General features: G+C 41.5%; 2 protein-coding genes across 4 annotated transcripts; one reads left to right on the top strand and one right to left on the bottom strand.

Annotated features, from left to right (window-relative positions):
* Positions 1-32907: 32907 nt before the first annotated feature.
* On the bottom strand, positions 32908-94223 carry JPH1 (junctophilin 1). Of its 3 annotated transcripts, XR_014513886.1 has the most exons (7): positions 93620-94223; positions 86682-87438; positions 48851-48969; positions 42522-43162; positions 38494-38575; positions 35385-35480; positions 32908-35197 (listed from the first exon to the last, which is right to left on the bottom strand). XR_014513886.1 is itself a non-coding variant. In XM_083451092.1 (6 exons), the coding sequence occupies exons 1-5, from the start codon at positions 93996-93998 to the stop codon at positions 35400-35402; spliced, it is 1977 nt and encodes a 658-aa protein (XP_083307218.1). In that variant the 5' UTR covers positions 93999-94196; the 3' UTR covers positions 32908-35197; positions 35385-35399. The 3 variants fall into 3 exon arrangements, 2 of the variants coding, with proteins under 2 accessions (XP_083307218.1, XP_083307219.1); XM_083451092.1 differs by lacking the exon at positions 38494-38575 and having other exon boundaries at positions 93620-94196; XM_083451093.1 differs by lacking the exon at positions 38494-38575 and having other exon boundaries at positions 32908-33571; positions 93620-94196.
* A 7822-nt stretch (positions 94224-102045) lies between these two features.
* GDAP1 (ganglioside induced differentiation associated protein 1) lies at positions 102046-114263 on the top strand. The gene is made up of 9 exons (XM_083451295.1): positions 102046-102134; positions 104982-105019; positions 107134-107230; positions 108511-108768; positions 109552-109744; positions 110790-110963; positions 111322-111416; positions 112028-112142; positions 112535-114263. Exons 4-9 carry the CDS (start codon positions 108652-108654, stop codon positions 112915-112917), a joined length of 1077 nt encoding a protein of 358 aa, XP_083307421.1. The 5' UTR covers positions 102046-102134; positions 104982-105019; positions 107134-107230; positions 108511-108651; the 3' UTR covers positions 112918-114263.
* The last annotated feature ends 29916 nt before the right edge of the window (positions 114264-144179 follow it).

The following is a 144179-nucleotide window of genomic DNA, read 5'->3' as shown; positions in this document are numbered from 1 at the left end:
CATGTTGTGTCTGAATCCTGCTAATCCTCCAGATTAATACATGTGGAAGTTACATATGCCTGTATACATATGCCTTGACATGAGAGGCAATACAGTTTTCAGTAAATACCAACAGTTTTCAGTAAATACCAACAGCTGGTGCAGGTGGTTACTAAAGCCCTCCTCAACACATTGCGCCGCAGTGCTGGGTTCTCATAAGGTTAAAAAAAGACACATGGGTGGAATATGATCCTTTACGTCACCAGTTCTTTAGGACACTGAGGCAAGCGTTTGAGCAGAGAACAAGAGCTCCTGCGTGAGGACTGTGGTTAATGCCATTTTTCCATTTTAAAAGGGGTGCTAAAACGAAGAGTAGCCAGATATACTGGTCTAACACTGCTGGAGGTCCTCCTGAGCACGCCTTTTACATTGGCAGCACTACTCAAGTACAATTTGTCTGTGAGAAAAATCTGACACTTGTAAGGCAGCCAAAGCCTTCACAAGCTGTAGTGCCAGCTGCATCGGCCTGCCTGAGGCACTGAGCAAACCATCTGAGCAAGCTGCAAGGAAATCTCTGCCACACAGTTCAGGGACATGAACTGGATACATTCCCTGAATGAGCTCTGTTTATATCAAGTGGCAGACATTTTGTATGATTATCCCCCTTCCTCTCAATTTTTACTTTCTCTCAATTTTTATAAAAATAAAAAATAATATTATTTTAAAAGGACTAGCCTGTAAAAGGAGATGATGAAAGTGTATTATTATTATTATTATTATTATTATTATTATTATTATTTTATTATATTACTACTACTACTACTAACTATCACTATTATTAGTAGGAGTCGCATTAATTTAATTAGCCACAAGGAAAGATGTGAGTTGAATTACTGTGTGACCTTATTACAGCTTAGTGATCTTAATATATTTCTGTGGTGAACAGTCAGGAGCCGGAGTGTGTTGTAATTAGCTCTAAAGAGCTCTGACAGGATCGATAATTTGCTCATTGATCTTTTATATCTCAAAAGCTGCTTTGCACCCAGAATTAACTATCATATGAGCTGAGCTGTGTCCAAAGAAATCACTAGGTACATTCCTAAATGAGGCAGCCGAGTGGGGATGGGGAAGAGAGTGAGTGAACACGATGTCTTTCATGTCCAGAGTTGAGATAAGTTTCTCTTGTCTCCAGCCAGTCTGTAGCTGGCAGCAGCCAACTTCAAAGATGCTGCCCTCATCGCTTCTGATCTGAAGCAGGGATTTTCTCCTTTTTGGTGTCCCTCTGCTCTGAATAATTCTTCGATTTGGACACACATTGCTTTCCACTTAAAAGCTTTTGGCAGGAGCGTGTCTTTCTGAGCACACTGGCTGCTGGGTAGATGAATTGGTGGTGTGTAGTGATCAAGGGAGAGAGCTTGGCACATGCAGTAGATAATGCCTAGGAGTTCAACTGAAGGACAAAAGGGAGACGTAATATCAGGCCACAGACTGGGAGATAGACATTTGGCCCCTCGTGAGTCTAACCAGCAGGGGACATACTTGGAAAGTGTACAGCAAACTTCCCACACATACTGATTGTGGTCCCAGCCCTGCCTTTATGCCCATGGCAATATCCTCGTTTGTCAATACGGTATATTTTCATGGGTACAGAGTTGCAAGGCTATAGTTTGTGTGACAAGGAAGGTATTTGTAATTGCCTTCGAATGCTGTTGCAATCTACATATGAAGATACAGGCCTCATTCACACCAAGAATTTAAAGCACTTTGATACCACTTTAAACAGTCATGGCTTCCCCCAAAGAATTCTGGGAGCTGTAGATTGGTTATGAGTGCTGAGAGTTGTGAAGAGACACCTGTTCCATCCCCTGAGCTACGAATCCTAGAGTTCCCCATTAAGAGGAATTGGTTGGTAAACTATTCAGATTTGTAGCTCTCTGAGTGGGACATGGGTCTCCTAACAACTCTCTAAACCCTAAGCAAACTACATTTCCCAAGATTCTTTGTCGGGGAAGCCACATCCAGTGGTGGGGAAAGGGGGGTGCGGTGGGGGTGGTGCGCCCTGGGTGTCTTCCCTCAGGGTGTGTGTGACAAAATCCACCCCCCCAGGTGGATCACTGCCGCCCATAGGGGCAGGACAGGATGTGTGACACCCATAGGGACCTGGCGTGCCATGGGGCCTCAGCCGCACTACGGCTGGGAGAGGGGGGAGGCAGCGGGCAGCCGTCCTTATGGGTGTTGCACGGGCCCCGCCCCTGGGCACCCCTCTCCAGGTGCCTTGAGAGGCTTCCTCTGCTGCTGGCCATATCAAACTGCTCGAAAAGTATGGTGTGAATGTGGTCAAAGTATGGGAAAGCTCTACTATAGTTGAATTCCACTTAAAATCTCAACAAACCAATGGCTACTATTCAGGCACAATGGGCAGTATTGAACTAAGTTTTACTCAGAGTAGACCTGTTGAAAGTAAAAACCAAAGTTCCTTAGTTTCAGTGGTTCTATTTTGAGTAAAATTCAGTAGAATATATATGCCTGGGAAACTTGGCACTGAGTTCCTGCCCTACTTCAAAATAATTGCTAGTTTCTAAAATCCTTTCAGAATTGCACAGAATAGATCCAGGTCATCTCCGGACATAAGGCCAAGCATTTTCAGACATATATTTTGTTGCCGGGGGCTTACACTCTTCTATGAGATTCTCTGGGGATCCTTGTATGCCATCGTACATGGATTTTTCTCCCCATCTACTAGATTTGCCATCCTTGGCTAAGCACAAAATGCCTGAGGGCAGCTTCATGCACCATGTTCCCAAAGCAGCAAAGAAAACCCAGCAGGAGAGAATTCCAGAGTTGGAGGTTGACATCACTATGGTGCTGAGTTTCCAATTTCCACACTAGAGATTAACTTTATAAGCACCTCTTATGGCATCCTGCACCTATGCTTGGCATATGTAATGCGGTTTTAGTTTGCTTGAAGTCATAGAATCACTTTGGACCAATCATTTCAGGGTTAATGCATAAATGTCACTCAAGTCTTAGAAAACCTCCTGATTTTTTGGGGGGGAGCAATGATATCAGACTGTTGCCTCACATCATTAAGATCAGTTATTATCAAGCCAGACAAAAAGAAGAGGGGCAAATGTCCCATCTGCCCAACAGCTTGTAAAAAACAACAACCCTCATTTATTGCCCACATTTCTTCTAAGTAGCTCAGTGGGGCATCCAGGTTATTTAGTGAACTTCATGTCTAAGAGAGGATTTGAACTTGGCTTTCCTCATTGCTAGCCTGCCACTCTAACCACTACACCACATTGGCTCTCACATACGTGAAAGTAGTTTTAAGAGCCTGTTAACATAACCTGCTTTCCTTAAATATACAGTGGTACCTCGGGTTAAGTAGTACTTAATTCGTTCTGGAGGTCCGTTCTTAACCTGAAAATGTTCTTAACCTGAAGCACCACTTTAGCTAATGGGCCCTCCTGCTGCTGCCGCGCCGCCGGAGCCCGATTTCTGTTCTCATCCTGAAGCAAAGTTCTTAACCTGAAGCACTATTTCTGGGTTAGCAGAGTGTGTAACCTGAAGCGTATGTAACCCAAGGTACCACTGTATGCTGATATCTTCAGTTGAGAAATTGTCTAACTCTCAAGAAATGCATACAACGTCAAGGGAAAATGTACAAATTATAATCTTTTGGCGCTTTCCATTTACACAGTGTTTTACAGTATAATTGTGGTTTTTTTGGGGGGGGGGAAGGAGCCAGTACTCACCATGAAATTGTTATAGTAAGAGCCACACTTTTAACATTTTTTGGGGGGAGGTGCCAGTACAGCTTATGCCTAGAAAAAAAGTACTGGCTTTGCCAACCCTGTGAAGTAGGTTGGTATAATGGCAATTTTAATTTGATGGCAAAGCAAGAGAACAACATGCCCAATAGCTCCACAGCAGAGGTGGAATTTGAACTGAGCATCCATGGAGCTTTCTGAGCTTCAACCAGGCTGACACTGATTTTGGGAAGTGAAGTTTCTTTTAAAGAGAAAGAAAGAAAATAATACTCTAGTCTAGAAGAATACTCTAGAATTTAAAAACTCATTTTAGAAAAAAAAAAGACGCTGATAAATTATCTTAGAGTTTGAAAATGCAGGATGGGTTTAATTTGAGCTCCCTTATTTTCCACTGCAGAGCAAATAGGAAATAGTAGGACATTTTTCAAGATGTTTCAGTCTGGCTCCAACATCCTGCCTGTCTCAAAATAACTCTTGCTTTAGCCTGACTGAGGAAGTTTATTTTCCTCAGATCCTGTCACATATTGCTCTGTGCTAATCAGAAGCATAGGTTGTAATTTTTTTAAAAAGCATTTGCATGGTTTTCTATGAACTGTAATAAAATAATTAGGAACAAAGGAAGCGCTCTGATGCCATGTCATGTATGAATAAACCTTACCTTAAGCTTGTTGACTGAGAAGCAGCCCCACAGATGCAATTATTGATGATGATGATGATGTAAATTTGTATACTGCCCTTCATCCAAAGATCACAAGATAGTTCACAACATTAAAATACAAAATGAGAACACAAAAGACATAATACAGTAAATGAAAACGAAAACAAACCAATAATCCTCCTTCTTTCCTTCCTAGCAATAGTGCTCTGAACGATGGGGGGAGAAACCACAGCTTGGGAGATGTACACATCCTATGCCTTTAGAAAGCTAAAGGTTCACTTCCTGGTACCTCCACTTAAAAGGGTCAGGTAACAGGTGATGGAAATTTCTCTGTGTGCCTGAGACCCTAGAGAGCCACAGTCATTGTAGACACTACTAGTCTTGATAAAGAATCTGGTTTGTCTCATTGGGTCAGTGGATCCACTGATATCAATGGATCTAAGTCTTGTTTGTTGATTTCACTGGGTCTGCTGTGAGTAGGACTGACATAAGAGGCAATCTTCTGACCTGATAGAAAGCAGCGTCCTATGGTGATTGGAGTGATTTGATTAAAAAGCTTTCTACCGAGTCTTGTGCTACAGTGCAGTCCCACTCCAAAGTTAATAAGACATCACCTACTGTGTTATATATAAGGGCCTCAGCGCCTAGGGCTTGCCGATCGAAAGGTCGGCAGTTCGAATCCCCGCGGCGGGGTGTGCTCCCGTTGTTCGGTCCCAGCGCCTGCCAACCTAGCAGTTCGAAAGCACTCTCGGGTGCAAGTAGATAAATAGGGACCGCTTACCAGCGGGAAGGTAAACGGCGTTTCCGTGTGTGGCTCTAGCTCGCCAGAGCAGCGATGTCACCCTGGCCACGTGACCCAGAAGTGTCTTCGGACAGCGCTGGCCCCCGGCCTCTTTGAGTGAGATGGGCACACAACCCTAGAGTCTGTCAAGACTGGCCCGTACAGGCAGGGGTACCTTTACCTTTACCTTTTACTGTGTTATATGAACTGAAGAAGTCTGAAGGAATGGATTTTCTGTTTTTTAAATGACAAAGCGCATGAATGGTAGAAAAAGGAAGGCTCTTATTGAGAGAATCCCCAGGGAGACTTCCAAGGGATTCCTTGACCAAGTCTAACAATATGGATCGGCTATTTAAGTTTAAATGCATCATGATATAGTTTTAGATCTGGTAAACTGAAGCTTCCATATTGGTAAACTGAAGCTTTGATACGTACCTGCCATATGTATTCAAACCAGTTTCCCCCCCCCTGAGGGGGGTCACAGGGGTACTCATACCCCTAAACATTTTTGAATCTTTGTACTTTTGTCCATTTACTGTATTTATTTCCCCCGATTTGAACTATAAAATGGTGATGTTGAGTCAAAATGAGAGTAAAGGTAAAGGGACCCCTAACCATTAAGTCCAGTGGTGACCGACTCTGGGGTTGCGGCGCTCATCTCACTTGTTTGGCCGAGGGAGCCGGCGTACAGCTTCCTGGTCATGTGGCCAGCATGACTAAGATGCTTCTGGCAAAACCAGAGCAGCACACGGAAACGCCGTTTACCTTCCCACCGGAGCGGTACCTATTTATCTACTTGCACTTTGATGTGCTTTCGAACTGCTAGGTTGGCAGGAGCAGGGACCGAGCAACCGGAGCTCACCCCTTCGTGGGGATTCGAACCGCCGACCTTCTGATCAGCAAGTCCTAGGCTCTGTAGTTTAACCCACAGCGCCACCTGCGTCCCTAAAATGAGAGTACCCCTAAACATTTTCTTAAAGAAAAAAAGCACTGATTCTAACCCTTTTTTCTTATAAGGGCTGCTGGAAGGGAAAGCCTAGTACATAGAAGTGATCAAAATCAACATTTGTCATTTAGCCACATGGCTATAATGATATTTTGTGACCTGCTTAAAATATTTTTGTTTCACTAGCATTTTTACAGAATTAATTTGATTTAGTGTTAATAATTTGTTCTGTATTTTATATTATAATTTTATGATGTTTCAATGATTTTATTTTATACTTCATTGTAAATTTTTAAAAATGCTGGCTGTTATAAATGTTCCTTTAAACAAATGAACATATAAAGTGAAACAACTTGTTCAGAAAAGAAAAATGAAGAAAGTCGCTTGTTGGCTTGGGGGTTTCCTATTTGCTTGTTTTTTAACATATCACTCAACTCCTGGAAGCAGTGTGGGCTTGGTATAATTTAGAGTAATCATGTTTCTTATATGAGCTTAGATCATGCAGGGTCTAAGAGAATTAAATGGCGTTATCAACTTATTATGTTTATAATTCTGCTTCGGACAAGGGATTTTACTTATAGATCTTTTTTTAACCCAAATGTATTTTGCACCATTCAAGTCCAAAAATCCAAGCCACCCTTTGCCGTATAGATGACTCTTCAAGTGACGTACATTACCAAGCAACTCAGCACTCTGCAGATTTAAATCTGATAGGCAATAACAGGTGGTTGCTGTGCTGATTAACCTTGGAAAGATGACCTCCCAAGGGACTATTAATTTACATCTGATGGTTGTGAGATAAAGTAAGGGTTAATTAAGGAGCTGTTCCCACAGGGAACAGACGATGTTCAGGTGGAAAGAAGAATAAAGTGATGCAAAAGCAAAACAAACAAACAAATAAACAAACAGGGCAAAAAGAGCTGCCTGAGACTTCAACATGGTGCACAACTGTGTGTGTATGCAGAACACCCCACTGTTGGGGAGATGTTTTATATCAGTGGGGCCCTGCAATCTGGGGGGAGAACAGATCCACAGCACTATCCAAATTACTGCAGAAATATTAGCAAAGGATTCAAGGCAAGACATGCATTCTGAGTGCCTCTGTAGCTCAACAGACCCTAGTCTGAATCTTCCTCGTACCTTCTTCTAGTATAAGGTTCATGTCTTTTCTTCTGCTGCTGCTAAGGTTCTGGTTTAGTACCCTTAGTTTAGATCACTTAAACTTTGAGAGTTTTGTCATGAATTTCAGAGCAGGGGATAAATTCAAATCTTCATCTTAGGTAACAATTTTTTTAATTTTTTATTTTACATGGGGATTTCTGATTGAAAACATCAGCATGGTTCTATGACCACTTTTAGAGTTTTACATGAACCAAATTCTGGGGGCTCTTTTGAACACCCAGACGTCCAGAGATTTATTAAGCTCAAGCCAGCAAAGTGTATTCTTAGCAGGGATTTCATTGCCAAGTGAGAGGACAGCATGTCTGCTGGGCTAATTTGCTGCTTGCAGTGATAACTTTGAGCATGTGGGCTGGGTGCCCCACCCAGGCGAAGGAATCTTAAGGAGAGGCAATTCTGCTTCAGCCAAGGGATTTTGTTGGCTCCGTACAATTCAGGCAACATAAAGGCATTCTGCATGGCACTGGAATAGTTGCAGAGGGGGGATCAATGACAAATCTTTTAAAAGAACTGTATTTACAGGTTTATTTCATTTAGCTCAGTAGCGGCCAGTGGTGCTACAGTGGGTGGAGCTGCATTGCGCTGCTGACTTCTCAATGCCTCATGTTGCTGCTGATAACCGAGAGGGAGAAGAGATGGGGCAAACCAATAGGCAGCTTGGCATCGTCCGGTGCAGTGGCAGAGCCAATTCACCACTGCTGATGCTGCACTGCATCATGCCAAGCTCCCTGATACCTTGCCCCTTGCTCCCGCAGTAACTGGCATGATGTTGGGAAGCAGAGCAACACAGCCCCAGTTGCACTGAATCACTGGCCACTACTAATTGGTAGGACCTGTACCAATGGATTCAAGTTACAAGAAAGGAGATTCGGACTAAACATCGGGAAGAAATTTCTGACTGTATCAGCTGTTCAGCTGTGGAATGGCCTCCCTTGGAAGATGGTTAACTCTCCTTTCATGGAGAGTTTTGATTTGATATCCCGCTTTATCACTAGCTGAAGGAGTCTCAAAGCGGCTAACAATCTCCTTTCCCTCCCCCCCCCCCAACATCAAACACTCTGTGAGGTGAGTGGGGCTGAGAGACTTCAAAGAAGTGTGAGGAGCGGAGAAGTGAACCCGGTTCACCAGATTACGAGTCTACCGCTCTTAACCACTACACCACACTGGCTCTGGAGGTTTGTAAGCAGAGGTTGGATGGCCACCTGTCATGGATGCTTTAGTTGAGATTCCTGCATTGCAGCGGTGTTGGATTAGGTGCCCATAGGGGTCCCTTCTAACAATTCTATGATTCTATCTAGCTCAATATTGTCTACACTGACTGGCAGCGACTCTCCTGGTTTCTAGGCAGAAGCTCTTCCTGGGTCTACCTGAAGATGCTGGGGATTGAAGTTGGGATCCTCTGCATGCAGAGCAGATGCCCTACAATTCAGCCATGGCCCTTCCATCCCTGATAATCTTGGGGTTTAGCCATTATAGGCGACCCTGTTTTTGAAGAGAAGTACTTATTATGAAAAGTTGCCACCTCTTTACATGGATAAATATTTGCCGTGGGTGTCAGAACAGTTCAAAAGATACCAAGCAGCACCTCCATCCTAAATATTTATTGGGCTGCATCCGCAAAGCACATGGAGGTTGCATCACTATTTGTAATCCCAGTGCCTAATTTTGCGGGCACAGCAAGTTTGAACTTGAGCCACAGTTTGAAAAGGGTAAAATGGTCAAGTGGGGCAGATCTCCAAGGGTTGAAATTCAAATGGTCATATCAGCCCTGAGTGCTCACTGGAAGGACAGATTGTGAAGCTGAGGTTCCAATACTTTGGCCACCTCATGAGAAGAGAAGATTCCCTGGAAAAGACCCTGATGTTGGGAAAGATGCAGGGCACAAGGAGAAGGGGACGACAGAGGACGAGATGGACAGTGTTCTCGAAGCTACCAGCATGAGTTTGACCAAGCTGCGGGAGGCAGTGGAAGACAGGAGTGCCTGGCGTGCTCTGGTCCATGGGGTCACGAAGAGTCGGACACGACTATACAATTAAACAACAACAACAACAACAACAAAGGGGAAGTGACATGTTTAAATCTAAGCTTTCCCGAAGCGAGAAGGTTTTTTAACTCTCAGCCTCAGCCAAGAACATGCAGTGGCGATCCTTTCTGCCCTGATCCTTCTGGACTGCCCCAGCTGCCATCTACGTGGGTGATGTCAGCAGTGCAGTGTGTGGGCTCTGTGGGCATCACGTTTCCCTCCGGCTGGGCAAAAGAATGTAGCACTTGCTTGGCCAAAGCAGGGAACTGAAATCTCATGGAATGATATCACAGGGTAAGAATTCTCCAGGCAGAAACTTAATGGAGAAGCAAGCCCCGAGTTTTATGCAGTCAGCATCCAGTCAAATGCTTCCATGCCGGCTTGCTGACTATACAGAGCAATGGGGCAAACAGCCAGGAGCAAATGTAGCATTCTGAGCTCAGTTTTCATCCAACATCCTGCTTCAAATTTGGTTTGTAATCAAGTCCTTTTCTTTAGTCAGGGTGTTCTGTAGAGTCTATTACCGACTCCGAGCTATCTCAGCGATCGAGCCTGGCGTAGATTTTGCAAGCTCTGTAAATGAAAATTGTAGAGGAGCAAGGAGGGTGGTGGTGGTGTTCTTTTCCCAGAGACAGACATTTTAGATATCACAAAGGAAAGGTCTCTAGGCTAAATGCATGGAAGGAAAGCCACCAGCCCCAGGCCTCCCTGACACCTGCATGTTCAGCATGGCATTGAAAGAGAGCCTATGAGCTGGTTCTTGTGTAATTTATTTATTTTAGTACATTTGTATTCATCCATATATATCAGCGCAGTTCACAACATAAAATACAATATAAAAGCATGAAATACATAAGGATAGGTAAAGGTAAAGGGACCCCTGACCATTAGATCCATTAGATCCAGTCATGACCGACTCTGGGGTTGTGGCGCTCATCTTGCTTTATTGGCCAAGGGAGCCAGCGTATAGCTTCCAGGTCATGTGGCCAGCATGACTAAGCCGCTTCTGGCGAACCAGAGCAGCGCACGGAAACGCCGTTTACCTTCCTGCTGGAGGGGTACCTATTTATCTACTTGCAGTTTGACGTGCTTTCGAACTGCTAGGTTGGCAGGAGCAGGGACCAAGCAACGGGAGCTCACCCCGTTGCGGGGATTCGAACCGCCGACCTTCTGATCGGCAAGCCCTAGGCTCTGTGGTTTAACCCGCAGCGCCACTCGAAAAAGAACAAAAACCACAAACCAATAAACATCTCCCTCTCCCCTAAGCCTAACCATGGCTTAGGCTGTATACACATCATGCATTGAAAGTATGTGATCCTCCCCAACAAAAACTTCTGGGAACTGTAGTTTTTTTAAAGGGAACTGGGAATTGTAGTTCTGGGAAGGATAAGCCAGGGTTCCCAGAACTCTTTGGGGAAGGTCAGGTGCTTTAAATGTATGGTGAATACTGTCAGGAGGTCCTACACATGAGTAGGAATCCGGCAGAGATCCTAACAAATACATAGTCTTAGTGTAAATGAGCAAATATGTTGGTTTCCCTAGAAAATATTACAGCTACTTTTCATCTTCTCTGGCTGTACTGCTGTAAACTAAGCCATTGATTCATTTAGCATTAAGTCTGAACCCAGGATCATGGTTTATCTTGCTCCAGTCAAACCATGAGCTGCATCCAAGCTTTGAGGTATGGCTTACTGTCTGTGGTTTCTCCAGGAGAAACAGACCAAGAGGCCTGGTTTGGATATAGTGCTAAGTCGAACATGTGCAGGAGACTTTGTGATTGCGGGCTATAGAGTTGCAGAGTCTAAAGTGACCTGAGGTTTATAAAATCCAACCTCCAATGGTATGTACAGAACAACAGGGGTGGCATGAATCATGAGAGAAGCAATGATCCGCTTCACGATTTCCCCCACATCGTTATTTTTTACACAGCACATACACATATAGTTTTTGTGATATATCATTATGTTGAATATAGTGGGATCTCAGTTTTCAAAAAACCCGGAAGTAACTTGCTTTGGTTTTCTAAAGCTTTTCGGAAGTCGAACGTGCCATGTGGCTTCTGTACTGAGTTTTCTGTAAGAAAATGCTTTGCTTTTTTAATGTTTCGGAAGTTGAACAGTCTTCCAGAACAGATTACTTTCGAAAACCAAGGTACCACTGTATTATGAAACCATTACCATGATGTTGACTTCAAACCGATTTGGGATGATGTATAGATACATCCCCTCAGCCCTAAAGCCATGTACAGTGGTACCTCGGGTTACATATGCTTCAGGTTACAGACGCTTCAGGTTACAGACTCCACTAACCCAGAAATAGTACCTCAGGTTAAGAACTTTGCTTCAGGATGAGAACAGAAATCGTGCTCCAGTGGCGCGGCTGCAGCGGGAGGCCCCATTAGCTAAAGTACTGCTTCAGGTTAAGAACAGTTTCAGGTTAAGAACGGACCTCCGGAACGAATTAGGTTCTTAACCTGAGGTACTACTGTAGTGGTTAGAGTAGGTGTGAGGAACAAAATCTGACCAGCAAATTGGATCCTGTGCTCCCCACACCTGTGAACCACTATGACAGATCCATAAGGCCACCCACCTGTCAATGCATAGGATTTTGCTGTAATCCTTACAGCACAATCTATGCACTTAGCTGAGTGTAAACCTCACTGAACAGTGTATTTGCTGTAGAATTAACAGGCATTGGACTGCATTGTAAATTGGCCTAATGCCTGACTCTCCGACTTTCTAGATGTCATATTGACTCTGTAGATATAATCCACTTGTCTGAGTAAATGTTCAAGCCTGGGAGCTCCATCTTACAAGATACTTCTAATGTAGTGGAATTCAATAGAATCACTGGCATTTTCATGACAAGCAATGTGCAATCAGAATGAATATGTAGCTTAATGGGTAGAAAAAGAGCAACAAAGAATACTACTCAAATCAGCATGCCTAGAATCTGAAGAGAAGCCTTTGTGGATTTCTGTGGTTATTGATCCAAAAGAAAGGACACCTAGAGGGTGAGAGGATGATGTCACAAGGGAATGCAGCCATATGAAAAATGGCTTGTGCAGCCTCTATACAAATAGAGACAAGAAATTTAGGGAGGTTGGTGGGAGTTGCCACCCACCCCGTGTTTAAAACTGCATGGTCCTATTTGTATAGTGCACCAATGTTCTCTGGTTTAAAACATCTATACATATGTGTCCACAAGAACAGGAGTAGAAATTCCTCCTTCCTTTTGGCACCCCAGACATATAGATTCAGGACTGGCATATGTAATTTGGCATTTTTAAGAAAGCTAGAATGTTCAGTTTTCTTTAAGGCAGGCGGTCTACTCATCATGCAGCCCAATTCAAGTTGTTTTGGCTGAGATTCCTGTGCAGAGAATAGGAATTAAAACGAAACAGTTGGGTAGCATCAATTCTTAACCAGTGTCCTGCAAGCCTTATAGTCGTAGGAATGCCTGTTATTGTGACTAATGCAAACCGATAGCCCCTGTAATCTGATGTTGCAAGCCTGGAGGCAATTTGTAGCCTACTTTAAATAAATCTGTGGGAAGCAACATGGATAATGAATATCTCCAGATATTCCCTGTCTGGGAGAGTGGAATATATGTTGGCATTAATGAGGGGAGAAAAAATTCAATCATATACCACACGCGAGCTCAAAAATGTAGCTCAAGACAGAATGCAGCCCTGGATTTCTGTGTGTGTTAGGTTTATTTTTTAAATATATATGAGTTACAAATCAACCTTCTTATTTCCCAAGAATTGGAAACAAATGTGTGTGTGTGTATACCCACCCATCCACACCCATTATCATTATTTGTCCATCACTATCTCTGCTTCTATAATATTATATTTTTTTGCTGCATGCACCTCAATCTCTGAGCAGCAAAAGACTCCAGGGGTTCCAGTGTTTGTCCATGATTCAACTTCCTTGGAATGAATGCCAATGGAGACTGTGGTGTCATTATTATTATTATTATTGCTATTATTAGTATTATTGCTAATATACTGTACAGTGTTTTCTTACACATACATATAGCCTGAGCATAGGATGCAGGGGTTCACAGCACAAACACTCTCCCCATTGCCTCCCGATTGGGTTTCCATGGAAACCCCAAGTCACAGCTTTGGGTTCAGCACAAAGCACACACACGTGTGCACACACAGATGCCCTCTTGCCTTATTGTTTTCCAACCTAGAATGTTGTGGCATCCAGCTAGGTGAGATGGAAAAAATCTCACCCATTTATCTCCACAGCAACTGTACAATCTCTTTGGACATGCAAATGGCAGTACTAGCCAAATAAGACTAACACCTTAACAAAGGAATTGGTTTGGCTGGTTCAGCAGCTTTATGCCTTCTAAATTTTAACCTCATAGACACAGGGTCATTGGTTTGGAAGGTACCCACAGGTATCCCCCAGTTATCACATGAGTAAAATACAGTCAAATTCCCCTGAAATAAATGAACTGGGAAAATGTATTGTTTCTTCCATAACACTGTAGCTTTAAGCAACACAACATGTTGTAGTAACCTGTATAACTTGAGGATAACCACCCACTGTTACCAGGAAGGGAGTCAAGTGTGCAACTGCTGAATGAATGGACAAGCCCAAAAAGTCAAGAAAGAGCTGCACTGAACAATTGGTTTAGCAATTGGGTGTCATTACGTATTATTGTAGGAATGACAAAAGTATATATTATTGTTTTAAAAAGCACAAGGTATGTCGTTCAGCTGCTGTGGCACATAGCAATTAGGAGATAGGGTTTTGCAGCTCTGCAGAAAGCATAGTCTCTAATTCCAGTTGACACTGCCTAAATTAATTGTGCTTGATCACAATGGAGCTTTAGAAGTCTTTAAAATGTTACCTTTTATATCCTATAGCGCCACCGAAAACACTAGTCTCAGCAGTCAACCACAATAGTCGTTCTACCTTTTCTTTCCCTTGTGCTTCCTTGCATGGTTGAAAATCAAAGCGTTTAGATTAATGCATCATCTAGTGCATAGTAAATAAAACATAAAGGGCAGGATAAAATGCTACCTCCCAAAGCAGTGAATGTGTGCATTCCCCGGCAGATATCCTCCAGCTCTTGGGGCCCCTTCAAACTATAATGCAACATAGGAAACACCGGAAGAGCAAAGGCTGGTGCCAGACATGTCTCCCATGGCTAGTTGCAGCTTTCTAGATACTCAAAATAAACATGCATGATGGCCTATGCATGACCTTTGCACTTCTCCCTGAAAATCTTAGCTGTGGAAGGAGCTGAGAACATCACTGGGGGGTTCAGGCACACTGGGCCACATCAAACTTGCATCAGACCTCAAAGAACTGTGCAGGCAGTGCTCAAACAAAGGAAGGCTGCATGTACAGCTGTTGTGCTTATGCAAGGTTTAATCTTTCCCCTCCCAATTCACTAGAAGGCAGACAAAATAAAACCCCAATGAACAATAGGTGCTGCCCTAATAACTCTGATGGGTGTGTTTATATAAAGGGGCTAGGAAAGACCTAATATAAAATATAAAATTATTTTTATTAAGGTATATATATATATATATATATATATATATATATATGCATACATACAAACAAAAAAACACTATCTTCCCCACAACGCAGGATGGGTATGAGATCATGGATAAATCAGAATCCAGACAATTTAGTAAAAAGAAGAAGAGAGCAGTAAAAAGACCAAATATATTTTATTATATAGTCCTTCTCTGGCCACTTAGGATTGAGATAGAGGTATGTGTATGTCTATGTGTAGTTCAGCATTATATGCCACCAAGGCCATCTGAGCCTCAACCAACAGCAATGGGTCCAGAAGTACTCCCAAGCTGTATACCCTACTTACCATATTGGCCCCAATATAAGCAGCACCTTTTCTCCAAATTCTGACAGCGAAAAGTTAAAGTGTGGCTTATATTCACTACCTTCCCTTTCCCCCAACGGCTTGGAGGATGCTTAGGAGCAGTGGGCGGGCTGCGTGCTGTTGCCCCACGCTCCTGGGCTGCTTTGGGGCTGGGAGAGTCGCACCGCTTTGCTGGCAGCCCCCCCCCCCCCCCGAGCAGCCCGGGAGTGCGGGGCAACGGTGTGCAGTCCGCTCGCCACTCCTAAGCCTCCCCCGAGCTACCAGAAAGATGGGGGAAGGGGGAAGGTCGCCGGCAAAGCAGTGCATCTCTCCCCCCCCAGGAAGCAGCCCAGGTATTGTCTTTATTCTTTTCCCTCCTTCAATCTTAAAGGTGTGGCTTATTTGTGGGTGCGTCTTATGTTTGGGCCAATATGGGATATAGAATCCATCACGTTACCGTATTGTTAGAAGAATGAGGCTTTTATTATAGAAAATTTTAGTATGATGGAACAGTATTCCTGCCCCCCCCCTCTCCAAGCTTCATGGGCAGATATAATTTTCATGCTGGCATCACTTTTTAAGCAAGGAGCAAAGCTACATTCTGATGCTTGGAAAACAGAGTCATAAATCTTCAAAGATCTTAGGCTTGCGGAGATATTATGCTCTGGTATGCTGGCATACTGTGAAATGCTATCTGATGATGTATTACAGGAGGGTGTGTGTGTGCCATCATGCTGACGCCAAGTGCAGAAGTGTGAAAAAAGTGAACACTTGTTTTGGAAATGTAAGGGGAGCAGCGGTCAAGGGCCGTGTGAATTTCCACCTGGATTTTCCCTTTCAGGGTAATTTCCTCCTTAAAGGCTGTCAATTTACTTCTTCATTCTCTAATACGTCCCACTGCCCAAAACTGCAAACCTGCCACGAAAGTTCTTTACGAGGCAAGCTGGTTCATTCTGTGCAAGACGATTTTCTTCTGTTTCAGTATTCTCTGACTCATCAGCACCAACTTTTTATAAGCCCCTATTTGCGGATCCACAAATCCTGTGAGAGCAGGATGCTGAGCTAGATGGGCCTTTTTGTCTCCTCCAGTATGGCTCTTATGTAGTAGTAGTAGTAGTAGTAGTAGTAGTAAGAATAAGAATAATATTTAAATAAATAAATAAATAAATAAATAAATATTCATAATTTATACCCCACCCATCTGGCTGGGCCTCCCCAACCACCCTGGGCAGCTCCCAACAGAATACTACTACTACTACTACTACTACTACTAATAATAATAAAAGCGACAAAATTTCAAACATTAAAAACTTCCCTAAACAGGGCTGCCTTCAGATGTCTTCTAAAAGTCAGATAATTGTTTGCTTCCTTGACATCTGATGTGAGGGCGTTCCACAGGACGGGCGCCACTACCGAGAAGGCCCTCTGCCTGGTTCCCTGTAACCTCACTTCTCACAGTGAGGGAACCACCAGAAGGCCCTCAGCACTGGATCTCAGTGTTCGGGCTGAACGATGGGGGTGGAGACGCTCCTTCAGGTATACTGAACCGAGGGCGTTTAGGGCTTTAAAGGTCAGCACCAACACTTTGAATTGTGCTTGGAAACATACTAGGAGCCAATGTAGGTCTTTCAGGACCAGTGTATAGGGTCTTGGCGGCCACTCCCAGTCACCAGTCTAGCTGCCGCATTCTGGATTAGTTGCAGTTTCTGGGTCACCTTCAAAGGTAGCCCCATGTAGAGTGCCTTGCAGTAGTCTAAGCGGGAGATAACCAGAGCATGCACCACTCTGGTGAGACAGTCTGCAGGTAGTCTCAGCCTGCGTACAGATGATATGATTAATGTCTGCTGTCTCACTTTGTGAATACCCATTCCAAACAGGAATTCCTGAGCCAGCTAACAGAACTTCTCTTAGAGACAGAAATATCATAGTATACTGAATATATATTTGAGGGTACCACTGACATCCTTTTACACATGTGCTGCATTTTAATTTAGGCAGACTACAATTCATTTAAAATATTCACTGACTGCAAAAAAAAAAATCTGAAGCTCAATGGGCTTTGATAGGAATGATATATCTAAATGAGTGTCTGGTAACAACTTTTTTTGGGAGGGGGACTCAAACTGTGTCTGCACAATGGGAGATACAAAATAGGAAAATATGTTCTAATTATATAAATGAGACACAAAGAAAACCAGATAAGGCCATTGTACTCCATGCATTAAAAAGAGATTAATAACCACCAGAGTGTGACATATTGTATCTTCATTTTTAGTAAAGAAGGGTATGTGGAATAGGTCAGTGTTGAAGGGGAGATGAATGGGACCAGGGAAAAGGAAGATGGTGCTCAGGTTATTAACCCTTTGGTAGCTGTGTAGATGAGGGCTAAAAATCTCAATTATTTTCAGTTGTTCAAGATTATAGCAGGCCACTCCTACTTTGTGTCTGGTCACCCTGTTGACTATTCAGGTAGAAATGTTATCATTGCCTTTATTATTTATTAAATTTATATACTGCCCTTCACCTGAGGACCTCACAAGATAAGGACCACCTGATATACTGAAATATTAGCCTTCTAATAAGGTCATTTAGATCAGGGGTAAAGGATCTAAATATGGCCATGCTGGCAAGGATTGACGGGGCTTGGAATCCAACAATATCTGGAGGGCTGGCCACAGATTCTCCTGACAGCTCTTCTGGGTTGCTGCACCTCACAGGGCGCTGACCCCAAATGGGCGAATACTATAACCTTCCATTATCCATCTTCTGCTTTCAGACATGTTGTAATGATACATATCTTTCCCCAGACCCGTAACATTGTGATTACTGAATTCCTGTTTTTATCTTATTTTACAGTACTGCTGTTCTGGTTTTTATATGGTATCTATTTCTATGATACAGTTTCTTTGTTTTTATGTTGTATTTTTGTAAGCTGCTTAGAGGTTTTTAAAGGGTAGGTTCGAAGGATCATAAATAAATAAGCTAAACTAAACACAGCAGTACTTACCCACCTAATTTTTAACATTCTGTTTGGTGGCAACTGATGGATAAAAACAGGCACTTTAATTGGGGAGAGAAGCAGCTGCACTCATTTTATAGTGTTACACTCGATCCACTTTGATTGGTGTGGCAATTCCAAGGCATAATGCTTCTGTTGATTTGGTTTCCCTTTGGAAGGAGGGCACTGGAGGCTTATGACGCTTCATAATTTTTGAGTTTGTTTACAAATATATAGCTTGATCATAGGGGGAGACAGCCAGCTTAAGCATTCAAACAGATCCACTTACACACATCGGATTTTCAGAAAGAAGCAGTCCCTCAGAAGGTACATCCCATAGCTTGCTCTCTTCTTGTCACTTTCTCAGTGGCTGTGTACATAATAAACCTTTAAAGCACATTCGAAGTGCATTTTCTCCCTCAGAGAATTCTGAGCACTGTGGTTTGTTGGGTGTGCTGGGAATTGTAACTCTGTGAGCGGCGAACTACGGTGCCCAGAATTATTTGAGGGAAAGAACGTGCTTCGAATCTGCTTTAAAGGTTTAGTGTGTGTTCTCCAAAAACAGTAGCCTGACTTCTGAATATACTTATTTGTTCTCCTCACATCTGGCTTGCCCCACCTGTCTGGCTGGAGTTGACGCAGCAGGGTAAGTCATGCACCTCAAATATCTCCTTGGCTTCTGGAGATATTCTTCTGCAATTCCCCTAACAGAAGATATGCCTGGCAATTTTGCCACTCCTTATTAAGGAGCATTTACAGTCATTCTCAACCTATTAACCTTCTCCTACTCACCCACCCCCATCTCACAACACTATTTTAGTTGAACCTGATTATATGGCTGCTGTTGCTAATAGTGAAGCAAATGAATCACATCCCAGCATTATAAGCATATATTTGTATGTTTTTAAAATAGTTTTTTTTAAAAAAACGAGTTTTTAAATATTTTATGTCTTTGATTATTCTGTTGTTCATTATCAAAATACATTCAGAGACTGATCATGGGGGATTGTTGTATACTTCCATCGAAATTAAAATGTAATTCAATAGTATCTGATGTATTTATTTTATCCAAGTATTGTTAATACTATGATTAAACAAAACCACACATAAAGATGTGCTTTCATATCATTAGCTACACACACTTCTTCATAGCTTCGCTCCTTAGGGAAAAAAATACCAAGGAACTTCAAAAGGATTGTAATACCCAAATAATCCTACCTATTTAAAAGAGGCATTTATAGAAATAATTAGCTATGCCTCGTAAATAATCCACTGGCATTTACAATAACCACCCTTACTGGAGCTTGGAATAAATATTTTGCTGCATATAAAGCTATAAATAACAAGGCTGATGTCAGACACAACTTGATAAGAATGGAAACTTGGGTGAACGGGTTGCACAGTGCTAAGCTATGCTTGTATCTCTTTTGATTATGGAAACAGCAACAAAGCCAATGTCAATGTTTACCAGAGGAGGTGACTAGTAAAACTAACCAATAATGAGGTCCAGTGGGTGACTATAGTTGATCAGATGTTGAGACGTCTATAGTCACTGATCAATCTCGCTATTGTTTGGTTCTACTGTTCATTCCTTTAGGGAACCAAAATACTGAACTTATTTCCCTTTCCTGTTTAACCCAAGGGGATGCAAACACATATTAACATCTAAACATGCAGATTTCATATAGCCAAGTCTCCTTTGTTTTCACTGGTGGCTGGTGCCCACTGGAACTGGTAGGGTGGAAGAGACTGAGAAGGCCAATAGTAGGTGAAGCTAGATCTGGGGGACTCTCATTCACATGAAGTTTTTAAGCAGAGATTGGATGGCCATGTGTTAAGGATTCTTTAGCTGTGGTTCTTACGCAGGGGTTGGACTAGATGAGCCTTTGGGTCCTTACAATTTTATGATTCTCTGATAGTGACAGGCTGAGACAGACAGACAGAGGCAATGACTGGCAGAGGTGACTAATTCTTGTTTTGTCCCTGTCCTCCTCCTTGCTAAATTCTACAATGGCAGCATTGTGACTGAAGAGGAGGAAGGTGACCACCATCCAGATTACAGTGGTATCTTGGTTCTCGAACTTAATCAGTTCCGGGAGTCTGTTCAACTACTGAAAACATTCAAAAACCAAGGTGCAGCTTCTGATTGGCAGCAGCAGCTTCCTGCACTCAATTGGAAGCCGTGTAAGCCGCGTTGGACATTTGGCTTCCGAAAAACGTTCACAAACTGGAAGACTTACTTCCAGGTTTGCAGCGTTTGGGAGCCAATTTGTTTGGGAGCCAAGCCATTCGAGTACCAAGGTAGCACAGTAGTTGTAAGAAAGCAGACAAATGGGAGCTAGCTATGGACAAACTGAGTTTGCTGGATGTTGTGTCTCGAGATCTATGCAGCCCCCAGGTTAATTTCCCGAAGAAATATTTATTCCTCACTTGGTGGGCAGGGAAGAAGAGGAAGAATGGGAGGAGAAGGGATGATTCCACTTACTTTGTTCCAGCTACATCCATGGCTGGTTTCAGCTCCATCCAGAGTTGATATGTGGTGCCTGATGGACTATTCCCAAGAGAATGTGGTTGCCCATTTTAAAGCATGGTTTATTCTCAGCTCCCACAGAAGATGTCAACCTTAGAAGAATCATTTTCTTTCTGTATGAATGGACTTGTATGAAGGGTCTGTGAATTAAAATGAATTAAAAGCGAACTGAACACTCAGCAACATTATCATTAATTTGGTTTTGAATTGATATCTTGTACCTTTCCCCACAAGACTAGGACTAGTCCTAGGCAGATATTATTTTCTCTTGAGCCATGATTTATGCTACTTTGAAATAATTTTTAAAAGAACGTCTACCCTAATGCACTGGAGCGAGCATAATGAAAAAATTATGCCTTTTAATCTATTATGAAGCAATTAGGATGCTGATGTGTGTTTCTGGCCGATGATCTTCTGCTGTATTCCTAATGGCGCCTGTAAATTTATCAGTGGGTGGGAATGAGACGCCTCAACTTTATTCTACTTGAGCTTTTTGGACTGGTATTCAGCTTGATGTCATATGAGCCTGACATGAGCAGGTCCTGTGAAGTCAAGGAGAAATAATGCCTAGCATTTGCATGTCCTTAAACAACCTGTACATTTTGTAAAATATCAGGGAGTTTTCTTAATGGAGGGGAGGCTTAGAGATGAAAGAAGTGTTGAGCACCAAAGGACAGACTGGAAGTCTATCATGTATTACTTTCAAATTGCTAATGAGGAAAATGGAAATGAAATCCTGGGGACCTTGAAGCCTATTTGAGAATCTGGTGTGGGTGTTTCACACCTTTTCCGGCTGCTGAGGAGCACACAAAAAATATATTATTGTGCAACCTTATGCTTGCCTGGTCGGCAACAAGTTCTACTCAGTCCACTGGGGCTTATTCCCAGGTAAATGCATACAGGATTGTAGCTTTACACCACAGTCCTAACTATGTCTGCTCAGGAGCAACTCCTATTGAATGGTGATTATCCCCAGGTAAGTGGAGTTAGGATTTCAGCTTTAGAATGTGACCCAAAGTTAAGCATTTTTACAACCCACTGGTGTCAGTAGGTGATATTTAAGCCTGTACTTGATTGTCCTATTGAAACCAATGGAGAGCATTTCTAATATTCTGAAATAGTGCTGCTATTGCCAGTTCAGGCGGAGAACAATGAAAGTGAGAGGCTTCTAAGAAGCATGGCAGAAATCTTTACTTTTAACCAACAAGTTTTGTGGCCTCAGTGATTATGCCGTTTTAGATTTTAGAATGATTATGTTAAGCAAAGAAAAAATGCCAATGCAGAGAACAATGCAGAAAAGCAACTGACAATGTATGTACAGAGTTTAGATTCCTATATTCCAGTCGTGATAAGTTCAGAATGATGCTGCAGCAGATTGCAAGTCACAGGTTTCTGGAAGCCCTGCAAAGAACCAATTTCTAAATTGCTACTTAGTTTGTACAAAAGAATGGATAACAGCCACCAGCTGTAATATAGTGCTGTAATATCATTGGAATATAATGACAATTTATACGTTCTTCAGACATCCCCTCTAAACAGCTTCGATCCCGAGAGGTGCCACCAAATTGCATTGGGCTTTCAGTCTTCTGTCAAAATGTGCAAACTTTTAAGAACAAAGCTGCCCCTTGTTACTGTTTCTGTCTTGTATGTGGCAACTTTTTAATGAGAGCCTTGCGTCGGTTTTTTTAGCCATTCCTACCAACGCAACATGCTGTGTCAACTGAGCTTTGATGGAAGCATGTCTGGATTATCAAAAATAACTTGTGAGCAGAGACACAACAACTGACTCCCACTACGGCATGCAAAGTATTTGTGGCATGTACCTAAGGTTTCAGGAGCTTCCAACTGTGATGAATTGATGTGCTTGCGCATGCACCAATCTGTGCATGCATCACCGCCCCCTGTAGGCTGTCAAGTGCTCTACATGCACACATCCATGGAGTGAGTTTAATTCAAACATCAACGTGGATACAGTACTAGTTGAGTTAGTGGAGTGTTGCTCTTTATGTCCACAAGCCTGCACACTGTCCTCTTGAGCTAAAGGTCAAGAACTCTTTTTCCAATATTACTCCTCTTCACTTGGCTAGGAGCTGCAATTCCTCCAGATATACAGTAAGTGGCGAAGGGCAATGGAAACATAAACAAAAGGCTTTTAAGCAGTAATGTGGGAAAAGCTTCTTTAATTCTCATGCTCCTAATTAGATGCGATGGCAAGATATGTGAGTTGAACTGATGATATATTTCACAACTGGCATAAATAATTCTGGGATACATTGGTTTTGAATATAGACAGTATGGAATGGAAAAGCAGAAGGCAGACATTTAGAAATTGAATGCATATCCAAGGCTAGTCAACCTGGTGTACTCCAAATGTTGTTGAACAGTATCAGATGCTGGTAGACTACAAACTCCCACTGTGCCTGACCATTGGCCATGCTGGCTAGTGCTGATGGGACTTGTAGTTAACCCCCCTTTTGTACTTCAAAAAGAGGACCAAGGTGGTGTAGTGGTTAGAGTATTGGACTAAGGCTTGGGAGACAGGTTCAAAATGACACTCAGCCATGAGGATTGCTGGGTGACCTTGAGCAAGTCACTTTCCTACTTCACAGGATTTTTGTGAGGATACAATGGGGAGAGGGAGAACCATGTATGCCACCTTGAGCTCCTTGGAGAAAAGGTAGGACATAAATGTTCCAACAACAACAATAACAGGAAATCTAGAGACCACCAGGCAAGAGAATGCTGTCCTAGTCAATGTAGCGTATCAGTTGGAAGTGCAGATGTGGAAAATATGTGGAAAAAATAAACAGTAGAATTAAGAGTGTTGTTTTGCCCCAAACATTGAACACAACTCTAGGTTTTAAAAAGGTAGGAATGTTTTCTGGAAAAGCATCAGGCAGGTTCCGGATACATTATCTGAGGTGGGTCTAGCATGGTTTGAAGTTAGCTCCTGGCTACATTAGTTCTCACCTGCATAGTCCAATATGGCAAGAGGTCAGTGATGCCAATGACTTCCAGTAATGTGGGAAGCCAGGTTGAAGCACATAAAGTGATGCCTAGTAGGGGATGGCTCTTAGCCAAGAATGAGGAACCGGTGGCCCTCCAGATGTTATTAGATGGGTCAATAGCAAAAATGAAATCATCTGTATTTTCTTTGTCATGGAAGTGTTTCCCATATGTAATGAAACCTATCCCCAAAGAGTGGAAGTCAAATGCAGCATCTGCCCTTGTAAAGGAAAAGCACACCCAGGTACACCAACACCTGTCAGACTGGGACTGGTGCCTTGTGCACTGCTTTTCACCTAGCCAATGTCACACTCCTGTAAGTGGCACCAAACAATGAAAAGAAAGTCCAGCGGAGATGCTTCTGATGGGATGGAGGTCCCTACGGTGGAAGTGTGAGCTGATCTTCTGTGACACAGAACTCTTGGTATAAGCCACTGGCATCTATGTCTTAAGGTGGGATGGATAGCCTATGGCTCTCTAGATGTGGGCCTAAATCTTCCATCATCCTTGGCTATGTTTTCTAGGGCTGATGGGAGCTGCAATCCAATGATGCAGGTTTTCCATCCCTGTCTTAATAGGGGAAGGGGGTGGTGAGGAGCAGAGAAAGAGAGAAAGTACAGAGAAAGGTGGTGTACACAGACCGATACAATAGCAACTTTGTTTTCTAGTTTTATGGCATTAACTAACAAGCAGATTCCAAACAGATTGTGTTCCCATATAAAGATAAGACAAAGAAATGAAGTTGCATGCAGGACATATCTTCTGAATATGAAAACACCCTCTGTTGCATATCTCACCATATAATATTCACTTGATCATCACCATCTCTCACAGTATTATTTTCCAGTCTGCTGCCTATGAAATGCGCTAAGAAAAAGATGTATCCTTGGGTGTTTTTCAGGTCTGGCAACACCAGACCATGTTATTCAGGTTGTTAAACATGAATCTGTGCTCTGTGAAGCACTGCACATGCTATGACAAATGCAGGGCTGCTGCCAAAACCAGTAGTCCCAGATTGCATTCTTCATCAACCTGGTGCTTTCCACATGCTTGAACTAAAGCTCCCAGCCAGCACAGCCAGTTATTGGGAGTTGTAGTCCAACACATTGGGCAGGAGCCGGTTTTATTCATGGATTATTTTCATGTACAGCTCACCTTTCACCAAACAGCTTGAAGGGGAGTTACAGAAACATAACCATTAAAACAAACACAATCTACAATTAAAATAATAATGTAAAATCCACAAAGGCAACTAATATCAGGCTAGAAAAAGAGCAGCACAGAATGGCAGTCCAGTGTCCAAGGAGGGAACCCATCCACTCAATCAAAGATTAGCAAAGGTTTCTGAACCAAGTAAACCCCACCCAGTCATGGCCACATTCACATGACATACATAAAGTGTGATGATACCGCTTTAAACAGCCATGGCTTCCTCCAAACCATTATGGGAGCTGCAGTTTGTTAAGGGCATGGATAGCTGTTAGGAGACCACTGTTTCTCTCTCAGAGCTACAGTTCCCGGGGTGATTTAACAATCAATTCCTTTTCATAAGGAACTATGAGAATTGTGAGGGGAATTGTTGTTTAGTCATTTAGTCATGTCCGACTCTTTGTGACCCCATGGACCAGAGCACGCCAGGCACTCCTGTCTTCCACTGCCTCCCGCAGTTTGGTCAAACTCATGCTGGTAGCTTCGAGAACACTATCCAACCATCTCGTCCTCTGTTGTCCCCTTCTCCTTGTGCCCTCAGTCCTTCCGAACACTGGGGTCTTTTCCAGGGAGTCTTCTCTTCTCATGAGGTGGCCAAAGTATTGGAGCCTCAGCTTCAGGATCTGTCCTTCCAGTGAGCACTCAAGAGCTGATTTCCTTAAGAATGGATAGGTTTGATCTTCTTGCAGTCCATGGAACTCTCCAGAGTCTCCTCCAACACCATAATTCAAAAGTATCAATTCTTCGCCTTTTTTATGGTCCAGCTGTCACGTCCATACAGTGAAGTGAAGGGAATAGGGGCTTCCTAACAACTCGGAGCAACTCTAACAAACCACAGCTCCCACAATTCTTTGGAGGAAGCCATGCCTATTATGGTATCCTAGCACTTTCAATGTACGGGGTGAATGTAGCCAGTGTCTAGTACAACTTTTGTTTGCATAGCAATGTAATTACACTGTGCATTTCTCTGCCCTTGTGTCATACCATGGGCTGCTGCATGGAAAAGTCGATCTGGGGTCATGCAGTAAGCCATACTGCACATCATGGAAGGGAAGGGAAAACTTGATGTGGGGCTGCCATTTTGGACAGCAGCTTTATTCTTCTTAATCGCAGGTAGTTCTTTCCCCCGAAGAACACCTCTAGCATATTAGCACTGGGCAGACAGTTGGCAAGACCATGATGCAATGGCTCACCAGACTCCTCCTTCCTCCTTCCATATGTATGGCTTGAGTCTTTGCAAGCTACTTCGCCTTAGCTTTGGGTGTGGTTTAGAGTAAGAGTCCTGAAAGACAGACTCTGAGAGTTTTCCCAAGTCATAAAAACAACCAAGCTGCCTGAAGTGTAACTAAGCCAAAATAAAAATAGACAGTTCACCTGGCAGCTCTCTGTCTTCTGTCTGGATCAGGGACAAGAAGATCAAAAGGAAAAAGAAAACACAGGGTCATGCGTGTCGGCTCCACAGCATAATCCATGAATGCCTTGCCTCTCTCCCTCTTGCTGAGATCCTCTGGTCTCAACTCAGGCTCCCTTGCTCCTCCCCTCTGCTCTTCTGCATCTGTAACAACCCCTTCTGCCAAGGGCATAAACAAACAGTATAAAATAAATGAACTGAAATAGCCGCATGCAGCTAATTGAAGCTTATGGACCTCAGTTGCATGCAGGAGGAAGACTACCCCAGATACAGTGAAAACTGACCAGCAAATGGCCTGTCAGAGATGATGATGATTTCCAGTCCATTGTGCTTCTCTGGGCTAGTGGGTTGTTTGCTTCTAATTTGCAGAAGCCTGGCAACTCATGGTGTGCATAAGTGGCAGATGGGCTGATATAGCTCACATTCCTGGTTCTGGCTTCAAGTGCCTTCAGGCTGTGCTCAAAATCTCATGATGCAATGATGAGGTCCAAGGCCTCACCAGAGTACAAGACTTTGTCTGGCATGCCGGGACCACCACAACCCCCTCACCTTTTTCTTCAGGCCGTGCAATGGAACAGAGGGTTTGATGAGTAGTTATTAAAAGAAATTCTTATTTGCAGTAGAATGTCTGGGCTTAAAGTGAAAGCATATGTCTATTAATTAATATAGATTATAGTTAATTAAGAGGATCCAAGATTAGTTTCCAGAGCACTAACTGGTTTAATTGTTAGAAGCATGAAAACAAAGTTGCTGAGACACCTCAGTGATTATGGCACACCTAAACTATAAATTAGTCATTCCTTTTTCCAAACGAACTGTAGTTATGTTTATGTATGCGTAGGTGGGTGTCAGGCATTTCTAAAAGAAAAGAAAAAACTTCAACACTTCACCTCACCAGCACTACAATTCCCAGGATGCTTCAGGGGAAATTAGTTTGTAGTGAGAGATATGCGCTACCTTTTCCCCTTAAAAGATGCCTTAAAAACAAAAGAGCAACTGTTGATCTTGCACTGCTACTGCACTTTCCCTCTTGTTGCATATTTTGATATTCCCATTAAGACTTAGATCAATACTTTTGAAATAACTCTAAACATAAGATAAATAAACATTTAGATGCCTATAGGGTAGTTAGGGAAAAGTAGATTTTTTAAAAAAAATCTGGCAAGCAGGGAAAAAACACCTTGGTGTAACTTTTCAATTGCGGATTTTGCAATTTGGGAGCTGTTAATTTAGGTAGGCAAAAAGTGTTTGTCAGGATGTACGTACATACCTAAAACTGATTTTTCCACTCTGCTGCTTTAGGCCACAGCTTTTGCTGGTTTACAAATCTGGGGACGAGAGAACTTACAATGAGTGGAAGAGCTCCTTAGTACATCAAAATTACTGGTCACAATGTGCAAAGATGTGGGATTGGTATTACAAAAACGGTACCATGTGTGTTGGAGGAAATCTTTTTTTTTCAAAATTGCGTATGGCTAAAAATTCTGTATGAAGCCTAGAACTTCATACAGTCTATCTACTGCATATTACATACCAATTTCCCCTCATTTGGTCCACTATCAGGCAAGAACCAGCTAGTGTTCCTGGAGCATGCATAGTACTCCTTGCGCTCTCTCAAAACAACACAATAATAAGCCTCACTTGATGGCCTAGCTTCTTACAGATAGTATCTGACAGTTTAGGATCCCCAGGATAAATGGCCGTTTGGTGCCTTCCAGCGCCAAATAAACTCTATAGCTATGAATCATCATCAGGAAGTCATTCATGTGGAAAGGAGAAAAATGAACAATAAGAGTAATTTGTAGATTGGAGAATGGAGAAAGAAATTTCAGTTGCTATGGCTTTTTACTACAAAACTGCTTGTGGTCACTACTAAACTTTACATAATTCTGCATTCAACTCACTGTTAGTTGTAAGAAGCAGGTATGTTTGGTAAAAACAACAACCTGAACAGCTACATATCTGTGTGTCTTCTGATGCGATTCATGTATTGTTTCTATTTGACATTTGCAGTTATGAATTTAGGAAGCTGTTATTCAGAATATGGTCTTCTCTCTTCATTCAGACACCCCACCCCCATTATATTAGTAGCAGGAAAATCTCATGAGCGGAAAGCTTTTTCCTTGCAGTGGTTTATGCAGTCAATCAATATAAACCATCTTAGCCATGTGTGTTTGTGATTAATTGACCTTCTTATGCAGAGCTCACATCGTGGCCTTAGTTTAATAACCACAGCAGTAACTTGCTAGATACACACAGAAAAGCAAAGAAACTGGTTTGTGTGTGTGTTTTAAAGACAAAGGAAAACATGACCAGCATCACTATGCAGGCCAATTCAGTTCTCAAGGTCTTTCACACAGAAGGAAACTTTCTCAGTCTCGTAACTGCAAAGCAAAATCTTAGGGAATCTGGTGGTTTTTGCTATCCGGCGGTTTCCCCCAAAATGGTTGGTACTACCCCCTGGGGGTGGGTGAAGGTGCTGGAGGTAAATGACTATCAGACTTTGAAAAGCTGACATTGCTGGGTTAAGTTTATCAATTTCATTGAACTAAATAGTTTCAATTGGATTTTGAATGAATGAGTAATTAATTGTTACTGTTTTGAATTTTGCTGTGTTATCATCCTCCTTAGTGGTTGCTGAATAGTGCTATTTATAGGGTGGGGTAGGGGGCCCTGGAGTTGAGTTTATGGAACTCAAAAAAGTTTGGGAACCACTGGTATAAAGGTTCAGTTCCTGACAAATATAATGATAAAAGTATGCCTCTTTCTGACTAGGTAATGGGATGAGCCAAGGATGTCTCCTACATATTTTAAGGTGTGGGAGAAGGCAACTGATTAGTTAACATGTCTAGAATGTGCCCCTAGAGACTGATTGGTGCCTCTGATGAGAGGGTTGCATGATAGCTTCACCATATGATGAGCTTGCAGCTAAACCCACAAAACAGCCAATCCATTAGTTTTGTAGACTGCATTGTGAAATTGGCATGTGGTTTCAGCCTAGGTAACCTAGCCACACTATTCACACTATGTGAATAGCACATTAAACTTTTAGCACTGGAAGAGCTATTTTGGGGTTGGGTGAAAAGGGGAAATATTATTCAACCACTGGCCATAGTGTATTATTAATGTGTAGTCTTTTTTGGGGGGCGGGGGTTGCTTGTCAAGTCAGGTTGCAAGGCATCTCCAGAGCACCAGGTTTTGTTATCTGACATGAACACATGAACAGGTTTACTGTCCATCCACCCACACCATCTTGGGGCCATCCCATTAACTCTGCTTCACATCCTGACCACAGCCCAACGAAGAATGAAGTGTACTTTGAAGTGTACTTTGGCAAACTCTTTTTTGGACTCTGATGGCTAGCATGTTTCACCTAGCTATCCAGAAAGAGGTTCTGATGGCATTTGGAAAGGCTAAAATAGCTGTGTATGAAATTAGTATATGATTTCAAGCAGCTAAATCTAGCCCACTATTACTACATGTTTGCAAAGAACCACTTTGCTACATGCTTGTAGCAAGCAATAGTTACTTCCAGGTGACCAGTTGGAAAAGTTCTTCTGTTAAATTGGAGAATGTTGATTATTTCAAGCCATTGTTCTGCCACAAATGACTCACATTGGTACATACATACATACATACATACAGGCAGGGAGCCTCATAAAATGCCTCGTGGATATACCAGCAAGGCCTTTATACTAGTTTATTTTCTAGAAATCATAGGTCCTAGTTCATATAGCTAGTGATTCACCACATAATTGTGTCTGAGAATGTCTAGGGACTGCCACAGGTTTATGTGAAGGTTGTACATGGAACCTCTATAATTAAAAACACACCAAAGGCCCATCTAGTCCAGCATTCTTTTCTCACAGTGGCCAGTCAGATGCCTATGGGAAGTCCACTGTTGAATGCAACAGTGATCTCTTCACTTGGGATTCCCAGCAACTAGTATTCAGAGACATATTGCCTCTAATAACAGTTCGAAGAAAGCCAGTGTGGCTAGTAAGCCATTGATAGACTTATCAAGGATTGTTTAAATTTGACATGATTGTGCAAATGAAGCATATGCTTCAGGTGCATATGATACTTTTATACAATCCCAGCTGGACAACCTTGCATATTCTTGGTTACAATTGCACAGGGGCTTCTGGATATGTTAAATGGGTCACAGTTGCTGCAACTGTAAAATCTTCTCTGCGCTGTGTAAACCCCTAGCTTTTCTGAAGCTTGGCACCTCATTCTGAAAGGCTATATTTCTGTGAAGGGGGCTGAACTTCAAATATGGAGGATAAATAATCAGGAGGCATTTAGTACAATCTGTAACTTCCTATAGTTCCAGTGACTTAGCTAGAGGTATGAAGGCGGAATTTATAAACAGCAAGAGAAATTTGCAGCACATGCTTCTTCTTCCCCCAGGAGATTGCGGGCCTATATATCAAGTGCTAAAATAATGATTGCACCATCAGGTCACAGTAAGACAAGAATTCCCAGAGGATCCATGTTCAGCAGTATGTACTTCTGCATTCTGATCCTAGAAGGAAATCGTGTAGTATAGTTCACAAGCCAAATTACATTTGACTTTCTTTTTGCATCATGAAATATATTGGCACAAGATTGTAAGGGAAGGCTACATGGTCCCAGGTTCAATCCCTGGCTTCTGCAAGCATGGCTGGGAGAGACACCTGCTTAAAACCCTGGAGAACTGCTACCAGTCAGTGTAGACAAAACTAATGTAGTGCCCTCATATGTTGTTGGACTACAACGCCTATCAATCCCCAGCCATCATGGCCAATAGACAGGAATCAGTGGACCTGAAGTTGGACATCTGGCTGATGCTGGTATAAACAATAATGACTAAGATTTATTATGGCAACTTTCTATGCTCCTAGTTTCCAAGCACTGCCTTACCTTGGTAAGAAACTGATTATATAGTGAAAAGGAGTAAAAGTCTTGTGAAATTGAAACACTGCCTGTTATTATACTTGTTATTCACCATTTCACAGACTGTTGAAAACAGAAGTCCCAGAATGCTAAAATCCTCTGTGTATATTTCAGTTACATTTCACCATCTATTTTAGTTGAATGCACTGCACTAATTGGTGACTTGTTACCATTGTTCTCATATAGTCTATATATTGAGTTAAGGATTCAGTGACCACTTTCACCAGTTACACCCCCATCCTAAGATGTCTCTGTACAACAAGAAACCTCCAGGCATGTTATAATGAATTCAGGCTACCATCGGAATCAGACATTATACAGCTTCATTATCTTCTACTATATAGACTCATTTTCCCCAAATAACATTTATGCATGCCATATATATGTGCACACAGAAATATCTTCACAGTGATGTATATTGCAAGTGCCAATTCAGTAAAGCAGGCTGAAGATCGTGCCTGCTTTTGACAGTTTTCAGCATTATTATTAGCTGTTTCAATTACAACTTTGTTCCAAGTACCACAATAATTTTGTTCTCCGATTTAATATCCTCTTTGTCTCTAGAATAAGAATGGGAATGAAGAACATCTGTTAGCAAATGTTTCAAGTGAAGGGAAAACTGGCTTGAATACTTTTAAAAAAATGTCAAATCCTGTTTGATTGTGCTTTTATATTATTGGATAGCTAGTGTGCATCTATGCAATTTGTCAGCAGGCATGAAAATTACCTAATTAAATAAGTAAGAAAACTTTTCATTTTCTCAGCATGACAAGAGTGTTACTGGGGCAAACTCACCATTTAACACAATTTAAATAGGACATATTAACAATTTCTGTTTCAAACACCCAGTGGATATTGAGAAGCTTAATAAAAGGGTTTATAATTGTAAAACAAATTTGGCATAATCGTATTTCAGGCAAGGTAAATCCTTTGCTTGTCACTGGTTGAATCTCCTTGTAAACTGATATATTCACAGTATTAGGACTGCATTTCATTCTAAATGCATGCTGGAAAGACCTGAAATTTCATTACAGCCATGAGTACTATAGCCAAATAAAACGTTTGACTAGTGTGCTTTTAACAATTATATGGCTTGCTGTAATGCTCTCACTCTTTTTGTTCCTCTAGATAAGAAATGGAAATATAGTTTAGAAAGGGGTTATTCTATAGAAATAACTCCAATGGCACTTTTAAGAAAATGACATTGAATTAAAGGAAGTTTTCTATAGTTTATGATGTGATCTGTAACTTTACATGTGCTCATAGGGTAAAAAAATAGCTAGGATGAGTAATTTTGGTGAGTTACTATGCTACTTCGTTTGAGCCCACATAATGCCTCTGAAATGAGGGCTGTGGGGTGCTTTGTATTTAATAAATGAACAATTTTATAATAACTCTGGCCTTTCACTCATTCACTTTAAAGAAGCATTATTCATACCATTGAACAGGAAACTATATAAAGCATTTAATCTGTATGAGGCAAGGGAAAGCACGGCAGGTAAGACAAGAGATTTTCATTTGTAAATGATACCTATCGTTTGCTAATCAATTTCACATTCGTTAAGTTGGGGGGGGGGAACCACAGGCTTTCAAATATATATAAAGAGAAAACCCATATACACATTAGTAACAATTTCTTTTTATTAGAGCAAATACAGTTAAGAAAACTGTACATTATCCATTTTGGGTTCCAGAATTATAAATAAAGAAGCTCATTAGATAAAGAGTTCATTCACAGCAAGAAATTTTAAATAGACAAAGTGACATATCATTAAGTACATTGGCAGATCAATGAGCTGTCCAAAATGTAGTGTACAGTATACAACCATCTATAAATAGCCTTTTATGTAAAATACAGCTGTGCACATTTTAGAAAAATACCAACAATTTTTGATTGGAGCTTCATTTTTTAAAAAAGCTTATAAATCATACATATTTATAAATGGAAATAGCATGCTTAAATTTATAAACATTTTCAAAAGCCATGTCTTTTTTTTAAATAAACATGTAATAAAATTTAAATGTCAGTTACAAAATTATTTTAAGCAATAACTTAACTGGGGTGAACTGTAGATAAGAAAGTGTGTTTATACAGGACATCAAGGCTTGTTACAGTTTTAAAAACCTGAATCTCAATTAAGAAGTAGTTTTCTAAATTTCAAAGTAAAACAAGTTTTCCTTCCTTAACAAACATACAAACACAAGTTGTTAAACGTTTCATTTGCTGCCTTTCTGCTTTCTTCGCGATTTCCACACTGGTCAAAACACAGGATTCTCAAACCCACTTCTGCAAAAAATGCCACTGTATTACTGCCCTGCTTTGAGCTGTTCCAGGCTATAAAAACCATCCCTTATTCATTTCCATTTTATGGGCTGCCTCTTACAATTGCTAATGTAGTTATGAAGAAAACTCACTATTAAACCATGCAAATAATAATAGTAACATCAACAATAATTATAATTATAATTTACAAATAGGATAAAACTCCTGAAAAGTATTCTTTTCTCTCAGATAAACCCAAACCCTTTACTTTTTATTTCTAATTAAAATGCTGACTTTCAAAATGACCACTCCACGTACAATTTTCCTATAAGTAAACAAGCATGCTTTTGAGTAATATGGAATACAGTAACTACAGCAGGGAGGGGGGGAAATGGATCACATCATCAAACACAGGACTGTAAATCTAGTTAAGACAAAGAATCCAAATGAAAGTTTGAGGCTTAAGTTTTAACTGGCTGAGGTAAGATTACAGACTCATTTTAACAACATTAAAAGGCATCAAACTGATAATCAGTCATTGTTAACAGACTTAAATGCTCTACCTGAATGTATTCAACATGAAGCCTGAACTTTAAAAATAATTATTTATTATGTTAATGAACAGTTTCTATTGTGCAATCAGGCAAGACTGTAAATGCCAGCAAAATTTTGCAATATTGAGTTAAGATCCAAACTGCTGAGTGGCACACTTATCAAAATATTCTACCTTGCTCATCCAGTACGGCGATACATCCCGATAAATTTCACAGCATAAAAAAACAACTCTGCTTGCCACTGTCACTAGGAAGATATAAATGATGGCTTAAAACACTGTTGCATATTGCCTGCTAAGCCTTCGAGGAAGATGATTTTACCAACTTAGGTAAAAAAAATAAAAATTGTGAAGAAACTGAGCCTTCTAAGAAAATATCTATACTGCACATATGCTACAGGCTTTGTTTTTCTGAAGCAGGTGAAAACTACTGAAGTTTTCCAGGCTGGTCTACATTATTACATTATGGCTGTACAATGATTTTAAATAAATAGTAAATTAACAGAATCATGCATGAGCAAATGAAACACAATCTCCCAGAAAACTGCAAGGAGATTTTAAAAGCAGCAGGTAATGGAATAAGACTGGTGAGTGATGCTGCTAACTATTTCTTCTAATGAGATAGGAGTGAATACTGGAATCGCTTCCACAGCAACAGAATCCTCTGACCACATTCCTCTGGCAGTCGCTTTTCCCATCTCCCCCACCAAAAACATCAGACGGCAAAATAGTAAGGCAGCTGTTAGCTTCCATCATCAAAAGTGCAGCTCTGTACATTTCCAGTTTAGTCACACTCTTTGCTGGAACAGATGGAGTAACCAACGCAAGCTTGTGTGTGTGCACGCTCGTGTGTGAGGGGTTTTTTTTTCCACCTTGCTTGCTTGCTTCAGCTTTCAGAGGACCTCAAAGCCACAAATCCTCAGCAGAGGAACTGCTGCTCAGGCCCCTGGCTGAGTTTTCCAAGTTTCATCTCTCTTGTGTCCCATCCTAATTCCATGCCTCCTTCCCTGTGTCTGAACATGACTCGTGCCATTTAAAAGGCTGATGACACAACTGCCGAGAATTGTGGGCTTACGCCACTAGTTGTCATGACTTCACTGAAGGATCAAAACAGTTATATCATTAAGTAACTATGTTGAATCACATTCAGGCATAGCTAAAATTAAAGTGCCAAGAACATTAAACTTTGCAAATAGTAAAGCTTTGTCATTTGAAATGGGAAGGATTAGAACTGAGATTTGGGGGGAGGAGAGAATTTCAGGTGAAACATGAGACCATTCTTACCTTTCCTAATTCCAATCAAGTTAGAAAATGGACAAAAAGAATGGCTAAACCAATATTCAACAGCATTACCAGGACAATCATGATTGAATTAGGACCCTGAAAGTGAAATAAAATGGAGTTTGATTACATTCACAAAAAATAAGATAATGAATAGATCAACTGTAACCTTGAACATTGTGCTGCTTCTAAATTGTGTCATAATAGCAAAAACAAAAGATGTGACTCTTTCTTCTTTTACTGTGCCCTCTTGAAATGCTATTTTGAAAGCAATAAATTTTGTTCCTGATTCAACACATCTTTAGTGTGATTTCTTGAGACACCCAACTATGCAACATCTTCTATAATAGGAGAAAGTAAATAGAAGTGTGATTACCATATGGATTGAGCAGTTTTCTTCCTAGAAATCTAGTTATGCAGTGAAAAACAGAGCAACACTAAGGGCTTCAAACAGTGTATAGGTTTTAGAAGTGAGGGTGAAGATTGAAAAAAAAGTGGAAGGCTTCTACCCCATTTCACCTTGATAACTATTTGCTATACAAATACTGTAAATAATATATTTTGAAGGAAGGTTTTTCTGCCTTCGTGGCAAGTGGAAAAAACAAAACAAAATTTGCTGACATTTGCAAAAGCAAACAAAGATTAGCAAAAGAACTATACTGAAATGTTAGCCCTTGCAATGTCAGTCACACATTCTCCCCTCCCTCATCTGAGCCAGATTATACAAATCCTCTGCAGAGGAACATTTCACTTTGAGACGTTTTGCTGTTAATATATGTAAAAATGGTAAGAAAGCACAACCAACTTAACCATCACCTCTGCCTGAAATATAGACATCATTTTAATGGTTTCAGTGAAAGTGAAAAGATTATTATAAGCAGGTCATGCTTGGCCCATAAAAAGGTATAAAATTGCTTCTTCGTCTTTTTAAAAAATGTATTTCTTGTTGACTTCTCACAATTTAAAATATGTGGGTTTTCCTTTAACACAAAAAAGGAGCATATAGTCATCTGTTATCCTAATCTCCTCAAGTGGATCATGAAGAAGTGCTGTTTCTTCACCTTTCAAACAGCTGGAGCAGCACATTATGTAGAAGGTATTGGAAATGGCATCCTTAGGATGACTTAGTCCTCTGTGCCTGCAATGTGTAGCACATTGATCTGGGACCTAACATGAAAAACTCCCATACCACCAACTACCCGTTCTGGAAGGTGGCTGATGGTGGCCCAGAAACTCACCACAACAGGCTGCGTTTGGGATGATGCCACACATTACTGCCGTGGCAGTTAATACCTCAGCTCTAAACTGAGGAGAGCAGCCTCTGCTACACCATATGCATAATCTCAGAGCAACCTTCAAAGGCACATTTCAATCCCAATATGATCCCAGCATTATTAGGGTGCATTCAGATTCAGGGGATATTGAATTAGTTTTCCTGACTAGCACTTTCTCCTTTTCTAGCATTCCTTTCGTGCTGCAGTATCTGTTGCATTATGGAACCGTGGCCTTTTGACCAATATACTGGCACGTCAAGCTAAATTCCATTCACAGCAGTGGGTGTGGTGTGGCACAACAACAAACACCATTGGAGACAACTTCACAACTCTTCCACTCTTTCTGCACCTGTTTAGGGAAGTTTTTAATGTTTGATGTTTTAATTGTATTTTTAATATTTTGTTGGGAGCCGCCCAGAGTGGCTGCGGAAACCCAGCCAGATGGGCGGGGTATGTAAGTAAGTAAGTAAGTAAGTAAATAAATAAATAAATAAATATATAAATATCATGTATGCTTCTGTTCCCTCACGACTTACCCATAAAACAGCAGGGAAGTGATATATGACTATGCTACCCAAAATTTTGTCACTTTATGCCTGTGATTTTCTGCGTTAATGGGGCTACAAATGCATTGTATCTGGAGCCAATTAAACAACCAAATGATCCTAAACTTGAACTATATTCCACTAGAATTCCAGAAGCATCTTTTATATCATGTGAGAGCTCAAACGTAATATGGAAATCAACAGTTAGGGAAATGAAATTAACTACCATGTGAATGCAGCCTTAAATGTTACCATGGAACTAAATTTATGGATTAAGCTCAAATAAAAAGGTTATGCTTTGCTGGATTATGAAGAAAGATAAATGGAGAGTTTCAAGGAGTGAGAATGAGAATGAGAGAATGGGACGGGGAACCTTGAGCAATGCCAAAAACCCCGCTCTGAATTGCTTAGGCATTTTGGATTGATCAAAGAAATTGCAGAGAACTTTGCTCCACCCATGGAATTAAAAATGTGACTCTTATTTCTGGCTTTTAAAACATTAATAGTGAGACTTCAAAATGCTTTAGGGTGAAGCGCCATAAATAAGGCCTCACAGCTTTCTACAAGGGCTTAAAATAGAAAAAGGCAAAATTAGTCTCTGCTTTCCATGACTGATTTGAACAGGTGTTAGAAAGAAGCTGTAACAGAAAAGCGTTATGCATGCCCGGAATTGTCCATACAACTCTTATATAACAGTAAGCTTAAGGCATAAAAAAGGGAGGCATGTAAAATGAAGAAGTAATTAAAAGCAAAAACCAAAAAAAAGTACACCGCGGTATAATACAGTGACATATTGGCTCACTGTTAGGAGGCAGCATATTAAAAGAAAAAGACGATCAACTATAAAAAGCTAATGTTAGCTTTTGATTAGTCTACTATTATAACTAATAGTAGTTCTTATTTTCCATGCAGATTTCCCTTATTTATGGAGCACAGTGAAGGGGAGGGCTGTTGCTCATTGATTCCATGGCCAGTCTCTGTTTTCTTTGGCTAAAAGAACATCATGTACCAGGACAAGAAAGATATCCGGCTCCAAACTTGAAAAGCCTCTACCTATGAAAACAGACAGTATTGGGCTCTGTAGACCATCTGCTTGGCTTGATATAAGGTAGCCCCGTAACCCAACGATGTGATTTATTCACAGAGTTCTAATTTTTTTGTTTTAGAATCAGTGTATCCCTTATAAACTTATGTAGTAGTTTACCAATATATTGTCATATAAACAAAAAATCATTTCAGTACTCCAAGACTTATTCAAAACATTTTCTAGCACTTCTGATTAAGCTCTCAAACCTCATCAGATAGTATCTCCAATAGCTTTGCAGCTCTCATTTCTGCGGAATGATTCACTGGAGGTTCTCTGTTTCTGAAAAGGCTGGGAGAAGAGGTAGAATAAGGAAGGTAATTCCCCCCGCCCCCCAAGGGTTGAAATAGTACTGAAGACAAAAGGAAAATCTGCAAGCAACATTATACAAAACCTTTGTGCCAACTAGACCTTGGTAGCACACAAATCATTTTGGAAATACTTTTGATGCTCAAAATAACTGGAAGCTACACAGGAGATCTCCTGAGGACAGAGAGGTTATCTCTTGCTTTGAAATAAGTAAAAAACAAACTGAGCTACCTCATTTGTAGCACACATTCAATTGTATCCAATGGTGTCCGTGCAAAAGAAGAATAGCCTTCTTGCATAAAGGCACTAACCTTTCCTCTAATGTTCTTGGCAGCCTCCCCGACCCGCAACTGAGCTCTGGACGTAGGGATGGTGGTGGAATTTGCTAAAAGTCCACTTGCCCATTCTCTCTGAAGTAGTTTTGCTAGCAGTGACTTTCTGCAGAGTTCCCTGATACTTGTTTTTGTTCTTGATTTTTTTTTTAAATATGATGACATTTATTCCAATATAATTCAGTCAGCTACCATCATCAACATTTTAACTTAACTGGGTACTGCTAAAATGTGTGTTCATTTTAACTTCTGTCTCACTGAGGTGCTAATGTTACTCATTAACCACCAATAATTGTTTTATTTTTAGACTTTCTCTCATTTTTTTGCCCTCTGTGACACAGCAAAACTGCATACTGAAGGCACAGTCATCGTCTTACAGCTTCATGTGAATCTATAATAACTAGTAACCAAAAATGAGATTTTCTTGCATTTTGTGAACATTAAAATATAAGCCTGATGCACATATTTTTGTTATAATATTAATGCTTTACTATAACATTATAATAAACTGTTAAATTTTCTATCATCCTGTTTATACTTATTGTTTTTTCATTATTAATCATTGCAGAAATACAATCTGCGTCATTATATATATATATATATATATATATATATATATATTTCTGGGCAAAGTGTGTGAGTGGGTTGAAGGGGCAATCATAAGCACACGCTTTGGGCTGTGGTGGGTTGTGTGTGCGTGTGGAATCAAAAACACACAGCATCAATCCCTATATTGGTGGAGGACAGGTATTTCACTTGGCAAAATCCAAACCAAATTCATTCACTTGGCAAAGAATCAATTGCATTCTTATCTGGATATTTGGGAGACTCTCTGGAACAGAACTCAAAGAGCAGAAGAACTGTCAATGTTTTTGCTAACTCAGTAACTAAGGCCACGTTTCACCATCATCATGTTAAACTGGTATCACTTCTGTATTTATGTGTATTTTTTATCTACACAAAAGTTGCAGCAAATTATTTTAAATATTTCTAGACTGCCCTTTAGGGCAAAGCCCGTGTAAGGCAACTTACATGTAAGAAAACAATCATCTGTGAAATGACCATTAAGTTAATATTTCTGTTTTTCTTTCCCTCTTATGCTTCTAAATATTAGCTGTAGTTTGGTTTGGTATCCTTTTACTGTGCCCTGAAAACCAGTTTTCCACGATCAGCCGTCCTAGGATGACAACTCCTGAACTCACTTTAGCCACAGATTTCTTTGCACATTCAAAAAGTTAATCCAAAATTTCAGGAAGGTGAAGGAGTCAATCATCTCTGATAAGATTATAGCCTTTGGATTATTCTCTCACATCCTGAAATAGAAGTTTCCTAAATTGTTGCACAGTACAAACCCCATGTTTGCTACAAGAGGATGCACTGTAAGGGAGCTACAGTCTATCTCAGATTCTTTTCTAAAGCACCCATGCATGCTTACAAACATACATTTCTTCAGTTCACACATTGTATCTTAAAGATGTGAAATATTTGATGGGTACATATAAAAATATAACATGAGAAGCTTTCTTAGCAGTTCTGTGAAAGACAAGAAATTTATAATCTCATTTACAGCATAAACATAGCAATGTATGAATGAACCAAGGTAGTCAGCAAGGGTGTGAGTGTGCGAAAAACCCAATGAATCTTTGCTCATGAAAACAGAAGTTGTTTTCACTGGATAACATCCCTAAAATGATAGCCAGTAAATCTTGATTGGGGAAACAATCTCTAGTTTTGATTTATGAGCATAATTTGCTGTTAAAGAAAACTATTTAGTAAAATGAAGCCAATCCCCAGTGCTGAATGCAAACAATGCCAGTGAAACACTGGCATAGCACCAGCTAATGTAATTCCAATTTAAAGTGTGAAGCAGATTCCTCCCTCCCCAAATTGCCCATAAAAATGGTGTTGAATTGCCAATATGGCCATGTTTATCAGTGATGATAAAATTAGTATTTGTTCAGCAGTCCATGTTGCATTAGGTACCCTTCCTTAGGTGAAATCTCAAGAAGCCTCTTATCTGTGACTTTATTCCACACTGCTGCCAAAGCATTCAAAAGCTTGTCACTATGTGAGTGGGGTCAACCACACACAGATCCTTCCCATCCAGCTGTCACCCTTAATTTTAACCAGGTGGCAACTGCATGGAACAAACCCATGTGATAAGGCTTACAGCCCATGGGCAGACCCATTAGTGGCAGTGTGTGATGGAGTCATTGATAAGGAGCTTTCGTGCTGCTGCTGCAATGTCTGAAGGACATGTTAGTAATATGAAGAAGTAACTCAGTGTTTTTAGGACATTTGCAGATGGCAGACCTCCAGTGAGTCCTAAGTATTGCAGACACAGTAGTGGCAAAGGAAAAAAGAAATACTTACTAGTTCACCAGGTTTAAAAATGGTGGTGGTGGGGTTGCCAGTACTGTCCTATGCTGATCCTGCTAGCCTATTTAGGCTTGCAGCAATCAAAAGGGGGATTACATTAAACCGCAACCAGTCTGCAGGTATCAGGTGTGCTGTTAGAGCAGGAATTTGCAAGAATATCTGAATGGGGTACTTAGAAGCCGCCCAGTGACCTTACTATTGTAGGTTCTTTCATCTTAGGAAGACTTATAAAGCACATTCAGAACTTAGAAGCCCTCTTCAGGCTTCAGTGAAGCCAAGCTGTGTGAACATGGGGCCTGCATGTGTGCTCTGACCCCCTTCTACAGTTTAAGACCCCATGCAGACTTTTGGATGCCTGAATAGGGTTAATGTGTGTATGAAAAGTAAAAGCCTTTTGGTGAAAGAGTCACCATTGACTTTATCAGTATCATTGAAGTGTGGTGAAAGAAAGGGAGAATTCCATACACACTGCTTGCTTTCATCCCTGCCAAATATTTTATGAGCATATTTTACATAGATATTAATTTGATGTGAACGTTAAGAAAAATGTGAGCACTGAGATCAAACTGATTGATGTCGTTAATTTTATAAATGTCCCTGCTGCGAAACTGATTTATCCTGAGTACCTTTTCAACTTCCATAAAGGTAAAGGGACCCCTGACAGTTAAGTCCAGTCGTGGCTGACTCTGGGGTTGTGGTGCTCATCTTGTTTTATTGGCTGAGGGAGCCGGTGTATAGCTTCCGGGTCATGTGGCCAGCATGATGAAGCTGCTTCTGGCGAAACCAGAGCAGCGCATGGAAATGCTGTCTACCTTCCAGCCAGAGCGGTACCTATTTATCTACTGCTTTTGAACTGCTAGGCTGGAAGGAGCTAAATGCATGGGTCACCTTGAATGTGAGGAGTGTTTTTTAATACCTTATTTCCACGTGGAAAAGGTTTGTGGTCAGTTAGGACTGCAGAGTCCAGTCCTAAAGAACAGGAATCCAGAAAGGGTTCTAGTTAGGCTTCAAATTAACTGCTTCTCATTTGTACCCTTGAAGGTGAGAGAATTCTGATGGAGATGTAAACTAAACTGAAAACATAAAACATAGCAGGCAAACGCCACCAAATACACTGAATATGGCTGGCCACTCAGAGGCCAACTCATCTAAACAGAAATACCTTACATGGTTTCTGGCCTATGCCCAGACTTGAACTCTCAGTGCTCAGTACCTACCATACTGACTTCTCTCTCCACTGAAGAATAGAAGTCATTATTTGCGGGATTCTTTGGTGCAACAGATTCAGGCTTCTTTAATGATTCTTTGGCATCTAACTGAATCCCAGATTTGTTGGGGCTTGGCTTCTGAGCTGATGCTACTAGTGCAAGTGCAGAAGATGATGGGTTGGCATGGTCCTCGTCTTCCCCGAGCTCAAATGGGTACCTTGCTGGATTCGGTTTCACGTAATAGCCATGGTAATGATCATGCAACTCCCCATTCTCTGTGTGGGTAGGATTGTTGCGGGGTGACAACTTTGGCTGAGGCTTTACCATCATATCCTCCTTCACAGGTGCTTTCGAATAAAGAGGTTTGTTGACCACAGGTGTCACATTTTCACTAGGTAAATTCTTTTTTTCTTGGATTAGTCTGACCTCAGAGGAGGAGTTTTGCTTTTTGCCTTGTTTTGCAGGGGAAGGCTCAGCGGAGGGGAGGGGGCTTTGCCTTGGGCTCTCTTCCGGGGTCCCAGGAGGTGTAGTGCCTTTTCGATAAAAGTGAGGAGATTCTTTTGGTGTAGGTGCTTTTTCCTGAGCTTTTTCTTCAGGGTTTTCCTTAACATCTGCACCTTCTTGAAATCGCTGCTTGATATAATCAGGACCTAAATTTAACAGTGACAAAAGCAATTAAACTTGAGCACTTGTATCAAGCTACTGAAACAAAAATAAGGAGATCAATAGCAAATATAAGTCTAACAGACTTATAGTTTTTACTCTCTTTTGCTGTTGTGGGATATTTTACTTTTGGATTAATTGCTTTTACAATTAAAAAAAATTTTTTTTTCAAGAAATAAAATCATAAATACTAGTGGTTTTCTTTTTATGCCCTTCTTTCAGCTAAAACATAGGGAAAGCTTTCATTAGTACTGTATTTACAGATGCAGCTTTTAAACGCTGCTGCTTCCTTGTTTTGTGTTCTCTGTCAACAAATGCACTTGGAAACTTTTCATCAGAAATTGCATTTTGAAATCAAATCAGTGGCAAGACATCAGAGAAACCTAGGACTCTGCTCCCATTTCCACCCCAGAAAAAGAAATGTGGACACAAGTTCTGATATGACACTTTCTTTTCTACATCCTGATTTCAAAAAGTAAGCCCATGCATACCAAAATTAAAACAGGAGAGTGAGTTGAGGGCAACCTGAAACAGAACTGTGGCAAAATGCCCAGTGTTCTTACACTGCAAGTTTTCACCACTTGAAAGCATTGTTTATGGTAACATGTGCAAGTTTCAAAGTCAGTTCTTCCCGAAGCAGCTTCCAGGGTCAAGCAGCTTCATTTCTGGCATTACTATTTCTTTGAATTTCCTTCTTGTCTGCATCTTTCCAGTACTGAAGTACCAAGTAACCCATGCAGAGCCAGTAGATGCAGGCAAAGAAGAGGGCTATCACCTTGCTTCTCCATGTCTTGCGTTTGCATACACAGCCTAAAATAGCATTAGCACTTTTGTGGCTGTATCACATTTCAAATACATGGGCTGAGCCTGCAGTGTTTGCCAGTTCACTTCAATGGGCGTAGGATCACGTCTCTCATCTAATTTGCTGACTCCTATCACCTCTAAGTTTGTTTCACAGTATTACGCTTGATCAAGTTTCTTCCTTCCATTTGATTATTATCTCTTTCTCTTTTGCTTTTTGGCAGTTTTAACTCAGATTGAGCAACATTTACTCCAATTTTCTATCACCGGCTTGCAAGAAAAGGGACCTAAGTGAACCCTTTCTCTAAAGGAGACTTTACTAGTACCATTTGTACTTCTCTATCCCTCTTTGGGCTTTACGTCTTATCATCACTGACGGTTGGTGAAAACCACAATCGAATTTCAATTTTTATATCAACCTTTTGCTACATATGTCTGCCATGCATTTTTTTTTAAACACATTTTTATTTTGGTTTTTAAACAAATACAAATTCTGCCATGCATTCTCAATAAACAACAACAAAAATTCATTTTTTTTCATTTCCTATGCATCTACCATAGTCTGATTCTTCTAAAGTTTCTAGAAGCCCTATCTTAAACAACCAGCATAATTTTAGAAGGGAAAGCTGCAGAATTAGTCTCTAGACCTAAAGATTTATGAACAGTATAATAATTTCCAGCACACAGCCCTGAAATTCAAAAGTTGTGGAACATAGGTCGGAGCCATCACTGAAAAAGCCCTGGCCCTGGTGGAGGATAGTCTGGCTTCCTTAGGGCCCGGGACTTTTAAGCGGTTATTATTCATGGACCTTAGGATCCTCTGTGGGACATACCATGAATGAAATCCTCAGTGTTTCATTTAATATTTATTTGTTTACATTCATTAGTCATAGGAAATTGGAGGCTGCCTTATACTGAGTCAGACTCCCAGGTCCATCTAGCCCAGTACTGTCAACACTGATTGGCAGCAGTTCTCCAGGGGGATTCAGGAAGGAGACACTCTCATTCCTACCTGGAGAGGCTGAGGATTGAATCTTAAACCTGCTGCAAACAAAGCACGTGGTCTACCCCTGAGCTATGGCCACAATGACCTGGTCCTCAAGGTTAGGTTACATCTTCATATGTTTATATATCACTCCTCAGTGATTATTTACAGAGAGTTCACCCCTCCCCCCAATGAACACACAATAACCTCAATAAAACAACAGATTAAAAACTACTGCAGCAGAAGAGTTGCTCATCAAATAAAAAAGGCCTGCTAAAATGAAAAATCACCTTTCGGTGCCAAAAATACATTATTGTAGGTGCCAGACAGGCTTCCTGGGGAGATAATTCCCATAAACAGGAAAGAATGCTGAGAGAATGCAAAGGCACTATAACTGTATACCAGCTCTGTCTCATCACATAACCTAAAAGCATATTGAGAAAAACAAATACAGAAATAAATCCTAACTATGCAAAGGAAAATTCTGGGAATCACAATTAAAATGGCGTTCTTAAAACAAATTAATATAACACGAAAACCCTCTTCACAGACAGAGTTTGTAAGCAAGGTTCCTAGTTAGGACAAATATTTATGGCAGCTATAAATATATATTTATAATAAAGACAATGAATGTGTCTGGCAATACTCCATGCAGAAGCCTCTAATTACTCATCTCCTGAGCATTTTAAAGGGCCAGTATAAGAAAGGATAGAAAAGTGCTGGCAATTTGTTTTCAATTGCGTGTTACGATGCTTAATGCTTTCCCTAGAGATGTAGCTTTTGAAAAAACACACAACTTGCCTCCAGAGTTTCATAGAAAAGACTAAAGAAAACTAGAATGCGCTGTTCCTTGAAAGGCTCAGAATCCAAGAAGAGAATTGATGTTGTTTAAAACTGCACTCTTTCAAAGGGCACATTATTTTTCATGAGACGCCGGAGAGACATATTTTGTGAATGCAATTATCAGACAGCATTTTCAAGAAACTGAACATGCCCATGGCATTGTGTGTTAAAGGACAGTGAGACATTAGGAGCCTCAATGTACACAAACCACTGGAGAATAGGACTTTGTATCAAATCACGGTTGGCCCATGTAGCTTAGTATTGTCTCAGTACTGACTGATAGCAACACTGTGCTGAGGATTGAACTGCAAAACCTTTGTGTGCAGTCACTCCTCCCCACATTTAGCTCACATGCACTGACATTTTTATGGCTAGCTTAGTGTTGTCATATGTTCGGATTTCCCCGGACATTAGTGGGATTTCAGTGGCGGAAGTGACATCTGGGGGGAATTTCCAAAAAGTGGCGTTTCATCCGGGATTTTCTCCTAAGTAAAGGTCAACAGATTTTCACTTCTTGAAATATGGCAACCCTAGCTAGCTTACTGTGACAACTCAGCGAGCTCTTTGCTACTGTGTCGATTCCACATCTTGCCCCTAGAATACACCTGATGTGCCTGTATATTTATTATCACATAGCACGTATGAAGTTTATATATTTTTTCTAATGATTCAAATAGCTGAGTAACAAAAATAAGTAACTCCCTCTTGCTCACTTTAGTTATGCAACATTTTCTGACATTCAGTAAAAAGATTACAACAGTAAAAATATGACAAACTACTGCAAGGATGGCATAAGCAACAAACAGTTGTATAGCTGTAAAAATTAGACCAATAAATATTTTTTTACTCATAATATCTGGCAGAGATTCCTTATATTCAGTTTTAGTGTAAGAACTGACACAGTTTTAGTGTAAGAACTGACACATTTGTTTCATAGGTAATATTTTCAGCCAATGAGCTAACTGATGTTGGTACTTTGAAAACTGGGGAGACTGTTTTAATTTCAGTATATATGGACTCTTTAAGTGGATTGCGCTCACTTGCATTCAAGGGAAAAAAGACGCTCAAATAAGGCAAGATGCTAGCTGTCTTCAGTTTCTTTTCTTTCCATAAAAAACCCCACAGTCTTGTGGAGTTCCTATGTGCAGATGTGTACTCATTAAAGGACAGATTGCTTGCTTTTCATGCTAAGCATTTCTAGTCAAGAAAAGGGTAAAATTACATTTCCCCACAATATTGTCTTTCAGGACAATTTGACACAACAAGAGACTGTTGCCTAGCTACAGTCAGGAAGTGCAGAGAGCTGCCATGGCTAGAAATGGGAACTGTCAGATTTTTGTGCTGATGTCACAAATGAAGAGCAGGTTGATGGGTAAGGTGTGATGTGTATTTAAGCTTCAGGGCAGCTCAATCCATCCAGCAAACCTACTGCGTCCCCCTGACTTGGAAAAAAATACGAAGGCTTGGACTATGCTTACCTACGTGGAAGATGTACGTTCTGGCTTCTAGCTGTAGCTTATTAGCATTCAGCTGCCTAAGGTCTAAACTAGGCAATATGGCAAGGTTCCATGATCAAATCTACTATTCCTTCTAGCAGCTTCACTCCCATAGCACCAATTTGTCAGCATATGCTCACACATTTCCACTGTCTCATCTAGTTTTGTCCTAAGGTCTATGACTGGCAGGGAGGACTGAGGCTATCTGATGCATCACTGAATTTTTGTAGCACCTATCAGCAAGCTTTGGAGCTATTACAATCTAACTGACTTAGGAAACAGAAACAACTGGGAAATGGTTATCTGTGGATAACAACTTTGAAATTCTTTTCTTTCTTCTGAAATATTTAGAATTCCAATTTTTAAAAACTTTTTTATTTGCCAAGTACTTAAGGCTGGGTGTTTGGTTTTGGTTTTTGGTAAATAAGAGTCTGTTAAACAGGCAACATCATTTATGCATATGTTACATCAGAAATGTTTTAAGCTACATATTATTATATCAGAGTAGATCTTAGCTGGCTCTAGAAAAGGTGAAAACATATTTCAAACTTCTAACATGAAGAAAGTAAGCACCTATCTATAAATAAGTAACATAGCAAGGGCTTTAAATTACAAGAGCTTTACAGTGGCATTACTACAGGCTCATATATCTTCTTGTGTAGAAATGCCGATATACATTCAGGCAGCTGGTGTAGCATTCGGAATGAGGGCTCCAGTTCAAGTCTCAGGTCAGTCAGAAACTCACTGGCCTTAGACAAACTATCTCTCAGCCTCATGCTGCATTACCCTAGTATGAAGATGATATTGCTCAATAATATGGGCCCTAAGTAATGTCCTTTTAAAAATGATTTCATGATGGAACAGATATGGAAACCTTACACTGTAGTAGCTTGTTCTCTTTCAGATAATGCAACACCTCAAACATGCATAAACTTAGACAGAACAGTCCTCTGAGGACACGTTAAGTATCTTGCTTAATATCTGGATTAAGGAGCAAGAATATATGCCAAAGGTCACATGAACCTTTCAGGCAGATATTCTGTAGAACATGTCATTTCTTTCCTTTCCATGTTAGCCTTTGAAATGGAACTATTAAGCCACTCTTTGGTATTCAGGGGAAGACATGGATAAGAACATTTTTTTTATCACGGTACTGTATTTCTTTAAGCCATGTTCCAGTTTCATGACACAAATTTTTGACCTGCTGGTTAAAGAGCCTCCTGCCATGTCACTGGGATCAGTATGTGGGCCAGTGAAGAAATGGTTATATTTTGCATTATTACAGCATCACTTTTGCAGGGATTGTTGAGCAGTGCCTTAATATGTTTATTTCTGTAAATCCTCATGCCTTCTGCAAATCACAAAACCCAGAGCATTGCAGCATTGTGAAAGCTGTGACATAGGGTTCAGTAATGTCCACTTGCTTGTGCAACAAAAATCAACTGGTACAATGGGAATTTTGGGTTGTCTTCTCCCTGTCCCACATCCATCTGTTTAAAATGTTGTAGAAAACATCATTCCTCTGCAAACTCACTCAATTCCCATGTTACCTGGCTGGTAGAAACCCGGGGAAAGTTCTCTGGCAACTGCTCTGGCGATGTCACACTCCTGACGAGCAGATTGGCTGGCTTGATCTGCAGCATCAGCTTTAGCCCTTGCGTGCGCAGTTCTGTAGAAGGCATTAAAAATGTGTATGAGCACAGCTGTCCTTTGTATCAATACAAGTAATTCATATAAATATGAAAAAAGCCCATCTAGTCCAGCATCATTCTCCCAGGGGGCAACCACATGCCCCTGGGAAGCCCAAAAGCAAAGCAACTTGTGATTCCTGGCAACTGGTATTCAGAAGCCTATTGCTGCCCACAGTGGAAATAAGCCATAGCCATTTTGGCTAGTAGTCACTGATAGCTACCATATAAAATTCAACACACCAATTTTAAAGGCAATATGCAATATGCCACACAAGGCATATTGCCACTACAGACAAAAAAGCAGAGCAATGTAAAGGTAGCAGAGTGCTTAAAATGCCACAATATTGTTATTTTTGCTAACAAATTTACTATGCCAAAACTTCATGTGGACCACTGTGTCGTTTTTACTACAATAAGCTAACATGGCTACTACGCCCTGGATTCACCCCCCTCGAGCATTTGACATGAACCATTCAGCACCATGGATCAAATTCATGGGGGCAGAGAGCTATAAATAGTTGGGCATCACTTTGAAGAACAAAAGCAGCCGAAAAAGTAACATAAGAAAAGATGGGTGCACATCTGAAACCTTATTTGCCCTTGCTTGCATTTGTTGTTACCTCAATCACATTGATACAGTTGGTCCAAAGATCAAGGAAGAATAACAGGAGGAACTGTACTGGTAACATGTGTCACAGGTAAATTATAAAAGGTGAGAGGAAGACAGTATGAGAATATATAACAGTATACCATTTTCCCAAGAAGCATGTGAATAAATCACAAAATGTAAAAATAGTTTGCCTTCTTCTGTTCTTCTCCATGTGAGTCCTTTTAAAGGAATCCTGAGAACTGCAGTTTGTTAGGATGCTAGGAATTGCAGCTCTCTTGGAGAGTGAGAGCGAGCGAGTGAGCGAGCACACCATCATGCCAGCTTGCCTCATATCCCACCCAGCCCCTTCATCTATGTGTATGTGTGTGGATAGAGTGAGAGGTTTGAAGAGGATAGTCTATTTGATGGAGGGCTCTGCACAATGAGGCCTCTAAATTACAGAAGCACTTACATGTACAGAGCATGGTCCCTTCTTCTGACATTTACTTTCCTGTGCATTAAAGACATTGCAGACAGGGATGTGATTCTGCTCTCCCTCCCTCCATGCAATAATTTTTGGAGCAGAGTGCCTGAAAGGTGTTTTAGTATACATATTTGTGTGGGTACATCTCCATGTCTGCAAATGAGATTGTGATAAGTACCTTGAGAGTACTTATGATGGTTGGATAGTGTTCTCGAAGCTACCAGCATGAGTTTGACCAAACTGCGGGAGGCAGTGGAAGACAGAAGTGCCTGGCGTGCTCTGGTCTATGGGGTCACGAAGAGTTGGACACGACTAAACGACTAAACAACAACAACCTTGAGAGTGTGGTACGAAGGAGAAACAACCAGAGCCCCAACTAGAAGATGAGTGGAGGGTCCTCCTTTCTCTTTGGACAGAGTCCAGAAGCCCAGCTCATCAATGGGCTTCCTAGCTGTAACCCATGTAGTATAAAGTAGGCTTAGCCTACTGGGGCGCCCTCCAGATCTTTTGGACTACAAGTCCTATCAGCCTCAGCTAGCGTGGCCAATAGCCACAATGATGGGAGTTCAAAATGTCTGGAAGGAACATTAGACTCTTCCAGGTATGAAAGCTTTTGAAAACATAACTGAATAAATATTGTAAATGGATGCAAAGCCGGTCAAAATACAAATCTCTCAAAAGGTAAAAACAGTCCTCCTTCAGTGTGAAAAAGAAGATGCATTGTTATTCCCATCCTGCCCACAAATACAAGAATTCCTTATTTCCCATCCACGTAGCAAACTATCTTCACTTCATTTTCCAGTACATTTTCATGTCTCGCACTTGTGTGTACTCAACCTTTTCTGTAAACAATACATATACAATACATATACCGAAGCAGTATGTCATCACATATGCAAGCAAGGGAACAGTGGCGTAGCGTGGGGGGTGCCAGGGGTGCGAGCCGCACCGGGCGCAACATTTGGGGGGGCGCAAGTCCAGAGGGAAGGGACAAGCAATCGAGGCTTGGTTGGGGTGAGGGATCGTCGTCTCCGTTTGGCCGGCCCCCCTCGAGGAAGCGGGAGGGAAAAGAGCCGCGCAGCAGCAGCAGGGAGGAGGAGGTGGAGGAGGAGGTGGAGCAGCAAAGCCGGGAGGAGAGCGGGCCCGTCCAGGAGGAGGCGCGATGCTCGGGACCGATCGGGGCTCCGGTTCGACAGGCGCCGGCGGCCGGCTACAGCCTGCCGGCCCGCGTCTTCCTTCCCCCTCGGAGAACTCAGCGGAGAAGGGCAAAACTAGTTTGAGTTGGTTCTGCGGAGTCTCTTTGGCTCTGGCGCCCCCCTACCGCTTGTCTCCCTCCTGCCATACCAGTCCCAGGGGGCACCGACCCCCCACATTGACCCTAACTTCCATGTGGTTTGCTCCTGAGTAGCCTCTGGTTGGGCAGAAGAGCTTGTCCACCTGGAAAGGCAGCCCACCTAGGAGAAAGAAAACTCTTATCCTAAACATCTGCTGCCTTGGGAGAGATCTCCCAGTGGTGGAGTTTCCTTCCTTGGAGGTTTTTAAACAGGTCGGTTGGCCACCTGTCATGAATGCTTTAGCTGAGATTCCTGCATTGAGGGGGTTGGGCTAGATGACGCTTGGGTCCCTTCCAGCTCTGTGATTCTATGAGAGAAGAAAAGGCTCAGGAGTAAACACTACACAAATACCGAGTGGAGTCCCCAACATGGTTGGATGGCACCTGGAACACCTTCATCAGTGAGGCCGAGAGGGGGGCTGTCATCTGGGCAGCAGTCAGTGGCGTAGCGTGGGGGGTGCAGGGGGTGCCGGCCGCATCGGGCGCAACATCTGGGGGTTAGGGTTAGGGGGCGCAAATCCACGAGTTAGGGGGCGCAAATTACTTTCCTTGCCCCGGGTGCTGACAACCCACGCTACGCCACTGCAAGGGAACAGCCTTAAACACAAATTTTGTCTTAATTTTTATGTTAAAACCTAGCTTCAATAAGTTATCGCACCATTTCCCATTTATCTTCACTCTTTATCTTTTTCTACTGTTCTTCTAACTATCATTGACATTTATTCCAATTCAACACATGCTAAAACTCTCAAGCTCTGGCAGTCCCTCTTTTCTGCCCTGACCTGCTGTTCACCCTATGCTTGGGCCCCTGCCTTCTGCTTTTCTCTTTTCCCTCTATGGCCTCCCATAGCACTTGGCTCTCACCCATTCTTCCTGACATTTGTCCTCTCACTCTCTGCCAAACCAGCAAGTAGAGAGTGGCATTTGAGGTTTGTTATAATTTATGCCATTCTTTCCGTAAGACTTCCTTTCTCCATTCCGATTCTGAATCTCAGCTGCTTCTGCTGAGGGGTTTTTTTTTGTCTCTGTTTTGAGTTATTTTGTACTTACTTTCATTCAAGAGCTGCTTCACACATTAAGGATTTACCACTGTTAAGTAAAACCATTTGTACACACATGCAATTTACTCTGCATGCATGTAACATAGACACACATTTGGAAGTTAGGGTCCCTCCTTTCTCCCGCCTCATCAGAGGGCTTCTTATGCTAACAAAATTTGGGGAGGAGAAGTTCCCTTGTACAAGTGGAAGTCATTCTACAAGTGCAATGACTTAACTGAATTCAACCCTGGGTGTCTGTTTTTATATATATAGTATTAATGTGCATATAATAGACTGGTATTTTCAATGTTTTACAGGTGATTTTTACTCAAACTGTTACATAACAATATAATATATATATTATTCTGGATGATTTCCCTTCACCTTCACTGGATTTTTCCATACTCATACTAGAGTTTGAAAAATTCTTTCTTTCTCTGTTGAAAGAAAGGAAATTTTTGCTTGCAGAGAACCACTTGCACCAGGTGCGAACAGGTGTATGCATGGCTGGTAAACAATGAAAAGCACCAATTTTGCCTCAGACTTTGCTGGATGATAACTTCTCCATGCACAGAGCTGCAGTTATGGCCTGGTTGCTCTTTCACAGAACCATGGAACCCTGGAACTGTAGAGTTGGAAGGGATCACAAGAGTTATCTAATTCATCCCCTTGCAACGCAAGAAGTTTTTGCCCAACTCTGGGCTCGAACCCACAATCCTGAGATTAACAGTCTCATGCTGTACCGACTGAGCCATCCTGAGCCTAAACAAGCTCCTGGGAGAGAAGTGATTTAGAGAGTAAAGAATTTGGACAATATGGTTCTAGGTCCAATGCCAGGCCTTTTCTTCTAAGTCTAGCAACACCAAGCAGGGGATTACTGATGCTGTGTTCTGTTGAACAGATCATCCTTCTGGTAAGTGCAGACTCCTACACAGTGGGACATTTATCAGAACTCTTGTGCGTCACATCTTTGTACAGAAAGTACTGACAGATGGAATAAGAATGTGCTGTTTCTGTCATCACTGTTATGGGTATATCTACTCGTCTTATAAAAAGAACCTCTTCAGTTTTCACTTTTTAAAATAGCTCCGGAATTAAAATATATTAAAATCAATTGATCGTTTTGAGTATGTTGAGCTATTTCCCACATTTCACTAAGAGAACCTGGAATGAATTTTCCAGGTATGAATTAAGATTCTGAATGCCTTTGCTGGGGGTTAAAATACGCACCCAGAATTCAATGCTGGCCAAGTCCCTTTACTTAACAGCACAGACGAGTGAAGCCATACATACACCAGGTTTGAGAAATCAAAACAGTCTTGTGTATGTGGATTACATCTATGTATCTCTTTTAGAAAAATAATGTGAGGGCTATCTTTTCTAATAAAATCTGAAACCCATATTTTCATAATTTGGTTGCTCCAAGCCTTTAACACTCAGAGTATAAACTTTGATAAATTAATCCGTATAAAATATATAACTGAAAATGACATATATTCTGCAACACTACACAGGTAAATATCAAAATTAAAGATAGAGTAAAAAGCATTACCCAACTCCAAATGACCAGCACATAAATATATTGCTTCCAGTATACTAGAATCTCATCAAGGTTCCAAATGTGCCAAAAAATATAAAACAAATAACATTAACAATGAACAATATATAAATGGGCTAAGGTAAAATACCATTATGATAATGGAATCCTGTAACAATAATTAAATTGTGTTATCCTATAAAGGCCCAATACTTACTTGGAGGGGAGAAATCCAGTTAGACAATGAAAATTATCAATTGCGCTGCTCCCCACACCACCGTGTCTTGTAAGTAAATAACAATATTTCCATTAACTGCCTTCATCAATGCTGCTGCAGAAGCAGTTTCTCCTAGTGCAGGTCTCCTTCCCTTGGTGGCAATTTTATGTACTTCTTTATAAGATTATAACAAGGCAGAAAGAGAAGACTCACAATTCTGTTTGCTGCTTTTGTTTGCAAGATCAAATATATCATTAAAGATCTAGCTTAAAATTTCACCTTAATACATTGAAATCAATTGTAAAGACTAGGTGGGGTTGGAGTTGCTTGGCCCTGTGCACGCATGCCCCCACACCTAAATTGTTCACAGTATTGCAGGGCCATGATGTCATAGCTCTTCTCCCGTCTTTTGATACCAAGAGGCAAGTTCCAGTGAATGAATTAAGAGAAACACTGACCAGTGTCAAAGTGATAATTCTTTCAACTCTACAGAATCACATGCTACTTCTGTTGTTAGCATGGTTTTTTTGCAATAAGGGAGAAGGAAAGGAGAGAGCAGCAGCAAGTATAGACTGCTGGCAGCAAGCTTAAGTGATTGCAAAGTCTATCTCCAAGTACAGTGGTACCTCTGGTTACGTACTTAATTTGTTCCGGAGGTCCCTTCTTAACCTGCGGTACCACTTTAGCTAATGGGGCCTCCCGCTGCTGCCACACCACCACCGTGCGATTTCTGTTCTCATCCTGAGGCAAAGTTCTTAACCCGAGGTACTACTTCTGGGTTAGCAGAGTCTGTAACCCAAAGTGTTTGTAACCTGAGGTGTTTGTAACCCGAGGTACCACTGTACGAGATTCAGGGAAGAGGGAAGGAAGAGCTGGTTGGAGAAAGAAATACAGAACTTGTGAAAACAGGGTGGGTTGCATTGCAAAGCAACAAGCCGAGAAAGAATTTGTGGGAAATAAGGCATATGATTAGTGAGTGGCAAGATAGCTGTTCAGTTCACCAAATGTTAGCTTACCAACAGCCTTAAATAAAACTTTTATTAAAAGTTGTTGCTACTGAGTGGTATCCACTGTTCACGGTGTAAGCTTTCAGTCAGAGAAAGAGAGTTATGCGTCTATGAATGGAGCAACACTGGAACTCATCCACTATCTTCACATTTTAAAAAAGCCTGCAGTATCCTAAGAATGCATTTCTCTTCTCTTGTTTCCGATTGTGTAATGGGTTTGAGAGCAAACTATTGGGCATGGTTTACTACAACATGAGTACATACATATGCACCATGATGAGCACAACAAAATGTAAGCCAATTTAATTGTACACTTAGTGGGGATTTTACTACTGCAGGAATCTTCACGTAATTCATAAGCACAATCTTAAAACAAAGAAGATGGGGGGTAGCATTTACATTTTAAGCATCTATTTATTACACCGCTACAGGATATGTACTGAGTTCTTTAAATTAGTGGAATTTAAGGAGCCTAGTGACATGCAACAATACAACTTCAAATCTGTCTGTCTATCTGTCTGTCTGTCTGTCTGTCTATCATCTACCTACCTACCTACCTACCTATATCTATTATCTATCAACATTTCCTATAGTTACCTGACACTTAAAGCAAAATGTAACTTTTATAAAAGATAAAACAAATTCCACCTTCATGGTCGTATGGTCCCCCATGAACACCTATAGATAATTTCCAGTCTACCCTATCCTTACCTGCCTAACAGGAATATAGGAAGTTGCCTTATATGGAGCCAGAGCACTGATCCACCTAGCTCAGTTCTGTCTATGCTGACTGGCAGCAGCTCTCCAGGATTTCAGTCACAGGGCATTCCCAACTCTACCTGCAGGTGCCAGATTAAGCCTGTGCCCTTTTCCCCAAACATAAACATTGACACCTATGTCTTGGTGATTGAATTGCAAGAAATATTACAATACCTCAATATACTCCTGATCATAAGAAGTATATTAAAAGCCTTTGTATACAGGAATTGCAGGTCTGCTCATTTAATTTTAACAGGTGTTCAAGGCTCCAAAAAGTCCAGTTTGTTCCCTATAATAAAGTTCTACTAATAAAGCATGCTTTCCAAGCTGAGATAAATGACTCAAGCCTTTGGTACCAAACGCTGAATATCAATATTTTAAAGTGTTATTTCCCATGATCAGCCTTTGTTTACAAGCACATAATTTCCACCGATCTGAAAAGACATTATGTTTGGATAGGATGATGGAAAGGGTTTTTTCTTCAGCAAGTAAAGTAAAACTGCAACACACTGCAAACCAGCTACCATTAAGCAAATGGAAAATTTGTCACAAATCCAAATACATTTCAAGTAGATCCTTTAAAGCAAACTCTAACGTTCCGAGTTAAGCGAGTACTTAGCTCTGTCCTGTACACTTTCATTGAAACGCTTCACTGAATTTTAAAACATGACCACCACATGACCTATACCTAGTTATGCCAGTGGACTGATCAACCTACATCAAATGGCTGAATGATTAATGTGTTTTAGAGAGGTACAAAGTGACCCAGCCTATCATCACAGTAGCATTATTTTCTAAGTAGAGAGCCCAAAATTGTTCAGAAATGAATATCTACTTTAGGTCAAAGAGTCAGAGCTCTCTACAGAGTAATACATTTATTATACCATGGGTTTTAAAGAATCTACTTCTCTATTAGGATGCAACAGCACAGAGCAGTGGCTCTCTGAGCCTCTTGGGCTTGCTAATCAGAAGGTTGGCAGTTCGAATCCTGGCAATGGGGTGAGCTCCTGTTGCTCTGTTCCAGCTCCTACCAACTTGGCAGTTTGAAAGCACGCCAGTGCAAGTAGATAAATAGGTACCGCTGCAGTGGGAAGGTAAACGGCATTTCCATGCGGTTTGGTTTCCGTCACAGTGTTCTGTTGCAGCAGAAGCAGTTTAGTCATGCTGGCTACATGACCCGGAAAGCTGTCTATGGATAAACGCCGGCTCCCTTGGCCTGAAAGCGAGAGGAGCGTCACACCCCAGTTGCCTTTGACTGGACTTAACCGTCCAAGGTCATTTACCTTTACCTTTTACCTGTTAATCAAAAAACGATTTCATGACTCAGTTCTGTCTCTGCAGATGTTTCTTATGCATTAACTGTGGCTGTGTTTACATGTAATGATAAGCCATGTTTATCTTAAATCCTTCCCTCTACTGCACAGGTCCCTGTGTGTCATCCTCTGTCCCCTGGTCAGCATCCACATAGCTCAAACAAGTAATACTATGACTAGTTGTGTCATCCAAACCTGGACTGTGTTTTGTAAGCCTGAAATAAACCAAAGCTTTTTCTGTAAAGTATATACTTCCATTTTAATCCAAAGCATAGGATGGGGGTTAACCAAATGAATCCCATCAGCAAAAGCCCATGTGAGGACCTTACTAAGGACTTAGTAAGGACTTCTGCTTGTGCAGTGGGGGCTTCTCCCCTCTCCTCCAGCTGTGCCCCCCCAATTGTCTCAAGGGGATCAAGAGAACACCTAGAACTGTGAGGGGAGGAGAAGGAGGATCATTCTGTCTAACAACCCAAAATGCTGACACTGACAGGAGTGTCAAATCAAAACAGCAGAACACTGAATTTCTCCCAGTGTCTGACAGAAAAGGAAACAGTTTAGGTTGCACAAAAGGGTCTAAAATCGTCAAAAGAGGAGATAGAAAGATACCATACAGCCTTTGAGGTCAGTCTCATATACTAACTAACTGAACCAAATACTGTAGGATGTTACAGAAGTGACAGGCACAGAAATTCAAGAGTGCAGGCAGGACACATCAATTATTCTGGCAGGAGCAGGGACAAGTTATATTTCCTTGCCTGTCCTAATCTTGGGCTTCTTTCTCATGAGTAGATTTGCTGACCAGTTATGTTCTAGGCTACTGGTTGAAATGGAATCCTTCTCAGCTAGCGTACTTGACGGAGGCATTAGTAAGTCTGTTGGATGTGGAAGGCTCCATTTCAACAGGCATATTCTTCTCCTTTCCACAAGTTCCAAGGAGAACTTGCTTTCCACATGATGTTTGAACAGACACTGCATAGACCATCAACATTGCTAGCTGGCAGGGGTATAGTTTTCATCTTCAAGTTGAGGCCTCTCTAGCAAGCAGATCAGTTGCATCTCTTAAGATGAGCCCTGGAGGATAAAGCCAAAGGCCATCATCCTGTTTCTTGCAGTAGCCAACCCTATGAGTATGGGAGAACCTCCTTTCTTACTTGCTTTTGAAGCCTTCTAGGTTGGTGGCCACCATTACAGCTTGTGGGAGCAAATCCCATACTTTAACTATGGGCTATGTAAAGAAGCACAGTACAGTACAGTAGTTTCTCCTGTCTGTCCATGTTCCCAACACTATGCATAATTCTATTCAGCTCTATCATTTCCTTTGAACGTCACTTGTCTTTTCCCTAAACTAAAATGCCTCTGACATTGTAACCTTTTCTCATAGTCAAAACTGTTCCAGGTATTTTGGCTGCCTTTTCTATTCCTTTCTCAACTCTAAAATATCATTTTGGAGATGCGTCAACCAGAAGTATACACAATATTCCAGTTATACTTCTAAGACTGTGTATAAGGCATTTACGACATTGGCAGTTTTATTTTAAGTCCTCTTTCTAGTGACTCCTTACATAGAATTCACCTTTTTTCATAGTGTGGAGAGATTACAGAGGTTTGGACTAGATGGTTCTCTGAGTCCCTTCCAACTCTTACAATTCTATGATTCTATGAAGTTGCTCAGATTTAGATCCTAAAAAGGGAAAAGATGAATATTGAGATTGCTGCACAGTGTTGACTCTGGAAGGCATTCATGTTTAATAGGCTTGAGCCTGAAAGATTTTCATGAGGTGATTAGGATATCTAAAAAAGGTCAGCTAATTTGATTCCTGGAAAGGATAAAAGCCCATAGAGGCCTGATGGTTTTAAATGAAACACCATGTTGAAAGATTGAGAGGCCAATTGGGGAATAGTTTGATCCTGAAAAAAATGGATCTTTACTCCACTACTATGAACACATCACAGTATTAAAATGAACAACAGTGGTTTACAGAGCAGAGCTAGAACAAGAGATCCAATATGGGCAACAATGTTTTGGAATTATAGCAAGGGGTCCACTTAACAAGGATAGAGAAAGCTTGGTGTGGACCATTTCCCCCTCCATTTATTTGCAAAAGTAAAACAAACCATTCATACTATATTTTTTTGGTTCAGTGGGTTAATCCAACAAAGTAGAGACACTATGTGTAAAAAAAATTACACTCAAATGTTTCAGGGAAATAATAATAGTCATGAATGCTCAAGGAGGAAGGATGGGGTGGGAGGAACATAAAACAAATGAAAAATATCCCAATTAATAAGCACATTTGCAAATGTGAAATGCCACAGAAGTTAAACATTTTCCTTTATGGGGATGACATCAACATCTTGACACGGTAAAGAAGCAAGGTATAACTAAAAGCAAAGCTGTTGTGTAATTCATTTTTTTCAGCACACAGACCCAAAGTTGTTCTGCCCAAATTGGTTAACCACATACAGTACTGGCTCTAAAACAGAGACTAAACCATGGCTGACCACCCAGAGCAAGAAATAACAAACAGAAAAGGGAATAAGACATCTGGTTAATTTTACTGTTTCAGGCTGTGATAAACACAGGTAAGATTATTTACTATAGAAGGCCAGCATACCTCTATAATTAAAAAGCAAAGAAGTATGATTTGTGCTTCAGACCTATTGGTTTTAGTCAGGTGTAAACTCATTCATAAATTTAAATCAATTACTCAATCTATTAAAATGCATATAATTGACGGACTAAAAGTTATTAACCAAGAGACCAAAAAAATAATCAGAGAGGCATTTACATGCAACCCTGCCCTAAAGAAATGCAGAACTGAAATTATTGTACGTCTCCACTATTGCAAAAAATAAAAATGTCTATAACCATAAATCAGTTTCTAACTAAACTCCAACTAAACAATCACAAATTATTAAATAAAGCCATGGCTGTATAATGCAGCAATATTAAGGATACATTGGATAAAAAACAAAAAAGCAAACTACCGTACTTTTCTGTGTATAAGGCTGTTTGTTTGTTTTTACTGAAAAACTATGTTTAAAATAGGGGGTCATCTTATACATAAGTAGTGCCTAGGGGAGACTTGGGATTGGATGATGGCGCGAACCGGAGATGTTCTGCAGCGTGTTACTGGTGTCTTTGGCAAGGGGTGGCAATGTTTGTGTGTTGCTGCGGCAATTGGGCGGGCAAGAGGCTGCTTCTGCTGGTGAGGGGAAAGACGTTAGGAGGCTGTTTGCCCCGTGTGCGAGTGTTACCATTGGCCAGGCGGGTAAGTGATATTCGGCAAACCTCCCCAAAAAGCTCAACAGCTCTGGAGGCCACCATCCCCCCAAAAGCTCAGCAACTCTGGGCAATCTCCCCCCATTTTCTAAATTTTTAGGGGGCGTCTTATACATGGTGTGTGTGTGTGTGTGTGTGTGTGTGTGTGTGTGTGTGTGTTATACACAGAAAAGTACGGTAAATCAGATAGCCAGGACTATGGCCCAGAGACAGAAATGGAAAGAAAGATAATAGGAACTCTGTTTCCAATTTTGTAATATGTACCTCTTGAGTAAGCAGGGCAGCTGCCTCTTGGTTAAAGGAAAAAGCAACTATACTTAATCTCATGACCTGCAGCAAACTCGAGAGTGTTTGAAAGAAAACTTCAACAAATGAAATAAAAATAATACTAGAAGTTCCTTTTTAATCCAAGATTTTTATTCACAGAGTGAAAAGTACTGTCTTAATTAGTGATTTATTTATTGCTGTAATTTATTAGCTAAATGCTTGCAGCTTCTAATAACCCTATGCTTACACTTAATGGGAGTGTTTTGCATCTGAACCTCACTCAGTTTTAAAATGTATTAAATCCTAATGCTCATTATCTTAATGTTCATAAACATGAAAGCTCCACTTTCCATCACAGTAGTCTATTGAGATATTGGCCTTATTTAGATGTAATAGTTGACAGGGACTGTAAATGGACACATTTACAAATGGGAAAAGCTGTTGTGGGCACCAAACATACACTGCAACCATACAAAACATACACATGGCAACCAATTCTATTGGCTATGATAGAGTTCTTGTTTCATGTATAATTTCTGTATGGGAGGGGGCCCTGTAGCTTCATGAGCAACATGTTGATAATCCCCAGTTCAGCAGTATAGGAAAAAGCTCTACTGAGTCTGTGGCTAGTATGCCCCCTCTTCCTCTTCTGGTGCAGATGTGAGGCAGTCGGAAGCTTCCACTTGTGCTTTAGATCAGGCTTCCTCAACCTTGGTCCTCCAGATGTTTTTGGCCTACAACTCCCATGATCCCTAGCTAGCAGGACCAGTGGTCAGGGATGATGACAACTGTAGTTTCAAAACATCTGGAGGCCCGAGGTTGAGGAAGCCTGCTTTAGATTAACTGCAACTTGTCACAATTAATCTGAAATGGAAGTCTATGCAATAATATCCAAAAATCCTTTGGAGATCTCCCCCACTCTGCAATGGCCAGATGGCAGAATTGAGCTATGGGAATTCAAACAGCCCAAAAGATCAAAACATTATGGATATTCAAAATACCTTTCTTTAGAATCAAAGCACACCAAGAGAATTTTGTTGAAACAACACTGAATAATTTTCTATTTATGTTTGTGCAAAGGATGAGCCATAATATATCCTATGAAATATTACTCAGCTAAGAAATATTCTGGATATTTCTTAGGACCATAAAGAAGGCTGATCGCCAAAGAATTGATGCTTTTGAATTATGGTGCTGGAGGAGACTCTTGAGAGTCCCATGGACTGCAAGAAGATCAAATGCATCCATTCTTAAGGAAATTAGCCCTGAGTGCTCACTGGAAGGACAATACTTTGGCCACCTCATGAGAAGAGAAGACTCCCTGGAAAAGACCCTGATGTTGGGAAAGATTGAGGGCACAAGAAGAAGGGGATGACAGAGGACGAGATGGTTGGACAGTGTTCTCGAAGCTACAAACATGAGTCTGGCCAAACTGTGGGAGACAGTGGAAGACAGAAGTGCCTGGCGTGCTCTGGTCCATGGGGTCACGAAGAGTCGGACACAACTAAACGACTAAACAACAACAACAACAAGAAATATTCAGCTAAAAGATGGCCTTTTGACAGTATTACTTATTTATAAAAATTCTAATCTGCCCTTCATAGAATCACAAAGATGGAAGGGACCGTGAGGGTCATCTAGTCCCATCACCTGCAATGCAGGCATCTCCACAAAAGCATCCATAGTAGGTAAGGATTCAGCTCGCGGACTGGGTCCAGTTTATCACCACTACCTTATTGTCTGCATCCCTTTTGGTGGAATTCCAGCATCCTGTTCTCACAGTGACCAGATGCTGATGGGAAGACTGAAAGCAAGTCCCTGAAGGCAACAGTACTCTCTTCTCTTGAGAACCCCTGCATCTGGTATTCAGAGGCATACTGCCACTGACAGTGGATGTAGACATTGCATCTTTATGCTGGCCAATCATTTTCTGGCTGGCACTTGTTAAAGCAAGAGAGTTCTGCCAGGAGAAAAGGTAATGCATCCATTCTTAATGCATCCATTCTTAAGTATGCTTTCTCTGCATACAAGAGAAAGCAAAGAGGCAACTGAAGGATCAGGATCAGGATATTCTTCCACAGTAAGTCTGTTCAATGCCACTGGTTTGTGGCACTAGTTTCAATCAAGGCTGGCATTAGACGGCACAGTAGCACAACACTAATTTATATTGCTCCCTGGAAAAGACCCTGATGTTGGGAAAGATTGAGGGCACAAGAAGAAGGGGACGACAGAGGATGAGATGGTTGGACAGTTTTCTCGAAGCTACCAGCATGAGTCTGACCAAACCGCGGGAGGCAGTGGAAGACAGGAGTGCCTGGCATGCTCTGGTCCACAGGGTCATGAAGAATCGGACATGACTAAACGACTAAACAACAACAAAAAATTTATATTACAGGGTTTGGTCCTTTTAGCAAGGCAAGAAATCATTTACAAACCAGTCAGTAGTTAATCTACAATGCAAAGCACAATCCTGAAATATTTCAGTCACAGGATCATACTTTCCAGAAGTTTCACGATATAAAAAACCCAATGTATTTATGAAGTCACAGGTGAAATAATTTCAGTAATTAAATAGCATATCTAAATAGCTTATGGTTAGAAAATTGAAATTAAAATTACAGAAACATACCATGCATGCAAAAAGAAATAATTGTGCACTTACTAGTTCCTTGTTTGGGTTCAGAATGCATCAAATCTTGCTTGCTTTGATATTCATACATTTCCAAAAATATTCATTATCATCAGCATCATTATTATACATGATGTGTTTTTGTAGAGATGTGTTATGACCTTTCCATATTAACCTGAAGAATCATTTCATTTTAACTTAAGCTGAATGGTTTACTCTTTTTTCCTTAACTTCTAATTCAGTTTCTAATGAATAAATGTAAGCAAAACAAAGTGACTGACTCTCTAAGACTGAAGCATCTTTTAATATACACTTCCAATTACATGTTCTGCAGTTTATTTAAATAATTAGCCACAGATTACACAGACAGTCAAATACACCCAGTTAGCATGCATATTGCCAGCATATATTTAAACTACAGTATGTATTTGCCTAATTGGCTCATAGTAGCAACTGGCCACACCAGAAAGGAGAGGCCACACACATTACAAGTCTGAAACAGCATCAACCAGTCAGTTTGGCAGCTAAGGGCAGATCCACCCAATTATGGTAATTCAGATGTAATGGTACCAACCCACCTTAAATATTTAAGAAGGAAAATAGCGTCAGCCCATGAAGGTGAGAGTCATCTACCTTTAAAAATATTTTTTGCCTTATTGAATGACAAGTGATATACACTGCCTTGCTAGGAAATAAGTTTGAGTGAAACACACCACCACTAAGAGATAACTTGTAATTTGAATGTCTTGTTATTAAGTCACCGTCAGTGCACTGGAGTGAATTCCAACCTTTTTTGAACTCTTCTGAAATACTGCTGGAAGCAAAGAGTGGAATCTGTGATAAGGAGTACTCCAGTTCAAGAGGGAAGATTTAGTTGATGGAAATGACTTCAAGCTGTAGAACACAGATGATGACTGGCATGCAGTGTTATTTATTTTCATACAACAATTCAATGCACTTTACAAATCCCAGAAATGTAAACAATGAAATTTGAACTGAAAATTCTAGATTTTTATGTGTGTCTCTGTGTATGCATATATAATTCTTTCTAAAATGGTAGAGCTGAACCAGAAGTAATGGGGAAAATGCTTCCTGTGTAGTTTTCCCTACACTATATTGTCTGTTGGGGATTATATTTCATGTATTTTAAGTTACAGCTAATGGTTTGATCTTCCTACCCATAAATTCTTCTTTAAATGCTATAGCTTAAGTTTTTCTATATAAACCTGGGGTTATTTGAATAAAAGCGTGCTATATATGCATATATGCTAGGCAAGCTAATATTGAAAGTGAATATGTTGATGCTTAAGACAAATAATATAACAATATTATATCTAATGATTGAATAAAGATAATGTTTTGCTTGCAGTGATTCAGCTGATGTGGAAAACCAGGTTATAGCTGATGAGATGGGAGCAGCTATCACCATAGCAACCATCTATCTCTTAAGAGAGAAAGTGGAGAGAAGCACTAGTTATCTCTCCTTGCCCATCTAAACAGCTTTGTTTTGATCCTAGATTTAGGGATCTTAAATAACTATTCACCTTGGCATGAAGGTGAGAGAAAAGATATGGGTATTATTGCAAGGACAAACATGCATATCCCTGAGTTGCTATTCAGGCAATACCATGATGGGAAAGGTAAACTCTCAGAGTTGTTCCAATTAAAAATAAGCGGTGGTATCCAACTAACTCACTCTGACAGTGCAAGGATTTCTGTTTGCACAAGGAAACTTCTCCCACTATCCTTCCCCGTGCCTCCCCATATATGTTTTGGTAGTTCCCTCAACTCTCTGGAGCAGATTTGGGATGCAACAGGATATGTGCAGAGAGAGGAGGGGTGGAGTTCTGTTGCACAAGCAGATATCCTTGTGCTGATGAATAAAGTTTCTTCAATGCTGCCCAAACTTGCTATTTTCTATAGGATGATAAACTGAGTTTTCGTGTAGGTTATGTGCTTAACTGAAGCTTTTTCAACAACCTTCTGTGTGGTAATGTTGTAGCTGGATTCAAATTCGTAATTTTGTAGTCAAAATAACATATGTAACAAATGCAGGTTTTTTAAACCAACAAATCAACGAACAGAAATGCCTTAAATCCAAATAAGCTGGCTAAAATGAATTGCAGGTATAACTGACTGTTATGGAAAACATCTGAAAGGCACACTGTTGCTTTATATTGCTTAATCAGCAAATGAAAAAATACTTTCAATGTTGGCAAAACTGGGAATTTCAGGCTAGACTGAAAAATCTCCTGGTGTGACTCTCTGTTCTTATGAACACATTTAATTATAGCCGGAATCACACAATTCTGAATTACCAAGCTTTAATTTTTTACCCCCATAGGGAGATGAATGTTTTTAATGTGTCTTCAAAGTTGAGAAGTACACAGAGAAAAGTATGGGTACCTCCATTAAATAACATCATAACAATCCTTTAAAAATATGAATAAATGTTATGCACTCAAGTCTTTAAAAACAACAACACAGGAACAGCAACAATAGAAGTGGGAGAGGCTAATTTCAAATAGGTAGGATAGGAATACCAACTCCAGAAAAAAATCTGAAGCATATCTTTATAAAGGAAATGATCAGAACTTGCTTAACAGGAAAGAAGCAACGATAAAACAAAAGAAGTTGGCAACCCCCAAGAAAAACAGAGTTTTTGAATATGTAAGTAGAAGCATCAACTATTTCACAACAGGGCACAAATTTATGGAATTTATGCCATGCAAGCTTCATTGAAATAAATGGATGCAATTGCACAGATAGCATTCCCAAGAAAAAGTTCACAGTAGATATATCAAATAGCAATAAAGGAATCAGGAATAGGAAGTGGGGGTCTAAAAACCTGCTGCAGGTGGAGGGGGTGGGTCTAAATAAAGCATGGAATAAATCTTGATTTCCATTATGCCTCTTCTCCCAACTTGTTCTGCAAGCTGCTTCACTTGAGTCATCCCAAAGAGGTACTTAGTGATTGCTGCCTTGCCTCTGCTACGAAACCCATGCTGCTTGGGCTGGTATCTGTGAGTAGTGCCTCCATAGAGGTGATGTGTAGAAAGACCTCATCATAAAAGCCTGCTGCCTCCACTATCTACCCAATGGCCAGAGGACTCATTGGACTGGATGTGATGGAAAGTCCTTTTCATAGGTTTTGGTCGAACGGGAGATAATCTGCTGTCAGTCAGCAATACATCAGGGCAAATGTGTTATTTTAAAGGCCTTTGGTGGATGGTGGCAGTGAACATGTAGCAAGCTACCCAATATCTCCCCCAGCCCCATGCCCCCCAGCCACTATACACTAACCATGGGATGATAGTGCAGCTCCTACAATTATTTGCAAGGCTAGATTTACCCAGCTTATTCATTCAAAATAGTTGCTCTTGGTTTATTCACACAGAAGACCAAGCTAGCTACTGTTATCTGTAACACTGCAGAAATATTTTGGGTGCATGCACATGCACATGCGCACACATATACATACATGACACATTGGCAGTTAATGTAAAAGTATTCTCTATTTTACATTTTATCATTCATTTCAAAAACACAAATGGAACACATTGTTCATCTAGATTCATGTTCTCTGCCATGGGAGTATTGTTAACGGATTGTAACAATGAATTATATAACTGAAATAAATAGATACTATCAAAATGCCTTCCCCAAACCAGATTATTAAATAAATAATCTCCCCGGCCATGGTCTCCTCCTGCATTTTTGCAGTTGGTATAATGAAGCCTGGAGAAAATGTGAAAATACATTTACAGTTTATAAAGGGGCGTGTGTGTGTGTGTTTGCGCGCGCACACACACACACCTAGATGTACATTCATGCTTGATGAGCAACATAATTATACAAGACACTGCACAACAAGGCATATTTGAAATCACTTTAATTACCCAGCAGCTTGATAATTTTGGTGTAATTGCAGAACAGCTTGCAAAGTTGCATTTAGATTTATTTAATTTTAAAACAGCTGTATATTAAAAAGAAAAGATGGTGCAGTATGTAAGCAACTTCTAAGATTTTGTTTAAACCCCTCATTAGCCTCGTTAACATGCAAAAAAACCCCCAAATTATTTCAAAATTAAATTGATAAGCACTCTTGCACCATCTTTAAGCTTCAAATATTTATGAGGGATATAAATTGTTTTCCTGATGGCTGGCAAACATTTAAATTCACCCAGCATGATGAGACTGTGGTTTATCAAAGAGCCTACATAAGCAACCCTCTGTACTGACCTAATTCACAGTGTATCAACTACAGCTCAGTGAATGTAGCATATGCTTTGCACATCACAGGTCCCAGGGCCAGTCCATCACACCTCCAATTAATGTAACAGGTGATGGGAAAACACCTGCCACAGATTCTGGACAGACACTGCCAGTCAGAAGAGACAATAATGGGCAAGGGAAGTAAGGCATGGCAGCTTCCTATGTAGTTGCATATACAACAACACTGCACTAACTATACAACCAACCACAGCTCAGCACAAAAGAGCAACCCACATAGCATCACAAAAAAAGATTATCCGATTTAAGACTATGTTCATGAGACTTAAGGCTTGCCATTTGATTAATGGCAATGGAAAAGCATTTGAAGTTGTTTTTGGATAGCAAAATGGCAGTTGCCCCAAGGCAACTGTTCCAGATCAAAACCTATGCTGATCTGAAACAATGGATTCATATTCGGAGCAGAGGACCACGGCTGAGGAACTGATCACATAAACGTCTGTAGCAGAAGTCCTACTGAAATTCACAACACAGTCTGTATGAATGCAGGCCAGATTCTAGCATGGTGCTACGCTTCAATTAACATAGCCCAAATGTCACAGCTGAGCTCCGGCTAAAATAATTTAAACTCTCTAGGCAATAAGCTTACAGAATCTTCAACTATGGTATTTTTCTCTCAGCAAGCCTGATCTTGGAGGCAACCCTTCTAGATATTGCCTAGCTAAATATTTGTTTTTTTTCATCTGATGATTCCTCTGGATACTGAAAATGCTCAATATGTATTACAGAGAAAGCAGAATTACTTTAAAATCCAGCTCTGACATTTGGGATATATTAAATCTAGCTTAGTGCCATGCTAGAACTAAGTCTGCATTTACACTGATGGTATTGTGTGCTAGTCACGTAAATCGCAGAGCTCACTGTACGCATCAGTTGTCTTAAGAGGTATTCACAGCACTTACATAAGCAATGTATTGAACATTGTGAAGCGGTAGAGAATAAAAATCCTGCTTATCAGTATGATGTCCACAATTCATTTCAAAAATACTTTATTTGTAGGTCAAAATAGAAATAGAAAAACTTGTCAAGGATTGGAAGATATAGCTTGTTAAGGTATCTTTTGGGGAAGAGATGGAGCGGAATAAATTCACTTCACTTGTAAAGTTGAGATTCTTCACATCCGTACATCAGTTAATGTCTGTTTCTGAGCCACTAAAAACATTCTCCATCTCTGTCCTCCTCAATAATCTATTGTGCATAGTCTTATAAGCAGTGATTATTTCTCTGTCAGAAACCTGCTGGTTTGTGCTAAACAATGGTTTGGCTCAGTGCTACATGTGAATTGTCAGTTTATCTGAACCTTTAACCATAGTTAAACTTAAAGAAGCTAGTTTCATAACCCATGGTTTGAAGCTGGCTTGTTTCAAACAAATCATAGCTAAGATTAAACAGTTTGTCCAAGCTGTATCAATAAGGTCTGCATAAATAAAAATGGAAGTGAACTCCTCATGGCTGCACTGGACAAGCATGAGAGGAAGGAGAATGCAGATCCATTGCTTGCAGAGGCTTGTTCCTGTCATGGTAAACCATGGCTGATCATGATGTATAAATGCAGCTAGAAACACCATGACCACAGCATTACTCACAAGAATGTGTGCATTTAGCAGGTATGGGGATCCTGTGGCCCTCTAGATGTTGTTGGACTTCAACTCTCATCAGCCCCAGTCATGGTCAGGGATGGTGGAAACATCAAATAGATGTTTTGCTGCCATATTATAATAACTTAAGGTAACAATCCTATAGATAGCTCTGTGTTGCAAGCTGACCTCAAGAGCAGATGCTAAAGCAGTTGTGGAGAACCTTTAGCTTGTGGTGCTGATTAGGTGTCAGCCCTAGGTGTTTGACCCACTAGGCAGTTTTGTGAGACCCAAACCCATCTTTCTCATACCTGATATCAAACAACGTCAAGCGTGGGAAAGTTCAAGCCGCAGTCACTAAGGAAGACCCGGAAGTATTTCTAATTCTTCAAGCTGCAAATGCTGTGGCTTGAACTTAATCACTTGACATCATGTGAAGCCCAGCTTAAAAAAGAGCCATTCATTAGCATTCTTTGGGTATAGTCCCAAAAAAATAATAATTCCCCACATTCTGCCAGCTTGCCAACAAGAATATCATGGGTGACCTTGTCAAAAGCCTTGCTAAAATCAAGATATAATACATCTCCTTGACCAGGCTAATTAACTTTATCAAAACGCTAAGTGCCTTTTATTTGTAATCCCAGCATCTTCACCCTGCAAAACTAACAATCAAAAGGTATACTACTGACTGCTTAACAGTGTGTTCTAGATTGAGTGATCAGCAGTTACCTTGATTCTCTTACCTGCAGCCTTATGAAGATGGGGAAACATTTGCTTCCCTCCAGTCTTGTGGCACTTCACCTATTCTCCAAGAATTTTCATAAATGTTAGATCTGGGGCTCATTCACACTTACCTTTTGCCTCACCCTTTCTAGGCACAGATCCATGCTTTCCTGGTATGTGCAGAGCACTTTCAAGCTTTTTTTTGCTCCAGTGCTTTCCCCACAAAACTCTGTTATTTACTGCTGAATCAAAGCAAATGACAGTCTGCAGAAAATACAATTATTTGTTTGTTCTGATTCACTGTTAAAGAACATGTTTTGTGGTGAAAGTGCTGGGGCAAACCAACCAACCAACCAACCAATTTTTGGACGCAGACTAGGAAAGCACAGATCTGTGCCTAGAAAATGCATGGCAAAAGTGGCTGAGCCCAGAATAGCTGAAATCACACCTGCCAGTTTCTTTACTAGCTCTGCCATTTTGCATTTTTTAATTGTTGTAACCCACCCTGGGACCTAATGGTAAAAGGTAGGTAAGCAATCAAAATACTAACAACAATAATTCCATTCCAAGGTTTCATCATCCAAGAAATTATGAAGCATATTTGTATGTTTAGGGCACAATTAATTTCAACCCACACATGAGTGCATTAATCTCATGGTCCTGTCTTAGTCACTTGGCTTTAGAGAAATAGGGAAAAGAATGACCAGTCCTAGATTGTTGTGATGGTGAAACACAGTGAAGTGTATTGTACACATGAATATTGTATATTGTGTATTTTATTTGTGCATTTTTGTACTATTCTTTTCTGTAGAAAAGATCTCCAGGATAGCTAACAATAATAATAATAGAACAAAAATTAAGAACCAAGCAAAAATAAATAAATAAATAAATGCAAATGCTATATATTATACATATATATGCCTGTGCCTTAAACATAGCAGCAAGTTTCAAATCATCAGCACTCCACAGCATGTATGATAACCTTTAGGCTCCTGATTATACGTCAAGGAGAGAGACAGCATAGAAGAAAAACAAAACAAACACCAGAAGCAACACAATGGAATTTGGCATAATCAGTGATTTACCTTGAGAACCTTATGACTAAAAACCACCCTATTACAATTTAAAATATAAACAAATTATTAAGCATTGGAACTGACCACCTTGGGGAATAGGAGGAGAAAGAAGTTACTCTGGCCTAACCTCTTGCATTAAATAGAACATTCACGCAAATCAGATGGGGTAGTGGAATGAACTCTGACACTAAACAGCAATCTGAAACAAAAACATTCTTAATGTTAACAGAACAAAGGAGGCCTTACAGAAGCTCTGTCACTGATTTCATTGGAAGCTGCTGGCTAGACAACAAGATTCCTGGGAATGAAGTAAGGGCATCAGATTACTGCCATCACTGACTTGCTTTGTGTTATAGCAGTGTGCACTATGGATATTAGAACAGAGTGTATTCTGATTTAGCTGGTACTGGCAGCCATACAGTTGAGATATGTAACAATCCAGTTCTGCCAGATTTTCAGGATAAATATATAAGGTAAACCTGAGACAGAATCATACAATTGTAGGGATGGAAGGGACCCCAAATGCCATCTAGTACAGCCCCTGCAGGGCAGGAATACTAACATTTAGTTAGAAGTTAGAATATAGACTATAAATGTTTTACACCCAACCCAGAAACACAGTTGGATGATAAATGTACATGAGGCATAAGTAAGTCAGCTGGTGATAGCAGCAGAAAGATGGGTTACTTGTTTGGAGGTTCTAGCAGGGGAGTGCAGCTATCGTATACCCTTGACCGAAGAACAGTACTCTCCTATCTGGGATGGTCGTCCTCTTCCACCGAGCACACAGCTTTGGGAGGGATGCACATGGAGCCTAGCCAGCCGGATCAGCCGAATCAACCCTGGCGATCGATGGGGTGACAGATGTCGCAGCCAGGTCGCCCTCACATCCAGATGGGTTACTGTATCAGTTGCCAGTGGGCTATATTCCTGCTGAATGCTGATAAGTGAATTTCATTCATTTCCTTATTTAGACAGACTTCTCTGCTGACCCACCAGAGAGCAGCAATGTACACATAAGCTGTTCCATTTGTGGGAGGCGTATGAACTCCTTAGCTTGTAGCTAAGCATTTGATATTTCAGTACCAGAAGACAGAAACCCTTCCAATGGCATACCAATGGACTGAAGATGTACAGGGTACCTTGGGTTAAGTACTTAATTCATTCCGGATGTCCATTCTTCAGTTTCAGTTTCTTCTGAAACTGTTCTTAACCTGAAACACCACTTTAGCTAATGGGGCCTCCTGCCACCGCAGCACGATTTCTGTTCTCATCCTGAAGCAAAGTTCTTAACCCGAGGTACTATTTATGGGTTAGTGGAGTCTGTAACCTGAAGGATATGTAACCCGAGGCACCACTGTATTGGTTTTGTCAGTTAAAAGGGGGGGGGGTAGAAGCACCTCTGGACACAGGTGGTGGAGATTACAGAACAAATACACCATTTATTCCTGAACATCTGCATCACAGATAGCCAGGGTGGTGTCATCCAGATGCTGCTGCACTCCAAATCTCATCTGCCATAGCCAGCAAGACCAATGGCCAGGGGTGATGGGAGTTCCATACAGTAATACCTGGAGGATGCCACATTGGCTACTCCTTTGGGATGGGAAACCTGAGGTCTTCTTCCCTATAATTGCCTTACTTCAATATATTGAAAGTTTATTGAGAGTTTACGGTAGTTGGGAAATTTCTTTACGGGGGTTGGGGTGAGAAACAGATGAAATAGAGGGATGTTTATCATTGCTTTCAAAAAATAAAATGTTAAACATAAATACCTAGTATATACAAATATCTAGTTAATTCTTTTGCAGAGTTTTGCAAAGCCTTTTATTGCAGTCATGTAATAATTAACCTTATTTGCAGTTTGTGCAGGAACCAGAAGGAAAATTAAACTCACCATCAAAATAAGAGTCCAGCTGTATTTATTAAGGGAGTTTCTAAGGTTGTCACTGGTGCAAATGTATGTTCACAGAAGCCTGAGAGCTTTGCTGTCTTCACTTTTCAAACACACACACCTTGCTTTGTTTGCCATACATGTGCTCACTGCAGCCACAGAAACTTTACCAAAGAGGGGATTGGAAGGGGATAAATGCCAGGAAGATACCGGTATATCTCATTGCACAATAGTTAAACAATGTTTCTGTGTGAGAATGGCTTTAATTAGCAGGAAGTTTGATAGGTTTTGAGTGATATTCAGCTAAAACATTCTCAGATTAGCAAATATGTTGTGTTTAGTGGATTTACTTTCAATATGGCTAACACTGGAGATCACCCAGTGTTCTTTTGTATGACCACATGTGTTCATCTTTTATTTTAATTAGCATGGGAATTAAACACTCCTTACTTGGAATTTTAGGCTGCTATTTCTAGAATTATCAGTATCCCATTAAACAGCTATTTGCTTTGATTCTGCTGTATGCTAATCCAGAGTTCACTTTTTCTAACATGATCTTTTTTGTGATAAAGCACGATGGTGCTCTTAATGCATCTGTCAAACAAGTAACAACCTATTGCTGTTTGTATTTCATCCACACTGGAGTGCTGTCTAATCCCATTGAATCAATGCAGCTATCAGCATAGCAAAAGTGGAAATCAGTAATAATAATAATAATAATAATGCACACACATATTCTGATTGCACAGTGTAATTATGGTAATATGTTATTTTATACAGGATGCTTCCATAACTACATTGACTATTACTGGCCCATGTCTTAAAAGCGCTGTGTAAATCGGCAGGATGGAGGTGCCAATTGTTAAGGATGAGTTTGCATAATAAATGTGTTTGCCTTCTGTAGCTGTTTCACTGGCTATTTTCATATTTTCAGCTGTGAACAACAACAACAACAACAACTACAACAACATCATCATTTGTGGTACTTATGAGGCAAATTGGCTTCCTATAAGATAAACCATGGGTAGGCAAACTAAGGCCTGGGGGCTGGATCTGGCCCAATCACCTTCTAAATCTGGCCCGTGGATGGTCCGGGAATCAGCATGTTTTTATATGAGTAGAATGTGTACTTTTATTTAAAATGCATCTCTGAGTTATTTGTGGGGCATAGGAATCTGTTCATTTCCCTCCCTCCCCCCCCCAAAAAAATATATAGTCCAGCCCCCCACAAGGTCTGAGGGACAGTGGACCAGCCCCCTGCTGAAAAAGTTTGCTGACCCCTGAGATAAACAAACAAACTTGGAACTTTGCAACTATGTAAATATAGTCAAAGTTCCAAGTTTGTTTGTTTATCTCATGGGAAGCCAATTAAAGACACTGGGTCTTTAATAAGCAGCCTTCAAGACCATTTATGCAACAAGAAAAAGAAAATTGTGCTCCTATGTTTTTATGTACATTATTTACGTATTAAGTACTGCAAATTGCTGTAACAGTCACTTGCTTTCTTAGTTAAATTTATCACCCATTTCTTAAGTTCGAAAATGTAGTTAGTGGCAAGTGGCAAGTACCATCTACCATACGGAGAGCAGGAGTGTATCTTTTGATCAGTGCACAAAACAGATTAGGGATTTCATTTATTTATTTAAGGTAGATCACTCAAAAAGGTTTACAAAAGATTATTACAACAAGTATTGATTCTGTTGAACTATGTCTCACATCACTGTCCACCAGTTTCTCTGGCTAAGCTGATGGAGGTGCTTTCTGGATTGGTGTTGAAAATTTCCAGTATGACTATTATGGAGAAACTCACCATCCATAATCAAGACCACCACTTCCAGGATGACTCAAGACTTCATAGCTGTCATGACATATTCTTGATCTGTGTTTTTTTCCCCTACCAGGCAAGAAGATGATGGTTTGGTTTTTTTAAAATGTCATGGTTGGATCACTTCTTGTTCAAGTTTGGGTCTATAGTAACTATTCTACTCTGCAGGGCTGGAAGACATTGAAGAGATTTTTTGTTGGTAAGGCTTATTAAGCGCCTGTCAGATCCCTAGTCACTATGTGAATTGCAAGGATGACCCTCATAGTTGACATGATCATTCCTAAGCATCCTTTTCCGCTGAGAATAGTCCATCTGGCTCCTTCTGAGCTGAGGAAAATACAGGAAGTTGACAGACTGCTAGAGTGGAAGTGACGAAAGTCTTGTGGAGAGTCTGTCTGCACAAATAAGAGCTCATTACAGAGTCTATGCTGCAGCAATGAGTGGTGAAGAATAAAATTTCCTCTGCTAACATTCTTACAATATTGTCCAGTGAACTTTTTAAAAGTGGTTGGGGTGTTTTTAATTATGACCCAGTGGGACAGGGAGGGGGGACTTGTGGCCCTCTAGATGTTGTTTGGTTCTCATCAGCTTCAAGCCGATTAACCAGCTAGTCAGGGATAATAGGAGTTTTAGTCCAAGAACAGCTAGAGGATCGCAGGCTTCCTATCTCTGAAGTAGGTGATGTGATGGAAGCTTTGGTAGCATGTTGTACATGTTAGCATGACACTTTGATTACGAAATCCACATTATATGAATAGCATATGCTGTGCATTTCCTTTGTTATGTAGATGTACTTGTTGTGCTCTTTGGGTAATGAAGTTGCCCCCCCCCCGAAAATAAAAAAGTTAATGATCAGCTCTTTATTACTCTGGTGATGCAGCTCCTTTCTACTCCAGTGGTGCCCTAGTTTCCAGGAGATCATAGATTCTACTCATCTCTGAATATAATGACATTCATATCATAACCAAAACAATACTGTAGTCCCCAGAAAACACCCCATTATAAATGTGGTGGAACAATAAAGCCTAGTGACCTCTGGACAGCCAATATTCAAATAGTGAAAATGTCACCTTGAACACCGAATTTAAAACAGACATATCCCTTTGTTTAACAATTTTGACCCCCTTAATGAGAAAGAATTCAAACCAGCCAAAGAGACTGATCAATGCGCTGAGCATTGTACTCACTCATATCCCTTTGACTTTAACAGGATTCTGAATGAAATAGACAGTTTGTCAAAGCTTAAAATGAGGGTTGGAATTTAAAATAAAAACTTACAAAAGAAGGAAGAGGAATGTGGGCCTGAGTTGCACAGCTACAAAATATCTAGCAAGCAGTCAGTTTTATTTATGAAAATGTGCACTTCAACCAGCAAATTCCTAGACTTCTATAATGTGAACATGTTTTCTGTTTTTGTTTGTTCTGCTGTTGCAGCTCAAATCAATCTAATTTTGTCCTGACATATGCATGACCAACTTCCACAGAAATCAATGGAAACTGCACAAATATACTTGAGGGCACAGCAGTCTCTCACAGTCCTGTAACACAGTGGTTTAGTTCTGGATGGCAAATGGAAGAGGTGGAAGGAATAAATAGCAGTAAATATCCAAATAGCTAAGCTCTCTCAGTCAAAAGTGTGAGCTTACCATTCCCTCCCCCCCACCCTGTTATCAACAGTACCTTCTGTTTTCAATATCTTTATATACAATTTTGGAGATGAGATTAATCAGCCGTTTTCACTTACATTAAAGGAACCAGGGCAGTACAAAGTCAATGACCTGATTCTGTAAACTCTATGAACTGAGATGTGACTGAAAAGTCAGACTAAAAATAAAACAAAAGGTGCTTGCACTTTACATCGCATTTCTGTTTTATTCAGAAACTCTATTGCTTAGGCTTATGGTACCAATGTATTATTCTCCATTAAGTATGCCACTGTTATTCCTGTTGAAGAAAAGGGAACTAATTTTACCCAAGGTCAGCCAGTTCGACTGTAACTGTTCTAGGACTGGAATGAAATTCTACCATTTTTCCACTGGATCTTACTGGCAAACAGGCAGCAATCAATAGAACCACAAATTCAGTTCAATTATACAGCATGCAGCTCAATCAAATGAGTTTACACTGGTTAAGTACATGACCCTACCTGGTCTGAGCTACTCATGTACTTGTTATAGCAGATTCGGCTATTGCAATGCTATCTACCTAGGGCTGCCTTTAAAGGCCAGTTAGAAATTGCAGTTGGTACAAAATGCAGCTACTAGGATACATCAATTGCACTGGTTGTCAAACAGTTTTCTGACTCATTCAATATGTCCATATTAAAATAAACAAGCAGTAGTTAAAGGAATTCTAGCTCAGCTTTTAGGGGATATTACACCTAAAAGTAAGTTACAACAAATCAATAAAATAAAGCATTTGCTCTCAGTCCCACCAATCAAAGTGGGTAAACTTTGGCATTTTCATATCTTACAAGCATGTGCTCAAAGGTTCTATCAGCTTGGTACAAAAGCAAGCGAACTTATATTAATACCATCGGCATCAGCTGAATCCTATTCCTAAACACAAAATTCATATTGCATCTATAATAAGTAAAGCATTTTAAAGATTTGCTAGGCACTAGTCTTACAAGTGCCCAGTTTAGTTCTTGCGTAAAGTGAGACTCGTAGCGTCAGCTTAATCCAGAGTGGAAAGTTGTCTGCCCTGCACATAATTCCACACGGTTGGCAGGGTTGGTTGCTAATGTTTATTGGTGACTGAATCTCAAGTAGAATGCTCGTTACAAATCTAAGTTCACAAACAGAAATTTGTTATCAAGCAACACCATTTTAAATCTTGCTAGCTCTTTAAAATTAACAAACTATCCTGAAATTGAGGGAACAGATGATTTTTCTTAAGACTTGGGTGCACTGTTGCCAAAACCTGCAATATAGTTACATGGCAGCTAGGAAGTAGAGGTACGTCTGCTACTATGACTACAGCTTGTTATAATCTGCAAGTGGCTTAGAAATCAGGTGTGCCAAAATGCAGGTAGATCAGCAGTTAAATTGCCCAGTCCTTTTTACAAACCTCCTTCAAACAATCAGCGTCAATGCTATTGCCCAAGGCAACTGAAAATACAGTTTTTGATACGTCTGCAATTTTAGCACACCACATTTGAGAATGGAGGGCCAAATAATTGCAGGCACTTCATTTCAATGGCTCCACTCCTACCTGAATGATAGTTTCCAGATGATGGTGCTGCATGACAGCTGCTCTGCCTGATGGCATTAATGCTGCGAGGTTCAGCAGGTTTCCACCTTGGCTCCCCTGCTGTTTAACAGCTACATAAAACCACTGGGAGAGGTCGTTTGGGGATTTGAAGTTCCATCAGTATGCTGATGATATTTAGCTCTATTTCTCATTTACATCAAATTCAAGTGAGGAAGATGTTCTGAACAGGTGTCTAAGTCAGTAAAGTTCTGAAAGAGGGCCAACAAACTGAAGCTCACTCCACACAAGACTGATGTATAGTTGGCTGGTAATGGAGTTGACCAGAAAATCGGAGTTCAGGTCCATAACTTTGATTCTGCTTTGCAGCTGACATTCCGAGCATTGGAACCAGTTTGGGCTCATACGTTAACTGCAACTGCTAACGTAATTAACTGAAACATGTAGAAATGAGTACATTTTGTCTGTTCTGACTAACAGCTTGCTTTCAAGAAGAAAGTATAAGGTTGCACTAATACAAGGATTACCACTAGCACAACATAAATTCCTGTACCGCCCCCAAATCTATTTTGGAGGGTTGAAGGAACCCCCAGAACAGATTTAAGGGACATACGTAGGAGGAGATAGGGAGATGTTTCAATTGTGCAAGAAGAAAGCCTTGCGCTGATGCAATGATCTACTTAACACCACATTGAATACAACCCATTTGTTTTAATTATGAGAACCACAAATGGGCAATAGTGGAGAGGCAGAAGCCTTTCAGTTTTTGTTGAACTCCTACCCCCAACAACCCCAGTCAGAACTGCCAATTTTAGGGGATGAGGGGATTCATTTGGAAGCTCACAATTTAGACACACCTGGTCTAAGACATGTACATTTGACAGATGTCTTGCTTCAATATGCACCTGCTGTGCTAGAGGACTGACTCATGGTGCTCCCACCCTATCTGATTACTTGGCTCCATGTGTCATGGACTGGCTAGAGTGGTGCTGGCAGGTACTAGTTGGAGAACCCCAAATGGAAGAAGGCTCAGAGCCAGGGGATTGGGGGTGGGATGACAATGAGTGGTCAGAGGGAGCAGACTGGGAGGAGCTGTTGGAAGCTGAAAAGGTAACGGGGTTTATTGAGCAGGAAGACTCTGTGGCAGAAAGCAGTCAAGAATCAGAGACAGAAGAGTAGGCTTGAGAGGAGGGGGCCCAAGAGGCAGAGAAGAGTCAGGCTGGTGAAGAAGTCAGGCTGTTTCCTGCAGTGACCAGCTCCCCTCCCCCCCGGTCTACTAGAACCCAAAGAGGTATGAAGAGGGTGGAGCAAAGACAAGCAAGATGGAGGAGTCTCAGATTGCTTGGGAAGGAACCAGGGGTAGAGTCTTAAAGAGCACTGGGAAGCAAGAGCTACTGGGCAGAGTTGCTGTGCTCACTAGACCTGGCCTCCTGAGCTGTTTGTTTTTTTGACTAAAGAGTTAACAACTGACACCATGTGAGTTATTACTGACCTCATCCTGGCTCCTGTCGTTGACACCATGCCTGATGACTTTCAGTATTCAGTAAAAAAAGTATTTGTTTCCTCAGGGATTTTGTTTGGCCTTTAAGGGGTTTTAAATGTCTCAAGCATTATATTGCTTTAAACCATTGTTACTGGTTTTAAAATATGTTAGTTGCCTTAGGAATTTTATATTAAAAGCTGTGTAGGGGGATGCTTAAAATAAATATGGCTTGATTCAAACCCATTTTCTTTTCATTTTAGCCAACCATCATGGTTAAGGGCTAAATGCATTTGTTCAGATTTCACTAATCTGGTGCATCAGCATGTGCCCGCTGGGGCTGATGGGTGTTGTAGTCTAAAACATCTGCAGGGCACCAGGTTACCAAAGGCTGAACTAGTTATTAATTGCCTAATATAGGATCTGTACAAAAGTGAAGGACCAAGGCCTCTTTTCTAAAAATGAAAAAAGTTGGCAAACTTACATTTATTTACTTACAAAACTATTTCCATACCCCCTTCACTCCAGACAATACCAACATAATTTACAACCAAAACAATATATGAAATATTGTTATATAACAAACCATCAAACACATCCATAAAAACATGCTAGTAAAATATTAACATTGGGGAGCTAAAACTGGCACTAATGCCTAATCACCAAAGGGAGATCATTCCATAAAGAAGGAGGGAGGGAGCAGTAGTACGGTAAGTAGGGTGTGCCTCAAGAGGAGACCTCAGCAGGTAGCAAGAGAGGATGGTTTCTGTGGCTCTGCAAGTTCCAAGCTAAAAGGAATTGCTAAGCAGTGAGTGCTCACTGGAAGGACAGATCGTGAAGCTGAGGCTCCAATACTTTGGCCACCTCATGAGAAGAGAAGACTCCCTGGAAAAGACCCTGATGTTGGGAAAGATGGAGGGCACAAGAAGAAGGGGACGACAGAGGATGAGATGGTTGGACAGTGTTCTCGAAGCTACAAACATGAGTCTGACCAAACTGCAGGAGGCAGTGGAAGACAGAAGTGCCTGGCGTGCTCTGGTCCATGGGGTCACGAAGAGTCGGACACGACTAAACAACAACAACAACAAGCAAGGTCCAAGGGTAGCTCCAAGCTTCCCCTCCTAGGTGGATTTCAACAATAATGAATTCAGCCGGTAGTGTTTCAGCTGCTGAAATCTCATAATCCCCCTAATTGTAGTATTCAACAGGAGACTAGTTCAGCCCTTCAATCTTCTCTCCTTCACAAAGAGAAAAACACCAGCTCTCTGAGCCTTGCTCTCCAGGGGTCAGTTATGTTTGGGGCAAACTAGCACCAGCACTCCTACTGAGTGAGAAGGCTCTAGCTGACAAGGAGACAGAAGTGGCCTAGTCATATTTCTGCTCATTACTTTATACAGTGGTACCTCGGGTTAAGTACTTAATTCATTCCGGAGGTCCGCTCTTAACCTGAAACTGTTCTTAACCTGAAGCACCACTTAAGCTAATGGGGCCTGCTGCCGCCACCGCGCCGCCGGAGCACAATTTCTGTTCTTATCCTGAAGCAAAGTTCTTAACCTGAAGCACTATTTCTGGGTTAGCGGAGTCTGTAACCTGAAGCGTATGTAACCTGAAGCGTATGTAACCCAAGGTACCACTGTACCTACTACAGTTACATTAAAACACAAAAGTGCAACTCTATCCAACATGCAAATGAGTGTAATGTGCTGGGTTCAGACAATATGTTTTCTCTGCACTTTCTGCTTCCACTGCCTGGTGGGGTATTTTTCTCTTTCTCCAGCCTTACAGGTACGTGCCACCACAGAGGATTTTTTTAATGATAGCCAGTGTCCATGGTTTACTACCTCTGAAATAAAAAGTGCACATTTATTTAAAATCTTAGATGTTAAAGAGCCATAAAACATGCAGAAATTATATATATATAAATTAAGGAATACTAATATACTAACCATAATTTAGGGTATTTTTATCCTGCTCTAAGGATATTTAAGAGTAAAAAAAAAGAGATGTTTTAAAAATACCTTTCTGGACAGAAGTACTGAATACTACATGAATATGTACAGGTTATGATCTCCCAAGAAACCCTAAAACAACTCTCCTTTTGATGCTTCATCCTTAAGTCATTAATACTGATTTACAACTGATTGCTACTGCTAACAACAGCAAAACAGTATATTGCACAAAAAGGGGACAAACAAAGATCCCACTACCTTAACTGATTGCTAAAGGAAAACTTGGCGAACTATTTTAATGATAAAAATTACATATAAAAGAAATGCAATACTTAATTATCAAGAGAGGTGGGGCTTGTTTTTACATTTCTGGAATGGCAAAATAAATGACGATTCCCCCCCTCCTTTTAACTCATTCACGGTATTATAGAGTTTTGTTTTGCTGTCTCTCTCCCTTCTTCATATGCCATTTCCTTTCCTCCCTCTCTCCCCACCCCTTTTTGGCATGAGAAGCAAGGATGCAAACATCCTTGTATAATGGTGTTTGCTACATATTGTCACAAAACATAATAGCAATTTATAATAAAACTAAACACCTTCTTAAAATGCCTGTTGGAAGAAGAAAGTCTTAGTCATGCACCTGAAGTTCAGCAGAGAGGGTGCCTGTCTCCCCTCAGCTGGAAGAGAGTTCTATAGCTTGCGCCCACTACACTGAATAGACAGCTTCTTGCAGTTATGAGTCATGTATCTGAGCCATGGGGGACTGCTAACCAAGATCCCTCCTCCCCCCAAAAAATCAGTGATCAGACCAGGATATAAGGGATCAGGTGATCCTTAATATATCCTGTTTTTACCACTAAATATTTCATCCTGGTTCACTTTTTACATATACTAATTGTCTTAGCTATAAGGTAAAAAGTAAAGGTAAAGGACGCCTGGATGGTTAAGTCCAGTCAAAGGTGACTATGGGGTGCGGCGCTCATCTCGCTTCAGTCTGAGGGAGCCAGCGTTTGTCCACAGACAGCTTTCCAGGTCATGTGGAAGCGTGACTAAATCACTTCTGGTGCAACAGGACACCGTGACGAGTGCCAGAGCACACGGAAACGCTGTTTACCTTCCCGCTGAAGTGGCACCTATTTATCTACTTGAACTGGTATGCTTTTTTTTTTTTTTAACTGCTAGGATGGCAGATGCCCTGACAGAGCAATGGGAGGTCACCCCATTGCACAGATTCCGAAGCGCCAACATTCTGATCGGCAAGCCCACGAGGCTCAGTGGTTTGGACGTGGGCGGTGCTGTGGTCTCCCTTAGCTATATGGTAGCAAGATCTACATCAACTTGCTGCAGGGTCTCGAAGTTACAGATATTATATATTCTCTGTGCAAAAATATTATATACTAGCTGATTAGAATCTACTGCCACGTAAGTTGTAAACTGATGACTTCACATGTCATGTTCATGGGGCAAATCTGCACACTATATCTTATAGATGTACACCTAAGATATTTTTACGTTTCTACCTAATTATGTTCTGTGTGAACAAGGCAAACACTTGCTATATAAGTGCAGTTGTCAGAGACCTGTGACTGGCTGCAGCTTCCTGTTGAGTGTTCACTCTGTGGCAATCTTGGACTTCTGCTTAATATGTGAGCTGGCACCAAGACCTAACAGAGCAGTAAGAATCTTTGCACTGCCACAAGACTGTGAACACACAGCTCACATATCCCCAACTGCAAAGAACTGGGCGTCTTTCTCCGTCATTAATGTCACTCCATCTCCTGGTCTCTGTGTGAGCAAGAACTGTTATTGCAAGGCTAGAATATCCATGCCGATGACAGTTACAGAAATAAAAATAATTATTGCATAAAACACCCTTCATCCTCCACTGTTACCCCTAGTGAATTGGGTTCAGAATGTCTTCTGTCTGGCTGTACTCTACACCTGCCTGCATATGCAATACTCCAATCAGTGAAAGATTTTTATTTTTTTAATCCTGTTAAACCCCAGTATTTAATTTCATATTGTAGTCATGTTTCAAACTTACTTGGACTTTACAGGGCCAAGATGCCCAGTAAAGTTATTTTTACCAGCTTGTGTAATATGCCTATCACTGTAATACTCAGCAAATACGTAATGAAGGAGACAAGAGCTGAAAGTATACACGTTTACATTCCAAAATCTGCAAAGCCATAATGCAAGGCCTGCAAACCTTTTATCCTCCTTGACCATTGGCAAGGGCTGAGGAGTGTTCCTACACAGAGCATTTGAAGGGCGCCATACTGGTAACCCCTGAACTAATGCATATTCATAGGCTATGGAAAAGTGCCCTAGTATTACTTTTTTAATGAAGCAATTGATTACTTCTTATCTTCCTATTACTAAGATTATTACTCTTACTAACACCTTCACCCACTTGCCCCTTTACCCAGTCAGAAACAAACTCTCCCCATGCTGCTTTTCCAGACATAATAGAAAAGTGACAGATATAAAAGCAGCTTCCAAATCTTTTCTTCCACAAGCAATTTCAAGCAAAACAACAGCTAGATATGAAAGGGTTAATCAGACCCCTGCCATTCCTTTGGCCAAACTCTCAGCATACAGCTTTTTAAAACACACACACAGACACCTGTCAAAAACTAGACACAGTGCAACATCTAGTTTGGCCCTCAGTTCAACTTTTCAATAGTCATCTTTAATCATTCTGTTTCAAGTCAACCCATTATTAGCACTAAAGAAGCTGTCTCACACCAGAGGTATGGAATACATTCAAGGATTGCTGCTCCACTGAATACTGCTTCTGCATATCTAGTGTTTTCAAAAGTAAGTCCATAGGGGGACCTTTTATGTCTTTGGGAAGAAGAAACCATCACTCAGTGATAGAGCACATGCTTTGCATACAGAAGTCCACAGTTCCAACTCCTGACCTATCCACTTGAAAGAGATGCATTTGTGGCAGGACTAGCATAGACTAACTGAGACCCAGGAGTGTGGATGTGAGTCAAAGCAGACAGCAGTGGTCTAAATGAATCAATGACCTGATTCAGGACATATAAAACTAATAATGGTTGCATTTGTACACAGAACTAAGATGTAAAAACATGATTTATTAAGCCATACTGTGCCCGCAGCCACACTTTGCTCTTCCCTTCCATGAGCAGGTAAACAAACCTTGCAGAGGGTAGCTTAGTGTAACTTCCAAACCCAGGACTGTGGTTTGCTTTGCCCTAAAAAAACCCATGATTGCTAAGTCTACAACAAACCATGACTTCAAGCTGGCTAGTGATCATAGTTACCACACGTCGGGTTCTGATGCAACCGCAAGCTAGCCTCTTTGTGATTTATTTATCACGAAGGGAGGAGTGAAGTGGGACTGCTCAGGCTACATGGGACAGCACTGAATTCATCCACAGCGCAGCTTGATAAACCACACATTAGTGTTACTTGCAAATGTTGCCTTCATCACAAATCCTTGGTGACAAAAATTTAAAAAACTTTCAACAAAAACTGAATTCCTCTTTTAAAAAATGCAAACTTTACAAAGGCAAATGGAACAACAAGCCATTTTTCAAATTATACATTACTAAGAGAAAACTAAAAAGGTGGTTTGAGCTGTTAATCTGAAGTCTAATAAGATGGTTCCTTGAACACATTTTAGACTAAGCTATTGATGCAACACTTTGCTAGCTGATAATGCTTGCCAAGTTCTTCCTTACTTCTTTAGGGAATCAAGTACCAACATTCCTTGGAGGGCAAATTGCATAATCGTGTACATTTCCTTTCAAGGTGCAGACTTTTAAACCAGAGTTCTATATACACTTGCTTGTTAAGATTTGTTAAAAATTGCTTTTCATCACATTATTCAAATATGAACCTTCTGCCTAGCTCTTACTTTTAAAAAAAAACCCAAACCCATTGCTGCATGTACAGTGAATGTACCACTTAAGATTTATTACCTACAAGCAGGATGATTTACTCTAAATGTCAGGGGTCAATTGTACAAGGTCATTTTTTAAAATAGTGCAATACAAATACATCCTTTCAAATTCAGTTATAGAATATTTTCTTGCTAAGACTGCAATGCAAGTACTCCATAATATTCCCCACCATATAATTTCACATAATATTATGAATATATGTTTTGGATAGTGCAATCCGTATCATTTTCCAGCAATCTATCCTTATCATTCTTGCAAAACGGGTTTTCCTAGAACTCATCAATTCCACGTTCCTAACCAAAGAATTAATTTACAATTGAGAGTACTGTTAGAGCTTTGTAGGATTATGGTTTGAAATGTTTATTTTCCATTAATAGGTTCTACAATCATGGACATATTGTCTTACATAAGGGAATTTGAAAGAGAGAAAAGAATTGGAAAGCTATTGGAAAATGAAATAAATAAATAAAACCAGCAGGTGGCAGCTGCAACTAGCGAGAAGCATGAATTGACCCTCAAAAACAATTTGTATCGTAATAAATACTCGGGAAGCTTTGTATTAATTTGTACACCAATACATTTCTTTTTCATTTTGTATTCCACTATTCAGCATTAATGCTTCCAAAGCAGCTGCTTACAAAATAAAAGATTAAAAACCAGTACAATGTTGCATTTATAGAATACTCATGTAACAAATCAATATGGCTTTCAAGAGATACTTTTGTCAGGTCACATCTATGGCAAACACCTACGTCCCACATACTTCCTGAAACAGCGAAGCAAACCAATCCAAATGTCAAACCAATTCCCCACTACTTTTGTCATGATGGGGTCTCCTTCAGAAGTTATGGGCTTTGCCTATATGGAGAATCCTTAGAGGATGCTATGGTATCTGATCAAGATGAGATACACTTTGCATTCATAGGTGATCACAGGCCAAGTAGCTAGAAATATTTCCAAGAATATTTGAGAATCATTGGATGGGGAATGCACATATGGTTCCTAACTGGATCTCTCCACTCAAGACACCCTAAAATAAATGCTTATAATGCCACAACAATCTAGTTCAAGCCAATAAGCCTGTTTCATTCCAGTGCCTCCTCCTAACTGTGGAACCGAGTTATCTTCCGAGGGTCACACTATGCAATTCCACTGTAAAAAATGTAATTGAAACTTGCACCATTTTGGCCAATATGAATATTAGCTAACAAAATGTTTCTGGTTTGTGTCACTGGAGCAAGGAATAAAATGCTTTGAAATGACTTACCTTGAGGTTGCAATTTCCACTTTAGTTCTTGCCATGGCAGATGCCCGCTGGGCACCCTCGAGGGCACGCTCCACCTTTTCTTTAGTTTTTGTGTTTCTTATGGGTATAAGCTGCTTCCTTATTCCACGGACCAAAACATTGTTTTTATACTTTCCCTCTTCCTTGGTGCCATCTGGAAACATGGTACATCCATATCCATGCCTCTTATTATTTAGCCACTCCCCTTCGTATTTCATACCATTTGAGCGCTCACTTATACCGAATCCGCTGCGCTTGTCATTCTTCCATTCGCCCATGTACGTTTCTGTTGTGGTGGCATCAACGTGGTCTTCCGCTGGGCAGTAATCACAATCCCCATCTCCAAAACTAATGGTAGAATTGGCATCGCTAGAGCTAATCCTACTTATAGCAGCATCGCTCCTGACAGAGCTGCGTTTGCTAGAAATCGACGATTTTGATTCAGATTTTCTAAGTTTTATACTACCGAGAAGGGATCCTCTTCTGAATAAGCCTCCTTTCTTCTTACCACCAATTCCTTCCAGATCACTGTGAAAATTCAACACAAACCCTCCTCTTGTTCCAGCAGGGCTGTCCAAAGTAATATCATGTAGAATAGTGCCATTGCTCTGCTCACTACGCAGTGACGCTAGAGATGTCCGGAGGGGAGAACGGATCACAGTTGCCATGCCATAGGGGACACTTTGCCGCATGCCATAGCCATGCCTCATCCCTCCTGTCCACTGTCCCTGGTATGTACCTTTCCAAAGAAATAAGAAGAAACAAGGAAAATGAATAAACATCTAACGATTTTAGTTTGTCAGCAGTGCTGGAAATTCATCTTGCGTATTTTCATCACTATATAAGCACAGCCTGAAAAGGCTTCTCCCCGCCCCTCCAGTGATTTAAATAGAAAATAACAAAAAGCCTGAACAAATTAGGAATTGATCCATGATCTATATATATCATATACAATGCTTCAAATGCTTATTCTAATGTGACATGGAATCTGCTGATCAAAGTATTTAAAATTATTTCCTATGTGATAAGCACAAAGACAAACCCGAGATAATTCAACTGGTTGGACATTCATTTCAGCATGCCCACCAGAAGATAGTATTCACTTTGTTTTGTCCCCAGTCTGGAACCCTGGGATGGTTTTACCTTGAGTCTACTGGTAGCATCACAGGCTGAACTCTATCGTATAGCGAGGCCTACCAGTTTTCCTGTTCCTGATGAGACATGCCACCAGGTTAGAAATCCACAGGCTACCCTAAATTATCTCACTGGATGTTGGCAAATGATAATGAGGTATCAAATTTATCATAATTGCATCCATTGGGAATGACTCATGTACAAAGGCACCCTTCATAGAACTCAGTGAATGTTGGTCGCAATGTATATGAGCCATTAACTTGTTATGCCCTCACAACAACCCTATTTGGCTATGGGACCACAGCAATAAGCCTTTGCCTGCTGCTTTTTACTGTCAAAGAGCAGGGGCTTATCTCTCATCTTAGCACTGCAGTACTAAGTTCTAAGATCAGAGATAACAGATCTCCACACCTAACACATGGCTTGCCCCAAAGAGCCTCACAGGCCAAATTTGGAGGCCTGGCAGGCCTAATTTGAACCATGGGCCACAGGATCTCCATTGCTGTTAACAGCATCATGGTGTAACGTAAGTAAGTAATTACGTTTACTCAGTGAGCTTCATGTCTGAAGCTTCATTCCCAAGGCCATTGAGTAAGCTTCTTGCAATGCTTTTAAATTCAACTACAGTAATTTAAAGCACTGGGATTTAAGTTAGTTGCAACTAACTAACATGTTCTATTGCCTTCAATGATATGTGGAAGACAATGCTGAACTTGTTCACTCGGGTCCATCGATTTTAAAAGAGATTTACTCTCATGTGAGCATGCATACAATTGCAGCCTTACTCATCCCAAACTTTCGATAATTTGGGGATAACATGTATTGTTGGACACTTCCTTGGAGCAATGAAGCCTCTCTGCCTGTGATTTTGCGTGGTCATACAATTAGCTTATGCATATCTTGACGTACATTTTTTACATATGGTTTCCTATTTCATTTTCTGTTGACAGTGCTGATTTATCATTCCCATTTTTTTAAAACAATCAATCAATGCAACAAAATTTATCAAAAAAGTTTCAGCCTGGATTTAAAATGTTTTTGCTATACATTTTTGTATTTCATTTCTTTAAGTTATTACTTAATATACAGCATGCTCTAGGATTACAGCACACATATTTTATTGCATATCTTAGGTGCAGAAAAAAATAAAATTTGTGTCACCTGAAAAGTATTTTAAGAAACATTCCAGTACCCAGATCTGAACACTCCTGGCCAATTATGAATCATACTCAAAGCAGACACACTGAAATAACTAACAATGCAAATAAGTCAATTGTTTTCAATATCCATACCTTAGTTGTATACAACCCATAGTTTAAAGATTATAATATATATAGTGTATAAAATATATGAACTACAAATATTAAAACAAGCAAGATGCAGATTAGGGTTCTCTTTTGTTTAAAACAATGTCAACAAACTACAAAAACCGATTTGAAATAAACATTTGATGTTTTAGCAAATGTATTCCTTTGGAATAAAATATTTATCTTTCATAGTTAATATTTACTTTTTATTCTCACATATTGTTCTTCCAACAGCTGAGAAAAAGCGGCCACCCACAAACATGACAGAAAGGCATGTTTGGTACTTCTTATTAATGACGTCTAACACACGAACCTTAGATTTTAAAGCACACAACATCCCACCCCCCAGATCACTATACAATCCAGCCTTGCAAATAAAATTGCATGGCCAGTTGGATGAGAATTAGGAATTGGTCTTTTGACAAAAGAACTCTGACGCTGCAGTCCTGCACTGAGAAAACCTTACTTCCAAACTAACTTCCAAGTAAACCTGCACAGAGGACTGTGCCGAACATTTTCCATTAAAAATGTTGCTAGTCTCTATTTAACACAAAGGATATGCTAAAGCACCACTCAGATTTATGCTCTAAATCTAGAGATGTCTGCCAGAAAATTGAGGTTTTGTCTTGCAATGTTAAAATAAAAAGTCATATTTTGAAGCTGGCAATATATGGACTTTTGTTCTTCTACCACCAGCCAAGAGCTAACTCATTCTCTCTAAGTGATGATGAAAACAACCCACACTGGCCAGGTAGGCTAGCTGCATGTGGGAAATGATGTAGAGCAGGGAAATGATGGGCAAGAGCCATATGCCCTTCCCCTGCCTCAGTGGCCACTTTCCTGCTCAAGAAACAGCTTTTTCTTTTCTTTTTTGAAGAAGTTCTGGGGAATGTTGTGTGCGTTAATATGCAATATGCAGTTCACTTCTTTGCTGAATTACGTAAGTCCCACTGTGTGCCAATAAACATGCAGAGAACAGGGCAGTTAGGCCACTGTGGTGTAGTTGTAATCTGGTGAACCGGGTTTGCTTCCCCGCTCCTCCACATGCAGCTGCTGAGTGACCTTGGGCCAGTCACACTTCTTTGAAGTCTCGCAGCCCCACTCAGTGTTTCTTGTGGGGGAGGAAGGGAAAGGAGAATGTTAGCCACTTTGAGACTCCTTCGGGTAGAGATAAAGCGGGATATCAAATCCAAACTCTTCTCTTCTTCTAATACCCTAACTTAGTGGTTCTCAAAGGGTGTGGCAGGAGAGGCTAGCAAATGTGGCAGGAAGATTCAAGGACAATCAAAGAAACATTTGAACATTTCAGTGTAGTGTAGCATAGTATCAAAATAATTATTTTTATTTGTGGAATATGGATAGATAGGTAATTTTTCAAAATGAGAGCATCAAGTGATACATTTGTATACATACTTAAGGTACATGTGTAAGAGGCTTGTTTATAAATATATTTTGGGAATTGTTCATGTTCTTCTGTAGCTAGCTGCATTGTTTTATACTTTCTGGATGTTCCCTGATCATGCTATAAAGCAGTTGTGTTCTAAATCAAGCACTGCTAAGAGTTATTTTCTTTTGTTTTCCAGTGTATTTTTTATCAATCAAAAATGGTGTGGCATGAGGAAATTTTTATTCTGAAACTGTGGCTCATAAAAATAAGTTTCAGAACTGCTGATCTAGCTATACTTCCCTGGAAGCAAGTTCTGTTGAAATCAATGGCAAATTCTATCCAAATGAAGGGCAATTGGATTAGGATATTAAAACACAGACTTTTTTGTGTTGCCGACCACATTTTGCAGAGTAATGTACCACAGCAAACTTCCTACATACTAGTTATGCAGCATTAATTGCTAACACAAGCAAGATAAATATGCCCAAGTTTTATTTACTTTAAATATTATTATCCTGCCTCTCCCATAGCTTGAGGTGGTTGTGTGATTAATGTATGCAGTGCACTGAAATTTAAAATAGATTGATCCAATTATGCATTTGGGCTGGAATAAATCAAAAGCAGCTCAACAGCTTTAGATGAGTTTTGCAATTGTAAATGGCAAGGATCCAGCCTATTTTTGTTTTTTGTACAGTGCTCAATATGACACAAGTACAGTATGTCAGGGAAACAATTTATCTGGACAAGATGTACTCTTAACTGACCTAAACGAACTCCTGTTTCATGCTCCCTGTTATGCTCACTTTGCTGCCAGAAGAAATTAGGAACTTTCCCCCCTAGATGCAAGGCTAGTTCACATTTCAGATATCGATGGTAAAATATGCTGTAAGTGCTTTCAGAACAATAACCATCTTCACTGCTCTCAAAATATGACTATTCGGCCTTGTCAAACTCATCAGTTATGGCTGGTGCACCAACTTCTTTTGATACAGATGCCCTGCTCACAGTTTGCTTCCGTACCCTGGTAAACTTTCAGTTGGACTACTAAAACATGTTGCACATGGGGCTACCTTTGCAGATTTATTGGGAACTTCAGAATTCAGCTGCTAGGCTGCTGACTGTAAACATCTATAGTGATCACATCCCACCAGTAGTTAAAAATCTACACAAGCTGCCAGCCTATTGCCATGTACAATTTGAAGTCCTGGTTACCACCTATGAATCCCTAAATGCCATGGGAACATGGTCTTGTTCCACACAAATATGACTATGCCCTCTATCCTTCATCTGAGGACCTTCTGCCCACTACCCAAGATTAACGGGATGGCAATTGCAGAGAGGAGCCTTTTGGTTTTTGCACCCTGCCTATGGCATGCACTCTCCTGGTGAGCTTGCCTGGCCCCAAGCTACTCCTGTTTGTCATTTCATCACAGTTCTGTTTTGTTTTGGGTTTTATTTGTTTTACAGCAGCTTTTTATTTGATCCTTGCTTTTGTTGAGATTTAATTATTGATTGAACACCCCAGAAGAAATAAGGGAGGGTGGCCTAGAAAAGATACCGTAACTAGTTTGATGCCACTCTGTGGTACCAGCGCTATCTTGACGCAGCTTCTGTTTAAACCAGAATGAGGTTTACCCAGTAGCAGGCTCAGGAGCATGGTGTCAAGGGCTAACACGCTACTGTGTGAATTGGCCATCAGGCACAGAAGAACAAACTGCAAAAAGGTTCTACATTCCAGAAAGGTAAAATATGGGAAGTAGTTCTATCAGCTGGTAAAGAAAAGTAACAATCCTAAAAAACAGTACCGTAACATTTAATCCCTCCCTTGTAAAAGTTAATTTTAAATACCCCATGCATCTGCCTCCTCCAAGAATCCCAAGAACTGTAGTTTGTTCAGACTATTGGAAATTGTAGCACTGTGATTGGTAAACTACAGTTTCCAGGATTCTTTTTTGGGGTGTGTGAGCGTGTGTGCTTTAAACGTGTGGTATACATGCAGCCTCAAACTCATGATGTTGAGCAAGCTAAAAACTGTGTTCAGGGTTTTCAGGAGAGACCTAAGCAACTGTATTGCTCGAAAATGCTGAGGTGGGAAAAGGATGCCTGAAGGCAACCTAGGCAACCATCTAAATTTAAGTCAGGCAGCCCATACTCAGTTCATCCCACAACACCTACTGCAATTATGTGCCCAAGCAGATAACAGGGTGCTTACTCAAAAACGATTTAATGCATATTAGATCCCCCTTAGCAACTTAACATACTGTCACAGCAATCAGAGTGGCAGAAAGGGTGGACTTTCCTCACTCTTTTAATGTCAGCTTATAGGAGAACTGAAGGGAGGATCTAATTCAATTTGGAAATTCCAGAGGAATATCTGTGGTTAGCATGCTGCGGCCAAAACAACAAAGAGCCTTATGGCAGCTTAAAGGCTAACCAATATATTGTGGCATAGGCTTTGGTGGACAACAGCCCACACTCGGATGTATCTGATGAACTGAACTGTGCGATTGTAGGCAAAAAAAGAAAGGGGGGGGGCATTATCTCTTGTCTGCGCTGCAAACCGCCTGTGCAAGACAAGCCGTACAAATGTGCTAATACTCCCTTATCGGCGCCTGTTTCATTCCCAGAAGGCGGAAGATCAACAGCAGCAGCAGGGTGTCAGCCGCCTCTCACTTTTTGCATGAAGCTACAAAGGGCCATCGGCTTCGCGGCGGTTGCCACCTATGCACGGTGGTGGGGTCGATACTTTTTACAGAGAAAACGGGACTCTGAGCAATCCTCGCGGTGAGGAAGGCGAAACTTTTGCAGGCTCTCTTCCTCCTCGTTTGCTCCTCGAACCTAGAGCGCCGCGCGTTTCCTTCCGCAAGCGGGACGCTTCAAAGAATGCACCTGCTACCCGCGTTTGTCAAACCATAAGATCGGAAAAATAAAAAGTGAAAGAGAGCGCGAGCGCACCAACTCGGGAAGCTGCCGAGCGCAGCGCTGCGCTCCGGCGACCGGGGATTGGACACGCGCACGTGTGGAAGCCGGGGCGCGCCATCTCCGCGCGCCCCCTGGCGGCCGCTGCTCGCCCGCCCGCCTCTCGCACTCACCTCCGTCGCCGTAGGTCTCGACGCCGTAGCCGTCCTGCAGCCCGTTGCTCCAGGTGCCCTCGTAGCGGGCCGGGGTGGTGAGGCTCTGGCGCACGCCGTAGCGGCCCTTGAAGCCGTGCGACCACTCGCCGCGGTACATCCACTTGCCCTTCGTCTCCACGCCCAAGCCGTGGCGCTTGCCCTGCGCCCAGTAGCCGTGGTAGGTGTTGCCGCTGGGCCAGGTGTAGGTGCCCACCACCTCGAAGCCGTGCGCCCACGAGCCCGCGTACTCGCCCTGCCCCTTGGGCCCGGTGCAGATGCCGTGCCCGTGGGCCTTGCCCTCCTCCCAGCCGCCGCAGTAGGTGCCGCCATCGTCGAAGTCGAACCTGCCGCCCGTCATTCAGGGGGAGCGGGGCGCGCCCGGGCCGAGCTCGGCTCCTCCGCCGCTGCTGCTGCTGTTCTCGGGGCGCTGCGCTGCGTCCCCTGCCGAGGCTCCCGCGACAAATGCCAGCGCTCCGTCCCAGGCAGCGCTCCTCGGCTCGGCGCTGGCGCCCGCCCTCAGCCGCGCTCCTCCCCTCCGCCGTCCCCTCCTGCCCCACCCAAGCCCGGCCGCCGGCCGGCTCCTGCCCCGGGAGAGGGAAAAAGGCGGGAAGGGGAGGGGGCGAGGCGGGGCAGGTGCCTCAGGCGAGCGAGGCCGGCGCGCAGTTTCCGGAACTCTTGAAGCGGGGGAAAGGAGGTTAAAAAAAACCCCGGTGCGCGCGTGAGGCGGATCCCGCTTGAGGGGGAAAGGGGTGTTGCCGGCGCCTCAGCACAGGGAAAGGTGTGAGGGAGCGACCAGGAGACCATGGGGGGGGGGGGGAGCCATAATACCATACGTTTGAACCACATTTAAAGCACATAACACGCCCCCCCCGCCCAATCCTGCAAAGGAAGCTGTAGCTTTGTGAGGTAAACTAGTAGTTCCCAGGATTCTCTGGAGGCGAGGAGACAGGTGCTTTCAATGTATGGTGGATGCGCATCCTGTGTGGGCTAGGAAGATGCACTTGTGGAAAGTGTTGAACAAGTGTTCAGCACTTAAAAAAACAACAACCTGTGGGTTCGACCCCATAGCTGCTTTGCAATGCCGGGCATGACTCTGTTTGGACTCAGAGCATATCAAGTGCAGTAATAATAAGCTAGGAGCTCTGAGCATGCACAGAGTGCATTCCTTCACCATGCATGCTCTGCAACCTCTCTTCACTCATCTAGACTCAAAAAGGAAAGCTTTCCGTTCAGAAGCTTTTAGGTGCAAGCAAGCTTGATCCTTAGTAGGCTCCTCCCTTCTTCTGAGGGAACTTGTCTGTGTGTGGCTTTTGAAGCAACCTGCTAATTTCAAAAATGACAGGTTTCACGTTGCTTTGAACCCTCCTACTGCTTAATCCCCAGTTGTGTGAAGATAGCTAGTGGTGGGGACTGGTGCTGGAAGTTTGCCAGCCCTGGAGCCAAACTGTCAATGGCCTGGTTTTCCCCTTTATACATTCCAGAGAGATTTCTGTTTATCTTAAACCATCCATTGCCTTTAACCTCTATCAGTAATCACATGCAATCTTCCCAACAAAGGAAGGTGCCCCAGTCGCTGTATCTGATGCAATAAGGTGAGGTAGCAGAATGCACTGTGTCTCACTTCAGTCTATAGGTGAGGTATGCCATTTGTGAAGGTCTCCAATGTTTAAAATAACAAACAACACACCTCCTTGCAAGTAGAAAATGAGCATAGCAGGGATTGTGCTGGCTAAAACTCTTCCTGGTGTGCCCTTTTGTTGACTATTTAATCAGTTACCCATCTCACTAATTCTCTGAGAGCGTCAACAAATATAGAAACAGAGGTGATCCAATTGGCTTTAAAGGTAAAGTTAAAAGGGACCCCTGACCATTAGGTTCAGTCGTGGCCGACTCTGGGGTTGCAGTGCTCATCTCGCTTTACTGGCCAAAGGAGCCAGCGTACAGCTTCCTGGTCATGTGGCCAGCATGACTAAGCCGCTTCTGGCAAACCAGAGCAGCACATGAAAACGCCGTTTACCTTCCTGCCGGAGTGGTACCTATTTATCTACTTGCACTTTGACGTGCTTTCAAAGTGCTAGGTTGGCAGGAGCAGGGACCGAGCAACGGGACATCACCCTGTCACACGGATTCAAACCACGATCTTCTGATTGGCAAGTCCTAGGCTCTGTGGTTTAACCCACAGCGCCACCCACACCCCCCAATTGACCTTGGCCTGGTGCAAATGCTCTGCCTCCATGTTGTTCTTGATCCACTGCCTCTGAACACCAGTTTCTGGGAATCCCAAGTGGGGAGAGTGGCCTTATGCTCAGGTCCTGCTTTGGCCGGGGCTTCCCAGGAGCATCTGGTTGGTTACTGTGAGAGCAGGATGCTGGACTAGAAAAGGTACACTGGCCTGATCCAACATTCTCATATTCTTACAAGCCAAGATAAGGTGTGGGCTCCTGAAGAGGACCCCCACCCACTTTGCTCCTCCCCAGTCCTTTTATCTCAGCATGGTGCAGCAGTTAAACCAACATTTGGATGAGTGTGTCTTCTGAACCTGAGTGAGCTTAGCAGTCATGGGATAAATGTCTTCTCAAATAGAGAGCAGGAATGAAGGGGTAGTTCTACAGATGGAGCAATGTAGGAAGTAGAGTCCTTTGCTGTGGGAAAACCATGAAATGCTTGTGATTATTAACAAACTTAGGATATACAGACAGTCCAAAGAGAACAATTTGCAGACTTTCTGGCACAGCATTGGACCCTGTAATCATATCTACATTTATGTCCTGTGGGATTCACATGAGAACAGTATGCTAAACAAGATGGGCAGAGGCGGATTTAGGGCAGTGTGCGCAGTGCAGTTGTACAGGGACTGCAGCTGAGGAGAGCACCTTCTCAAAGCCCAGTAGGTGCATATATGGCTTGGGGAAGGAGGTGCCAGGGCTCTGACAGGGTGCTAGAATCCTCCGTACCAACGCTGGGTGAGCACTTACCTGACTTTGGGAAGGAGATAGGACGGCTCTAGGACCCTGCCAGAGCCTTGCACCTCCTTCCCAAAGCCTGTGAGGGCTGTGGGAAGGGTGTCCAATGGCCTCTCACAGGGCAGCATATTACCAAGGTCCACCCCTGAGATGGGCCTTTGGCCTGATCCAGCACAGCTCTGCTTACATTCTTAAAATTGCTTGAGAAGTTTATCAAAGTGTTTTACAGTAAGAAAGTCCAAAGTGTAAAATGTATAGGAACACACGGGACAGATCCACAGTTGTTTCTTATGGTGGGGACCATTTAAAAATAACATTCTCTATGTGAAGTGACTGTCATGTAAACTGTTTAGAGATTTTTTAAAAAATTAAGTGGTTGCTGTGAGAATAAAATGGTGCTGGCGGTGGCAGGTGGGGAATTACATATGTAGGTAAGATCTGGAAGTAATAAATAGATGAAGTATAGTTCGTGTCTCAATCGAAAGTCAACTTTTTGCATTCCCATGAAACAGGACTTGACAAACAACTGGGTGCTAGAACAGTGACTGTAGAACAATAAAGATAAGTCAGGAGAACAAGGCTTTCTATAAGTACTGGAAATAACCTCTGTTGATGATAGCCTATGGCCAAAACAAAATAAACTACCTGTCTGTCTACCTTGACCTCATTGGTACTTCCTTCTGGGACTGCAAATATTTTTGCAGAAGTCAGAGCTTATTCTGCAAAAATGAATTGATTCAAAAAGGAAAGATGAATTGACTTGAGGAATGGGTAGGGGTCAGAGAAAAATAGAGGGGGTATTACAGAGGCACTGGGGTACCAAAATGGAAGGTAGGGAAAACTATGACAGGCAAGGGGGGAAATGGAAATAAAAAACTATAGAAAGGGGGCCTTGGAGAAACGTTGGAATGTAGGTTGCCATGGGAACGAGAAGGATTGAGTGTTCAGAGTGGGATGGCAGTTAAATGACAGTCCTGTAAGTGGAATAACAGTCAAATGTCAGTCCCTCTCTCCAAGGAGGAATAGCAGTGTCCAGGGTTAAATGATAGTCTCACAAATGGAAAAACAATAGAGTCCCTGCTGAAGACATGTGTATTTTGTAGAACAATGTGAACTGGCATTGTTATTTGCCAGAAGTGTGGCCTGCGAGGAAGTCTTCAGTTCAAATCTTACCTTAGTCATAAACTTACCAGGAAAGCCAGCATCAGTCTCATCTCCTTATGCAGTAGAATGATAAATACAAAAGTCTTGAATAAGGGAAACAGAGATAATTAGTGTAGCACCTAAGACCTTTCCTCAGAAAGGCAGGCCTTGCCAAGGTTATGCACAACATGGTTACATCCAGGTAACTGACATAACAAATTTTATTTAATTAATTTCAGTGAGTCTGCTCTGAGTAGAACCTAGTTGACTACAACACACACATATTTATTCAGATATATTTCTTTAAATTTTTCGAGCGAAGAATTACACAGGTGGAAAACTGGGAAGTAACTCGTGAAGTCAAATGAGTATCATTTGTTTTTATTACATAGGAACACAGGGAGCTGCCTTATACCAAAATCAGGCCATCTGTCCATTTAGCTCAGTAATGTCTGCACTGACTGGCAGCAGCTCTCAATGGTATCAAGCAGGAATCCCTCTCAGCCCTACATGGGGATGCCCGGGGTAAACATGGGACTTTCTGCATGCAAGGCAGATGCTCTACCAACCGTGTTCAAACACATTGATTACATAGGGTTCTACTTTTGCATCAACTATCATGTCAACCACTCAGCTATCTCGCTGTTTTCATATGCTTTTTGTTAAGTATTGTTTTCCTCTCCTCCAGTTTGCCCACATGTATATATCATGCTGGGAAGAACCAAACCCTTATTTTTCTCTTTGGTTCTGCAGGTGAGTTCATGAGCAGAGATGGGCAACAATCATTGAGCTTTTCTAGGGCCAATTGAAGCTAATATCTCAAGGATACTTACCTGTTAGCAAGAAATACTGGGTAGAAATATATAGCATTGAACTGTACCATCTAGTTCATCATATTTACTCTCTCTCTGTATGATGCAGAAAGCTAATGCCCAACATTTTCACTTGAGTTTACAACATCTGGTTACACAGAGAGCAGATGGTTATACATCATTGCAGACACTAATATCTAATTTCTTGTTAGAGTATATCCAAGACCCAGCCACGACAGGCTTTTTAGAAAACATGGAACAGAAGTATTCTGACATTGAGAACTGACAGTAGGCATGCTTGTTCTGGGTTGAGCCCCCGTGCATTCAATAGGACTTAGCGCATAGGAAGTTTCATTGTTTATTAACAGTACTGTCCTAAGCATGCTTACTCAGAAGTATATTTTGCTACTTCAATGGGACTTACTGGATGTGAAGCCAATTTTCCTGGGCTGGGATGACATGCTTTATTGCAGGTGTGTCCACTTCTATTCTGGCACATGAGGTCTGTTTGGCATCCTGCAATCAACACTGTCTCCGTGCTGCCCTATAAGAACATAAGAGGAGCCCTTCTGGATTACACTAAAAGGCTCATCAAGTCCAGCATCCTGTTCTCACTGCAGCCAACTAGATGCCTATGGGAAGCCCTCAAGCAGAACATAAATGTGCATATGATTGCAGGGTGGCTTAATGCTGTGCTTGAAAGTCTGCCAGTTGTCCTTTGCAACATGGGATTGTCTGTGCATCCTAAATTTGATATAATCACAAATGACCTGAACTGAACCTGTAGGATGTGATGGGTATATACACCATCAGAGAATACACGTTCCTTTCTTTATTTTCAACTTTCTTGGGCACATGAAACTAACCATAATTATCTTGAATTTCTGCTTAACCCTCAAGAAAGAAGGGCATTTTCGCTGGCCAGGTTTAATTCAAATCCATCAAACCTCCTTTGGGGAAGGTTCTCAGGCAGGGTGGAAGGAGAAAGAACTTGCCCATGTGAAGACCAGCTGGTGGAAACCCTTACACATATGGTTCTCAATTGTAAACTATATGCTGATCTCCACCAGCAATTTCTAGATCAACTCTGTATCCCCAAACGGAAACCAGAGTCAGAGGTCATACGTTTTCTATTATTGGGGAATGATCAGGAGCACACCAAGTTAGTGGCTAAATATCTCTATTTGGTTTTTTGTCGTCGAAACACACTGCAAACCTCTGATCTCCCTGGAGACCAAGAGATGTGACGATAGACTGCTCTGCCTCCTTTCTTTTAGCAAATGTTTTGTGCCACTGGGGAAGTGGTAATTCTGTATTGATTTGTTTTGGATGTTGTATGTGACACCAATAAAAGGTTTGATGAGATGAGATATATACACTAGTAAGTCAAGATATAGGGCAAGTGTGTAGTCTGCGCCCTCCTGCACCCACATAGACACAAGTTCATTGCACTTCTACTATTCAGTGGAGGTTTCTGAAGAAGATGAGGCACCATGGTTTCTAGCTCATTAACTTTCACACACCCTTCTCTCTTACACACACACACAAATTTGTTGGCATTCACCTGTCTCAAGAGGCAATGGAATTCACCTCTGGAGGTGAAGTCAAACCGCTGGAGAATCACAGTGCCTGCTGTGTCTGTGGAGACCAGTAACTTATAATTGCTGCCTCCTGTGTTGTTTTTGCTGTGTTAGCAGCACCAGAGTGACCTCTTTGGGGTGCAAGCCTGGGCAGTGTCCTGGGCTGCCCAGATAACAGTATGCCCCTCTTGGTCTCACTGATATGGTCCAAAGGATAGCAGAGCAAAATGTTTGGCACTAGCTTCGCTGCAGGTATTGCTGGAAGGAGGCATACAAGACGTTGTTTTAGGGACTACAGCCTGGATTTGTGTAAGACTTACAATTTAGCCTTTTCTTCTCCCAAAGAAGATTCATATGGCAGCATGTACAGATTTTCCCTCAGAGTTTGCAGTGGTACCTCGGGTTACATACGCTTCAGGTTACATACGCTTCAGGTTACAGACTCTGCTAACCCAGAAATAGTGCTTGAGGTTAAGAACTTTGCTTCAGGATGAGAACAGAAATCGTGCTCCGGCGGCGCAGCAGCAGCAGAAGGCCCCATTAGCTAAAGTGGTGCTTCAGGTTAAGAACAGTTTCAGGTTAAGACGGACCTCCAGAAGGAATTAAGTACTTAACCCGAGGTACCACTGTACTTCCAAAGCCTGCCACAAGGCAGAAAGGTTTAGTATCAGAGTTTTCCTTCTTCTAGGTGGGCTGCCTTCCCAGGTTGACAAGTCCCATCTGTTCCTCATCTCTCTACAGCACCCACAATTGATCTCTTCCACTGGAAGACTCAATCCACTGGAGCCTATATTCACATGTTGGCAAATACCAAGGGTTTGAGACCCATCAGTTACACTTCATCTGGTGGTAAAGTTGAAGTTGTAAATGAAATGAAATGCAAACAGGGATAATAATTAATATTCCGCCTCTAAACAGAGCATGAGCCATGACAATCACTCAGATCTGAACCTCATTTTTGAAGCTCTCTCTCACTGCAACTTTCCAGTAAAACAGATGTGCAGGTGAGCATTAACAGTGGCAAATCTACAGTGGTGCTGCATGCTAATACCTACAGAAAAGTGTTTCACATGTAGGAATTTTGCAGTGTTTGCAGCACCCAACAAGCATGCTGATGCTTGCTTTATACAGTTTGCTAAATATGACGGCAAGCCAAGATGTGGTAGGTGATGATAACCCAACACAGCCTTGAACCTGTATGACCCAACACTTGAGATTAGCTGTATTTTATAAGCAAAGAACAGGCTGCAAGAGTTATAGATCTATAATGCCTAAATATAAGAAGCGTATTAAATTGCCACTAAACCATGTTATTGTGTACAGTGGATACCTAGGGTGGGTATCCAGTTAAGATTCTCCCTCCCCCCCCCCATTAAAAAGACTGATGCATGCAAGCAATTTTCCTCCCAAGTAAACTGTATGTTTCACTTCATCCTCTCTTGCTAGAAGTGAGTGTTGAAAGACGAAGGGACAGGCAATGTGCTTCTGGTGCCAAGGAGAGAGGAGGCGGCATGCTTGCCCCAGAATAGCAACAGCCGTAAATATGGTCATGCTGCTCCTCCACTCGGAGACCCAGATCACATTCCCAGTACCCAGTGGGGCCATTGGCTGCCAGGCATTCAAAGGCTTTGATAAAACATTTGCAAAAGTAGCTGTGGTTAAGAGAGACTTAATTCCTGTCCTGATCAAGCTGACATCAAGCAAAAACGGGAGGAGGGCATATGGTCCCCGAGCAGAGAGTGTTAACTTCTTGGGCCATATATTAAAGCAGCAGCTGACTCAGTGTTTCAAGATATGGGAGTGTGTTCTGCGTGAGAGCTTGCTGTTATTTGTGGCACTGACAGAAGCATGCAACTCCTTGCATAATGAAAAGCGAAGACTGAAAGGGTTCTTTCTCTGCCTCTAATATTCTCTTTGGTGTTACACAACCATCTGTGGTGGAAGTACCAAAGTGCTAACACAAAATGGAGTAGACAAAACCCTCTCAATTATCCAGGTATCTCTATCACTAATTTAAAAATGTTTTCAAATGAGAGAGCACTAGTGCTTCCCCCCCGGGGGTACGCAAGGGTATTCATGCCCCTAAACAATGTGTGAATCTTTGTACTTTTATCCATTTACTGTTTTTATTTTTCCCGATTTGAAGTATAAAATGGTGAGAGTACCCCTAAACATTTTTTTTTTTTTTTTTAGATTCAGGTAGGTAGCCATTTTGGTCTGATGCAGTAGAGATAGATTAGATAGATAGATAGATAGATAGATGTCCAGTAGCACTTTAGAGACCAACTAAGTTTGTTCTTGGTATGAGCTTTCGTGTGCATGCACACTTCTTCAAATACCATTTTTTTTAAAAAAGGAAAAAAGCACCGGAGAGCACTATATTTATCCACCATGCACAAATATTTCCAGCTATCTTTTCAGGTGGCTGAGAAATGCCTGTGAAATATAAATTCTAAAAAGATGAAATATATGTCTTTTTAAAATATCACTAAATATCACCTCCAATCACTAAGTCTTCCTTTGTTTTGATTTTTTTCTAAAAATACAACCTGCAGTAATCAGAAAGTTACAGAGCATAGCCGCATTGACTTTGGAGCAATGATACATGAGATCAGTGATACATGAGAAAAGAATTTGGTTTTTGACAACTTTTCAAAAGGCAGGCTGCCTTTATTTTGGGGGGTTTTTTTTAGAAGAGGAAATTAGTCTTGTGAATAGCATTTTGGCTATTGATGTCAAATGAATTCCTGGTTCAGCCGCAGACTCACTGAGGGGCCTAGACATGTTTTCATCTCACCTATTTGGAAAATGGGCATTCAGCAATATTGTTGTAGAATGGGCAGGATAAGACGTGCTTATCTTCCTTGAAACATATGTGCTCTTAGCTACAAATTGCAAAACTTACTGATGGCATGCAATTCAAGTTTTTGACTGGATGCAGTCATGATGCAGTCTTGCCCATAAGCCTTGCTATCTCTCTTGTTTGTCTTTTTCTTCTTCTCCTCGTCCATCTTCTCACACTGCTTTGGTCTCCTTTGCTCTTTGGCAATGTTAATGGCTGTTACATATGGAAGGAAATCGTGGGTGGACTTCCCTCCACTGCCAGAAGTATGCCTCTGAATAGCAGCTTCTGAATCGCAAAGAGCTCCACATAGATATATGGATGGCCACTGAACCGGATGGTGGCCTTTGAACCGACCCAGCAGGATTTTCTCATGTTCTCCCTACTTCTTGGCTCAGCCAGACACATGCCGGCATATCTCCCCCATCCTGACTCAGCTGGCTGAGCTGGGCCCAGTGGATCCCAAACTGGTGTTAATCCAGAACGAGGAGTGTGGTGAGGGCAGGACCAGAGGGGGTGGGGGGGACTTAGGCTGGATTCTAACCCTGTTCAGCTCTGTCATGTGACCTGGAAACCCAGCATAAATTAAGCCAGCAAAAAAGGTGGTGTAAGTCAAACAATAGAGTTTGGATCTGGACAACAATAGAGTTTGGATCTTTACTCCAGTTCCTGGGAGTATCCTGGTTGGCCTGTGCTGGAAATCAGGATGCTGGACAAGATAGACCCAGCAGGGCTCCTCTTCTGCCAACACACAATCAAATAAAGGCATTGGATGCATAATTCCATCATCCCCTCCCCGACAGATGAAGCTCTCTTAAGCAGGGCTTTGGCCTATGTGGTCATCATTGTTGGACACAGCCAGGGGTGCCAACTTGAATAAAATATTGTGGGGGCTCGGGTAAGCCTTGCCCCACATAACTGATCACATGACATAGTGCACACAAACCATTTGAATGGGAATGGCATACCCTCCAACATTTCTCTGTTGAAAATAGGGACATCCCATTCCATAACGATAATTTTACTATTTGTTCCCCACACATCTACTTTGGCTACCTCATGAGAAGAGAAGACTCCCTGGAAAAGACCCTGATGTTGGGAAAGATGGAGGGCACAAGGAGAAGGGGACGAGAGAGGACGAGATGGCTGGACAGTGTTCTCGAAGCTACCAGCGTGAGTTTGACCAAACTGTGGGAGGCAGTGGAAGACAGGAGTGCCTGACGTGCTCTGGTCCATGGGGTCACGAAGAGTCGGACATGACTAAACGACTAAACAACAACAACCCCACACATCTTACTACTGGGTTGCCCAAGCCACTCTGGGCAGCTTCCAACATATATAAAAACATAATAAAACATTTTTTTAAACTTCCCTATATAGGATTGCCTTCAGATGGCTCGGGGGGTCAGATAACTCCATACTCTTCAACTTTTATCCAGTGAAAATAGGGACATCCTAAGGAACAGTGGGACATTCTGGAATCAAATCAGAAACTGAGACAGTTTCTCTAAATCAGGGATGTCCCTGGAGAATAGGGACACTTCGAGGGTCCGGAATGGCCATCAATTTTGTGGGGGCCCAGCCCCCTCAAATATTTTATTGTGTTAGCTCCTATGGACACAGTTCATTCTTTCTCAGAGGGAAAGATGGGGGCAGATGCCTCCTCTGATAGTGGATGAACTGGGATTTGCTTTCCCTCTCTCCTCCCGCTAACTTTCTTTTCCCTGGTGTATAAAAGAATGTATAAAAATTCACTGTTATACAATACAATACAATACAATACAATACAATACAATACAAATGATAAAATGTTTTCCCTTTTGGGTTTACTTTTCTCTATGTAATTTGAGAAAAATAGCTAGATGTTCTCTTGAGGATTTACTGCTTTGCTTCTTTCTATGCTGATATTATAGTCTACTGTGGCATTGCTGAATGCACGTTGTTATTTCAGACACATGCTGTTGCCTGCTCTATTAATTTCTCCCTCCCATTCTCACACAGGGCACGCAGTCAACGTCATTCTCACTTACAAGTCCAGGGTTTGTATGTTCACTGTTTCTTTCTAACTGGATATTTTTAATTCAAGGAGTCTTCAGTAAATGCTTCATTAATCTGAATTAGCTAATTTTCATTTGCAAATGAAAATGCTGATTTGTGGTGATTACATTTTAAATAAAAAAAATTGTGGGGTAGTGGAGTTTTGTCCTTTTAGGTAGCTCTGATTCTTCTGTGGACAGTGTGATTTTAATATAAGCATAATAATATCACAAGCAACGGGAAAATCACTTACACAGTTCAATGGGGTTTCAGTGGGAGAGCATGTAAACAGAGTAGATCCATGAATTAATTTAGACTGTCACCCTAAATGAGTCGTTTCAGAGCAGGGTGACTCCTAGAGATCATAAATGTTTTCTGCTGAGTTGCTATATGAATTTAATCACAATAGTCACTTCTCTAATATGATTTTTCATCTAGTTATAATCATGATATTTTAGTTTAAGAGAACATGCATTCATTTGTCTGGTTAGTCAGCCTGCAATCCTTACCACACTTTCCAGGAAATATGTTACGCTGAACTTGTTGAGACTCATGAGGAAACATGTATAGGATGACTCTGTTTTTGCTCTTCTGCATTTCTAAGATGAAATGCAATCTAAATTTGAAGCTTTGCCATAGTGAGTACATTAGTTGTTTGGGATGTTTAATTTTTTTTTTTATAAAAAAAGAAGGCTAGGATAAAGTAAAGTAAGAACAGCAGAATGCATTTATCATTAATGTAATTTCATTATAAATCTTTTTTCAATTGTAGTCTTTGAAATAAAATCTCTTTATTAAAACAAAATGTAGCAATCCCCGCATTTTGTACTTAGTAATCAGATCTGAGGCTCAATTCACACAGGCAGCAGGTCTGTAGGTAAGATGTCCAGTTTTACATACCACTCTCACATTGCAGATATAACAGGACCTTATGTGACTTGCCGAGATTACAAAGCAAGCGTGTAAGAGAGCTTGGAAAAATCCCAAGCAATTGCCTGGCCCCTCTCTTAAAGGCAACTACACACGAGAAAGTCCTATGGGACCCAGTGGATCTCACTACTAAGTATATTTAGGACTTGAAGGGTAGGGTCTTAACTTTGAATATGGACAACTAGGAAAGTATTATGCTACTTAAGTCATGTTATGCATCACAAGGGATACAAAAGTTTCTAACAGCAGCTAAATGGCTTTTGTATTGTATGTGTGTGCCCTGCTGTTGTTTCTCCATGTCCACCCTTGTATTCCCCTGTTTCCAGATCACATTTTCACATTTATGATTTGAGTGGAGCAGTGAGTAGTAGTAAAATAGTCTTTTTTTCTTTTTAAAGAACTTATCTGAATGGTCACTTCTTATGCTCCTAGTGCAATATGATAGCACACAATATGACAGTCCAATTTGTACGGCACTTCTGGTATTAAATTGAAATGGTTGCCACCTTCATTGCCAACGAATGAGGCACTGAGGGAGAAAGCAGTGCCCTTATGTCCTTAAAGAGAAATCATGATCACAGGTGCCTTCAATTTGCTCCAGAACTTCGGTCTGTTTATTACTCTAGGCATTTGTTTTTGTACAGAATTATGTACAACTGGGAATACAGGAAGCACCTTCCAAAATGGCTGGGGTTTCTTCCCCAGGAAAATTCCCAAGGGAAACATGGGAAAAGAGCCAAGCAGATTTCAGATTCCACATTGGTCAGTCTCATGTAGAACAGAGATGTGTTTGGAGTTGAGGGTTTTGTTGTAGTTGTTGTTGCTTTACACATATACACACGATTCATAATTATGTCACGTAATATAGTTTATATGCACATTGGGGGTTTCAAGTAAAACTTTCCTCATTGTGTGTATGCCTTGCATTTTAATATATGTATTATTGTATTATGATTTTACATTGTTGTAAGCCACCCTGAGTTAGAGATAGATAAAAAGATATATGGATTCAAAATGCATATAATTGGTTAACAAAAATGAAAACTCGTTCATTTTGAACTTCACACAGATAAAAAAAAAACCCCAAATCCCTTCCATTTCCCGAACCATTTCTCGAAATATGGAGACCTCTTGTGGTCATTCAGGGACACGTTGTTTACTGGATGCAAGTTCATCACTCCTACAGGCTGTGTGATTTCTAGAAACAGCAAGAAATTTTGAGGAATCTTGATAACAGACAAGAGTGTACTTCATCAGAAGCTGTTTCCTCTCAAAGTAAGTTAGTGCCACAATATATGTATTTGTCTTTAAGGCAGGGATGGAGAACCTATGTCTCTCCAGAGGTTGTTGGACATCAGCTCCAGCTAGCATGCTCAGTGGTCAAGAATGATGGGACTTGTAGTACAGCAACATCCAGAGGGCCAAGGGTTCCCAATCCCTGTTTTAAATTCTTGTAGAACTCTTTCTTTTTCTGGCTACGTTTCTATCATTTATTCATCTAGATTTAATGTGTCTGATTAGTGATACCCTTGCATATAAATATAAATATAAATATAAATTCTGTTTCTGTCAATGCAATCCTATTCATATCTACTCAAAAGAAAGCTTCAATAGGACTTACTCCCAAATTAATTCAGTACAGGATTGCAGTTTGACACTCTTATTAAGGAAGTTGGCTAATCTGGAGTTCCATCACCAAATTTTGGTCTTGTATTTATAGATTTTGCATGACCATTTTTCACTTTCTGAATGTTGCACTTATTCAGAACATTGGTAGTAGCCAAATGTAGACAATGTCTCACAATACATCCCCTATTGTATTTGCATATAGTCTATTTAACATTACTTAACTTTGCTTTTTCTTTTTTAAAAATATTCTTGAAGGGCTCCCCACCTTTCTTTATAGGCTGGCTATGGTAGCCGACAGAAAATAAAACATCTCATTCATGCACACAAACAATTGTGCTCCCTAGGTTCTAAAACATATTTATTTTTGTTTGCAATTTCCACCCTGCTGTCAGCAGTGCACATTTTATTTGACATCATTAAATGCATGCTAATGCTGAAATATGAAAAAAAAATATATGCAACCATCTTTGACAAAAGCAAGGTAAATTAATCAACATGGAGTGTAATGAGGAACCATTAAAATTCAAGGAAAGAGTTTAATCAAATTGTAGAAGTAGAGGAATGGAAGGCTGAGCTTGCAAGGGATAAGCGTAGCCTCCTGTGCTCTTTAAAAATCTTCTCTTTGTGGAACTTACCTCCTTTCTCAACTTGTGAAAATCAAATCAAATAATTCTTGGAGGGTTGTCTGGCAATCAGGTTTTTGCTGCCTCAAATTTAAATTCTTGACTGGAATCACAATGTCTTGCCTTCATTTTTATTTTTTATTTTTTGCAAATTAGAAAATAGGATAGAAGAGAACCCTCTTCCAATTCTTTGTGTTCTTCATTTATATAGGTTCCCTCTGTTGTTGTTGTTCTCCCTCTGTGCCTCTTTTAAATCTCCCTAGGTTCAAACTGATGGCAATTTCAACACTTCTCCCATTTCGGGTTCCAAGAGAGTCTAAGGGCATCGTCAGAACAGCAGCTTCATCTGTCAGCAGTGAGCATGCTCAGTGAGCAGACTCAGTAACGACGAGAGAACAAAATCTCATAGGTAGAATCTCGGAGTGGTGAGCCGAGCCGAGAGAAAAGGTGAAATGGCAGAAGAGAAAGAGGACCAGGCTGCAGGGGAAATGCCTCCAGCTGAAGTATATTTGAAGGCAGATGACAAACTGATCCTCTATCATTGGACTCAGTCCTTCAGTTCCCAAAAGGTGAGTAGCTAGTGTGGCTGTTTCTAAGAATGTCAGATTTCAGAACCCGGACAGCTCCCTCTGTATGTTTTGCCCACCTATAAGGTGGTTGCTGGGTGTGGATGGACACTCTGTTTATCTAAATGCAGCTGTAAGAATGCATTTGGAGAAGAAAGCAGGCAGAGGGGAGAGTAGGGAAAGGGGAGCCCAGTGTGCTTCATAAACAGGCCTCAGAGCCCTTACAATTGTCATAGTCTAGGGATAGCCAATGTGGTGCCCTTCAGATGTTATTAGACTTCAATTCCCACCAGCCCAAGCCAGCATGGCCAAGGGTCAGGGATGATGGGAGCTGTAGTCCCAACAACATCTAGAATGGACCACACTGACTACCTGTCGTAGAATTTTATTCAATTTAAAACAGTTAGCTGTTTCCAAGAATAAATAAATTGAGCAGCAAAAGGGAGAAACAATATTTGCTTGCTTCTTCATACATGGTTTTCTTTACAGAGACCACAAAGTGCACTTAGGAAATTAATGGGTATCATGTTGTGAGCATGTCCCTACCAGAATCCACCTGCAATGTTGAACCAAATTAAATAGTATGTTACTCATTTTCAAAACAGCAGCAGCAGCAGCAGCAACAACAACAACAACAAATTAATTAATGTTATATGTATAATGTTTTAATAATGCTGTTAGTTTCAGATTCTTCATGTGTATTTCCAAACTCTATTAATAGGAAATGTGTATTTTTAATAGGACAGCTGTAAATCTTCAACAGAAATGTTCATATATATTTTTCAGGTGCGTTTGGTGATTGCTGAAAAGGGACTGAAATGTGAAGAGCACGATGTAAGCCTTCCACTGAGTGAACACAACGAGCCTTGGTTTATGCGCTTAAATGCATCTGGAGAAGTCCCTGTACTCGTCCACAGAGAAAACATAATTTGTGATGCAACTCAGATTGTCGACTATCTTGAAGAAACTTTTGTGAATGGTAAGAAGAGTACTGTGGTGATTTTTCGTAATGTAAATGTTGGGTGTGAGTTACACCTTGCTGCATGAGGATTTGTTTACAGGTGCCCAAACGATTGCCTAAATGTTACCGATTGTCTACAGATACCCAAATGCTTCCAGGAGGGTCACATAATGTGCAGTTTAGTCATTGTGGCACACTGAAAAATGGGATTAGGAAACTTTGTGGGATGGGTTTGGGATAAAAATTATAGCCACTCTTTGACATGAGTTACGATTTTATTACTCCCATCTCTCTCATAGTCCATTTGCCCATTATTGTCTGCTGTGACTAGTAGTAGCTCTCTAGGGACTTTGGCAGGAGATTTCCCTATCAGCTGTTTCCTGATCCTTTTAACTAGAAGCAACAGGGATTGAACCTGGGATCTCCTGCAAAGAAAGCTTGTGCAGTACCACTGAATGAGGCAATAGTGCTCTCCCGGACACGGGTGGCGCTGTGGGTTAAACCACAGAGCCTAGGACTTGCTGATCAGAAGGTCGGCGGTTCGAATCCCCGCGACGGGGTGAGCTTCCGTTGCTCAGTCCCTGCTCCTGCCAACCTAGCAGTTCGAAAGCATGTCAAAGTGCAGGTAGATAAATAGGTACCGCTCCGGCGGAAAGGTAAACTGCGTTTCCGTGTGCTGCTCTGGTAAGCCAGAAGTGGCTTAGTCATGCTGGCTACATGACCTGGAAGCTGTACGCCGGCACCCTCGGCCAATAAAGCGAGATGAGTGCCGCAACCCCAGAGTCGGTCATGACTGGACTTAATGGTGAGGGGTACCTTTACCTTTACTGTTGCCTGAAAGCATGAAGGTTTGCAACTGAGCCTTCTCCAATCACAGTTTTGCAGTGACTAAAACTTTAAACTTTGATCCTTCAATTTTGTTCTCACCATCGTCTTTGTAGATCTATCTATCTATCTATCTATCATCTATCTATCTATCTCTATCTATCTATCTATCTATCTATCTATCTATCTATCATCTATCTATCTATCAATCTATCATCTATCTAATTTTTCACCCCAGAAAACGTTCCAAGGCTGATTCCAGAAGAAGGGAGCATGTACTATCCCAGGGTTCAGCACTACAGAGAACTCCTGGATTCCTTGCCAATGGATGCCTATACACACGGCTGCATTCTACATCCTGAATTAGCAGTAGATTCTATGATCCCAGCTTACGCCACAACTAGAATTCGTAGTATGTACCATTGTCTGATGAGAACTCTGCTTGTGCAGTGTTAGACAGAATGCTGTAACTCTATTTTTGTGTGTTTATCATAAAACTATTTCCGTTGACAATAACAAAACCATTTTTTAAAAAAAATACTGTTTTCCATCAAATTAATTATAGTGTATTTAGGGGTTAAATCTGCATCAGTGACAGAGAGGTGTTTATACTAAAGTATGTCAGATATTGGAGCAGGCAGACAACACTCATTTGGCAAGTTCTTAAATCAAACAGTTTCTAACTGATATGTTCTAATATATAGCTGTACTGAAGTATTTTGATGGACGTGGTTTATTAGCTTTTAATGAGCTCATTGTTGTTTCTTCAGGCCAAATAGGCAATACTGAGTCTGAATTAAAGAAACTTGCAGAAGAAAACCCAGATCTTCAAGATGCCTATATAGCGAAGCAGAAACGTCTTAAAGTAAGAATGGACAATATCTGACAGTCAAAAACCCAACTTAGAATGCTACTGTTCCTTTGGATGTGATATTAATGTGATATATTTCTTGTCATTGCATGTATGTATCTTCAGAAGAAGTCAAGGTTAAGGGGAATTTTTTGTAATAACTCTGCTTTTGTGGCCACACTACTTGCTATTACAGTTGCTTGTTTGTTCTATACTTGTGTTGGTGTTGTTATGCAACCAGTAGTGGGTTCCAGTTTTGCTCACTTTATTTCCAAATAATGAGCATTGCTGCTGGTTCCTGAGAGGGGCAAGGCCTGGAGAGTTCAGCAGTGTTGCCTGGTGATCATGCCAAACGAACACTCTTGTTGCTGCACCCACACTGCACTCCCCATATCTTGCCCCTCCACCTCTCAGGAACCAGCAGCAACACTCTGTGTTTGAAAGTCAGGTGAGCAGTGCCATTCTAGCTACGACACTCCACTGATCACTACTGGATGCATAGATGCCTGGCTAATGACACTATACTATGCATGCTTCCTCAGAAGTAAATCTCAATATGTTCAATGGGGCTTACTCCCAGGAAATGGGACTGCAGATTAAATATACAATCTACTTATTTTCCTTAGTCTAAACTGATGGATCACGATAACATAAAGTATTTACAGAAAATATTGGATGAGCTGGAAAAAGTTTTGGATCAAGTTGAGACTGAGCTGCAAAGAAGGAATGAAGAGACTCCAGGTAGGAAATTTTCAAATTAGGTCTTGGTCAGTGTGTAGCTGCCTCGGTTAAAGCATTGCATGTTGTTCAGTATATTGGCACTGCACATCAGACATTTGATCAGCACATAGAAAGTTCATTTTAAAAAGAAACTAGTTCATTCCAAGCACTGCAATTGGTTAAGTCAAAGGTTCCCAGTGTTTTCTTGTTTAAGCAGTTTTGTTGCTTTAAGATTGAAAATTTAGAAATGCAAATAAACAAACAACTTAATGCCTTTTTCAGGAACAATCTGGGACTGATGGCTATTTGAGCATAATAGAGAAAACAGTGACAGAAACATAAGACCCAAGGTCCTTCTCATCTTATTGCTTTTTATTAGCCCCTAACTTTTTTTTTACCTTCATTCTGATTAGAAAATGGACACCAGCCTTGGCTCTGCGGTCAGTTTTTCAGCTTGGCCGATGTATCCCTTGCTGTTACATTGCATCGACTGAAGTTCATTGGACTGGCAAGGAGAAACTGGGGGAACGGAAAGCGGCCTAACTTGGAAGCCTATTATGACCGTGTCTTGAAGAGAAAAGCATTCCACAAGGTTTTAGGACATGTCAACAACATATTAATCTCTGCAGTTCTTCCAACTGCATTTCGAGTGGCCAAGAAGAGGGCACCAAGGATTTTTGGCACCACTCTTTTGGTTGGCTTCTTAGCCGGAATCGGGTATTTTGCTTTGGTGTGTCTCCGGAGGAGGTTTCCCAATGTGCTGTCATCCATTAGAGCAAGGCAAAGTTATCTGTAGATGTTTCTTGCCAAACTGTGAAAGGACCACCAGTTACACCAAGGATGCAATGGGCCACAACATTGTTATATATTAGTACAGGGGTTGCCAACATGGTACCCTCCGGGTGTGGTTGGACTACAACCCTCATCAGCCAACTCTCATGGCCATTAGTAAGGGATGATGAGAGTTGTAGTCCAGCCACATCAGCGGAACCATATTGGCTACCCCATATTAGATTTCTGCTGTCACACAGGTACTTATAGAAATGAAATCTTGAAGAAAAATGAAAGAATAGCTTGGATCTGGAGTATTGGGAGCAGAAAACTATGGAATGGGACTTCCCTTTCTACTGCTAAAAAAATCTCTCTGGATGGTTGAGGGACACTTCTCAGCAGCACAGGATGGGGCATAGTGCCGGAAGAAGGTTGGATTACCCAAAGTTGTGGGAGGGGAAAGGACCATACACATTGCACAAATGGTGCTCTGCTCATGAAATGATTTGGGTCAACTTCTCATCCTCTCAACTCATGCTGTTCAGGAGGGCATTTGGAGCTGCAGGGGGGTAAAATAATGGGATAATTTCCAGGCTTCTCTCTGCTTCCAGTACTCAAGATTCTAGCCAATATAACTTCCTTTTCAAATTGTGGCTTATATGGCAATATGCAGTTGGAAAGAATACACAACCCCCCTCTCCCATCTCCCTCTCTCTTAAAAGCCATTCCTTAATATTTTACTTTATGTGGTCTTTTGGCAATTCAACATTTGTCATCATTCAGTGTGATCAGCCCTCTGCTAATCCACCACTTATATATTATGTAAATTTGGGCCTTCTAAAAATGAGGGGCTTTACATCAATTATATGTTGCACCATGGCTGGATTAAAGCACATTTCCCTAAAACACCAGTTAGTTGAATGCACTTTGTCAGAGCAGCATACATTTAAATCACATTAGGGAAGCACATGGAAAGTAGATTGTTATTAGGAACATAGCAGACGGGTTTCCAAGGCACAAATAACAGTTAGGCAATGGATCTCTGTGGATTGTCCATTAGGAGGAGACACCTTGATGGAATTTGTGCCTTGATTATTCTTCACACAGGAGTGTCATGCATCATCAGTCTATTCTGAAGCACTGTGCATCAAGCATTGGATATTGTGAGTGTAAATTAATAGGGGTGTTGCTTTTCTTTTACTGTAAGCATATTTTTTGTGCCTGTGTATGAATGTAACCCATAATGTGCCTCAGAAAATGTCCTCTCCACAAATATAATATCTTCAGAAAACACACACACATGCATTTGTAAACAGATTTGTGTCCAATGAACTGTATTTTGCTTTCTGATTAAAATTGGTTTACCAAGCAGCAGTTTGGTTATGAAGTCTTAGTAGTGTGGGGTAATTATATTTTAGATCTGGAAAGGGTGTGAAGGCTATCTGGCACGGGGGTTTGATATCCCATGCTAATCCTACTCAGAGTAGACCCATTGAAGTTAATGGAAACAGCTAACTTTGGCTGATTAATTTCAATTGGTCTTCTCTGAGTAGGACTCAGTTGAATCCAACCCTGGGACAGGATCTTCTGTTTTGTGGCGCAGGTCTTCCAAATATAAGGAAGGGAGGAGCCCTTATCTCCAGAGGACATCAGAAGCCACTTGTATTACCAAACCTTTTCCCCTGGAGGGGGAAAGTGCTCACACTTGCCCTGCTGGTCAGGAAATATCCACTGGTAGTTTGGATCCTAAGCATAGGTTCCTGGTACTGTTTGTTGGATTGTGAAACCACCAGCTGGATCGTTGCTCTGGAGTTTCTTAGTGTCCCTTGGTTTGCCCCACCCTTGCCATCTACTCCCTTTTCTAGCTTCTTTTCCATTATTTAAGGATTTAAAATCCACATTGTCCAGTAGTACCAAGTGAATAATTATGGTGGTGTTGCAATCTTGGTTTGCAGGGATGTGACTTCAGCTCAGCTTCTTGCTTCCATCATTACACTTCGAACTTAGCCTGCTGTCTGCTGTGTGAGCCTCCAGCTTCACCTCCCAGCAGCTCTCTCTGGTCTCTAGAGAGTCTTGTGGCTTGAGTTGATGTTTGGGGATATACAGTAAAAGCTCTTTATGCAGTGTTCAGTCTCTGGTGGCTACTGCACACATGTGCAGGTCTTTATCTCATATTGCAGTCAGCAAGTGGTGGTGATGATCCCATGGAAGAGGGAGGTACATAACCCTTAGGCTACATAAATAAAGCAGGTTGAACCAAGATGCACTGTGTCAGAGGTGGCTGTAGGACAAATGATTTGTTTTAAGTAAAACAAACCCAGATGACTCAAGGAAAGCATGCTGTGTCATATGACACAGGGAAATGCAAATACCTCCCTCCCTCCCGGAGCAAATTTGAGTTAGAAAAGAGTTCATTTTCAGATCCCAAAATTGCGTGGTCAGACTGTATGTGTAAAAACCAGGAGAAAGTTTTCTCAGCATTTTTTACACCAAACCTTTTTGTTCAGTACTGCATGTTCAGGTGCACTAATCTTTGCTCTAACAAAGGGCATTGTTAAGGCATGACACCATATATTTGTTTTATTAGGCATCCACACTCCTTCCAAGGGCTTTTATAACCTCCAGAAGTAAATATCCCCAATTTCGATATGGGAATTATCCCCAAATATAACAGTAGCCTCATAACAACCTTATGAGACAGCTTAGGTGGAGAGATTGCAACTTTCCCAAAGCTACCTACAGATTTCATAGGTGAACTTAGGTTATGGTTACCAGATCTTTTTCAACGAATCTGGGGACACTTTTTTTTTTTTTGAAGCTGAGTAGCAACAGGGCAGTGGCGTAGCGTGGGGGGTGCAGGGGGGGCCGGCCGCACCGGGCACAACATCTGGGGGTTAGGGTTAGGGGGCGCAAATCCACGGGTTAGGGGGCGCAAATCCACGGGTTAGGGGGCGCAAATTACTTGCCTTGCTCCGGGTGCTGACAACCCACGCTACGCCACTGCAACAGGGAGTCAGTAATGGGGATGGTGAGGGAAAAGACCCTGGGCCCAAGCACACATGCATATTGTATAAAGGTGCAAAGCCCTTCTTTCACACCCTGTGAAACATAAATGCGCAGAGTTTTTAAAAAACTGGGCAATGGCCACCTCCCTGCAACTCCCAAGCCTCCCCTGATCAGTAAAACAAAGGGGGAAGGCAGCAGGAGATCTGTACTGCTGGATGTCCCCGGTTCCCCTTCAGCAGTGGCAGTCAGCAGCCTGGAGCCAGCCTGGTAGCGCAGTTGGCTCTGGCTGGCTTCAGGAACTGCTTGCTGCTCACTGCCATGATGCCCACCTGTTTGCCTCCTGGAAGTCCCCATATGATGTGTCTTGAGTGCAACACATCATATGGGGACTTCGGGTGAGGAAAAATGGCGGGCACCATGGCAGCAAGCAGCAAGCAGCTCCTGAAGCCAGCCAGAGCCAACTGCACTACCAGGCTGGCTCCGGGCTGCTGAGGCTGCCACGTTTTCCGGGGACAGATTTGCAAAATCTGAGGACATTCCAGGGACGGAATTTGTCCGGGGACAGATTTGCAAATCCGGGGACTGTTCCCGGGAACTGGGGATGCCTGGTAACCCTAACTTAGGTTTCACACACCCAACCCTACCACTTTAGTCAACTGTTTCTTCAACTCATCAAACCTGACTTTCCTACATATGCTCTGCTTTTTGGAGCTTCTCATCCTAGACAAACCTGCTGATCATGCCAATGGCCCATGTTGTTCAGCATGCTAGTCTCACAATGGCCAGCCAGATGCCTTTGGTAAATCTGCAAGCAGGACACAAGCACATGGCTGACAAAGAGCTGCCGAGGGAGCTGCAATTGGAAAGGGAAATCTGATAAGTCGCAGTGCAGGCATGGCAATATCTGACTAAGTTTACAGAGAAAACTTTGGATCCCATCCCAACATTTTCCAATTGAATACACTAATGATTAGAATCAGAAAAGGAGATAGGATTTAGCTAGTGTATTTTAAAAATCCCACTCCTGACAGCTGTTTATTTCATTTTGGGCTAGCTGGGCATATATCCTATTCCATTCTAGGTGGGCGGGCTGCAGTTTGGCTGGATTGTCACTGTCAAGTGACATCCTTTGGGGGTTCTGAAAGAGTCCTTGCTGGCAGACCACTGTTTGTCTTCTTGTACTGTAGGCACACAGAAACTGAAGCAGCAGAAAGCAAAGGCTTGAGATAGGCTGGGTATAGCGTTCTCTTTCCATCGATGAGCAGTGTCATGGCTCCTGACCCTGGGACCTTGCAGTGTGTGTGTTACCCAACACAGTGTCTTCTTCTTTTTAGGCAGCCCAAGAGCACGAAGCCCTCTAATTTTTGACCCAAGAAAGACTCAGGACATATTTTTAATGCTTTATTAATACACAGTTCTAAAGCAATATGGCACACACACGTACAATACTGAAGCACAAATTCTAGTACTAGGCATCCTTTAACAACCCATGTGGTTCCTCTAGAAGGGCAGAGGCAACCATGCCACAGGTTTTGTCAGTCCGCATAAGGCTCCAATTGGCTTCATCTCACTGCTGTGACATCTTTCTACATCTACCTTAGTAGGATAGCGTTTCAGCCAGCAGGGCTCACTTAGAGCTGTTCAAGGTCCTGTATTTCTTGGCCCTCTATATACCAGGGCTTCTGATCAGGTTTACTTAGGAGAGAGCACCCCAGCCTTTCCAACTGGGCAGCCTGTTCTGTGAGTGCTTGAGGTTTACTTGTGTAGTTTTAGGACCTTCCCTATTTTTTGGTGATTGTATTCTTTGCAAACTTTTAAACATTTAATACAGTATTTTAAATTGTTGTAACCTTCTCTGGGACCTGACATCATCATCATAATCAACATCACCATTATCATGTAACAGCTGTGGGAAACTGCCAGTGTTGGCCATGGATACAAGAGCTGACACACAAGACCATACTGGTTTTCAGCCAAGTCAGCATATAATGCAAGAGTTGCCAACCTTTTTGGAGCCCATTTACAATCTGGAGAAACTGACATGGGTACTGCACAAGCACTGCAGCCATTACTATCTCCAAAATAGCCTCTCCCCCATTGCAATTAGGCATGAGGTAGCCTTCTTTTAGGGACGCGGGTGGCGCTGTGGGTTAAAGCCTCAGTGCCTAGGGCTTGCCGATCGAAAGGTCGGCGGTTCGAATCCCCGCGGCGGGGTGCGCTCCCGCTGTTCGGTCCCAGCGCCTGCCAACCTAGCAGTTCGAAAGCACCCCTGGGTGCAAGTAGATAGATAGGGACCGCTTACTAGCGGGAAGGTAAACGGCGTTTCCGTGTGCGGCTCTGGCTCGCCAGAGCAGCAATGTCACGCTGGCCACGTGACCCGGAAGTGTCTTCGGACAGCTCTGGCCCTTGGCCTCTTTGAGTGAGATGGGCGCACAACCCTAGAGTCTGTCAAGACTGGCCTGTACGGGCAGGGGTACCTTTACCTTAGCCTTCTTTTGGCTACAGTAAAAGGCTTTTTGGAAGCCTAATGCAGCGACCGGAGGATTATTTTTGGCAGTGGGAGTGGCAGTCACAGCTGCAGAAGGGAGAGTTAATCATTCTCATCTGTGAGTCCCTCAACCCACCACTGTCCTGCAATTAGGCTTGAGAAAAGCCTTCTATTGGTTACAATGGGAAGCTGCTTTCCAATGTAATCTCAGTGTGGAGGGGCACATAGGCACCACATGCTAGGTTACATACTTATCTAGATGATAGCTCAGTCAGTAGAGCACAAGACTCTTAATTTGAGGGTTGTGGGTTTGAGCCCCTCATTGGGCAGAGGATTCCTGCATTGTAAGGAACTGGACCAGATACCCCTCATGGCCCTTTCCAACTCTACAATTCTATGAAGAATCCATCTCCACCATCCTCCTTACCAAATGACCAAAGTTTCAAATGAAGTCTCAAATGAAGTTTTGTGTTGTGGACAGTGGTTCAAGGCACAACAATGCCTATTGCTTCACATTGTACCAATAACTGGCAAGCATTTCTAATAGTCATACAGAGGTACCCCGGGTTACATACCCTTCATGTTACATACACTTCAGGTTACAGACTCTGCTAACCCAGAAATATTACCTCGGGTTAAGAACTTTGCTTCAGGATGAGAACAGAAATCGTGCTCCGGCGGTGCGGCGGCAGCAGGAGGCCCCATTAGCTAAAGTGGTGCTTCAGGTTAAGAACAGTTTCAGGTTAAGTACGGACCTCAAGAACGAATTAAGTACTTAACCCGAGGTACCACTGTATATGAAAATGGGCCAAAACAATAACAAATATTATTGATACTCTTCAACGCCTGCAAAAGGGCAGGACTTAGTTTTACATGAGCAGTCCCTTCACCAATCACATCTCCAAACCGTTCTAAAGGAACTCTCCAATAATCTAGCATTTTCCTCTTTCTTTCAAATGCCAAATTTATTGGCATCATGCCTTTCCTCGGAACTTTTTGAACCCTCCTAACCTCATCTAAAGGCATTAAGAAATTAGTTTTGACGGGACTAAATCCCAGATGGAACTAAATTCCAGCCAAATATCAAACACAGAGAAACTCTTGTTTCTTGCATAAACATTTGTTGCCTAAAATTCAATAGGATTGGAGTGTTAAATTCTTGAGTGCCTATACCCATTAATTTGAATGGGCCATTGTCTCTGTAACAGTTGTTATGGAACCTGATGATCAACTCACAAGGTACCAGATGTAATCAGGGAGGTACCACCCTGCCAATTTATAATTACTGTCAACACCGAAATGGCAATTCACTTGCTGAAATTTCTGGTTACTATTTCATAGAAATAATGATTTAACAATATATTCTGAGTCTCTGCTCAGTCGCAATAATGAGAAACACTCTTTTCATTTTTTTTATTTGGGAAACATTTGGAGGCAGTAAGAAACAGATGAATATAATTTAACTCCATGACCCAGTTATTTTGGCAAAACTGATGAACTGGATATGCTCTGTTTGCAGAAACATAGTTTAATTTGACCACACAACACTGTTTATATGTAGCATCTTTCCCCTCCAGTGCTAACTGGCTTTAGTTGGAAGTAACCTTAGTTATTTTCAATGGACCTAACTTCCGGAGAAAAGCCCTTATGAATGACTGAAATTTTGCTTTAACATTCTTGCTAAAATACTGCAGTGAATCAGCACTTACTGTATTGTAACATTCTGCTATACATATGCATAGCAGAAACTCTGGAACTGGACAGCCACAATGGCACATCGTATTGATGTGATTCTGAAATGCAACATTCAAATATTATCTGCTATGGCAAATCTACTATTTGACTATCAGTAGTGAAAGTGGACACTTCATGCACCCTCTCTCATGCTTTCTAAATCTGTCCAGAGTCAATTTCCTTCTGTGTTAAGGTGTTCACTCTTCTGAACGGTGAAAGTTAATTCCTTGGGTGTACAATGTCATTTCACTTATTGTGACCTTTACTGTCTTCTCTGAAAAACAAAAACAAAATACCACCAGATGGCAGTGTTTTCCAAGCCTACATTTGCCGGAAAGCTTCGCAGAATTTGGGGACCTTTTTAAAAGAAGCTGCTGATGTTACTTTCTCCTCGTGTTTTGAAAATAGATACAGGGAAGTGGCTAGGGAATCACCAAAGCAATACAGCACATCTTCATAAAGGCATATAGAAGTGCCTGCTTGTGGCAGGTCAGATCAAGGCAATTCATTAAAAGAGTACATTAATTTATCAAGAACATATATACAGGTTGGTCAGGCCTGAGCCATCTTCCAGTCACAAACAATAACAAGCAATAGGAAAAAAGAGAGGAAATAAGAGTAACTTGTGTCCTTTATCTCAACAGCAACAGGGTTTTAACCTTTGGCTACTACCTCTCCAGCTAGCCATAAAGTTTCTTTCCCTGCTCCTACAGCCATCTTTGTTCCACAACTGAAGGTCATTTGAAAAATTCTTGTGGACTAGTCACTTCCCATCTTAGCTGCAGGGTGGCAAATTCATAGTAACAATAAGAGTGCAATATCGTTTAGAAGCATAAAGGTGGGGACAGCAAGTGAATTTCATGGCTAAGTGCAAGCTAAGATATTGATCCAACAGCAACATGCTCCCTTGCCCTGCTTCCTTTTGAAGAGTGGGCAGGAGACAGCTCTTAATATGGCAAATGGGTAGAGTCTCTGGACTAGGCAAGCAAACAGGCACTTTTGGGAGTGGGCTGAATCTCTGAGGTTTTTTTCTGCACTGGTGTTGGCATCACCATGCCTTGGGTGATGGAGGTGGGGTTGGAACTGACTCAGTATTCAACTTACTTTGTTGCCTCCCCCAAAAGGGTAGGCTCCTCAATGCCAGGGAAAGTGACAGTATCTCCACTCTAGTAGGTGCTTGGCTAGAGGCATCTGATATTGCAGGAGCAGAACCCTTCACTGCAGGGCCGGATTTAGGTTTGATGAGGCCCTAAGCTACTGAAGCTAATGGGGCCCTTTATATGTCCAGTTGTCCTTTGTCAACAACAAATTGTTACTGCTTTTTGTGTTGAATATATGCTATATGGGATGCAGGTGGCGCTGTGGTCTAACCCACCGAGCCTAGGGCTTGCCGATCAGAAGGTCGGCGGTTCAAATCCCTGCCACGGGGTGAGCTCCTGTTGCTCGGTCCCTGCTCTTGCCATCCTAGCAGTTTGAAAGCATGTCAAAGTGTAAGTAGATAAATAGGTACCGTTCCGGTGGGAAGGTAAACGGTGCTTCTGTGCGCTGCTCTGGTTTGCTAGAAGTGGCTTAGTCATGCTGGCCACATGACCCAGAAGCTGTACACCGGCTCCTTCGGCCAGTAAAGCAAGATGAGCGCTGCAACCCCAGAGTCAGTCATGACTGGACCTAATGGTCAGGGGTCCCTTTACCTATATGCTATATGGTAATTTATGGACCTAATAGCTATCTAAAGCCTTTTGCACATAACAAAATATGCATTTTATCAAAGTTTTTTCCCCCTTTAAATTTTTTGGGGCCCCCCAAGAAAGTGGGGCCCTAAGCTATAGTTTATTTAGCTTATACGTAAATCTGGCACTGCTTCACTGTCAAACCTCCTCTGTATTTAGCTCCTTACTCTCTAGTTAAACTGTTCACCTCCTTCGGCTCAGACATGTACCTCAGTTTACAAATTTATTCCCTTCTGGAAATCTGTTCTTAAACTGAAACCATTCTTAAATCGAGGCACACTTTCCCTAATGAGGCCTCCCGTCGCCGGTGCCCTTCCACCATTTGGATTATGTTCTTAGACCAAGGTAAAGTTCCAGTTTTGTGGAGTTCGTAAACCAAATAGTTCTTAAATAGGGCTGTTTTGGGGTCCCGCTCTTGGCTCTCCTAATCTTCCAGGGCTCTCCCCCAGGGCATCCAGTTCCAACTCTTGGAAGTCCTCCCATTGTTCTCCATGAGGCTCATATCACATCAGGCAAGCTTTGCGGGTGTCAAGTGTACTGAATTGGTGTGCCTGTCACTTGAAAGCTATTTGGGGATGCTGTCAGCCCACAAATCAATCACTTAATCCAGATGTGGGGAATTGTTTTGAGCTGGAGGGCCACATCCTGATGTGGGAAACTTTCCAGGGGCACCGTGCCAGTGATAGGTGTGGGGTCAGGTGCAAAAGTGGGCAGAGTAATGGATGTGACTCTTATCCAGCCATGCTGAATTCAAGTGGTTTCTACAAATTCCCCCTCCCCCCACAGCATCATTGGAGTATAACAACTAAAATGAAAAGAGATGTTAAAGAACCAAAACTTTCTACCTGCCTGTGCCATGTCATTCTGGGCTGTTTCATGTCACTTTCACCCCTCTTGTAGGTTAACATTTAAGGACAAAGCCATAACATGTCTTCCTTTTTGTTAAAAGTTAAAGAAAAAGGACACAATATGTAGTTCTGTGTGTTTGTGTGTGTGTGTGTGTGTGTGAGAGAGAGAGAGAGAGAGAGAGAGAGAGAGAGAGAGAGACAGACAGACAGACAGACAGACTGCTGTCTTTGGGGGAATTGTCAAAGCCACCAACATCCCTAATGAATCAATTTTCAGTGATGGCAAAACATTCAGTGAGACACAGAACATCTCCTGCTTCCATAATCAGATCTGGAGCATGTTCACGCAATTTCGTTTCCTCCCCCCCCCCTTCTGAATTTGCTTACAACGAGCCTGAATGTGACTGGTGATGGTATTTATACCATAAAGTACAGCATCACATGAAAAAAGCATCCTTTAAAAGCAGCCCAGTTGTTTGTAATTCATCAAGAGCCACATAATAGTCTCTTTTAAAAATGGGGATTGCATGGTAAGCATAGAACTGTGATGCTTTTAACTCATTTAAGCTTTGAACATGGGCATCGTGTACTGAACCAAACTTTTGGAACACAGAGTTATTTCTTTGGGAAAATGACTCCTTTTATAAAGAGTTTGTGGAGTATGTTTAGGATTGTCTCCAGAACAGCATCATAAATTTTGTGTTTTGTGTGTTTTAAGACAGCAGAACGCTACAGTTTACTTTAGCTTTTTTCCCTAGACCTCTAATCTCTATAAATGGGAGATTTCAGCTGTCAAGAAAAATCCTGTAGTTTATAGCTTTTTTTAAACTTTGTACTAGCAGTAGTCATGCACAGGGAGAAGGGCCTTGATTTCTTTGTAGAGAGATCCACTCAAAACTTCCAGGAAATGCTTGTGAGAAGAATATCAAAATAAATAATGGCGCATTGCTAAAGTTTCAGCAAAAGTTTCAGCATGGAGTACTTAACAGCTAACAAAACAAACAAAAGACTTTTAACAAAACAAAAACCTGACACAATCCCAAGGGATACATTTAGCAGTACATCTGGTTTGCACCCCCTGTTTTGAATTCATTTCATGCAATGCAGGAGAGTATTCTTTGTACACGAGAGGCTTCATTGCCCAATTGCCACTGTTGGTTTTTTTATATAGATATACTAGGTGGTGTCCCAACTCATTTGCTTGCCAACCCAGCTGCCATTTCCCCAACATTAAGACCATAAAAACACAAGAAGGGCTTGTGAGATCAAGCAAGTGGGCCATGGTCCACCATCTTGGTTTCACAGTTGCCAACTAGAAGCCTGTGGGGAAACCGCAAGCAGGGGATTCAAGCACAAAAGCACTCTCTCCTCTTGTAGTATCCAGTTACTGGATTTTGCAAGCATTTCTGCCTCCAGTTGTGGAAGCCGAGAATAGCCATAATGGCTAATAGCAATTAATAGCCCTCACCTCCACAAACCCTACATTGATACCCTTCCCACTCCATGTAACCATGAAGCTTATTTTTCTTGGCCTCTTGGGTTTTTCTTCATGCAAATCCAGGATTGTGATGTGGCACTACAAATCTAATGGGGGCTGCGTGATGACAGCCTTACATTTTTATGTATCTAGGAAGATAGGGTTCAGGAATGTAGAACCTTTGGCCCTCCAGATGTTGCTAAAATATGTTTCCCATCCGCCCTAGCAAAGATGGTCAATAAAAATACCACCTAAAAACAAAAACAATGAACACACAGCAGTCAGTTTCCGTTACTGGGCTTACCAGAAAGCCCAGCTGGAGATGCCATGACTTTTTTCGATAAATAACTACCTGACATTTAGAAGACATCTTAAGGCAGCCCTGTTCAGGGAAGTTTTTAATCTGTGATATTTTACTGTATTTTTTGTTTCTATGGAAGCCGCCCAGAGTGGCTGGGGAAACCCAGCCAGATGGGCGGGGTACAAATAATAAATTATTATTATTATTATTATTATTATTATTATTATTATTATTATTATTATTATTATTATTCCTGGCAACACAGGCACATAGGAAGTCTGCAGAGTGCAGACCACTTTAGAGAGTATAGTGTTTCTGCCCACCCACCCCTCAATCTCTGCTGAGCAGTAATAAGATTCAAGGGAGCTTGGTACTTAACTGGTGTTTGTGTTTCCTTGGGGAAAAATGAGGCACAATGGACACTAGCTTCTTTATATTATTGCTTTGTTCACACATATTTAACCTGAGTTTTTATGGAGAGAGACTTCACAGCATCTGCATCTCAAGAGTTGCATGTTGTACCCAGCAGTGTAGCATTGGATTCAGGGGCATCCTGAGTGCCAGCCCTGTGTCTCTCTGTAACAGCCTGCTACAGCCAGCCAGCATGACTGCTGCCCTTCAGTTCCCACATGGAGTTCTGCCCACTTCCTCCTTCCCAGCAACACTTGAAGAAAACAACTCCTCCCCTTCCACCTCCAGTACCCTGTCAGTCTAATTGTCTGTAGCCCATTGCCAGAGGCATTTCCCCCCTTGTTGCCAATGGTAATCCTACTCCAAAATCTACTGGGCAGAGAGTCTGATGTCTTTCCAGTGGCTTACCATTATCCAGTGCTTCTCTTCTAGACAAAAAGGTGCCGGTACTCACCATGAAGTTGTTATAGTAAGTGATGCACTTTGATCAAGTGCTTTTCTTCTAGATAGAAAGATGCCGGAACTGTGTACCCTCGAGTACCCCAAGAACAAAAGCACTGCCATTATCAGACAAACCAGGGCATATCAGCTTTTGGTTTCTTCAAGTGAGCTGTTGCCAGGCTAACCTCATGAGGAAGCTAGCTGGTATTATTTCCAGCCCTTGCTAAATTCATGTATTTATGAGTTTTCTCAAATACTATCTCTTCCCTGAATGTAGAGGTTATGGCAGATCTTCCCCACCAATTCCAGAATACAGAATGAAAGGAAATGCAATCATAAACACCCCTTAGCCATCTTGAAACTAAGGTGAGCGCTACAGAAATCCTTCATCCCGTGGGCAAGATTTTTGCAGAAATTTACACACCCCCTTTGTAATTTTCAAATGTAAGTTCCTTTCTCATAGACTGATGGATAATGGATTGTTTGTTTTTTTAAAAAGCAGGAGAAATGTTCAACACAGCACTAATCCAGAACATTGTGTAAGGTAATTTTTTTTTTTTTTGTGGGGTGGAGGGTAATGGCCAGTGATGCTGGCATTTCTGAAGCAAATTTGCATGGCAGAGCAACATCCCAACTAAATGGCACTCTTGAGGACTGGGCCAGCAGGATGAAGTTATTGTTTTGTGGAAAAAATCCCATCAACTGCAGTGATTATTGAGAACATTTCCCTCCCCAACATAGGATGGCTTATAATCCATTTATTTAGACTCTCCCCAGATGGGAAGGATGTCCAGTAAATCATCAGCTCAGATTACTTCTTTTCTGCTAATAAAACAGATTTGTTAATTATTTGTTTATCGTTATGGGAAAAGGCATAGAAAAATAGAAGGGCAATGGATTTTTATGAATACAACAAAGACAAAATGCTTATAAATGAAACTCAACCTGAGGAGTCCTGTTTCAATCCAAATTGCCAAATGGAGTCTATATTAGTGGCAATTGAAAAACAGGGATTCTGTGACATTGTTTATTTACTATTCCTGAGAATTTATTTTGGACGCTTCTATATAAACGCACAGACAGCTCCAACGATCCTCATCTAAAATTATAATTCCCTTAGATATTGAGCAAGATCCAGCCAGGAAACTAAATTGAGTGCAAGTCACAAGCGATTTGCATTGCCGGAAAAGCTCACGCCATGTGCAGAAAATGGTCTGCTCTGGGAATTGGACTGCTCTTCAGAAAAGCACAGAATTAACATCAAAAAGTAAAAGGGTGCTAAAAAGTAAAGTGAATTTTCCGAAAGAAGACAATGCTATACTGTATACATTTGTACATATAAAATCTGCACGCGCAAACTGCCATTTTGGAGGACTTTTTGAAAGGATGCCAAAAATGAGCTCAGTTCTTACCGTGACCCTGACGGAGCATAATGATAGAAGCCACACAACATCTTCCATCCTTCTTTAATTCACTATACAAGGTATAATTAATTGTAAATGATTAAATGTGGTAATTAGGCAACTTTTCTGAGCCTGATTATGGTATGGAGCCCTTTCAAACACAGATCTACCAAAAATCTCTGTGTGCAAAGTTTTTGCCTTGGTTGTCCACCATTTTCGGAACCAATTAGATCAGATGGAATTTGCAATTTGCTGAATGAGAAAGTATTTCCCCTACTTCAAAAATAGTCCCATGTCTTGAGAAGATTGAACTTTTCTTTCTAAAGCACTTTCACTGTCAGTTTCAGAAATGGGGGTACCCCAACAATTTTTGTCACCTCAAACAGATATACCACATGGGTCATTTGGTGTGCCCCAAAACCTTTTGCAGCACCACAGCAGATGAGGAAGCACAACATTTGCTGCTGAGCGTTGCTTCTTGGGACCATCTGGAACATTTCAAGGTATGTGTTCTTCTGACAAAGAATTGCTTCATAGTGGCCAAATCCACGGATGATAAGGCCATCAATGATTGCTAACCCTGATATTTATGTTCTACTTCCACTGTTAGAAGCAGTATACAGTACTTTTAAATATCAGTTGCTGGAAACTGCTGGATGGGAGCATGCTGCTGTGTTTTAGGGGGTTGTCCAAAATTCACTTGTCCTGTGCCTAGAAGGTATGGATCTGATTGGCTTTCCGCTTGTCCCATGCTTTCTAGACAGAGGTCCAAGAGGCTTTCTATTTGCCTCACTCCTTTCATTGGGAAAACCCTCTCTTCATTGCTGAATTGGAGCAAATGTCAGTTCAGGGAAAACCCATCTGAGGTTTGTTCTGATTCAGTGTTAAAGAGTGGGTTTCCCTGGGGGGAAATGGTGGGATAAGCAGAAGTGTGAACGATCCCTAGGTTTTGCTTGTGGGTGTCCCATAGGCATCTGGTTGTTCACTGTGAGAATAGGATGCTTGACTAGATGGGCCACTGTCGTGATCCAGCAAGCTCTTCTTATATTCTTATGCCCCCCCCCCCCAATATTGCCCCACAAGGTAACTACTTGAGTTGTTTTACAGGAAGGATGGGCAATCCGTGGGCTCCCAGATGTTGCTGGAGTCCCAACGCCCACCATCCCTCACCATTAGCTGTGCTGGCTGGGGCTCATAGGAGTTGAAGTCCAACTACATCTGGAGACCACAGGTTTCCAACCCCAGTTTTACAGTCAGAAGAATCCTATTCAGAAGCATGGAAGCGAATATTTTCTGTGCTCATTTTTCATCTTTGAATTGTAGATTATCTCCAAAGGCAAACGTTTGCATGTGAACATGGTATTACAGAAAGTCTGCAGCTTTTAATATGCACAGTGCTTTCCATAACGCATACAAGGGCTTGTGTGGAGCACAGTAACAGTTTATATGCTTGCTTGCTTCTGGAAATAGGTCATTTGCATGTGTTGTGCATATGTCTTAGATCTCAAATTTTGCAAACTTTGGTTTATGAAGTACATCTGTGCAAAGTTTAGGGCTCCAGTCCAGCACTAGTCATGCAGAGATATCCAAGAGCTTTAGACCGTGCCCTTGGACAGTTACACAGGGGGTGAATTAGGCTGCATATCTGCATCCATATAAGCTATACGTTCTGAAGTGCAGGGAGTGGCAGTCCAGGAGAGGGCTTATTCTGTGGCAGACCCTAAACTGTGGAATTCTCTCCCCACAGAGGTGTGACCAGCATCTTCACTGTACAGCTTTCACAAAATGCTGAAGACACACCTCTTTACCCTGGCCTTTGACCAAGGTATTTTGCCTTATGGGACTCAACTCTTCTATTGAATGCAATTTGTTCTCCTCTGACTGGAATGGCTTTCCTTGTTTTGGATTGATCTGCTTTTCTATTAGTATATTATATATTTTTTAATCTGCATTGGGACCTTACAGTGAAGGGTGGGTAAGAAATGCCATAAAATGAATAATCAATACCTCAAAATTTGTCGGAAGAGGGATAGATTTCTTTCTAAAGGAAAGTTCTACTAAAACCTAAAAGAAAGTTCTACATTTTAAACCTCTAAACTTACAAGAGATCTCTTTCCCACAGGGTTTCCCCTAGCACCAAACCTATCCGCATAATAATTGCTGTGATGGACCTTTTGAAGTGCTAGGGTTTAGGTCTAACCACTGCACTTTACTATGCCTGTTGATTAGGATACTCTTATAAAATAATGTTTGTTTCACCACCCACCCTCTTTCAGAGCAGAGAGCAAGAACATGTGCCATTTGAAAAGCAGTCTGATACTTATCAACAGTTACACTTTCTTGGACAGAGAGATGATAAATGATAATTTGCAAATTGTCTTCCAGGGATGGTCCAGCTCTTTGTAGGAGGACCCCAAGTTCAGAAAGAATAACTCGTGAGCCAGCAAGAACAGCTGGGGCTAGTTAACATGGGAAGGATTAAACAGACTCGTTGGAAGGCAATGCCAAGCTCTGTAGGCAAATCAGAATTCTAAATGCATTGGCAAACCCTGAAGTCATGCAAACTCTGTAATCCTATGGAAGTGGTTAGTTGAGGGGCACTCACACATCAACAAACCCTTGACAGTTGTCTTGAGTCAGTCCTTATCTTAGGAGTGCACACACTTGACATTTTGAGAACACACTTGAAACGTGTGTACATTCCCCGCCCCCAAAGAACCTGTAGCTCAGAGTTGATGTTATGTGATAAAGCAAGAAGATCATGTGCAGTATTGAGTAAAAGTAAATACTGTTCCAGAGCATAGCAATGGGCTCATTGCACTGTGAGTTGAATGGGGATAGCTTCCCAGTCTGCTCAACAGAGCTACAAAGGAGACAAGTCAACCCATTCTTCAGCCAGATATTAGAATGCTGTGAGATGTTTGCATGTAGTGTGTGTGTGTATGACTCTATTTATATTGCACACCCCAATCACCAAGTAGTGGGAGACTTCAGGGGTCCCAGGTTCCTTGGAATCTCTGGAGAAACCGATGCCATTGCTTACAACATATATACAAGCTGTGCACAAGATGGAAGGCTCACAACATGAATAGTCTAACAGATTCCTATTAGGATTCTAGGGGAATTCCTCTCCCTAATGCCATAGAACTGGATTCATATAGCAGACTGCTTTTGCATTCAAGTCCTGGGCATCTGCCTGGCCATTGTGAGAACAGGCTGCTGTATTAGATGGGCCTCATCCAGCTCTTAGGTTCTTATACACAGAAAGGAAGCCAGGCCCAGTTTTGAGATGGAATGGTCTTCTCAAAAACACCCTGCGGACATCACATACAGCTAAGGGTGTGGGCAGTGCTTTTCTTCTAGAAAAAAAAGGTGCCAGTACTGTGTACCCATGAGTACCCCCAGGAAAAACTCACTGTTGATGGGGGTGGGAGGCACACTTTCTTCTGCTCACTTTCTAGAAGGATCTCTACCTATTTAATTCCCGTGGGGCAACCCATTGCCCTAGCTTACGTTACAAAGCATATACTTAATTTATGCCTTGACTGAGTTATTCATTAAACGAAGAACTGGTTTGCCCAGGTTAGCAGTTTATCTGGGCAATTTACCTAAGTGTCTCACCTTTATCACTGATATTAAATCCACAGTAGAATAGCCCAGTGGCTTGTTACTGAATATAGAACAATAGTACTCTACCATATCTTGGTGAAAAGGTCCAAAGGCAAGGTAGTGATTATTCTGACTCCCCTTGAGTCAAACTGCACTGGCTGCACTTTAAACAACCTGTATACAGACCATGCTATTGCAGTCAATTTAAATAACTGACTGCAAATTCTGAACCGTCTTCAGAGGCAGCCCTTTGTATAACGCATTGCAGTAATCTAACCTTGAGGTTACCAGAGCATAGACAACAGTAGTTAGGCCATCCCTGTCCAGAGAGGGGTGTAGCTGGGCCACCAGCCGAAGCTGATGGAAGGCACTCTGGGCCACTGAGGCCACCTGAGCCTCAAGTGACAGCAAAGGATCCAGGAGTACCCCCAAGCTATGAACCTGCTCCTTCAGGGACAGTGTAACCCCATCCAGAGCAGGCGACCATCCAGCCATCTGTCTGAGGAACCACCCACTAACAGTGCCTCAGTCTTCTCTGGATTGAGCTTCAGTTTGTTGGCTCTCATCCAGTCCATTATTGAGGCAAGACACTGGTCCAGCACTTCCACTGCCTCACCTGCAGATCTAAAGGAGAAATAGAGCTGAGTGTCATCAGCATACTGCTGTTTATTGTGCTCTGCTTCACACAGAAATACCTCAATGACATCGTCTCCAACCAGGGACGGGAAGAAGGAACACATGCTCCCACCTCTGCTCAATTTCTAGAAGGATCTCTGGCTTGGTTCTGTGGCAATTCATTGCCCTAGCTTACATTACAAAGCAGATAGTTAATGGACCTGGCCAGGCTATTCACATAGCAAACAGACTGGTTTGATTATTTTAGCAGTCCCCCTTTCCTGCAGGCTAGAGTCTTACAGCTATAAAACCAAAAAGGCTGGAAGGGAACCCAAGAAGATGTCCAGCCCAATTCCAAACTCATTATAATATATTTTACGGAAGAATGCACATATGTGTTTTGCATATTATCAGTGCTTTTTTTCTGGGGGGGACGCAGGGGTACACAAACACCTAAACATTTTGTGAATCTAAGTTTGGCCTCATTGAGAGGCAGTATTTCAATATGAGTAGGAAAATGAGAGTACCCCTAAACATTTTTTAAAAGAAAAAAGCACTGCATATTATTAATTTTAAAAGTCTTTTCCTTGGGAGATTGATTCATTGTGCTGTACAGATCTTTAATTTACTAGGATGTCTCCCCAGGTGAGAAATGTATGAATTTGGCCCAACTGAGTGAGCAAAGACACACATGTGGGCTAATTTTGCACCGGCAGAAAGCACCAAACCTTCAGATGTTTGTTTCATGGATCAAGGCAAGAGATAAAATACAACAACCTGGGGCTCAGATTGAGAGTCATTGTGGTGTAGTGGTTGAAGTGTTGGACTAGGAACTGGGAGACCAGGGTTCAAATCCCCACTCAACATAAAGCTCACTGGGTGTCAGGTGCTGGACTGAGGAGGAATGGTGGGGGCCGCCCCCCCTTCTCCTGAGCCTTCCTGAGAACAGGAGGACAGTATAAATTTAAAACAGTGGTTTGCAGAAGGTTCAGAGGCTGCAGAGGGGAGAAGCTGGGAAATATTGGGAGAGGAACAGCAGGAAGAAGAAATACCAGGGGAGAGACAGTGGATAGACTCAGTGTCTTTGGAGAGCATTCCTGACCCCCCCCCCTTCCAGGCAGTGGCGAAGCTGCATGCTCTGGCACTGGGGGCGGAGGGCAGGCGGGGGTGTGGTGCCCGGCATGGTGGTGGGGTGCGCGGCGCACGTCTGGGGGGGCAGTCGCGATGGTACCCCCCTCCCTGATGGTGCCGGGGGCGGTGGGCTCTCCCCGCCCCCCCCCGTTCCTCCACCAGTGCTTCCAGGACTAGGTGGGCATTGAGGGTAGTAGAATAGAAAGCTCAGAGGCAGAAAGCTCAACACAGGGGTGACACAGAATAGGAGAGATGGAGGGGGTGGGACTTTACTCGGAGCAATGCCACTATCTTAGGGAGTCTGCATTCCTTCGTGTCTCTCTGTGAATTATGGAATAAATTACTTGGTAAGAACTCTTCTTGTTTATCTGCTCCTTGGCTGCCACCATGGAAGGGATCAGATTCATTGACGCCTGACACTGGGTGACCTTGGGCCAGTCACTCCTCTCAGCCTAACCTACCTCACAGGATTGTTGTGGGGATTAAATGAGGAGAACCATGTGACCACCTTTAGCTCCATAGAGGAAAGTTATGTGGGACATAAATGAAATAAATAAAACAAAATGCCCAGAGGATCTGATGCTACATATTTATGAGACTCCTACATATCTAACATATTTGATCAGCCCAAATAAGCGTCGTATTTGGTACTGGAAGGCTGCGAATCAAGACACTACTTTGGGCTGACCCTGGGGCTTTCTGAAAACATTGCAAATAATTCCATGAGCCTGTCAAGCACCAAAGATACACAGGCTGAATTACTGGCCTCCTAATTCACAACCTTATCCAATTAATCTGCATTTATGGAAACCTTTTAGAATACTAAGCAGTCCCGTTGAGCTGTCACTGTTGCAATTATTGTTTAATCACAATCGTGCTGTGGTTCAACAGGAAGAACTATTGAGGTAATTGTTGCTGCTCTTGGTTGGCTGATGGTCTCTGACTTTGAGGCCTATAACAGTTCGCTGAAGAATGTTGTAACCAACCCAAAACCTTCTGCTGACAGCAGTTTATAACCTGATGCTCTGGGGCAGTAATAATAAAAAAGAGTTAGGATTGATTTCTGTGCCAATGGGCTCTTACCCATTTTGGCCTAGAACCCTGAAACTTGAGGGTTTCTTTCTTTCCTAATAAATGAACCATATGGTGCCAATGAGGATAGCTATTGAAAACATTGTTTTTCCTTGTCTATCTAGGTACTTAGTCACTGCAGAAATTAAAATGACCAAATCGTTTAAAAATAGCATATTTCAATGGCAACATCTCCTCTTTGGGGAGTTTACAAATTTATTGTGTGGCTCCTGGCTAAAGGCCTCAAAATTAGCTTTAAGAACAGACTATTGTTTTCGGAGTGAGCCTCTGACAAAGGGTGAAACTAACTTAACTCATGCCTTCCCACTACCTCAGATGAATAGCTAAATAGCTCCTTCTCACCGTTGACAAGTAGGCATGTCATTTTCAAGATACTGAAGTAGCAATCATCTCAGGTGCATTTTGTAGAAAACATGGTTGATATCCAGAAAGTTTCCAATTCAGTCAAGTGATCTGTTCCTGATCCATAAGTTCAAACACACCTGTGTTGCTCAGAATAGCTTTGCCATTCATTTCATATTATTCACATATTATTTCTTTGCAATGGCAGTTTGGTTCCATCCACCGGGATTAAATGGGATGCTTGCTGAACATACAGCAGTTTACATATACATCAGTGCACACATACCACTTTGAATTGGGTTGTACGTTTTCTTAGATGTGCATATCTTTCAACAAATGGATTGTTGCTTGGGAACATACTGACTAAAAGCTGCAATTCTGCACAAAGAACAGCAGTCTGGTGGCATAGTGCAAGGATAGGTAGTTTGTAGCCCTAGGGATTTTTGTGGCCTGCAGCGTAATTCCAAAAGTCCTCTGCAAGTAGTCAGTTCTGTTAAGAGTGAACTGTCCCCTCTCTGACAGCCTCCTGGAAAAAGAAGAGTGGGGGGAAAGAGAGGTCAGTAGGGAGAGGGAATAATTTTTTTTTTGGCTCTGGCTATTAGCCAGGCTCACAATCAACATGCAACCCCTGACAGATTTTCCTTGATGGGGGCAGGTTGGGGGGAGATTGTCCATTCCTGCTACAGTGGTACCTTGGGTTACAGACGCTTCATGTTACAGATGCTTCAGGTTACAGACTCCGCTAACTCAGAAATAGTACCTCGGGTTAAGAACTTTGCTTCAGGATGAGAACGGAAATTGAGTGGTGGCACAGCAGCAGCAGCAGCAGCAGCGGGAGGCCCCATTAGCTAAAGTGGTGCTTCAGGTTAAGAACAGTTTCAGGTTAAGAACGGACCTCCGGAACGAATTAAGTACTTAACCTGAGGTACCACTGTATAGTGGTTGAATGTGTTGAAAGACCTGGATACAAATCCCTAGGTTGCGCTAACGTCCAAGCCAACTCACAGGGTAAAGATAAATTTTGGTGTTGCTGTGTCTGCTGTCCTGGGCTCCTTTGGGATGAAGAGCAGGATCTAAATTGAAACAACAACAACAACAATGGTGGGAGAAAGCCTTATTGGAGAAAGGGCAGGATATGGTGACTAGTGGTGACTAGTGCTAACTGGAACTGGCAGGCCAAAAGAAGGTAGAGCCATAGCCAGGCACAGCCAACTCATACTAGGTTTGCCCCCATCCTCTCCTCTGTTGAGTTCTACAAGGTGGACACAAAGGAAGGAGGAGAAAGCTGATAGCTGAGGAGTGGTTATAAGAAGAAGGCAGGCATGCTGGATGGAGTTGCTGGGGGAGTGTCCTGTTCACTTTGATGGATGAACCTCGACTAAATAATAGATATGCTGCAATACAGTCCTGAGATTCTCTTTCTCGACTCTTCCGACAACCACAAGCTCCTTAAACCCTTCTCCAAATTGGCAGTAATGAAGCTCAAATATAGGGCGGAATTCTATGTAGCTCCATAATTCATCACCAACTCTAACCCTTGCTGGATTTTGTTTGAATGAATGTTTGCTGTCACTCTATCTTTGGGCTCCCTCTGGCGGCGGCTGTTGCTAAGTAAGGTTGCATATACTGTACTGCAATATCCAACTTTAATACAGTATAGGAATTCATTTTAGAACAATCCTGCTTGTATCATGGAGAAACAGAGTGGTTTCTAATAATATCAACTGTATTAGTTTTGAGAGTTGCATAAAAGAGGTAATGTTATTATCTTTTTTTTTTGTGTGTGAACCACCTTGAGTCCTGATTGTGGGGGAAATAATAATAATAATAATAGTAATAATAATAATAATAATAATAATGTTTGGAATTACCGTACTGAGATAACAGCAAGCACCATTACATTATTTACAACTTTGAAAACATACCAAAATAAAATAAAATAGATAAATTGCTGTGTAAGTTGCCAAGTTCTTTAAACTACTAAGCAACATATACAACACATCAAAACATTGAACTTGGAGGTCACATTGGTTATTTTGCACAATTCTTCATTTCAAGGGAAATTGCTTATGAGGTAATTCATCTCCAAAGAGGAAAGGCTGCAGCTGAGTGGTTTTGCATGCAGAAATTCCCAAGTTCAATCCCCAACATCTCCAGGTAGGACTGGGAAAGATTTGTGTTTTAAATCCTAAAGACAGTCCTGTACAATTTAAAACCCTGCGCTACTCTGCATAGTGCAGGGTTCCTAAGTATGTACAGCAGCCTCCCCCCTTTAGAACATCCCCCATACATGGATGGTGTAGGGGTGGGTGGGGCGGAAAATAAGGATTTGACATTGGAGGCAGGTCCAGAAAACATGACCCCACTCTGCCCTCAGAAGAATGCCTAAGAAGAATGGCTGACTAGGACTAAGGACTAAGAGCGGAAGACTGCCCAGAATTTCACTGTTTCAGGTGGAAAATTTAAGAACTGCTTCCAAGTCCAATAACATCTAGAGAGGTTAATTGTCATCCAGGAATCTGACCCAATAAATCCCCTTTCTTCTAATATTCTGAGGAAATATTAGTAAAGCCTGGAAAAAAGATGCTTCTCATCTTCTTGGCATTCAATTTATTGTCTTTTGGGAAGCCTCGTACTACTGATACTCCGGTCATGATGTTGGAGTGGGATTATTTTGACCTTACTTGACTTTCAACAAGAATGAAGGGCACTTGCCTTGACCGTCTGGACTGTGGCCTTTGAAAGTGTTATTTTATATTTGGATTGCACCTACGAAATATTAAGAAGAAAGAGACAGTGAGGTGTGTGTGTGTGTGTGTGTGTGTGTGTGAGAGAGAGAGAGAGAGAGAGAGAGAGAGAGAGAAGTCACTATAGCTTGAAATCCCTAGACTGATTCTTGGAGTTAACTGTTTTGCAGATATTTCTGGGATTGACCCAGAAATATCTGTCTTGCTCTTTGATCTGTAAAACAGCTGAACATATTATTTTTTTCCTTCCACACTAGGCATTGCAGAAAATATGCATCTCACCTTCTCAGAAACCAAGCAGGAATGCCTTTGGCAAAGCATGATATATGTCCACATCTATTTAATCACTCACCTGATGTTTCCAATAGCGGGATACATGGCTGACTGGTGTGTGCTCAATTTTCTCAGGCCAAGGATGATTTCTGACTGTCTCCAGTAGCCCATATTTTGACAATGACACACACATCTCATTTAGGGTTAGAGCGATTGGGCAGAGTAGACCGTATTGAAGGTGGCAGAATAATATGTCACTGGCAAGGGAAGGTGGGGAGACTCTTGTAGCCCCTCAATTGCTTTGGAACCATGATGTCATCTGCAGCAGACAGACAAGAGTTCCATTGATTGGGGCCGTATATCAGCGATTTCTATGTTAAAGAGTTGGAGCTGGCACATGTGTCCTGGGCAAAGAGAAATGACTGCCTCCTCTTCATAGAACATCTGAAAATCGCTGACCTCTGGCAATAAAGGTTACATAAGCAACAGTAAATCACAGTAAATAGCAATGTTGTACAACTAGGTTGTGAACCAAAGAAATATGCTGGGCTATTTTGATTTCAGTGATTATGCATAAACTATGGAGTGTATATTTTTAAAATCCCATCTCTCCAACATATACTTTAAGCTGCAGGGTTTCTTCCAAAACAAATGCTTTAAGTATGAGGTTACTAAAGGCCTTGTTAAAACTTCGATCCTAGAGTAATAATATATCTGGCATCAGAAAAATGTATGCTCCGTGTCCTTCAATCTGAACATTTTACCACAACTAATTAAATACTGGCACTGACATGAGAGCAAGTATGCATGTTATGCTATTGATTTCATACTGTAACCATGAAGCCATTAATAAACAGTTTGGCATAATTGTGTCAATTACATCATTTCTTTTTCTTATCTTCTTCTCTCTCTCCTTACACCCCAATCTGATTTGTTCTGCATTCACTACACAGTTCTCTTGCAGGTCTTGATAACCCAAAGTAAAACATATAAAAGGTGGAGAAACAAAACATTAAACATCAGAGCAAAGGACTAGCATGGTTTTCAGAGAAAAGGTTCACAAAGTGTGGTCCGTGGACCACCAATGCTCTGCAAGGTTTGTTTAGATGTCTGTGGATTTGTGGTTGAAGATAGGAGATGACACACACATCACACTGAATGTTCACATGGATTATTTTTTTTAAATGGTGGGAAAGTTGTTGAGTTGTTGGACTTCAGACCAAGCAATATGTGACGCTACCAACTCAGCCCTATAATGTCTACTCAGAATGTCCCACAGTTGGTCTCACTCCCAGGTAAATGGTATAGGATTGCAGCATCAAGACAACACTGAGTGGTGGGAGGGGAAAATTGGAACAACAGAGCCTGAGAAAAGGGATTTATCTTTTCTTCCCAGATCATGGATCAAGTGAAGGGTAGGTCAATAGCAAATTTGGGAATGGGCTTTTTTTCCAGTCAGAACTCACTGGAACTCAATTCCAGCACCTCTCAGGTAGGCACCATTGCCATTCCAAGAGAAATAGCAAAAATAGCACTGGTTTTACTCAAGAAGATATATGAGTGCTTTAATGTACCGTATATCCACTGCAGTTCCAAAGGTGAATCCAAACTGCAAGCCTAAGAGAACTCCCAATTTGCAAGCCTCTGTCAATCAAGATGAATGCCATATATATAGCAAATACCATTTGTAGATACACCTTCCTAGTTGCTTAACATTCAAGTGCTAACAAAGCACACAATGAAAAATCACAAGAGCACTACGTATTCAAATTCACATTATACAAGCACATAACTTTCCCCAAAACAAAGAAGCACTTCCAGTTGGGTGGGGTAGGAAGACAGGAGACAGGAGAAAGAGAGACATAATCCCCTTCCCAAAAAGATCTCCAGCTATTAAATTTCCATGGCAAAACATTACCTGTACTTGGCCGTCTCTTTAGTTTTGCAAAGACCCATTCCACCAACAAAAGGGAACTTGTTAAAGAGGAAATATAAAACTGCATTCTTCTGACCAGTGTTCCTTTTTGTCAGATTGAATGATTTCCCCTTTCCTCCCAACATACATTGTTCTGGGGATCTTCTAATGCACCAGAGCAGGTTTGGGGGAGGTGAGGAAGGCCCTACTGTGCTAGTGAGAAACCTTGCACTGGCTTCTCGTAGCACACCTGGTTAGTTGAATGCCTGCTTAAACTTGTCTAACCAGTTTGACTTCTTTAGCAGTTTCTTTTTCTGCAGAATCAAATCTACAGATATATAATTACTGGGTTGAAGGGGAGAGCGAGAACCATTTAGTTCAACCCCCATTTCTTGACAGCATCATTCAGGGTCCTGGTGCTTCCTTATAAATGTGTCCATGCCCTAGGCTCCACAAATCTCAGACAGCACTTCTGTCTATACTATCCTTCATGTCCACTTCTCAGCACCAGCTCTGACCTCCTCAAACCCTTCTGTTGTGGGTCTTCCACTCAACACTGTAGAATGTACTTCCCTCTATCTATAATTCCTGCTCTCTATTAAACTTCAGCAGGGCTAGGAGCAAGAGGCATTCATTTCCTTTGGCTTTTGGTTTAGCCGGCATATCTGTTTGTTTCCACCAATGCTGCCTTTTCAGATTTTTGTCATTGCTGTGGAGCTCATTTTGTTTCATGTCTTACTGAATGCTGCCTTGATTGCTGGAGAGAGAGATTACAAGAGATTTCAATAAACAACAAACAAACAATCAATTATCACTCCTGGAATCTATGACAAAGCTGGGATCTGAAACCAGCCTCCTTGGCTTAACCTCCAAGACTCTGATCACCAGATGTCCTCCATCAAAAAGAGTGTGCAAGTCAAATGCTCCTAACTCAATTGCATCACTAGTTCATTGGTGGCATGGTGAAAACGATGCTCTGATGGGAATAAGCCTCAGCATTGTTCCTTAGAAATAGGACTCACTGACTTAAAAGGAATCCACTCATCTGCTAGTGTGCTTAGCACTGCTGTAATATCCAGGAAGTCCAGGATACTGTCATCCTACTTTGAGACAATCCATTTCCTTTTGAACCTCTCTGTTTTGTTCCCAAAGTCTTAATTTTAAGACACAGCAGTCCTCTATTTAGATAATTAAATACAATACTCATGGCTTTAGCAAACTGTCAAATACAGTTCTGGACAGCTGGGGGAAAGTATTTCAAAACAGCACATCATCTACTTGAATCTCAGATTAATGTGCAAGAAACATGACTGTTTGCCAGGACATATTGCACCTCTCTTAACCTTACCCCTGCCCTTTCGTCCCTTCCCTTCTCTTTGAGCAGAGCAATGTATGCTTCAACATTCAGAATCCTTCCTGTGCAACAAATGGCCTTGTGGGTGATTTCAGAGATCTTGGAAGTACAGGCAAATAAGCCAACAGCTCTTGAAGAGTGTTGGAAGGAGCCCATCTACAACTGGACCATAACATGCAACATAACTGCTGCCAAAAAAAGGAGGAGAAGGAAAGAGAGCCAGCGCTATCTTGGCTGGGGTGCCAACCTTCTAGAATGAAGCTGCATGAAACGTTTACAGTGTGTGTGTTTCCCCCCCTGAGCCCCTGGTGTCAGAGAGAGACACACCATTTTAAACAAATGAGAATCTGGAGACAAGGAGTTGATCTTTTGTTTGTGAAATCAAAAAATTTACAAGCACAATGTGGCATACATGATAATGTCAGAGCTTCCCTGTTTTATAGGAGGAGCCCCCTAAATAGAGCAGCATGCACAGAATAAAGCTCAGGCAAATCCTTAAAGGGACAGGACTTTTAAAAAACGTGTATACTTCCACTTGGACCATTTGGGGGGTAAGGATGGCTTACAAATGGCAATAAAATATGAATAAAACCACTATGCACTATGCAGACCTCTTAACATGTAAACACATTAAAGTATTTCATATCTGATGCATTAATAAAACTAGTCTGCCAGGTTTGTTGTTGGCTTCGCCCCACAGGAATGATGAAAAAATGCTGTGCATTTATTATATTTCCTTTTCACTTTACATGAGGATTCTTTTACAGAGGGTTAGCCATGTTAGTGTGTTATAGCAAGAGGAGCAAAGAGGGTTCTCTTCATAACAGACCATGCTGGCTGGGGCTGATACGATTTGCAGTTCAAAATATCTGCATGGCCCCAAGTAGTGGAAGACTGCTTTAAAGGAGATGAACTCTGACGTTTTCCTTTGTATTTTTACCTAAGTCCTGTCAGGTCAGGTGTATTGTCCATTGCTTACTGCCTGAAGGTCAGAATATGGTTGTGCTTGGTTTGACAATTTAGTCTTTATATTTTACTAGGGGTTGCAGTCCTGCTTGTATTGCTCTCCAGTCACGCTTATTCATCTCCACCCCTTGCCAACACTCTCCTTTTACACTTGCTCCAAGCCCCTTCCCTTTACACCTTGCCAACTCCCTCCTTCTACTCCATGTTTCAAAAAACATCGGACCTTTTGCAGTAAGGAAAGTGATGAGGAAAAGCACTAGAAAGTATGGAATCAAAATATCGTATAATCTTTCTGTAGGATGGGTGCCCGATAAACAGGTAATCAGGAAGATATCTGTCTGTTCTCGGCAAGCACTTTAGAGTCTAATATTTTCTTAGTTTGAAACCAGCTTTTCCATAATAAAAACACTCCAAAGGTAGTTTAAAAAGTTAACCTCCTATAATTTAATAATAAAAAACCCAATGAACTCTAAACTTTACTTGTTTAAATGGAGGGGGTTCCTAGAGTATTAAAGTTCTGGCTGTGGTCATGCAAGGAACAACCTGTTCACTTCTTGTGTTATTGAGCTGAGAATTTTAAGCCAAGTGCTGTGCTTTTGTACATTATTCCAAAAGTAACATCAGATTATCAGCTTTCTCGTTCACCCAAAGTTCCCTCAGTGCAAACAGCTCCACATAATTGATTTTTATTTTAACTGATAGAAAAACACAGATACAGTACTAAAGTAATATGATCTACATCCTCTAGAGATATACTTGCTAGCTTAAAAAACCAACATCTGCCAACAGTCTCCATAAAATGGGGGAAAAAAAATCTGTTGATAAGTTCAACTACCTTATTTAGAAGTTCTGTTTACTCAAGTACAATAAAAGGGTTGCAAGAATATAAAGGCAGTAAATACAAATTTATTGATTATAATCAGCTCTGGAGGGTGGGCTACAAATTATCTTATAAATAAAATGCTTTTTTGTAAATCTGAAACCTTGAAGACGTGAGATAATGCCTTTTACTGGATCCATTATTCTGCTGGAAGCAAGCTTTTGGGATACACTGAACTAACCTTCAGAGATAGAGGTTAAATTGTAAGGTTGTGATTTGTATATTTGATCCAGATGGCTTAGTCATACTTAGAGTAGACCCAGTGAAATAAATATGTTAGTCATGGCTTACTTAAGTCTCATTGATTTCAGTAGATCAACTCTTTTTCAATTTTTGAAAATAAAATTATTTCAACCTTTTTGACATCATACAGATAAAGATCTACTCTAAGGGCTCATCCATACTTTCCCCCACATTTCCAGGCACAGGTCCAGGCTTTTCTGGTTCATTTCCAAGTTCTTTCTCCTTTTTTGCCTCATCATTTTCCCCATGAAACCCCACTGTTTATCACCGAATTGGAGTAAGCAGCAATATGCAGAAAACCCAAAGTGCCATTTGCTCTGATTTAGCAGTAAAGATCAGGTTTTCCAGGGAAAAGCAGAAAGTGACAGCCCCCCCCCCCGAGGGCTCAGATGCTGACCAGAAAAGCATGAACCTGTGCCTAGAAAGTGTGGGGTAAAATATAAGTGTGGGCGAGCCCTAAGACTGCAATCTAAACTGCACTTACTTGGGACTAAGCACCACTGAATTCAATAGGACTTCTGAGTAGAAATAATAAGGATTGTGCTCTACGTCTGGATCCAGTGCTATCCAGCTGTCCATGGAGGCGCAGGTCAATTCTGTGCCCAGGGCAGCTGTCTACCAGCTCCATCTAGTATGCAGGCTGAGACCCTACCTCCCCACGGACTGTCTTGCCAGAGTGGTGCATGCTCTGGTTATCTCCCGCTTGGACTACTGCAATGCACTCTACGTGGGGCTATCTTTGAAGGTGACCAGGAAACTACAACTAGCAGCTAAACTGGTGATTGGGAGTGGCTGCCGAGACCACATAACACTGGTCCTGAAAGACCTACATTGGCTCCCAGTATGTTTCTGAGCAGAATTCAAAGTGTTGGTGCTGACCTTTAAAGCCCTAAATGGCCTCGGCCCAGTATACCTGAAGGAGCGTCTCTACCCCAATCGTTCTGCCTGGACACTGAGGTCCAGCGCCAAGGGCCTTCTGGCGATTCTCTCATTGCAAGAAGCGAAGTTACAGGGAACCAGGCAGAGGGCCTTCTTGGAAGTGGTGCCCGCCCTGTGGAACGCCCTCCCATCAGATGTCAAAGAAATAAACATCTATCTGATGTTTAGAAGACATCTGAAGGCAGCCCTGTTGGATATGTTTAGCCTAGAGAAGAGAAGTTTTTAATGACTGATGTTTTAATGTAGTTTTAATCTTTTGGTGGAAGCTGCCCAGAGTGGCTGGGGAAACCTAGCCAGATGGGCAGGGTAGAAATAATAATAATAATAATAATAATAATAATAATAATAATAATAATAATATTTATGTATCCTTCTTTTTAAATTTTATATCAGTTTATACCAGTACTATCAGTTTATGCATTGGAATAGTCCACTTCCGGTTCCTATCTAAACTGATTTCTCTCTGCCTCTCTCTGCTTTTCTGTCCAGCCAAATCAAACAGCAATATAATACAAAAAATGATAGGCCATGAAAGAATATGAAAGGCCACCTTGTAAAAATGGCCTGTCCACCCTGTCTTGGGTAGAAATAGAATATAAATGATATACTTCTTTTTTTTTTTTTTTTGAAGACTGAAATATATGAGGAAGGTTTATTCTGCCACACACTCTCCTTAGAAAATATTTAAGTGCAGGTGTGTGTGTGTGTGTGTGTGTGTGTGACCAAGATGAGTAACAGTTGTGGGAGTTGGATATGTTTAGCCTGGAGAAGAGAAGACTGAGAGGTGATATGGTAGCCATCTTCAAAGATCTAAAGGGCTGCCACATGGAAGATGGAGCAAGCTTGTTTTTTGCTGATCTGGAGAACAGGACCCAAACCAAAGGACTCAAGCTTCAGGAAAGGAAATTCCAACATAACACTAGGAAAAATTTTCTGATGGCAAGAGCTGCTTGACAGTCAGAAGGAGGTGGTCTCTTCATAGAATCATAGAATCATAGAGTTGGAAGAGACCACAAGGGCCACCGAGTCCAACCCCCTGCCAAGCAGGAAACACCATCAGAGCACTCCTGACATATGGTGCTTCTTCATTGGAAGTGCTTCTTCACTGGAAATTTTAAAACAGTGGGTTGGACTAGACTACCCTTTATCACCTTCCAACTCTACAATTCTATGATTCTACAATTCTAATTTTCCTCTCTGTCCCTTTTATTATTATCTTTTCTTTGTTTCCTTGAAGCTGCCTCTGGCTTCAGGACTAGCAGCCTAGGCTTACTGCGTTACCTTAAATATCAAGAGTCTGATTTTCAAACACATATAGGTTTATAAGACCAACAGTGGAAAA

This window comes from Podarcis tiliguerta (genome assembly GCF_965153285.1).
Source record: "Podarcis tiliguerta genome assembly, chromosome: 7".
Lineage (NCBI taxonomy): Eukaryota > Metazoa > Chordata > Lepidosauria > Squamata > Lacertidae > Podarcis > Podarcis tiliguerta.
The sequence above is the reverse complement of the archived record's forward strand: the minus strand, read 5'-3'. Positions and strand labels throughout refer to the sequence as shown.

Excerpts from the sequence above, each read along its gene's own strand:
- JPH1 (XM_083451092.1), bottom strand. The coding sequence starts at position 93,998 with ATGACGGGCGGCAGGTTCGACTTCGACGATGGCGGCACCTACTGCGGC. Across the intron at positions 48,970-86,681 it reads GTGGAAATTGCAACCTCAAG|AACTGCGCACGCAAGGGCTA; the intron begins GTAAGTCATTTC and ends TGCCTTCTACAG. Across the intron at positions 35,481-42,521 it reads TGGAGAGAGAAGTCAGTATG|GGTCCTAATTCAATCATGAT; the intron begins GTAGGTACTGAG and ends TTTCACTTTCAG.
- GDAP1 (XM_083451295.1), top strand. The coding sequence starts at position 108,652 with ATGGCAGAAGAGAAAGAGGACCAGGCTGCAGGGGAAATGCCTCCAGCT. Across the intron at positions 109,745-110,789 it reads TGAAGAAACTTTTGTGAATG|AAAACGTTCCAAGGCTGATT; the intron begins GTAAGAAGAGTA and ends TTTTCACCCCAG. Across the intron at positions 111,417-112,027 it reads CGAAGCAGAAACGTCTTAAA|TCTAAACTGATGGATCACGA; the intron begins GTAAGAATGGAC and ends TATTTTCCTTAG.